This window comes from Lepisma saccharinum, chromosome 13, assembly GCF_977018435.1.
Source record: "Lepisma saccharinum chromosome 13, izLepSacc3.1, whole genome shotgun sequence".
Classification (NCBI taxonomy): Eukaryota; Metazoa; Arthropoda; class Insecta; order Zygentoma; family Lepismatidae; genus Lepisma; species Lepisma saccharinum.
In genome coordinates this window covers 81,788,615-81,932,793 of record NC_139241.1, presented here as the reverse complement: position 1 = coordinate 81,932,793, position 144,179 = coordinate 81,788,615, and the positions used below count along the sequence as shown (strand labels likewise).

At 38.2% G+C, this 144,179-nt stretch overlaps 5 protein-coding genes across 5 annotated transcripts; 2 read left to right on the top strand and 3 right to left on the bottom strand.

Annotated features, from left to right (window-relative positions):
• Positions 1-10,719: 10,719 nt before the first annotated feature.
• On the bottom strand, positions 10,720-28,472 carry LOC145997081 (uncharacterized). The gene is made up of 3 exons (XM_083133700.1): positions 28,160-28,472; positions 23,177-23,243; positions 10,720-12,125 (listed from the first exon to the last, which is right to left on the bottom strand). Exons 1-3 carry the CDS (start codon positions 28,166-28,168, stop codon positions 11,080-11,082), a joined length of 1,122 nt encoding a protein of 373 aa, XP_082989826.1. The 5' UTR covers positions 28,169-28,472; the 3' UTR covers positions 10,720-11,079.
• Positions 28,473-29,473: 1,001 nt separating this feature from the next.
• On the bottom strand, positions 29,474-63,581 carry LOC145997080 (uncharacterized). The gene is made up of 4 exons (XM_083133699.1): positions 63,493-63,581; positions 60,618-60,684; positions 32,476-33,567; positions 29,474-29,972 (listed from the first exon to the last, which is right to left on the bottom strand). Exons 1-4 carry the CDS (start codon positions 63,499-63,501, stop codon positions 29,938-29,940), a joined length of 1,203 nt encoding a protein of 400 aa, XP_082989825.1. The 5' UTR covers positions 63,502-63,581; the 3' UTR covers positions 29,474-29,937.
• Positions 63,582-68,773: 5,192 nt separating this feature from the next.
• LOC145997079 (uncharacterized) lies at positions 68,774-73,316 on the top strand. Its single transcript, XM_083133697.1, has 4 exons — positions 68,774-68,968; positions 70,554-70,709; positions 71,440-71,610; positions 72,905-73,316. The coding sequence occupies exons 1-4, from the start codon at positions 68,834-68,836 to the stop codon at positions 73,082-73,084; spliced, it is 642 nt and encodes a 213-aa protein (XP_082989823.1). The 5' UTR covers positions 68,774-68,833; the 3' UTR covers positions 73,085-73,316.
• An 8,750-nt stretch (positions 73,317-82,066) lies between these two features.
• Positions 82,067-107,862, top strand: LOC145996833 (uncharacterized). The gene is made up of 7 exons (XM_083133365.1): positions 82,067-82,147; positions 84,213-84,366; positions 86,933-86,965; positions 88,321-89,553; positions 96,267-96,313; positions 99,440-99,632; positions 106,813-107,862. Exons 1-7 carry the CDS (start codon positions 82,067-82,069, stop codon positions 107,757-107,759), a joined length of 2,688 nt encoding a protein of 895 aa, XP_082989491.1. The 3' UTR covers positions 107,760-107,862.
• A 3,794-nt stretch (positions 107,863-111,656) lies between these two features.
• LOC145997463 (carboxypeptidase B-like) lies at positions 111,657-138,781 on the bottom strand. Its single transcript, XM_083134540.1, has 6 exons — positions 138,588-138,781; positions 126,998-127,201; positions 119,023-119,211; positions 115,891-116,258; positions 114,279-114,462; positions 111,657-111,949 (listed from the first exon to the last, which is right to left on the bottom strand). Exons 1-6 carry the CDS (start codon positions 138,778-138,780, stop codon positions 111,732-111,734), a joined length of 1,356 nt encoding a protein of 451 aa, XP_082990666.1. The 5' UTR covers position 138,781; the 3' UTR covers positions 111,657-111,731.
• Positions 138,782-144,179: the final 5,398 nt, after the last annotated feature.

The following is a 144,179-nucleotide window of genomic DNA, read 5'->3' as shown; positions in this document are numbered from 1 at the left end:
TTCTCCTCTCTTCCTATCAAAATTATTATTCCCTCTTCTGCTTGATTGATCTTCCCATCGATGTTTTTCGTTCTCCTTCAGCAAATCCATGTCTTCAAGGATAAGCGACATTCTGTCAAAATTTTCTAACACATCTCCTGTAAGCTGTCTCTGTACGTAGCTCGGGTACATAGCTCTGATGGCCGTGAGGATTTCTATCACTTCGGTTCCGGGCTTAAGCGAACGGAATTCATTCACCCTCTGCCAGAAAAACTGTTTGTAAGTGAGCTTTCCGTTGACATCGTACCGCTTGTTTCTTAACTGGGTAACCTTCCTCTCTACCAATGATCTGCACTGAAATTGTTCAATGAAAGCCTTTTCGAAGGTGCTAAAGGTCTTGAACGCTGGTACCTGGTGGTCTAACCAAATGCGTGCGGAACCGCGAAGAAGTTTCTGGATGAGCTTCAGGTAATCCTCTTCGTGAATCCCATATAAAATTCAATCTCTTTTGAATTCTTGAAGAAACGTGGATGGCAAAGTTTCTGTCTTCTCTTGGTCGAAAATCATAAAGTTGTCCAGTGAAAACTTCGAGAAGATGGCACGCCTGCCTATTTCCGAGGTGGCTACACTGGTCTGTACCACGGAGTGGACTCGCGAGCAACTGCTATCCTGCTCCATGACGTCATCGCCTGTGGACTGACTCCCCGATCGAGACGGTTCTTGAACTGATGTCGCCAGGGGCGTTAATTCTCGCTGTTCTTCCTCGTTCCTCGTTCGTGGTGACGTAATAACGATTGAAGAAGTCTCTCTCTGCATCGTTTCTTTGATTCGTGTGACGTCTTGGCGTAAGTCTTGCGTCATGTGTTTTATCTTCCTCCATTGCTGTTCTTCTGAGGTCATCTTTGTTTCGATTTGTCCAAATCTTTCTTCCACCATTCTGGAATCCGCTGCAAGTCGACGATCAACCATTCGGAATTCCTCTTCCATTCTCTTTTCCACGTCATTCTTCTTTTCTTCTATCTTCTCTCCCAGGTGTGCCAGGTGTTCATGGATCTGCCTGACTTCAGTTTCCACTGTTTTTTCCAGGTTCTCAATGTCTTTCGAGTTATCACGATGTCTTTCAACACACTCTTCCTGGGCTTTTTCTATTTTCTCATCATTCTTTTTTAATGCTTGTAGAAACTGATCCATCATCTCTCGGTGTTGTTGTTCTTTCTCTCTTCTTCGCAATTCTTTTTGCTTTTCTTTCTCTTCTTCTTCCAATTTCCTCTTCCTTTCTTTCTCCTCTTTTCGACGTTCTTTCTCTTGTTCTTCCAATTTCCTCTTCTCCTCTTTCTCTTCTTCTTCCAATTTTCTCTTCCTTTCTTTCTCCTCTTTTCGACGTTCTTTCTCTTGTTTTTCCAATTTTCTCTTCTCCTCTTTCTCTTCTTCTTCCAATTTTCTCTTCCTTTCTTTCTCCTCTTTTCGACGTTCTTTCTCTTCTTCTTGTTGCTTCATCATCGTAGTGAAGAGCGCCATTATCGCTTGAACATCCATGGTGCCTTGGGTTGGTAACACTGCCGTTGGCTGCTCACTTTCAGGGATAACGGTATTCTCGGGAGCACGGTTGCTTTCTCCTCCCTGGTCGCCTTCCAGTAACGTCACTTCCTCTCCTTCCTTTAGATTTTCCATTTCTTCAATCTTCTTCCTTTGTCGAGTTATTCTCTCCATCACCCTTCTCCTCAGTCGTTATTCTCTCTCTCTTCTTCCTTGGATTCGATGCGTTCTCGCAGCGAGATATAAATTTCTCTTTTCTTTTTCATAAATAGACCCTACGGGGTTTTGCGTCTCCCCCCTTACCATCCTAGATCGATGCTTTATCCTTATCGCCGCATAAAATCCAAATCTCTCGCTATGTAAATTACTTTAACCATTGTTACTTCACGCCCACTATATATATTGCACAAACAATTAAATACTCAATTCACCTGCTAACTATGCGTAAATACACTTAAATACTCTAAACTAGAAAATTACTGATTATAGCAACACAAAGAACTAAACGCTTCATACTCTAGGCGTCCTGCGTGGTATTTTTTTAACTGCAATAAGTGATTTTCTACCTCTATCAATCTCTTGGTTCCTGTCGAAGGCATGTAGGCACATAGCTCTATAACTGAATAATTATGGCACAATAAACTCATTTTTGCGACTATTAATAACTTCCTTCCAACTATCGACACTTATTTAAACTTCGGGCCTACTCGGGCCTAATTATCGCATATTCGGGCCTACATGTCGCATGTTCGGAATTACTCGTCGAACCTACATGTCGCATGTTCGGGATTACTCGTCGAATATACATGTCACTTGTTCGGAATTACTCGTCGAACCTACTTGTACCATGTTCGGGCTTACTCGTCGAATATACATGTCACTTGTTCGGAATTACTCGTCGAACCTACTTGTACCATGTTCGGGCGCCATCTTTTTATAACGTAACGCGACGTCTACTTATTTAACGTGCCTGACGTCATTCTGATTCTACGTTACAAGGGTAAGGTCAAACCCACAAAACAATTAAACAAATAAACAAAAGGCAATCATTAAGAACCTATTTACCTTTTGTCCCAGGGTAAGTGCCATCAGTTGGAGCCCAAGAGATTACATAGGGTAGAACAAATCACACTACAGGGTTAGTTCTATATATACACTGTAATTTCTATAAAAGAGCACATGCATAAACATTACATCATTGCCCCTTTCATTCTCACAGTCACACTCACATTCATTTCTCGGCAATCCAATATACATGAGTAATTAATACAATAATAGTTCGGCGGCATGTTTAAAGTTAGCTACATTAATTTAAACTGTTCTTAATTTGACATTTACTTTTGCATTTACGGAAAAGAAACTGTTCCGGTAGGAGCTTAACCTGCACTGTAAAAACACTACTCCTTTTATGTTGTTGTTGATGAATGAATGTTAATCTATATTTTGTTAATTTTGAGGTTAACGAGGATCACTGATATATAATTATATTGACAAATTATAGCGTCGTACAATCTGAATGTTAAATACTTTGGATGAATGGATAATTGAACGCTGTACGGTTTTACATGTTAAAATTATAGTTGATGCAATTTAACCACCGTAATAAGCAATGTCTGTTCTGGATTTTTATGTAATTAAAGCGAGTTCATTGGATGTCACGACGGGGCTAACGAAGCTTATCCATTTGCACGTTCCATTCACGGCTTACCTTTGTCGGCTCAGACTGAAGTCCTCGTGGTGGAAATGTGGAAGTTTGTAGGCGTGGTCAATAGATGGCTTCCGGGCGATAAGATAGGATCTCCGCATCTTCCTAGGTGGCAACTGGGTCGGACGCCCCCCCAGCAGGGCCTTTCTCTGTCTCTACTCCATATTGATAGTACACAGACACGTGCGAAATAACACAACACGGAACGGTGCGACACACAAAGCGGATACTTTAAGCGGATGGTCCGCGAAAGATTGTGTACGATAACACGCCGAAGAAAAATCTGAGTAAAACTGTCTGATAGCGCGTCGAAGAAAACCCGAGTAAAACTGTCTGATAGCGCGTCGAAGAAAATCTGAATAATACTGTCTGATAGCGCGTCGAAGAAAATCTGAATAATACTGTCTGATAGCGCGTCGAAGAAAATCTGAATAATACTGTCTGATAGCGCGTCGAAGAAAATCTGAATAATACTGTCTGATAGCGCGTCGAAGAAAATCTGAATAATACTGTGTCTTCCGCTTCTCTGCTCGTCTATTTATTTGCTAGTCAAAAGGTTCGTTACTGTACCCTCTCTGTCCACGCGTTGCTAAATTGTCCTCAAGTCGTAGACTCTTGTCCTGCTATTTTCGCCCGTATATTTGGAGTTCTTTGACCCTTTCAAAAAGCACCTCGAGGAGAGGTTAGCCTAAAACTGGGTCCATTGTAACCTGCACGTTCGTTCCGAAGACCGTGCCAGGAAGTCTGTAGCTATTGTTATCCAGTCTAGCTGTTTAACCTTTAATATCGGGCTTAATTTATCTCCTATCAAATTCTGCTTTGGGGATTTCGTCGATGATAATCTGCTGCTGGGCTGTCTTTAATTTCAGTTGAATCTGACCATTGGTAATAAAGTTGTATTTTTATATTTCTTTACCCGAGGCTCGGCCTCTTCTCTCGGGAAACAGGCTAGTCCTTCGCTCTCCGCCGTCCAACTCTCGGTGAACAGCCACAATCCAATGCATATTATTGCTTATTACGATGATTAATTGATTTACCTGATAATTAGCAAGATTTTATCGTTATAACATTCCCCTCTCCTTACACATGAATTTTTTCTGAGCTTAAGATTATATGCGAAGGGGAAATTCATCAAAACACAAATAATAATTAACGTTAAATCTTGCCTAATTATTACACACAGGCGCTCGAATAGGGACTCGAACCCTGGAATATATAGTCGTCTTTCTCTATAGACTAAATTGCAGTTTTTAATTAATTTTACATCATTACATTTAATATTAACCAAACATAAAATTGCAGGATTACTCAACATTCATTTGCAGTTCTTGACTCTGTAACATTGATTATTTAAACAAACACCTTGCTAACACTTATGAGATTTATACTATTATGTATTCATATACATATGTAAACTTACTACATTCACATTCTAAGTTATGATGAAAATTCACTCTTTGAGATATAGTTCAGAATTATTGAGTTATTACATAAAATATTTCTTATCATCAATTCAAACCATTTAAAATACATGTCTCTTTACTAAATAATATCTATTCTGGGTAATAAGAATATAAATAATATGTTATTAATGTTGGCATTAACATAACATGATATATGCTCAGGTATTGATATGTATATAGATATATATATATATAAGTTCTCAGAATATTATTAATAATAATAATATCATAATTGTGTTAAATTATTTACACTAGTATGCGGAATAATTTACAAGTTTAAAGGCTCTTTTGCGCCGTGGCTGTTATCCCGACGAGTACCTGACTGGTAATGTGGCGCGTTGGGATTGAGTCCCCTACTCGTTGATGGTTGAGGCCATTGTTCGTCAGTCTCTTGCTTCTCATTGTTGTATGCGGTTCTTACTAAATGAATAGCTTGCGTTCTACCTTCTTCCATACGATTGTCTTCCTCCCGGTTTGAAAATCGTATGTCGCCACGCCCTCGGTAGCCTGCGTTTGTGTTCTGTCCGCCTCCACGGTAGTTTCCTCGATTCGAGCGTTTGGTATCCCTGTCTCGCTGTCTTGGAGGACTGTACTGCGATTGTTCTTGTCGATTGAATTGTTGTCGACGTCCATTGTATGTATTGCGTGTAGTCGCCATTTGCACTCGTGGAAAATTTTCTCCTCTCTTCCTATCAAAATTATTATTCCCTCTTCTGCTTGATTGATCTTCCCATCGATGTTTTTCGTTCTCCTTCAGCAAATCCATGTCTTCAAGGATAAGCGACATTCTGTCAAAATTTTCTAACACATCTCCTGTAAGCTGTCTCTGTACGTAGCTCGGGTACATAGCTCTGATGGCCGTGAGGATTTCTATCACTTCGGTTCCGGGCTTAAGCGAACGGAATTCATTCACCCTCTGCCAGAAAAACTGTTTGTAAGTGAGCTTTCCGTTGACATCGTACCGCTTGTTTCTTAACTGGGTAACCTTCCTCTCTACCAATGATCTGCACTGAAATTGTTCAATGAAAGCCTTTTCGAAGGTGCTAAAGGTCTTGAACGCTGGTACCTGGTGGTCTAACCAAATGCGTGCGGAACCGCGAAGAAGTTTCTGGATGAGCTTCAGGTAATCCTCTTCGTGAATCCCATATAAAATTCAATCTCTTTTGAATTCTTGAAGAAACGTGGATGGCAAAGTTTCTGTCTTCTCTTGGTCGAAAATCATAAAGTTGTCCAGTGAAAACTTCGAGAAGATGGCACGCCTGCCTATTTCCGAGGTGGCTACACTGGTCTGTACCACGGAGTGGACTCGCGAGCAACTGCTATCCTGCTCCATGACGTCATCGCCTGTGGACTGACTCCCCGATCGAGACGGTTCTTGAACTGATGTCGCCAGGGGCGTTAATTCTCGCTGTTCTTCCTCGTTCCTCGTTCGTGGTGACGTAATAACGATTGAAGAAGTCTCTCTCTGCATCGTTTCTTTGATTCGTGTGACGTCTTGGCGTAAGTCTTGCGTCATGTGTTTTATCTTCCTCCATTGCTGTTCTTCTGAGGTCATCTTTGTTTCGATTTGTCCAAATCTTTCTTCCACCATTCTGGAATCCGCTGCAAGTCGACGATCAACCATTCGGAATTCCTCTTCCATTCTCTTTTCCACGTCATTCTTCTTTTCTTCTATCTTCTCTCCCAGGTGTGCCAGGTGTTCATGGATCTGCCTGACTTCAGTTTCCACTGTTTTTTCCAGGTTCTCAATGTCTTTCGAGTTATCACGATGTCTTTCAACACACTCTTCCTGGGCTTTTTCTATTTTCTCATCATTCTTTTTTAATGCTTGTAGAAACTGATCCATCATCTCTCGGTGTTGTTGTTCTTTCTCTCTTCTTCGCAATTCTTTTTGCTTTTCTTTCTCTTCTTCTTCCAATTTCCTCTTCCTTTCTTTCTCCTCTTTTCGACGTTCTTTCTCTTGTTCTTCCAATTTCCTCTTCTCCTCTTTCTCTTCTTCTTCCAATTTTCTCTTCCTTTCTTTCTCCTCTTTTCGACGTTCTTTCTCTTGTTTTTCCAATTTTCTCTTCTCCTCTTTCTCTTCTTCTTCCAATTTTCTCTTCCTTTCTTTCTCCTCTTTTCGACGTTCTTTCTCTTCTTCTTGTTGCTTCATCATCGTAGTGAAGAGCGCCATTATCGCTTGAACATCCATGGTGCCTTGGGTTGGTAACACTGCCGTTGGCTGCTCACTTTCAGGGATAACGGTATTCTCGGGAGCACGGTTGCTTTCTCCTCCCTGGTCGCCTTCCAGTAACGTCACTTCCTCTCCTTCCTTTAGATTTTCCATTTCTTCAATCTTCTTCCTTTGTCGAGTTATTCTCTCCATCACCCTTCTCCTCAGTCGTTATTCTCTCTCTCTTCTTCCTTGGATTCGATGCGTTCTCGCAGCGAGATATAAATTTCTCTTTTCTTTTTCATAAATAGACCCTACGGGGTTTTGCGTCTCCCCCCTTACCATCCTAGATCGATGCTTTATCCTTATCGCCGCATAAAATCCAAATCTCTCGCTATGTAAATTACTTTAACCATTGTTACTTCACGCCCACTATATATATTGCACAAACAATTAAATACTCAATTCACCTGCTAACTATGCGTAAATACACTTAAATACTCTAAACTAGAAAATTACTGATTATAGCAACACAAAGAACTAAACGCTTCATACTCTAGGCGTCCTGCGTGGTATTTTTTTAACTGCAATAAGTGATTTTCTACCTCTATCAATCTCTTGGTTCCTGTCGAAGGCATGTAGGCACATAGCTCTATAACTGAATAATTATGGCACAATAAACTCATTTTTGCGACTATTAATAACTTCCTTCCAACTATCGACACTTATTTAAACTTCGGGCCTACTCGGGCCTAATTATCGCATATTCGGGCCTACATGTCGCATGTTCGGAATTACTCGTCGAACCTACATGTCGCATGTTCGGGATTACTCGTCGAATATACATGTCACTTGTTCGGAATTACTCGTCGAACCTACTTGTACCATGTTCGGGCTTACTCGTCGAATATACATGTCACTTGTTCGGAATTACTCGTCGAACCTACTTGTACCATGTTCGGGCGCCATCTTTTTATAACGTAACGCGACGTCTACTTATTTAACGTGCCTGACGTCATTCTGATTCTACGTTACAAGGGTAAGGTCAAACCCACAAAACAATTAAACAAATAAACAAAAGGCAATCATTAAGAACCTATTTACCTTTTGTCCCAGGGTAAGTGCCATCAGTTGGAGCCCAAGAGATTACATAGGGTAGAACAAATCACACTACAGGGTTAGTTCTATATATACACTGTAATTTCTATAAAAGAGCACATGCATAAACATTACATCATTGCCCCTTTCATTCTCACAGTCACACTCACATTCATTTCTCGGCAATCCAATATACATGAGTAATTAATACAATAATAGTTCGGCGGCATGTTTAAAGTTAGCTACATTAATTTAAACTGTTCTTAATTTGACATTTACTTTTGCATTTACGGAAAAGAAACTGTTCCGGTAGGAGCTTAACCTGCACTGTAAAAACACTACTCCTTTTATGTTGTTGTTGATGAATGAATGTTAATCTATATTTTGTTAATTTTGAGGTTAACGAGGATCACTGATATATAATTATATTGACAAATTATAGCGTCGTACAATCTGAATGTTAAATACTTTGGATGAATGGATAATTGAACGCTGTACGGTTTTACATGTTAAAATTATAGTTGATGCAATTTAACCACCGTAATAAGCAATGTCTGTTCTGGATTTTTATGTAATTAAAGCGAGTTCATTGGATGTCACGACGGGGCTAACGAAGCTTATCCATTTGCACGTTCCATTCACGGCTTACCTTTGTCGGCTCAGACTGAAGTCCTCGTGGTGGAAATGTGGAAGTTTGTAGGCGTGGTCAATAGATGGCTTCCGGGCGATAAGATAGGATCTCCGCATCTTCCTAGGTGGCAACTGGGTCGGACGCCCCCCCAGCAGGGCCTTTCTCTGTCTCTACTCCATATTGATAGTACACAGACACGTGCGAAATAACACAACACGGAACGGTGCGACACACAAAGCGGATACTTTAAGCGGATGGTCCGCGAAAGATTGTGTACGATAACACGCCGAAGAAAAATCTGAGTAAAACTGTCTGATAGCGCGTCGAAGAAAACCCGAGTAAAACTGTCTGATAGCGCGTCGAAGAAAATCTGAATAATACTGTCTGATAGCGCGTCGAAGAAAATCTGAATAATACTGTCTGATAGCGCGTCGAAGAAAATCTGAATAATACTGTCTGATAGCGCGTCGAAGAAAATCTGAATAATACTGTCTGATAGCGCGTCGAAGAAAATCTGAATAATACTGTGTCTTCCGCTTCTCTGCTCGTCTATTTATTTGCTAGTCAAAAGGTTCGTTACTGTACCCTCTCTGTCCACGCGTTGCTAAATTGTCCTCAAGTCGTAGACTCTTGTCCTGCTATTTTCGCCCGTATATTTGGAGTTCTTTGACCCTTTCAAAAAGCACCTCGAGGAGAGGTTAGCCTAAAACTGGGTCCATTGTAACCTGCACGTTCGTTCCGAAGACCGTGCCAGGAAGTCTGTAGCTATTGTTATCCAGTCTAGCTGTTTAACCTTTAATATCGGGCTTAATTTATCTCCTATCAAATTCTGCTTTGGGGATTTCGTCGATGATAATCTGCTGCTGGGCTGTCTTTAATTTCAGTTGAATCTGACCATTGGTAATAAAGTTGTATTTTTATATTTCTTTACCCGAGGCTCGGCCTCTTCTCTCGGGAAACAGGCTAGTCCTTCGCTCTCCGCCGTCCAACTCTCGGTGAACAGCCACAATCCAATGCATATTATTGCTTATTACGATGATTAATTGATTTACCTGATAATTAGCAAGATTTTATCGTTATAAAGAAATAAAATAAAAACATATTATCCAGCAATGTTTTTCAAAATTATAATCTGTATTAACTAAAAAATATTTCCTACATGATTTACAAACAGTTTTTAACATGCAAATACACGAACATTATTTTATGTAATAACAGCATGACAACATTTATCCTTGTGATTCCTTACACAGACTAGAACCTGAATTTTAATAAGAACTTCCTTTCATTAAAGTTTACAAGTTAGCTTACATGCATGTGACGTTTATTTTTGCTAAAATTACAAATATGATACATATAAGCTACTGCGAAAGTAAATTATTTTTTAACAATATCAATTTTATATTTTGTATAATAAATATGCTACCTGATCTATACAGGGTGTCTCATAAGTAATAGCGCAAACTGACACAGGTGAAAGTACACGATAATAGAAACAAAAAAGTCTCAGTACACATGAGTCTACAAACGAGCCGTTTTCGAGATAATCGCAAATGTGTGATTACAAGCCGCCACTGACTTCATTGTTTTGTAAACGTCGTCCCAGTTGGTAAAATGCTAATAATGTGTGCGAATGTACGGGTACAAGCCATACCACCTCTCGGAATGTTCTGTTTGATTGCAACGCCACCTCTCGGAAATGTTCTGTTTTGTAAACAAAGAGCAAACCTCGGACCGCGCAAGGAGTAAAGCACTCGGTGTTTACAAAATGCAATCAATGACGGCTTGTATCCACACATTCGCACACATTATTAGCATTTTACCAACTAGGACGACGTTTACAAACAATGAAGTCAGTGGCGGCTTGTAATCACACATTCGCGATTATCTCGAAAACTTCTCGTTTGCAGACCCATGTTTACCGAGACTTTTTTGCTTCTATTATTGTGTACTTTCACCTGTACCAGTTTGCGCTATTACTTTTGAGACACCCTGTATAAGCTATATATTACATTCGCACTTGAACAAACAACAAATATAATTTATATTGAAACATTTGAGTCAAATTTATGTCATTTAATAGTATGCAATAGTATTATGTATTGCACTTTCATAATTCACTGCGTTTTTAACCACCATTATGAAATTTCGTACAGTTTTGAGATAATATTTATCACATGTCTTTACAAAGTAACACGAAATATCGAACTAATGATAGATCATTATTTCACTTTCTCAGACAAAGTGAAGCTAGTTTAGAATAACTACCTTGTAATTTTATAGCGTCTGAATAATATATAATGTTATATCATATGCACAATTACACATGCATGTGTCCATATAGAACATCGTTAACTTTATATCTTGTAACACAAGCTGGTTACTTTCTCACATCAAGTCAACGGTATATCTATGTCAGTTAGTAGCATGGAATGTAACGTAAGAATTTTGTACTTGCGAATTGTCACCCTTGTAGTGCAGCTTGTAACTGCTTCGTGGAGATAGTTTGTGACTCTCATCCCATCTGAAATTTATTACTACTTCTTTCACCATAGTGGTTGTTGTAGTTTTCACTATTTCCTCTCAGTATAATTTGCATATTTGGTTGAAATGTATGCCTAGTTTCTTCTGCTTCTTGCGTATCGTAATATCTTTGACGGCTCCCGTAGCTTCTTGAAGTAGACTGCATATCATGTTTAACTTTCTTGTGTGTATTGTTGCTACTCCTCTTCCTGTTACTACTTATATAACTTCCTTTATTCCTATTGTTGTCTTCTTTACTATCGGAGTTCACTATCTCGCAGAGAATATCTTTGAGTTGGTTGTTCTCATCTTTATATCTTCTGTCTATTTCGAAAACATCTTCACTGTATCCGTAAAAATTTTCCCACCTGTCAGTAAATTTCCTGCATCTAAAGTACTTTATTTTCGCGTTCTTAAATATATCGTCGTTCAATTTATTCCTTCCCTGCTTCCTGTCGTACACAATTATATAATTGTCATTATTTCTTTCACTGATATTTTGAGTATTGTGTCTTGCAGTTTCACGACGAGTACTATTACCAGAGTTTGCTGAAGGCTTACGAGGCATGCTGGTTTCCCTATTAGGTTTAATTTTGAAGCGACTACTTTTCTGTCTAATTGATTGGCTAGGAGCGTCCTGAGTCATGTGCGCTGATTGGTCGTAGATATTTCTTTGCGGCCAGAAGCTCTTGAGGTACGCGAAATAGTCCCTGTAGAACGGGCAGGCATAATTCCCACCGTTGTATCCATGACCGTAACTGCCTGTGTGCGAACCGTGACCGTATCCGTGAGGTCTGTATGCATTACCGTAATAGTCCCTGTAGGTGCTGTTCACCGTGAGGCGTTTGGTTCTAGTCCCTGACTGTGGTTCGCCGTAGCTTCTGGCGATAGGGCTCACTGCGCTGTAAAACATGTACGGATGGGCAGAGTCTGCTACGGGATAGTTGTAAAAAGTTTCGCTCGAAGCTTTGGACGCATCTGCTGATGGCCTGTAGAAGTTCTGGTGTGTACTCAGAGGCCAATACTGTGAGCTTGAACCTGAAAAACGAAATAAAATTAATATTGAAATTAACAATGCAATAGTTAAGTTTTCCGGACAAAATATAATAAGAAGAATCCTACGTCATTATGTACAAATTACAACACTGGTCTCTGTGTCACGTACGCGCCAACGTAAGGTAAATTTGGGTGGAGAAGGTAAATTTTTGGCTGGGCAAGATCGGCATAAACAATACTTTATACATGAAAATGTACATAAAATGTGTCCTTCTACGTGAATTTTGGAGGGGGCAGTGTGTGCCTTGCACCCCCCCCCCCCAAATCGGCGTCTATGACTTAATTTCTTTTTCACTCTGGTCCATTCTGGTCGGGCGGGACCACACTTGGATGCAAACTGTATGAGGAAGGGATGACAAACAGTTCACATACACCTCACACAAGAACGAATTTAGGGGGGCAGGGGATCCGGACCCCGCCTCACCAAAAACTTTCCAAGTACTAAAATTAAATAATAAAAATATGCTTGTTTAGCATTTGTTACATAATCGATGGTTATTAATTTCCTCTGAATTAATTGGAAGGCAAGGATTATTGGTATCATGCGGCTTTAAAGACAATACCAAAGATTTATGCTTACACACTACTATTTATGATAATATGCATAAAATATTAATCAGGAACTTTACTTTTCACCAACTGGATCTAACGTCCTTTTTTGTTATTCAATAAATAATTTCTTCATCTATTTGATATTAATTTATTTGCCAATGCACTTGATTTTACAGATTTTATACCGATCCAAACTACAGGTAAGCTAGATAATGAATACGTGCTGTTATATTCCTATTTTCATACCGTATTTTAACCTAGTCGTGTAATAATAATATAATATTAATTAATTTATATATTTTAATTAGGATTTATTTTATTCAATATTTTTTTTAATTTAAACATTATTATTATTCCTTAGACACTTGGTTCGGACTCCCTCGAAATATATTTCTAGATACTTGCCTGACCTCACATACAACTGTCCCTTTGTATGCGGGCAGATGGTTGGTAGCGAGTGCTACAGTCTGTCCCAGGAATCTGTGGAGCAAAGGCCGCACATAACGGCAGAGAAGGAGAGAAAGCGAGTGGGCGAAGCGAAGCAAACGTCTGATAGCTGCAGCCGCGTGTAAACCAGTTTCATGCACTTGCTTCCCCTCTTACGCGTCCATTGGTCGAGCCCTCTCGAGTTACCACTTTTTACGTTCGCCTGTTCCACAGACTCTTGGGACATAGTATAGCTAGCTAGCTACCTACCTGTAAGTGTATTTCCTTGTATATTTTCCTACTATCTCCAGGTTAATCGTGCCTCCCCGATGGCGCAGTGGTAGCATCGTTGCCTTGTAATCAAGGGGTCGTTAGAAACCCGGTGGAAGCACATAGTGGTTCGGGTCCCACTTTAAACTGTAGGTCCAATCCCAATTAGCCCTACTGTGCATAAAGTGGACTTAAAACACCATCTCAATCAATCCAGGTTAATCGTAACGATGATGAATCGTTTAAACAAATGAGGAAACAAAATACAATGGAAGAATGAAAGAAACCTAGTACTTCAGTTTCCGTAGCGTGTTACACCAACCACGTACGTTAGCATATGTGGGTGGTTACACATGTGTGAAATTTCGCCTCCCATTATGTTCAATGCAACTTCTAGTCTGTCCGCAAATGTTTTTCATTCCTATCGTTCAGACAAAGGGTGTAAAGGAGAAGAGCTTGCTGGTATCACTCCTTCTCAGAAATTTCAGAGTGAAAAGTTTGAATTAATGCAACGGGATGTAACAAACCCTAGGGATGAAACACATGAGTTGTGTTTATGTCTTGTTGCAGACATACATCGGATGAAAACGAGTTGAATAAACAGTTGTCTTTTAATTCTTTAGTTCAAGCCAAAATACTGGAACAATTAAGCTCGAAATCTAAAATGTGAATACCTTTTTACTAAAACCAGAATTTTACCCTTTTTTTGTATAGTATTTGTATCTTGCTTACATTAATTCGCTTATCTGTCACTTTTGACTATCTGGAAAATGAGTTTGAGATTTTGTTTAACTCCCCTTAGTAGTAATACTAACAAATGAAAATGATATTAAAGAGGCTTAATTCAGGAAATGCATGTTACTTCTCTCTTCGTAAACTTTTGTCTTCTCGTTTAATATCTAAGAAACTAAAAGTTAAAATATACAAAACCGTAATTTTGCCTTTATTATTATATGAATGCGAAACTTGGTCCCTTACATTGAAAGAGGAACATAAATTGAGAGCATTTGAAAATAAGATCCTTAGGAAAATATTCGGATCTAAAAGGGATGAGGAGACAGGTGAGTGGAGAAGGTTACATAATTTAGAACTACATAATTTGTATTCATGTCCAGATATTATAAGAATGATTAAATCAAGAAGACTTAGGTGGGCAGGCCATGTGGCACGAATGGGAGAGGAAAGAGGAGTTTACAGGATTCTTGTTGGGAAACCTAATGGTAAGAGACCAGTAGGAAGGCCAAGCCGAAGATGGAGGGACAACGTTGAGATGGACCTAAAGGAAATCGTTAGGGATGGAAAAGAGTATATAGATCTTGCTCAGGATAGGGACAGATGGAAGGCCTGTGTTGCTGCAGCCATGAACCTTCGGGTTAAAGAAGGCTAGACAGTCAGTCAGTCAGTCCTCTATTAATACTAATCAGTGGCGACGAGGGTGGCAGTTGCCCCCCCCCCCCGGCACTTTTTGTTACTTTTTCTCACGCACTATGCTAAACCTTATCTATCAAGGGAAAGTAAATTAATTGTCTTTGCCCCCCACCCCTCCAGTTTTGGAACCCAATCGCCCCCAATAATGATAACTCGTATTTATTAGAGTGGGCGTGTTTTGGCTTGGAGTGCCGCTATTACAACATATTCTTGTCTGGGTGTTATTACAATGTAAAAATGGAATATATGAATTTATACTGATTAAATAAGAAGCTTATTGAATATGGATTGAATATAAAAATGTAAATTGAATAAATTGAATAAATAGATAGGCTAATGAGGACTGTTTGTGGTTTAAAGTGGGATCCAAACCACTATGTGCCTCCACCGGATATCGAACCCGTAACCATCTGATTACAAGGCAAAGACGTTACTACTCAGAAAGATAAATAAAACCCATTCCCAGGCTGGGACTGGAACCAGGCTCGTAACCAGAATTTTATTTCGGGGTTGGGGGGGGGGGGGGTCATCCCTTATCAGCACGGGCGCTGCCAGTAATAATTGCAGAGGGGGTCAGGTCAAACTTGATTAGTACAAATAATAATGAAAATAATAATTATTGTTATCTTACAATAATTACTATTATAAGTTATTAAAAATATACCAATTTCAATCCAAATTTATTGTTATTATTACATAATTGGAGAGTCTTTGCTACTAGATCCACCGTATGAGTGAATATCTAACACAATAGTTGTCCATTATTTCTCTTATATTTTGTACAGTTAGTGTACTGAAAAACATAGTTATTGCATTTTGTTATTAACCTTTTACACAATCGTTCAAAAAAGGCTTTAACAGTTAGTGCTAAATTTTACTCATAAAGTTTATATTCTGTGAGCTCTCACAAAGAAAACTATAAGTTTTGGAAGCTGTGGATTAATTTATTCTTTGGATTAAATGGTAGAATTAGGCTAAAAATATAACCTTGTTCTGTTACGCACTAAAGTTTTTTCAATGTAATTTAGTTTTTACTGTGGTTATAACTTAATTTCTGTTATTAACAATAAAAATAACATTAAATTAGATATTTGTAGATTTCGGGGGCCTCAGCCCCCTTAGCCCCCCCCCCCCCCCCGGCTACGTGCCTGACTAGAACCCTGCAACTTCGTTGGCAAGATCGAAAGTTGACCACTTAAGAGCCCGTATCACCGCTGGTGACGATACCTAAAAAATAGGTTCTTGCGTCGACTTTCTGTGCTCGAACAGTCAAGTGTGTGGCATTTAAATTTTACTGAGTTAAAGATCAAATATGAAGTTAGTTATGTCGCGCAGCCTTTTTTTAAATATATTATTTATTACGTAGTTTTCCTGATCTCAATTTCGTAAAATTCACTTGCTCGCCAATTGTATGTAATAACTTAAATCAACATTTTAAAGCGCAAGAAAGCTTCAACTGTTCTTCTACAGCAAAGAAATGAAAGTGATCTTACATAATTTTCTTTAGAATGTCTGTAGTTTGTCGACGTACAGAGCAATGTATGTAAATTTTAACTTCGACTTTTCGAAGCTGGTTGCGCTAGCCGTTTCCCCCTCTGTACCGCTGCGCTCAACCCCCCCCCCCCTCCGCGGTCCCTTTTTTCTTTCACAATCGGCCAGTCTTCCAAGAAAACCGCATGCTGAAAGCTAGGAAAAGAAAAAAGAATGCAGGAAAAGGTTTTGGGGGAGAATCAATGGTTTGGGCGATGCTTGTAAACAGTTCTTCACTACGCTATATCCTAATACTAAATCACGATGGGGTTGTAGTGCAATGACAACAGTGAAGAACGGGGGATTTCCCCAGTATATTGTTCACAAATGGGAAGGGCTGGTTGCACAGACTCAAGTACACCTTTACAAAAGGTTTGCCTGCAAAAGAAAAATTGTGCCAAATTATAACTTTTTTTTTTGTGAGAACTCGAAAGTCCATTACCAAGGGATTTTTTTTGGGGGGGAAGGTGACTTTACTCAAAGTTTTTAGGTAAATATTGTGTAAATTCTATCTGGTGGTGGATTATCAACCAGCCACGCAAATGAATGACTTTTTAGCTGTCGATCATAAATAAGTTCAATGAACGTTCATTGTCAGTTTGAGATATTTCTGAGGGTCAATGGTAAAAAATACTTGATCTGTTATGGAAATAGTGATATTTTTAAACATTTTGAACGTCCGTTCAACTTAATTTTGAATTTGGCGCCTTTCATGATTTGTAAGTAGGGGGATAAAATATATTTACTTAATACTTTACTGCGTTATTTTATCACCAATTACATATATATATATATATATAATATATATATATATATTACAGTCAGACCCAAAGAAGTCACAACATAAGATAGTTCTGTGTCATCATATACAAAAATACTTTTAGGCATAGGTCTTATGTAAAATAAAATACATTAATTATATGTTGTTTTTTCTTTTCCAAAGACATTATTTAGTGGAATAATATGACAGACTTACTATTGATAGTGACCATACAAAACACACCATAAAAATTTCATTCTCTTTCAACTTTCTGGGGCCGGCCACCGTGGGGGAGTGGTTAGCACATCGCGCTACGACGCCAGGGGTCCCGGGTACGAATTCCGGCTTGGCTTGGCTTGGATGTTTGTGAGTGTCCATTCATCAATTTCATCATATCATCACTTATTCCCTTCTTCGCAAATTGGCCAAAAGTGGCACAAAAAGCGAAGTAAAATAAAGCAAATCAATCAACTTTCTGGATATACGACAAATAACGCTATTTCTGTATAAGGAATTTTAGGCGTGCTCAGATCCTCCGATTATGGGGAGCAAGGGCCTTGATAAGAGTTCAGCTGACGAAATAAAGCCCTCATTCCATTTCACTGTTTTTATTACATTGGTGGGAACAAAACAGGGTCGTGTGTGTCCCGATCCACCTAAAATCACTTTATTAGATGAATTTCAACTTCAGTGGCACCATTGTTCTCTGCTGGCGCTTTATTTTCCATCTCTGTCGTTCAAAGACTAATGTACGTATAAACGTGGTTTAGTACCGCAAATTCAAAAGAACTACCCATAATTTATTCGTGTGCAATATATGGGCAATTTATTCTGCAGACACATACAGATAATACAACTAAAGAATGAAATATGTGGAGGTGTTAATAAGAAATTTGCTAGTGGGAGAGTCCAATTACATAGGAAGTAAGTAATTTACTACCCTTTCCTTACGTAGTTACTTGGAACTTTCGTAGGTTTGAAAATAGTATTTACTTTTATTTCTATAAAAGCATAATGTTGTTTAAGAACGGTTATTAGATTCCTCTGCACTAAATTTCTAAGTGAGACTATTAAGGGGGAACTTCTTCCTTCCCCCACATTTACTCATCGTATGCAAAGAGTGTGAATACTTTTTTGCTGAAATGGGAAAATGAACCACAGCAAGAAACTAATAAAATACGCGTACGTCTGTTTTTATGAACAGCTGCAGAATTATCTACAAACTTGTTGAAATTCACAGTTTTGCTACCTTGTACTCATTGGACGAAATACATACAGCCAGGGACGGCGCTACAAGGAGGTTAGGGGGGATGAAACCCCAACAACAGATCTAAGCTCCCTGTAACCCCCAGATTTTTATAGTACGGTAGACGCCTTGCGATCGAAAATTAAAGAAGTAGAAGCTATCTTACGTAATATTTTACATTATAAAACTTCCCTTAGGCAAGGCCATTGCAATGTTCAAGTACATTTCCTGCTTTTATAAGATCGCAAGATTATTACAACGTGTTGTACGTAAAATCGTGGTTCGAGGTGGCAGCTGCAGATCTGCATGGATCAACAACGGACCAAAAGCTCCCCTCTACCAACCTACCACACACAAACATACCCTCTACGCTCTATTTATAATATATGTGTGTGTTTGTGTGTGTGTATGTATATTATAATGCATGTGTGTGTGTGAAGTTCTTGATCTCATGTTGACAAAGTCACATCTAAGAGCCTAGAGGGTGATTCAAAAGTCCCTCAACAACTCATATATAAACACATTGGTGTGTTCCAAGTGGACGTCATGACACGGTGCTATATGCACAGGGAACTTTAACTTTACCTTTACCCAGTGGCGGCAATTGGGTTCCAAAACCGAGGGGGGGGGCAGTATATTTCCCATTGTAGATACTGTACGGTTTAGCATAGTGGGGGGACAAAAGTGGCGAAAAGTGGGGGCCGACTGTCCCCCTCGCCGCCACTGCCGTTACCTGTATATCTTGTATTCGTTTCTGAACCCCTGAGTAATTAAGTTTAGTTTTTAAATACGCATATACGAACCCTATACTATGTCAATCACTGAGGGCCTTCTAGAGACTTACTTGTCTCTGCCCCACCCCCGCACTGCGGGGTCTTGCGGCTTGTAGATCCGGCAGTGCTCGTTTCTGTGTTCTTCCCCTGTTCTTGTATTCGTGTATTTAAATTATTTTTGTATGAGATCCATATCTCAGTGCCAGTGAGATCCATATCTCAGTGCCAGTGATGATGATGTATTATTGTCCTGTAAACACATTTCCAAATTATCTCATGAAAACTGAAAATTCTGATTTTTTTACCATGCATTTCAGTCCGAAGTTAAAAAAAAAAGAGCAAATGCTGTCGAAAAGACAACTTTGAGGTTACTAACTCGAGAATTTGTTCTGCACATTTTTCTACCAGAATGTTATGAAGTCTGAATTACTAGGAATTATCACACTGATAATTCCACTTACACATCAGCAGGTCAGTGTTCGCGCAAGACGTGTGAAGTAGAGATGGCCAAATCCAGATATATTTTTTTTTACTATTCGGGAATCCGATGGAAAAATGAGAGAATCCGGATTTCGGAGGTAATCTCCCCATTTCGGAGACAATCCGGATTTCGCTACAACCATAACTTACGTAGAATTTTCAGTGAAAAATGCAGGCTCAACGAGGACTCGAACCTAAGGATGAAAGGATGGAGAGAACATCGCTGACAATTATACGATTGCCAGCAGGCAGGGTTTCGGAGCTAGGTCGCGGTGGTACTAAAGGAGCCCTCCGGAGCGGAGTGATTCAGTTCTTTTTCACATGCATGCTCGGATCCGGAGAGATAGTTCGCAACTATGAATAATAGGAGTGAACAGTTAACAGAATCAAGCATATCTGGAAACTAGTAAGCTGCGTGAAAACTGACATACGTGTATTTCAGGATAACTATGATAGATATAAACAAGAAACTGTATTAGCCTTATCTGCGGATGTTTGAAAAGTCCTGTAGTAAATTCACAAATTCGTCGTTCCGGTTCAATATGAGTAATATGCATTGGCTGTAAATAGTTTTAATTGTATCAAAAATGCTAAAAGTACACATTTTACTAACTACACGACTTTTCCAATGATTCCAAATGACTAACTTGGAGTGATATTCATGTGCATTGGCACTGGCCTCCGTGATGGAGTGGTTAGCACATCCGGGAGTTCGAATCCCGCCATGGATGCTCTTTGTGAGTGTCCGTTCATCAGTTTCATCATATAATTCATCCTCAGGTGGAGCACAAAGCACGACGCCTTAGGTTGCAAGACACGTTTTTATTACGTTAAGAAAAGAAAGAACATCAAAATCATCTCACCTAGGATAATCCACCAACTGCAGAAAACACAAAAGAATGTCTTCCGCCTGTTCTGCACATGTGTCGCAACAGGCTGAATAGCTATGCACTACTACAAAACATCGTCATTATTTCCCTAGTTTACAGCACCATACAGGAGAGATGTCCTGCTACTCGATGTTATAAACTATTCCATATATGTTGGTCATAGGCGTGCGCACGTGCGGGGGAGGGGGGATTGCCCCCTAATCACGGACGTTCGCAGATTTTTCCACAAAGGGACAAGAAAGGTATTTTTTCATGGGGCATATTACCCCGATACTAGTGCTGTCCCCTCTAAAAACACCACTTGAATTTGAAATTATCGCATTCCTGTGTCCCCATTACATAATAATTAATGTAAATTACTATGACTGAAATATAATTATACTTGTGAAATATATACTTTTAGGTTGACCTTAGTTTTCGAGGTGTGGTCTTCCTTGCCCCCCTCCCAGACGTTCCATGCACCTATATTAATATACTTTCACCTAGAAATTTTGTGGAGAGCAATATTGTCGCTGTTATTAATATTATACTCTAAAAGGAAATGGCGCAACCACAAGGGGACAGGGGGGCATTGCCTTATGCCTTTTTCCAACCTTGGACGGAAATCAATTATGGGGGGGGCATACATTGAAGTAAAAGAAGCAAGACTAGCAGAATCTATACTAGTAGCAGGACAAAAGGATACTCAAGACGGAATTAGTTTTCACGTCCATCTTGCATTATTTCTTCCAGACGGTCAGGATCACTTGCAGGGGGTTACAGAGGGACAATTGTCCCCTCGACTTTAAATTTTATACAAATAAAAATACATTTCGTAAAATTTTCCTTCTCGATTCGCTCGCGGTACCTGCTTTTCTTGCAGTCTTGTCAACTTCCGAGCCGTAGCTAGGAAGTAGGGGGAGTTGGCCCTGGGCGCCGAACAATCTGATTGAGAAAAATTGTAAAAGAGAATGCCATGCCGTCCCACGAAATTTTTTGCGCCCTATTAAATCAATACTGTTTTCAACTTTCAAAAATTTGGATCGAAAAATTTTCTTGCTCGCTTCGCTCGCAGTTTCTTTTCTCCAATACATTGTAAATTACCAGAGAGAAAGTAAGAACAAATAAGTAATGCAGACGGTTGCTGCTATAACAGTTTGGTTTGGAGGAAAACGAGCGCTCACATTTCAGAGACAATCTATATAATTTTTGCTGTTGGTTTGTTAAGGGGCGGATGAATAGATTACGTAATGTATTTAAATAATATGTTAATACTTAGGTATATATATGTAATATACACACGCGCGCGCGCGAACACACACACACACACACACACACACACACACACACACACACACATATATATATATATATATATATATATATATATATATATATATCACATCAATGCAAAAAAAACTAAAACAGTGAGATAAAATGAGGTTTTCTTTCCCGATCTGACTGAATTTTCAAGGCTTTTGCCCCCCCCCTTATCAGAGAGTCTGCGCACGCCTATGATGTTGGTACCTTCTTCTAATAATAAAAACAAATTAAAATAACTGTAATATTAAATTAATAATTAAAATATTAATTAATATTGTTATTACATGAAAGACGGCATATGAATAGGAATATAACCGCACATATTCATTATCTAGCTCATGAATAGTTCAGATCGCTTCAATTTGTATAAAAACAACTGCCCTGGCAAGGTGATTGTGAAACAGATAAGGAATTGAATATTGTTTGAATAACGAAAAAAGATGTTAGATCCATTTGACGAAATGAAAAGCTCTTAATTTAATATTTAATCATATTACTTAAGTAGTGGTGTGCGTAAATCGTATTTGATACAGTCATCCAAAGTTGTTTGACCCCAATGTAATCCTTCCCTTAGAATATGTTTGACGGAAATACACGTCTCTCGATTATACGACAGATGCTAAACAAAACAAGCATATTTACATTATTTAATTTTAGTACTTCGTAAGTCTCTCGTAGAAGATTCAGACTCCCTGGACACCCCGCCTCCCCTAAATAGTCCTTGGCTCTCAGTTGTATTGCGATGTTCGTCAATGTGTGTTTTTCTCGTCTATGGTTTTTCTTCTTTCAGACACTCGGAAAAAGTTTTGTCTTGTAACAGGAAACCTGTTATGGTCAGACTCTTGAGCGGGGGGAGAGTAGCGGACAGGGAACCTTGTGGTCTGCTTCTTTCGAAAGAGCAACCCCTCCCTCCAGCAAAGGTCTCCCATGCAATGGATTTGCCTTCGAAGGGGGAAATGGAATCAATATTGGTAAGACTAGAAAGAATAAATGACATCTGTCCGCTGCTTTTTTCGAGCGACGCTGATACGGGCTCTTAACTTGTTCGGCCACCGAGCCGGCTTTTTCTGTGGATAATAATAATAATAATGTACATTGGCGAGTTTCGTCATGCTGCATGTTGTTAGAGCAAGTACTTTCTTACACAGCCACTAGGGTCGCCACAAGTCCTGCACGTTGCTGCTGCTATCTGCGTAGTAGCGACGTAAGTAGTTCGCTCTTCTGCCACCCTGTTCCTGTGGCGCCTTGTGCATTATGCTTTGGCAAGTCCACTTTGTGCATGGAATCAGATTTAACTTGCGATTTAATGTAATAACAGCACGTCCACATTGAACATGATATAACCACTCCACTACCACCCTATTATATTTTCTTACCTCCTCCTATTCCGCCGATAGATGAAACGAATGTTACCAGAAATGGTAGAATTCCTGTTGCAATTACCTGTAACAAGAAACAGCTATAGTCATTTCCAAAAGAAATACCAGAAAAATTAGATCAGTAAAGTGAAAAGGTGATTAACATATTTAAAAAAATCTATAAATGATAAAGTGCATTGCAACATGACGGAAGGACTGTAAATATCTTCTCCCTCTGTCCCATAATTATTGTCCGGTACACTTTTCTTTGTTGTCCCATAATACTTGTCCGATATTCAAACTGTGACACTGGTGTATACAGAAGAAGAAAATGAAACACGGGAATGAGTCATACAACGTTATTACTCAAGGACCAGTACAAATTGGCAGATCAACTATCCAAAAAAGTTACCATTTTGGCATACCGGATTATAATTATGGGACACAGGGAGTATAATTTATACAGGTGTGTGGAAGTATGGCTCCACACAGTGGCGTGTCCAACAGGGAGTTGATAGATGTAATAAGTCCCTTATTTGGCTCAGTATTCCCAAAATAAGAATGTCAAATGCAAGAAAAGATGACAAACTGAGGGCTAACTACTGAAAAAGTATAAGTACCCCCCCCTTTCGAAATTTTTGGGTACGCCACTGACTCCACACATTCACAACCTCGGCTATTCGTGCAGAAATTGTAATCAACACCATGCCCGAGCCGACTTCGCTCCCTGTACATACTGGGGTGACCCCATAGCCACATCTTCTAGACACATTGTCGGAAACGTTCCCACCTGAATTAACGCACCCTGAGAATCGAATCGAGGTCTCCTTGCTGTTCACGTGATTATTTTTAGAAAATAACCAATGTTATAAAATATCATTATGTACACAAATCTCTAAGCTCATTGAAAGTTATATTACTACAAAATGTTCACACTTATCTTGCCTCGCCATGTCACCAAGTTATTTTACGAAGTGCACTATATTTGGCGGAACAAAAATCGTTATTAGGATGCTTGTCAAAGTTTCCAACCGCAATAAATTTACGAACTTTTTGTCTTGTTTTGATCATCATCAATACATTTATTGAACTTACAGCAATGAATATGGCTGTTTATGCCTATTATGTATTTTATTTACATAAGATACAATTTACATAAAATGTACAAACAAATTTCAAATACACTCCTATCTATATCAAACCTTAGAAATATACATTACCATGTTATATCATTTTGTCTAAAAAATTCAAGTAAAATATATTCAAAGAAAGAAGCCAAATTGATGGGAAATGATTACTGGTGCAAAGAGTTAACCATAAAGGTGAAGCAATAAGTAAAAAAAAAAAAAGAAAGAGCATTGGGTTTAAAGTGAGACGTCATTTGCGGCAGCGTATCCCATACTACAAATTTGGCATTGTTTTACCTTATGTAATGAATCCTGTAACAACGCTGGATTTTCGTGTGGATTATTTAACTTCTATGAGTTTGCAATGCTTTCTGCATGCACGTGGTTTTGTTTACGGAAGGTGTCAGGGTTTGTGATTTGAACTATAGGCAGGGACGTAGTTAGGTTGATCAGTTTGGGGGGGCCCAAACGTAAGATTTTTCTATCAAACTATTATAAATTAACAAACTATTTATACACCATATAGGCCTATACTGTATACATACATTATGTATGTGTGTGTGTATATATATATATATATATATATATATATATATATATATATATATATAGTCTTGAAAGGAAAGGAGCAAGGGCCTCCTCGGTGGCGCATGGTAGCATCGTCGCCTTGTGGATACTCGGTGGATGCTCATAGTGGTTTGGATCCCACTTTATACTGTAGAACCAGTCCCGATTAGCCTTGTGGACTTAAAATACCAACTCAATCAATCAATAAATTGGAAAGGAACATCATTTTCTTCTGTAGCCCCCAACAGTCTAGGGATATAATCTTGCGAAATCCACAACCATTATTCGGGAAACTAAATGCAGAATGAACTCATTAGCTTAATGGCTGATACACCAAGAACAATGTTATTAGTCTTTAGATTTGTAAATTTGCTGGAAGAAAACTGAGAAGTAGATAAAACCCTTTTCGTGGTTTTAGATATAAAGTGCTGGAACCAGGTTTGCAAGTATTGACAACAGTGCAAATGTGAAATGTGTGCGTAGTGAGTTCAAGCTAGGCATCTCATGTATACAGTTTATACCGGAATCGAATCCGGTATCTCTTAGTTCAAGACGACCGCGTTAAACACGATTCTATAGGGCGGGCCCGAGTCTTCTATGGCATCTGATTGATCACTTGGAGAATGGTGACGATAAGAAATTTTATGCACACGTCTAATTTCTTAAAATTAATCTTATTTGTGTGTGGAAAACTGAATATATGATAGCACTGGATAAAACTAAGTTCCCACACGCTCAAATGATTACGCTCTCGTCTTTGGTTCGGCAGGTTCAACAAGGGGTCCCGGGTTCGATTCCCGATGGAGGCACATACTAGTTCGGATCTCACTTTAAACTGTAGGTCCACTCCCGATTAGCCTTACTGTGCATAAAGTGGACTTAGAACACCAGATCAATTAATCAATCAATTGAAAGGTTCAAGTTTCGATCCCTGGTGGTCAGGCCGGTAGCCAGAATTTGATTTCGGAAGGGACTTATCCCTTATCGGCAGCCACCATCTAAAGGCGAAAAGTTTGGGGGGAGGGTAAATGTGCTGAAGATGAATTTCTTGGCATATTGCAACTAACCATATACAAGATGTTTAATCCTGTTAATGAAGTAAATTTAATTACTACTACACATTATTCAAATCAGATATTTGTAGGATTTCGGGAAAGGACTGCAGCCCCCGAACCCCTTCCCTGGGTAATAAGTTCCAAAATTTCTGTGCTGTTCCAACATCGTGAGGACAATTTGGGAAGTATACTTGAAAGCGATATGGAAGCAAATTCTGCTCTCGAAACAATGGGACTCGATGTGATGACCACGCGCAACCGAATGAAGGAACTCTTCGCAGGCCTTGTCCATCAATATTAATTTTACTGACAAATTGTAAGTTTTGCTCGCCCTCCTCGATGACGCATTGGTATCGTCGCCGCCTTGTAATCAAGGGGTCCCGGGTTCTCTTGTCTGACACTTTTTGGCTAATCGTGAAGATGAAGTTGACAATGAGTGATGTGAAATTGATGAGAGGACCATCATAAAGAACACACACGCCCAGTTCGGAATTCGAACCCAGGACCCCTGGCATCGTAATGCACCTTGTTAACCACTGCACAACAAATAGAAACAGAAAATGCTTGATACGTTATTAGCTTCCCCATAACTCATGATTATATTATAAGTAATATTCGCTGTATGACTAGGGATTAATTATATTTGTATGTTTAGCCAACCTAGCCACCTAAGCAGCAGCAGCTTCCGCATTTGCAGGTGGAAGCTAAATTAAGAAAAATCACAGAAAGTCAGAAAGATATCCAAATTTTGTAACATAATACTTATAGAGCATGCAGACGGCTGTAAAAACATTTGCTACATATCTAGTTTCCTTCCTTAATTGAAACGTGGTTTATTCTTCATTATACATGAGATCAACCTCCCTGGGAATCGAACCCAGAATCTTGTGTGGTAGTCAGATTCTCTTTTAGAATGCCAATATGTTGGATATTTGGTCGATCCTGATCCATTGTTTCCAGAGGAAGACAATCTGGCAGCTTCTCATTCGACATTTCAGTCGCGATGTAGGAAAACGAGATCACAAACACTTTGCGATTCTATCTTCTCACGTTTACAGAAGTTTACCACCGCTCGGACCACAAATCATACTTCAAACTATCTGACAGATATCAATTGTCCACCAAATCAACAGATGAATCGACAGCTTCGATGTTTCTCCGATTTTTCAGAAAGTGGCATTTCCCCTTTTTTGCAGGGCAGGTCATTAGCAGGAGGGTTGAGTGCATTTGAGAAGAACCGTTATGTCATTCATTCCCGCACCGAAAAAGCGATAAGCAATAGAATTCTGTTCTTGGAATTTCAAACGCATGGGGATATCTTTTCTGAACCATAAAATAATTAACCCAGAAAGTTCTAGCCACCCGTAGCTAAATCTTCCTGTTTGTGTCGTCCTCTCGGCGCCCATGGTGCCAGTGCAGGGCCAGATGAAGGGAAATTTCGGGTTTTGGGGGATTCTGGATCTGGTGTGCAGCAGGGAGGAAAAGTGCATTTTCAATAGGTCTCAGACTTTCCTGACCGGGGCGGACCACAAAATCATTAACTGCATCCCCTCCCAATACATCTGTTTGTGTTCAACAAGCAAGAAACAGGGAAATAAGAAAGAAATGCCTTGCTTGGGTTCGTGCTACTGAAAATTGAAGAAGTGTTTCAAACTGCAAGCAAAATTTACTGAATAATTATTTTGCAATACTTGTCATCAAAGTAAAATTTCCAGCAAATACAGACCAGTTTCCCGGGGCCACGCGGACGTTTGCCGGGGCCAGTGCCCCCGCGTGCCCCCCCTTAACGACGTCCCTGACTATAGGCATATATACTTTAGTTTCATTGAGAACACATTCGCGTAGAAAAACGTATGAGATACGCCTAGTTTTCTGATGATGAAAACTCGCGCCGAAAATTGGAGGGAATTGATTTGATTTTGTTATTTAGCGTCGATTTCTTCCACTAATGGCTGATCGCGACGATGAGGATGAGTGATGATATGATGAAGGAACACTCGCAAAGAGTACCCATACCCAGGCTGGGATTTGAACCCGGGACCCCTGGCGTTGTAGCGTGCTGTGCTAACCACTCCGCCATGACAGTCGGCGAAATTTGAAGAGAAATTGGTGAAAAAATTGCATGAACGCATTATGGAATCTGATACACAAGAATTTTAATATCTGTTATTTAGTCTAACTTCATTAACTATAGTCTACGGATGTACTTGATTGAACGTTTATACTAAAGAAAATATAAAACAGAAACTTACCACATTCATCCTTAACAGCAAGTTTAGTAATCTTCAATAAAATTCACGGAACAAAAGATGTAATTAGTTGCTAGATGTAACTCTCGATGAAGAAGTCCATATTTTCAATCCACCAGATGCTTCAAGTTGCAACTCTCCGTAACTAATTCGCCATGTTGATGTGTACTTCTACAATTAGATTATTGTAAGAAGTATGCACTGTTACTGTTGCATAGGAACCGCGTTACAAAATTTCACGTTTTACATACGCTTTAGTGTGCACAAAATACCATCCACTTGTTGAAGCAAGCATACAGGTACTGTGGAGATGGTGTTTCTTAGCACAAGTGGTAAGTACACAGCACTGGAGCCGTTTTAAATGCTCTAGATCTTGCAAGAGAAAGGAAGTAGAAACAAACATCTTTCGTTTTAGAAGTGTGAAAGCATTTATCATTTTTCTCTTAATATGTAATCAGAGACAGATTTTTTCTTAGCGAAATGTGAAGACTTGTCGTCTGGATGCACATCAAATCTCGATGGCGTGATAGCACGCTAATTGTCTCGTCTAAGATTTTTTTAACATGGTAATGTTTAACCTTACACCAAGCATGTCGCTTGTCACTTAAGAAAATGCTTTCTAAAGGAATGGTACACATTTCTAGAGGTGACAAACATAATTTGAATGAAAAACATTAATCTGTGAAGTCAGTGCATGTAATTGTATTCATTTTGCACGTGCATATATACTTACAACAATGGCCGCGAGATTTGTTTTCACTTTCTTGATGCAATTATCAACCGTAAATGCATTTTTTACGCAGAAATTTTAAATTAAGTGACAATAATGTTTGTAGCGCAGAAAGAAAATCGTTTAATGAAAAAAAAAAAGAAGAAGAAAAGTCCTTACACAAACGCAACCCCCTAGCAAGATATTATGGCGCCTTAGGAAGCAGGGTGGCTCCTTGATTAGCGGCAGACCCTCATTTCTGATTACATTTATTTATTTGTTTATTTTTAAGTCCATTTTATGCACAGAAAGGCTAATCGGGACTGGACCTACGGTTTAAAGCGGGATCCGAACAACTGCTACTACAGTTCCATCAGATCATAGGCATTCAGTAGATGCTAACTTGTTACCACTAACAAACTTCCTCATGGTTTTAAGCGGTGATATATTGTATATAGCCCCTTGAAGAGGTCTGTATAAAAGAGAAAACCGTGATATTTGGGAACAATCCCAAGATTACACAATTAATAGAAAAGTGAAAGATAGACAATTGACACTATATTGACGCGGACTAGTGAAGATACATAGAAATTCCTACAACAGAACATTCATTTCAATAAATTACAGTGAAGTTTAAAATGTAACAATAAATTTATTAATCAAGTTTTAATACAAAATCACAGATACAAATTATAAACTAATATGAGCATTACAAAATAAATAAAACTTTCAATAATATGGAAAGCGCATTAAGCGAACACTCTGGTATCGTGCAATCAAAAAATTGTTATGCAACAAACCTTTTGAGATAATATAAACTTTAGATTACACCATTCTTTCAAAATCATCTCAAATTTCTTATTCGTCCATACTTTAAAAAAATTCGCACAGTTATTCTTCGTACCTTTGCAAAATGTTCTTTCTTTCTCAAAAAAAATAACTTGTGATTGCACATGTTGTAAAAATATATTAGGCACTCATTTATTAAAAATCTTGAGAAAAAAATACTGTGACTGATTCGTATACAAGGAACACAATAATTAGTATTTGGCGCCATCATCAAGGTGGTTGGTTAATGGTAACCATGGCCCTTGGTGTAGCCTCCTCCTGTAAGAAGAGAAATATTAAAGTAAAATTATAATGCCTTTCCACAATAATTATAAGTTTACTAACTTTATTGTTATTCCAAGAAATTTCTTTCCTTTGCCTCCGAACATTGGGATATTAAACAAGGTTCCAAATTACGCAATTAATAAATATGCCATAAAGTTTTAATTCCTTGATAGTTGAGCAATTTCATTTAAATATTATATACGAGAGGGTTGAGTAAAATAGGTCCAAATTACCCATATATACAGACAGTATGATTTGATACCAGGTATATAGTGTGCTAGTACATAATCGTTTTCATATATGTATCCATTAAAAAAATCAAATGGATGTGTGTGTTATTTCAGAAATTGAACTGTGTACATTATAAAACAACAAGGAGAAATTATGCAGTGTTAAATAACATGTTGATTATAGCAATAACTAGTAACCTTGTCGAGTGTGGGGAAAAATACAAATTTAGGCATTAAAACTCCGAAATGAAATATTTTGGAGACCATTAAATTGTGTACACACACACACACACACACAAACTTGTCAAAAATTGAATTTTTGCTGCAAAATATAACTACGTCACGTTCATATTATAATCAGGTCTTTAACGTATTCTTTACATAAGACATATTTAAAGTTCACTGCAGTTTCTTAAGTTGTCTTCTCTTTACACTTGTGTGGAACCCCACTAAGCCAAGCGTCAAGTCAACTTTGCAGCAGGTTTTCGCATATGTAGATCCAAACGTGCGCACAGAATATAGTTCCACTAAGACGGGTTCTATTCCGACTCAAGTGCATACTTGCAAGAAAACAGTTATTTAATTTTTAAAATACAGATAAAATAATACATCCATTAGCAGGCATGTACTTGATCGGTTGCAATCACTATGCAGACGAACTAGGATCCGCAGATTCGCCAACTGGGGTTTGTATTGCGCTGAAGAATCGCTGAAGATCCAGAGCGAGTCGAGCAAGACTGAATACGTTGCAGAGCGAGTGGAATCCGTGATACCAGTGTTGCACATCCCACTATTTTAACCCTATGTTTATTGTGATTGATTAATAATGGTGCTATACAGCGGCGAGAATGGCTGAATCGGGGTCTCCTGTTCAGCGCGCGGTTTAACCCGAGTGTTATTTTGGGCTTCATCCGAAGGGAAAGGCTCTTCAAATCAAGCAAGTTGTTTTAAATGCATAATCCTCCTTACGACAACATGATCAAAGTAAAACAGGGCGTGAGGTGATTTACCGTCAATGTGCGCACGAACTGTATCACGGGTGCTGAATGATTTGCTGTTTAAGTTTAGGAAGAGGACACGATTGTTTGTTGTTTGACGACAAAAGAATCTCCGCGGTATTAAAAGTTATCGCCGTGATAAGAAACACGTTTATTATTTGGACGAGACGTGCTTTAACTCGGAGGGGGCGGGGGGCGTACATTGAACCAAACATTGAAGGACACCACCGTGCAAAACCACGCCAGGGCTGAAGAAACCGACGAGAAAAGAAGAGGGGAAGGGGGGGCTTATTGTTTCACCCCCTGGTGGCAATGACGTCTTCGTTCAAGGCGCATATTTACTGTTCCGTGCAAAGAAAGGGTGATTATCAGCAAGAAATGGACAGACCAAGATTTCAATCCTGGTTTAGTGAAGTGATTCATAAATTGAAACCAGAGTAATAGCAGCATGTAATGCACCTGATTGTCACCAATAACAAATCATGCTTTTTTTTACTGGTATAACTTGAAGTGCGTGTGTCTTACAGTAACGAGTGTATTGCGAACGAAGCAACCAAGTTTTTTCATAAATGTATTTCTTTCTAAACCAAAAACAATAATTTGTCATTAAATTCAAGAGGGGCCTATCGTTGTTTACTTATATATATATATATATATCTTTGTTTATTTTTATTTTTGCCTGCTCGAAATATACACACATGCTCTCATGTTTAGAAGTTATTTCGCATTTGTATTAAGTAATGACACATTTATTAAATAATCTATGCGCAGAAAGTACTTCTAAAATTTTATGTTTCAGGAGACAAAAAGAAGCAAAAATACATTCCGCTTGACATGCATGCGGGTTTTGATGTGTTCTGCGGTTGGCAATACTGTGGATTTTCTCAGTGTCTGCGATGTAAGCAGCTCGACGGTTGAGGCAAGACTGGCACAGAAGATTCTGAGCTCAGTTCTCGCGCGGATTGATACATAAAATCTGCTGCAAACTTAGCTTGACGCTTTGCTTAGTGTTATCGTCCATCTATATATCACTACTACTCAAATTCAAATATTTGTTGCAAGATATGTCTGACAGTTTTAATTTAGCGTATACAGTTAATGTAATCATAAGGATTCTTCTGCTACAAGAAAATCATATTACACTATATAGTTATTTAATATTTTCCGGAAAATATTTCTTTTAGTTCTAATATTCGCTTTGTAAGCGACATTAATATGCAGTTAAAATTGTAGTTACAGGATTTCTCTTGCCAAAGAGGGAATGCTTACCATATCCACCAGCACCGCTGTCGAAATCGTGACTGGAGTAACCTCCGGCGTCATGATCCAACTCGATTCCATGATCTCCGTGACTGCTTCCACCACCAAATCCACCGTGACCATATTCTATCTCATCATGTCCTCCCAAACTACCTCCATGGGCACCACTGCTATGGTCTCCGTACCCACCGCTGCTAATGCCTTTGAATCCTCCACTGCTGTATCCACCGTGCCCTCCGCTACTTATTCCTTTGAATCCTCCAAACCCTCCACTGCCATAACCACCGTGTCCACCACTACTAATACCCTTGAAGCCTCCGCTGCTGTAGCCTCCGTGTCCTCCACTGCTTATACCTTTGAGGCCTCCAAACCCTCCACTGCTGTAACCTCCATGACCTCCACTGCTGTAGCCTCCATGCCCTCCACTGCTTAATCCCTTGAACCCTCCAAACCCACCGCTACTATATCCACCATGCCCTCCACTGGTTATTCCTTTAAAACCTCCACTTCCGTACCCGCCATGTCCTCCACTGCTAATTCCCTTGTGCCCTCCAAAACCTCCACTGCTGTAACCCCCATGCCCTCCAAGACTGATTCCTTTGATACTTCCTATTCCTCCACTTCCATACCCACCATGACCACCACTGCTTAGCCCTTTAAAGCCTCCAAACCCACCACTACTGTAACCCCCATGCCCTCCAAGACTGATTCCTTTATGACCTCCAAAACCTCCACTGCTGTACCCACCATGCCCTCCAAGACTGATTCCTTTATGACCTCCAAAACCTCCACTGCTGTATCCACTATGTCCTCCAAGACTGATTCCCTTTAAACTACTTAACCCTCCACTTCCATATCCACCATGACCACCACTGCTTATCCCCTTGAACCCTCCAAACCCTCCTCCACTGCTATAACCCCCATGCCCTCCACTGCTTATACCTTTGAGCCCTCCAAAACCTCCACTGCTGTACCCACCATGCCCTCCACTGCTGATGCCCTTGTACCCTCCAAAACCTCCGCTGCTGTAGCCACCATGCCCACCACTGCTATATCCCCCAAGGCCTCCGCCTCCAAGACTGTAGCTACTGCCTCCAAAACCTGCAAGACAACATCAAAATATTAGCAAAAAAAAAACTTTGATGTAAGTATAGTTATTGTTGCCCATGAGTGTGATTGTATTGGATACAACATTGGTACTGAATATAAAATAGGATAATAGTTACTAAATTGTACCAAAGAATCTCCTGCTATAAGATTTTTTGGATTAGCAAAGCCAACATTCGTCTGCTTCATGCTCAAGTAGGCTAGCGAGGGCTGCATCCCAACCCATGTGTTTCTACCGGAATTTAGCTAAAAGTGTTAAACCTATAGTTCTTCTTTTATATACAGGGTGTTCTGGAAAAAGCACATGAGTCACACTGAATCAAGTAAAGAAAATACTAGAAGTATAATTTTATATTGAGATGTGTAAAGTTTCTAAACAGTAATGCTCCAACATGTGTACATCATGTCTGTAATGTTTCCTACTTAAAGAATAAATAAAATGAACTACCTGCTGTAAAATTTCATTTTTTTAACCTAAGTGTATTTCCCCGCACAGCCTAGATATGTCCCTTTGTATAACTTCATAACGTATGTGATACGATTTGAACATGCACCAATCACTAAAACCTACAAAGCCACAAATCCAATCAGATGCTAGGAACAGTAAAACGTTCTGCATGCTTTGCACAATAAATTCTCAGACAAGTACCGTATCATTGCAGCTCTTTCATTACAATGTGCAAAATACATAACTACCAATACATTCTAATGCTAGTGTTTCTGAACTACAACACTACTGTTAGAACCTCCACCTCTACTGTTCTACTCTAGACCTGGTATCTGTGCTTTGTGAGTCTAGCCAGTCATGCTTACTGAGTCGAATCTCACTGTATGGGTGTCAAGGTTTTAGTATGCCATGTGGGTTCTATTCAAATTTCCTCTGCAGAAGTCCCAGCTATGTCGTTGTCAGTTCTTTTCAGGATAATTGTCACATGAAGGTGATATGGAAATTTACCGTGCATACCTCCCCCACCATGACCTGCATGCTTTTTACCGCCTCCATGCCCGTGCAAACCACCACCGGCGTGTTTTACCTCTAGCCAGTCATGTTTACCGAGTCGAATCATACTGTATGGGTGTGAAGCTTATTGTCTGCCATGTGCGTTCTCTTCAAATTTCCTCTGCAGAAGTCGCAGCTATGTCGTTGTCAGTTCTTTTCAGGATAATTGTCACATGGAGGTGATATGAAAACTTACCGTGCACAACTCCCCCACCATGACCTGCATGCTTTTTACCGCCTCCATGCCCGTGTAAACCACCACCGGCGTGTTTTACCTCATGCCCATGTCCTTTACCGTGTTGGTGACCTCCACCATGCAAGTGGTGGTGGTGATGGTGGTGATGATGGTGGTGTACCTTGTGACCTGAGAAAGTAAATCATCCTGCATTCAAGCATATCACAAAAAACATCTGTTTACACTGGGATTAGTAGTGAAAATGAGGAGTTACTTGTGTGTGGACAGGCCTCAAGTGATTAACTGTGAAAATTACTTCTAAAATTTAATACACTGCTGAAAACCAAAGCATACCAAACATAATGATATCCATCCACATATATCTAACAGAAAAATAAAGTCTGGTGTTAACTTACTCAGACATTTCGCCATTTTGCAAGAGCAAGTTTTGATTTATATATTTAAATACAGGTTTGTACAACGTCTCATGATCCTAGTTCTATTTTTTTGTAACTTGCTTCATCCTTTCTTACTATACACTTCATTGAAACTCAATCTGATGAACTAACGGTACTATTATAGTATGGGGGTGACACCTATAAATCATATATTTCGCACTTTTTTACATTGCTAACGTACTATTTTGGAATGCGGAACATTTCCTAAGGTGAAATAATGTATTTCTAACTAAGATAATGTCTATTTCTTACATTTACGAGTACTTAATGTTACTTGTTATTTCGATTCTGTAACACATTATGGCGGGCGATAGCGTACTGGTTCAGGGCACGTTGTGCGAGTGTTTTGTCGATTTATGCAGTGTTGCAACCTCGTTCACCGGAAAATACCTACTTTCGTGCCCGGATTTGAAATTATGCTAATACCTCGCAAACCATTGACGTTAGCCTCACAAACCATTCACGTTAGCCCCAAAAACCATTGACGTTAGCCACAAAAAACATTCACGTTAGCCCCAAAAAAACATTTTCCGTAAGGTTAGGTTAGGTTAAGTTAGGTTAGGCAAGCATAGTTAAAAAAAATTAAAATACTCGACATGTCATGTTCTAGTAAAAACACGGCGAGTTTGAAACACTGACTACAGGGAACATTGTGCTCTCATGCAGAAAGCAAATGGCGGCAGCAAAAACAGCGTGTCGGACAGAGATTTTCGCAAAAAACAACATGTATCCGCATTAAAATGGATCAAAACTACATTCACGAACTTCCACAACGCTACAGAAAATGATTTCCGTAAGTATTTTCTCCTGTAAATTTGGAGAAACCCATCACCCCTATACTATAATGTTACCGAACTAACTTCCATATCTGCATTCTTGCATAACAAACCCTTTGGTGAAAATCCATCAGGATACGACAGCAATTTCCCATATCCGACCCTCCTCCACGAACACACACATACACATTTTCAATGTATTACTACTCTCTGAAACCAAATACTACAAATCTTCTTTGTGATGTTTGTACATGATCTTGTACTAGAACAAAGATGTTCAGCTTTACTCTTTTGAATGTTGTGTAAATTAGTTCTAATACTTGCTTGTTCACAGAAATTAAGTTCAAAATAATTTTCAGCATTGAACCACCGAAGGAGAGGTCGCTTATACTAAAAGCAACAAAATGTTCGGAGTTCTCTACAGCCTCTCCAATGTAAGAAATGATGTGCAGTCTTCCCTAGGATTTGATTCGATTCTTACTTAGTGTCTCTTTTCTACCACTTTTGGCTACACGCGACGATGAGGATGAGTGATAATATGTTGAAATTGATGAGGGGACAAGGGTCGCAAAGAAAACCTATGCTCAGGCGGGGATTCGCACCCGGGACCCCTGACATCGAAGCGTACTGTGATAACCACTTCGCCACGAAGGTTGGCGGTTTGCTGATTACAAAGAATAACCTTGCACCACTGAAAGTAAACAACTTTCTACACATTTCTTGCTTTGTTTGTAACTTTCACACACAAAATTCTCCCCCCCCCCCAACCCGTGTTCATTTCAAGTTACGTAACACACTCTTGAAAAAGAGTACTTCAAATTGAGAAAGTAAACCATCTCTTTACTGTGTTCTTCCATTAAAACTTTCTCCAAATAGATCAGTTCAATTGCACCTAGTTGTCTTGGCAGCTGATTGAGAAACGTTCTCCTGTACCATCTTTTAAATTCCAAGCACCTTTGTTAGTTCCTCTTTCTTTTAAAGAAAAAGAAGGGCATGCACCTATCTGACAGCTGAACGTGACCAACCTTTAACAAGTTTTTGAAATGCGTCCCAAGAAATGGTGAAAGGGTCAGTTGACTAGGAACTTCAAACCGGATTATTGACAAGGAACTTTCTTCTCTACGTGCATGTATCCGACACACGAATACAGCTCTACTGTATGTTTCATACAGTAAATGGACGAGTCTCATGTACGAGGGTTGGAGCATAAGTCCTGCTACATCTCATTCGTGGGTAAGTTAAGGTAAGGCTCCACGTTATGGGCGCCACTATGCTACGACCCTGGGGGTGCGTACTTAAATGTTATTTACCACGGCTATAGAAATATCTTAATCTCAAGGGGAGAGGTTCTTTATTCGAGAATTCCAAACAAGAAAGCGTTTTATAGCCAAGAGGATATAGTTATATGCGGATCTATATTCTGAAAACTGTACACAATACAAAGAAAATATATAGCGAAGCTTGTATATACATTGAAATATATATATATATATATATATATATATATATATATATATATATGTATGTATGTATGCTGATTCCGAATTTACGTCGGTTATACTCTTCTTATAAATATATGTATAATTGAAAGGAAATCTTCTTCTTCTTTTCTTCCTTCTATTTTGGTAAAAGGCTTCTTCTTCCTTCCTATCTTTGATTTGGGAAAAGGCTTCTTCTTCTTTTCTATCGTTGATTAGTGAAAAGGCTTCTTCTTCTTTCTATTTTTGGAAAAGGCTTATTCTTCTAATTTTTTGTCCCTGCCTTTAAAGGGTAATCTCATTTTATTGCATGTATGCGCTCGTTTTCCCCGCTTCTTTGGCATTATACAAACGACACAAGCTATACTTATAGAAAGATTAGGGGCGACTAAACTGACAGTAGCGCCACCTCCTATGTAACGACCAAAAAGGGGAATAGCCCAGGATCGCTAACAGCAAAGCGCTGCCTATGGCCCAGTGCGTCTAATAAGAAGCGCAACCGTAAGTGCTTCGGGGCGTCTAATTTGGACACAGCGCCACCGAGGGACGGACAAATACAAAAGTTGACGATGTTCTCCTCATCAGAGGTATTAAATTAAATTTTGATCACTAGGATCAGAAAGGAGATACATTTCCGAATTCATTTGCTCACTTATTAACTTTCATAATTGTTTCATATACGAGCATATTCTTTATTTATCTTAATTGGCTATATACAACATTTCATTCACTCCTTCTATAATTTTTATACTCTTCCTTTATGTATTTTGCATTTACTATAATATATATAATCACTCTTCTCCGCTCCTAGTTTCTACAATGAACTCTGCTCTTCTTTATATGGCATGCTGCCATCTATCGTCGCTCTCGGGAAACATTTCTTCCTTGCATTTTTCATTGTGTCGTCGGAACTGGCACGTGACAGTCCTGGTAACTGTTTTTGTTTCCGCAAGAATGCAGGCAAAGCACAAAAATTCGAAATGTACAAATGGAAGAGGACACTGCATGGAAGTGAACAATACAGTTCATGTGTACCATTGGTAGGTAGGGAAATGACAAAAAAATCATTTACAAAATATCGTTCTATTCTCTGAAGGATTAATTGGAGTGTTCATAGGGCTCTTTGTTTGCGCAATTGCTCCAAAAGTTCCAAAAAAAAAAGCTCATGATTATAGTTCCCATTAATGTATTAATTCGTGCTAATTTTGTTTTACTATTTGGAAGAGGATTGCTCTAACTTTCTTGATAGTTGTACGGAGTGGTTATCACAGAGCGCTACATTCCAGGGGTGCCTGGTTCTAATCTCAGCCAGGACCTAAGTCTTCTTCATGAATGTACCTTCATCAATGTCATCATATCATCATCATATTCGCGTTTATCCGAAAGTGGAAGAAAAGCGAAGGTAAATAAACCAAATCAATCACTTTTCTGTGGTTGGGATCGCATTTCGAAATGTGGATGGATCCTGATTGTCTGTCTTGTATTTTTGTTATGTGGCGACCAGCTGCCAAGAAGAACCAAACCTTGCTTTCTCTCTCTCTCTCTCTCTCTCTCACTCTCTCTCACACACACACACACACACTTGATCCGAAATAAAAGCCATTTTTTGTTTCTCCGTCGTTTCTCTGCCACTCTGGCTAATCGCTAAGATGAGGATGAGTGATGATATGTTTGATTGATTGATTGAGATGGTGTTTTAAGTCCACTTTATGCACAGTAAGGCTAATTGGGACTCGACCTACAGTTTACAGTGGGCTCCGAACCACTATGTGCATCCACTGGGTATCGAACCCGAAACCCCTTGATTACAAGGCGACGGCGCTACCGCTGCGCCATAGGGGAGACCCCTAGTGATGATATGATCAGCGGCTTGCCCAAGAGGGGTTTTGTGTGGGCTATAACCCCACCATCCCTCTTTGACCCAGCATTCCAACAAAAACAACGTCGAAGGCAGGAAAAATGGCAAAATGAGGATGTGGCCTATTACTAAAAAATGTATACGTAACCCCCACTATCTAAAATCCTGGGAACGCCACTGGATGGGATGAAGGCCGCGTTCGAAAGGTTGAAGACCAGTCTTGGAGCTTGGGACTGTAAGCGAATGTCTTTCGAATAGCACTTCGACTGCAGGGCCTAATACGGTAAGTAGATAAAACTACGCACACATAGTTTTTATCGTGTCATAAACACTTGTCTTTCAACAGAGAAATCAAACAGCATTTCCAAAAGTAATTTTACTTTACATTTCCATACATTAGAAAAACTACAACTAACGTTTGGCTGACTTTCGACTTTCACAATTTCAAACAAGTGAACAACGAGTGCAGAAGGCTGGTAAAGAAGACTACACTCTCGCATGCAGCGCGCTAAGGACTCGATTGCTCGTTTACTGCAAGCTTTCGAGCTGCACTGGAGGTGGCGTCACTTCCGACAAGACCATACTTCAAGCTTTTTGGACCTTTTGGACAGAGCCTTAAACTCTCGAATAATATTAAACACCTAAATTCATGAACGTCCTAGGATTTTTAATTGACAGGTTGAGTTAGTTCACTTACAATTGTCCTGCGAGTATAAAGCGAATGCAAAGTTGAAAATTAAATAATTCCAACCATTTTTACAAAACAATCGAAACACGATGCATGCAATTAGGGGTGCAGGGACTTCTCGAACACCCTGTAGATAATTGACATACCCATCAACCTTATTGATTATTACCATAAAAGAGAAAGACCTTTCTGGGGGCGGCACGAGTCACGCCTTTCTCTTGTGCAGTAGCCAGGGGGAGTGGTGGGCTTGAACCCGAGCAATTGTTGGCATAAAATCGGCGAACAAAGAAAGCACTTTCCAGTTGGGACTTCCCCAGGTGCAAGAACGGATGCAATTCATTCCAACGGAAAGAAAAGCGCAAATGCTCACTTTCCATTGTGGGAGAAAACCTGTTATTACTGAAGGTGCAATGCCACGACGGAGTGACCATCTCGTTCCCCCGATCCGGTTCTTTGGCCCCCGACCCCTGGCAGCCTCCGAATCCACGTTGCCAACCTCCCGATAAGAAAAAGTGCTGTTTATTCTGTGAAATTATGCTAAACGCTGATAAATTATGCTATCATCTATATAATAATAATGAAGTACTATTATTATTGATAATTAGTAATAGTAATTTAATATTATAATTATTTTTCTGATAATTGTAATTTTAAATTATGCATCTACTTTTCGAGATGAGTTCAACATTGAACTAGAGAAAGTTTCAGATGATTCGTCCACTACAAAGTAGAACATTTGTTTTATTTGTGCCCCACAACTTTCTACCGATTTCTTGCCATGAAATGTTCCTCGGGAGGTAAACTGGGGAGATTTCTCCCTCCCAGAGAAGCAAGGTTGAAAATGATGATACATTTTCCCATTATGCAAACTCAGGATGCTATATGCCAAGAAAGCTCAAACTGTGCTAGGTTTAGTAACATTATGCTAGGGTTGGCATCACTGCTTCGAATGCACTTCTCTGCTCCTGACCGAGATTTCACTTGCAATTCTCTGCAGGGTTACCAGGGCGAACTTTCTGATGGAGAAGTGTAATGGCATTTCTATAGCAGGGGCGTCACCACTGGTTGGACTTAGGTGGGCAGAGCGCCCTTCTTCTGCCCGTAAATAACTACATGTGAAATTCTCAAACTCAACACCAATGTATTAAATGCACACACACACACACACACACACACACACAAATCTAGAAAGATGCAGGTCGTATTGAGGGGGTCCAGAGGGCCTGAAACCCCCTCTCAACAGACTTACCAAGTACTAAAATTAAGTAATGCCTTACTTACTACCCCCGAGGGGGGGGGGGGGGCTTTCTTGTGGATGCCCATAAAGCCTCACCAGTGGCGGCGATTGGGTTAAAAAAACTGGAGGAGGAAGGACAGTTCACTTTCCCTTGGTAGATACGGTTTAGCATAATCCGGGGCAAAGGGGGGCAACTGCTCCCCGCGTCCCCCCTGATCGCCGCCACTGAGCCTCACCCATCTTTCTGCAACTCTACAAATTTTCACAGAGTCAATTAGGACAGGAATTAAGGCAGAACTTAAATGAATGACGATAGGTGGCAGCACTGTGAAGCAAAGATTCTTCAACTTATTTTAGATGTAAATCAAACAGAATGAAAATAAATTCAGAACAAGATAATGATGAATTATTAAGAATATGTAAAGAAAACAATGACAATTTATGTGAAAGAGGGAGGAAAGTGATATTAACAATAAAGTTTAAGGACTCACTGAAGGTAAACTGAGGCAAGTTAACTAGGAGCCGGAGATCATTTTTTTGTTAATTGTCCCCTCAACTAGTACATTCCCCCAAAAATATCGAGTGTTAATATTTGTGAGTAAATTAGATATTGAATTCTCTGGTATGTTATGGTTTCATAAAGTGCCTCAGCAGTAGTGCTCAACCTTCGCGAGACATCATCTTTTTAAAGTTGATGCCCCGATTCCAAAAATTTTACTCGTAAATAACAATGTATTTTTTTTAACTGTGGAAGGTTGCATAATGTAGAACTGCACACTTTCTTTATGCCTGTCCGGATATTATTATAATAGAATAATTAAATGAAGAAGACTTAGGTGAGCAGGCCACGTGTCACGAATGGGAGAGGAAAGAAGAGTTTACAGGATTCTTGTTGGGAAACCTGATGGTAAGAGACCTGTAGGAAGGCCAAAACGAAGATGGAGGGATAACGTTGAGATGGATCTAAAGGAAATCGGCAAGGATGGAAAAGATTGGATTGATCTTGCCCAGGAGAGGGACACATGGAAGGCTTGTGTTGCTGCAGTCATAAACCTTCGGGTTTAAGAAGGCTAGAGAGTTAGTTAGTTACATTAAGTCTATTTGACTGATCATAGAAGAATCCATTATCCTGATACTGCATGCCTTCTGAGAGCTGATAAGAATTCTAAATAACTAAGGTGTACTCAGTGCAGCAATTTGATGGTATACAGGAAACCAAATACCAAGAACCCACGGGGTGCAAGGGGTGACCACATAAGCACCCAAATGCCAACATCACTTCCACGTAGTACACCCTAGACCGGTTGAAGACTAACAGGACACTAGCGTCTGGACTCACAGCAAGTATAATCCTCGGTGGGGCATGTGTAGGTAGTGTCGTCCATATACAGGGTGTTTCCGTGACCTTGACTGAAACTGGCAGGGTGGATGGAGACTGACCCAATATGAGATAAGGAACGCCGGTTCGGGAATGCGTCGTTAAAAAGTTATGAGCCAAAACTAGTTGGGGCTGCCTATGACAGTGGAATAAGACAATTGAAAGATGCGGTTTGTAGATTTAATACGGTCGTTCTTTACTACAGTGTATCGTAGCACTCTAGACGAAAACCTGTAGATAATGAAGAGGATCTCCTGGCAAGAATCTCTGCTGCCTGGGATATCGTCAGAATGACTCCAGGAATGTTACAGCGGATGCCACAGAGCTTCTTGCGACGCTGGGGCCGCCATTTCGAACACATACTGTAACGTTTTCGTCATAGAGTGCTACGATGTACTGTAGTCATGGGCGTCGCCAGAAATTTTTCTAGGGGGGGGGGTCGAATCGAAGATGTCGAGGCCACCCCTCCCCTCAAAAATATTGTGATACAGACCAGTGGCATATGCAGAAGTTTGTTAAACAGGGGTTCATTTTTAAAATTATTGCATTATCAGTATTTTAAATGATGTTATTATTATTATTACTACTAGTAGTAGCAGCAGTAATAGCAGTTTTAGTTTAGTTTTTCTTAGCATCCAAGAAGTTTATTATGTGAATAATATAGTACTTGTTACAACCAAGAATACATAATAGTTACTTCTAACATTAGTAGCAGTAGCAACAGCAGCAGCAAACGCAGAAGTATGAGAAGCTTCGGAACGTGTGAAAGTTACAAATTAACAGAGTTTCAGTGTTGCAAATTATGAAAGATTCGTACCAAATTCGATATCTCAAGACCATTTTTAAACAATGACGCAAAATGAGGCGAAATAAAGTGCTTCGTTTATAAATTACCATAAATGGAACAAAAAAGTAGATGGAAATTTCCAGGGGTGTCCACCTACCGGTTCGACCCCTCCCCCCTGCCGACGCGCATGAGTGCAGTAGGCCTTAACGTCTGTTTCAATCTACAAGCCGGGTCTTCAGTTGTCTTAAGCCCACATCACATGGAACTGGATCTCTAGTTGGCGCTGGACTGGCTACCAATTTACTAGTTTTCGTCCGTCTCACACTCATATTACATGTTGTTGTATGGCTAGTGACCCTGCTATGTATATGTAATCTTTCGGTGTGTAGTATATTTCATCATTTTAGTTTAGTTCTTCGTCTGAGGAAGACCCTGATACAGGGTCGAAACGTTACGTGTTAAGTGTTTTTATCTTAATAAACTGCCTTGGTCAGCAACTTATTGGTTTTAATATGGAAACAAGGCTTAATTATATTACAATACTTTACAATGTTTACTGCACACGTATGGAAGAATATTTTAGTTGTTTCAAATGTAAACACAGTGCACTCAGCATAAATGGTGTAACTCAACGCGCCTTTCATGCTGTATACGTTATACATTGCTGGAGTAACACTCGGAAACCACAGACAATACGCGTAACGCTCCTTTGCACACTCACAGATTATCTTCACATGGCGAAACTTTGTTTTGATTGGCTGTTCCACAGAATCCAGTCGAGAAAAGCAAGTAGCAATTAGAACATGTCCTATTCCTCCAAACCAGTCAAGCAGTCAGCCAGGCGGCCATGATTGCTACCTAAAAAGTTAGTTCAGCGCCAACTAGGGCATTCCTACTAGAAATCCAGTTCCGTGTGATAGGGGCTTTATTCCACTGTCATAGGCAGCCCCAACTAGTTTTGGCCCATAACTTTTTAACGACGAGTTTCCGAACAGGCGTTCCTTATCTCATATTGGTACTTGGGTCAGTCTCCACCGGCCCTGCCAGTTTCAATTAAGGTCACGGAAACACCCTGTATATTTGTCCCTTCATCATCATTCATCCTCATCTTCGCGATTAGACAATAGTAAGTAAAATAATCAACCAAGATAATCCTTTGTATCTCCTCACAAAAGCCGATAAATCAGTGGAGAATTACTTGACCTGGCAACCGTGATTCTGAAGGTCACAGATGGTCACTCCCCAACGTAAACTGACCGAGGAGAAAGGAAAAGCTTCCGCTCTCCTCATCACGATCACAGAAGAAGGTCAACTCATCTCTTCACAGGCTGAGAATCCGGAATAGCTGACTTGAATAGATCCGTGTCGCTTTCTACGAAGCATCTTAGTGCAAGAATCAAAGACTTTTGATATAGTATTTCCCTGAATCGTGTCCAAATATGAATTACCGCGGGCGTACTGCTTCCTAATCGAGTCAACGAGTCTTCCCACCTCTGGCGAATCTCTCTTTCGTAGCTAGGGCAGTGTTACCAGTTTTTTGTAATTACTTAAAGGGATACGTGTTTAATGATAGTGATAAGAAAATAGTCTTGAATTAAAATGATCACAGAGGCTCACGAGCAAGATGGATTGGAAAGCTGAGCTTCTACAATGTGGCTCTTTTGTGTGGCGTGGACTGTGTGTATACACACATAGTCGTCCAAAGGAAATTTTCCAGGGAGAAGAGTAAAAAGAAAAACTGACATGTGTCCGAAATTAAGCAGGTTATGCTACATGTCCAAATCTTAATAGAGGATATATTTTTACAGGATTTGAAGATATGTTTTCGACTTACCGGACAATTCACCCAAAAAGCTTCTACGTTTCAAAAGTCGCGCAACCCAAACTTTGAAAATTTATATCATGAAAACCGTAAGATATATTTACACAGCGTTTTTGGCATTATAAAGCCTCATCTATTGAGATATTTTTCAATGCTTAACATTATCAACTTATTCCATACAGAAAATTAAATAAATTAATAACTGGCGGAAGGCAGCGTTAACATTGTTACCAGAAATGCACTTTTGAGTGAGAAAACTATGTAAGAAATTATCGGAGAGTCATAATTAGACGTGTAATGAGTGATGCCATAATAATCTGACATTTGCAACCAAAAATGATCATGTACAGAATTTGATGCATTTATAACTGGCGATTTTATGGGTTGAGTGAAAAAGTGCCATTTTCGGCACATATCTCAGTAGCTGGCCACACGAGTAGGTCGAAATTTTGTCACCAGACGCATGAAAAATGTGCCTAAGTATTGTCCATACATGTACGTTTGGTTTGAGTTTGGTTTGAGATGCTGTTTTAAGTCCACTTTATGCACAGTAAGGCTAATCGGGACTGGACCTACAGTTTAAAGTGGGATCCGATCCACTTGTGTCTCCACCGGGTATCGAACCCGGGACCCCTTGATTACAAGGCAATGACGCTACCACTGCGCCATGGGGGAGGCCCAATACATGTACGTGAAAAATCAAAACATAATTTTGGGCCGAAATTTGACTATTAACTGTAAATTTCTCCGCACCTGGCAACCCTGCCATTCCAGCATAGCCGACGGGAGCTTGTTACGATAACGGCGAGTCGTAAATGCGGCTGCTACAAGTCTGCTTCTTTTTATTATTATTACAATTGGACATTAAGTGTTCCGATTAATTATTAATTTATTTAATTTGCTGTATGGAATAAATTGATAATGTTTAGCATTGAAAAATATCTTAATGGATGAGGCTTTATACTGCAGAAAACAGGTGTAAATATCTCTTACGGTTTTCATGATATAAATTTTCAAAGTTTGGGTTGCGCGATTTTTGAAACACTTTGTATATTGTCTCTACCGTGTATGCTTTGATCTGTACATTAGCGTCGCTTTCCTTCCACTTTCGGCTAATCGCGACGGTGAGGATGAGTATCAATCTTCTGTAATTGATGCATTGACTCGCAAGGAACACCCATGCCCAGGTCGGGATTCGAATCCGGGATCCTTAGACATTTGATTGATTTGGTTTATTTAACGTCGCATTCTTCCACCTTTGGCTAATCATGATGATGGTGAGTAGATGGTATTCGAGATTAAACCTAACAATAGACCTTTTAATTGACATTAATGGTTTTTTTATTCATTTTTGAGGGGTGACGCTATTGTTAATTAATCTAGCGCCACGTGTCGTGGGTGGAGGAGGAGATGAGTCATCGTTGACTCATGCACACGTGTGAGTTTGAAATTAATGGTTTTCCATTAGTGCACAAAAGATACTATTATGTATTCCGTTTTCGGCCTAAGATAACCCTATTAATGCGTTTCTGCCGGATATGAGTCATGGGTGCTTTATACAGACGTGGGAACTTGGAATTAATGGTTTTTCCATTAATGTACAAAAGACATTTTCGGCCTATTGTAAGGCGCCACGTCCGGCCATTTTAGCGTCGGTGGTGAGTCATATTTGGTATAATTAAGGATCCGTATTTACATGTATTCAACCGGTGCCGACGCGTTCGATCGGAGGTAGAAGATATTATAACACATGTTCGCTTTAAAGGCGAAGAAATTGAACGATGTAGCCTATATGCAAACGAAGTATGCGGACAGAAGATATGTTATTAATATTAACCTGTTACGGAAGAACCTGTTATGTGGTTGCATTCATCGGCACCCTCAAACCGCGAGCGTTCATGGACCCGGGAGGGGAAGAAAGGTTCTCCATTGTTACGGCCCTCATCGCTTGGCCTTTTTCCGAAGTTGAATGGAAGTCAAGTGTCGCCAAATTTTTACACACGAGTATTGATTTTCTTTGAGGTTCCAATTATATTTGGTGGAAGTAATCTACGCGGTATTTCTGCCGCCTTTCGTAACATTGCAAAGACTATTTGACCAAACCGTAAGGAATTTGGCTGAACTAGGAACATTCAGTTCCAGTATCTACAGGTTAAAGTGGATGCGATCCACTATTTGCCCTTATTTCGGGGTTGCGAACCACGGACCATTTGATTATGGACTTATAAACATCAGGATTCACGTAAAATTGTCCAGATGTTTTTACTGTTAGGGACAATATTTCGCATTTTTTGTGTATTTTTACTCAGAAAACGCTATTTGAACGATTCAAGCAAGAGTTCGCATGGCAATTTAGACACACAAACTGTGTTTCTTCAACTTTAGCTGAAATTTAGGTTTATTTTTTACTCTAATATCACAATTTCATCTATTCAGGCAACATTTTTTATTAAATTTTGGACTCACAAAGACATTTTTCAACTTTTAACTTGCTATTTTAAAAGTTTATTTCCATTTTTTACTCTAATATCACAATTTCATCTATTCTGGCAGGAGTGTTTATTGCAGTTTAGACTTGCAAAGATAATTTTTTCAACTTCATTTATTAACTTTTCTATTTATTGCCTTTTGTATCTTATATTTTTTAATTCTTAACTTTGAGTTTTGTTCTTTATTTAAAAAAATTCTCTAATCACTAAGGAAGAAGTACTTTTAAGTAAAACTGTGCCCACAAACTTTATTATTACTATTATTATTAGTATTATTATTATAATATTATTGTTTTTGTTTTGATGTAGTTGTTGAATCTTGTTGTTGTTGTTAGGGTTTATTGACTTCCACTACGGTATTTTTTGGTTTGGTTCGTAGGAAAGTTTGTTTATTTTAGAGTTTCCTCGGTATTTTCTTACTGCTAGGGTAGGTAAAGTTTCCTAAATATATGAGTAGGGTTCCATATATTCTTGTTCTTGCATGCTTTTCATATGATGTGATCACCACAACTCTCCATGTGCTTTTACTGCATGTTTCCATTTTATTGAGGCTTAGTGATTCCTAGAGCCACTTTATGCATGAGCTGAAAATTTTGATCTCAGATAATCGCCAATCTTATGTCAGAGTATTTTCGAGTATATTTTAGACTTATTATGGGGCAGTAGAATATCACGGCTTGCTTAATTTTTAAGTATGTTGCGCAGTTATTGTATTTTTGCTTTTGCTTACTAGATAAACTGTATGAAATGTTTAATATTTGTACTTTTTTTGCACTTATAAGAGACCAAACTTTTACTGTAACTAAAATTATTATGTCTCTAAGCACTGAAACCCCTTTACCAAGAGTACTATAACTGAATGTTTATTAATATTGTTTCTTTCTTCCCTTAAATATAACTACTTAACAATATAATGACAAATCTCAGGACAAGATGATGTTAGCAGATGACTACGTGGCTCTTAAGTCCACCGGCCAAACTTTTTTTACCATGCTATTTACCCTTATAGTCTTTTATTCGGGGTACGTTTCAAGTACTATTGACTTTTTGAGTGTTTGATTAACACCAGGGGTTATTTGTATCTGTTATGCTGTATTATTTGAGGCTTCTTTTTTATTCTACAATCACTATATGTCACTGAGAACTAAATTCCACTGACTGAAGCTTAAAGCTTAGGCTCTACAGCATGTTGAATGGTTAAGCACTGGTCAATATGAATTTTACAGAGGCTAGTAGGAGGCATAGGAACACACGCCAGAGCCTTATTAGCGTGCAAGAAGCACTTTCAGGGAGTACTACGAGGAAACGAAGTTGATTTTTTGAGTGCTTTACCAGTTACACAGCCAATATTTGCTATTTCAAGTAACTACATGTACTAGAACATTTTACTGCCCAACACTAACTAGACTTCAATTTATACTTTATTAGGTGCTAAATGTAGCAAGAACACTGATTGTACATATTTTTGAGAATCCAACTATATCAGGATTTTTTCTATGTAAGTATATTTTTATTGATTACTAACTTTAACAGACCAATCAGGAAGACGCCAAAATTCACTAAACTTAGCACTATAGTGTAGGTGATTGCATGAAAAGTAGAAATTATAACAACCACAAGATTTCGCTTTTTTTGCTTTTGTGACTAATCGTGACGCTGAGGATGAATGGATGGCCAAAAATTTTAAGGACTGGATGTATTTTACCACTACAGACGCCTATGTAGAAACACTAGAGTACTGTTAGCTTTCAAAATTGAGGTTATACTGTACTGTTTCTTAAATATTTCGTATTTGGCACGCTTAACAAGTTACACTTATAACCATTTCAGGACAAATATTGCTAAAACTCTCAAATTAATGTGTACAAGTTGATATTTCTGCTATCAGAGGAATTAACAACCCTATTTTACAAACAAAGGGTATTGTTTACACTTTATTTACTTCAATCTGAGACTAATATTTTACAGTAATTGAATCATTCAGCCCTAGTCAATATTTTACTGCATCAGAAAGTTTGTTATTAATCTAATAAGTATGCTATTTTGTGCTATTCTAACGCAAACGTTGTTTAATTCACTGGTTATAATGCAAACGTTTGCACATTTTCTGATATATTCACTACCTTCAAACCAAACAATTGTACTTATTTAGCGCATTTCATTTATATTTCTTGTAATTAACTTATGTTTCTTATAATTAACAAACTAAAGTAATTACTTTGGCATGTTAAAAACCTTATCTTTTACTATTTCCTATTCTATCAGGTTCTATATTGCTGTTTGTATCAATTTATGTAAGACCACACTCTGGTAAATGCACATATATTCTCTTTTATACACTCGCAGGCACGCTACACACACCCACACCCACACCCACACACACACACACCCACACACACACACACACACACACACACACACACACACACACACACACACACATTTACACACTTATACGAACATACATCTGACGTTTTTCAATATTTTGCTATGAAGTTTGCATCCACGCTATTCAAACAAGGGCAGGCAATGTAGTATTTATGAGTATTAGTAATCCCAAAGTGGTGTTTTTGGTTTCCAAGTTCAGATGAGAGTCTGCTGTGTGCCTTTTGCAGGGGATTGCATGTGAAGTGTATGCATATTGAGCATTATTGAGTGTGTATGCTTCCAAGTTTTGCTGTTATTTTCCTATAATTCTGCGAGACTGTAGAGAGTTCTCCCTTTTCAAGCAGTTTTCTTTCATTGATTGGATACTTTTTGGGAACTTAGCAGTTTTTTATGTTATGAAGCAGATTGTTGTAGAATATTTTGCATGGTCTTTTGTGATATTGAGGGGGTGCTGTAATGGTAGTAAGTATCTTTCCTTTTTGTGTTGATGTTCTTGTGTAGGTTTCCTATTTTCGGTCAAGTTGCAGTACTTAGAATAATTGCTATTGTCTTATTGATCTACGAAGCTCCTTTGAATAATCATTTGCAGGTGACCCTAAACTCCACGCTGTACTTTGTTCTGGGAGCTATCTTTTGAAGCCTTGGCATTCTGCTAGTACAGTATTATTATCGTAGAGGTAAATTAGTTCATGAAAATATGTATTTTTCTGATTAACTATAGTCGCTTAGTTGTTCTAGCAGGTATAAGTAGTTACTACTGATGTTGTTAATTTTCTATTCGCAGGGGCTATGTATGATGTAGCGTATTTGTGTTGGCTGTCCCTTTTATTCCTATGTTGTTGAGTTTCTCCATAAGCATGTCCTGTTTTACTCTATTCTAGGCCTTGTTGCTGCTAGATATCTGAGGTATGTTGCTGGTTCATATCTGAGTTAGCTTGTTTGACTAGCTATTATTTTTGCTATGACTGTGGCTATTGATGTCCCTTTCTGAATTCCATGTTGGTTTCTGTTTATCCTTGTTGCTGCTTGTTATCTGAGTTAGGTTGTTTGACTTCAGGACTATCCTTTTTTAACTTTATTGTTGATTGCTGTTTTGTTTATTTCCTTATTTGTTTTTATTTGTTTACTGAATCTATTTGTTTTGTGTCTTGTAATATTACAAAATTATTTTTAAAAATTGATATTTATCAACATACTTGTATATTTCTTGTTCAGTATTTGTCAAAGTTTAATTTATTTTGTCCGCTATTTTTAGCAAGTAACACTATTTTGAAATTTAATATATAAATTCATGAAAATTTACTCTAATTTTATATCAACTAACATATTTATTTTAACAACAATAACAAAATTGTACAAAAGTTCAAATAGCAGAAGAATTGTACTCTTAAATTTTTAACTTTGAAAGAATAGTATTTTTAAAACATTAACTTTGAAAAAATTGTACTTTTAAAACATTAACTTTGTAAAAATTGTACTTTTAAAACATTAACTTTGAAAAAATTGTACTTTTAAAACATTAACTTTGAAAAAATTGTACTTTTACACCAGAAATAATCAAATATATGTGAAAGGAGGGGAAGATCTGTTGCTCAGAATAATAAATGTAGGATGGAAGGAAAATAATTTTGTAATATTACAAGACACAAAACAAATAGATTCAGTAAACAAATAAAAACAAATAAGGAAATAAACAAAACAGCAATCAACAATAAAGTTAAAAAAGGATAGTCCTGAAGTCAAACAACCTAACTCAGATAACAAGCAGCAACAAGGATAAACAGAAACCAACATGGAATTCAGAAAGGGACATCAATAGCCACAGTCATAGCAAAAATAATAGCTAGTCAAACAAGCTAACTCAGATATGAACCAGCAACATACCTCAGATATCTAGCAGCAACAAGGCCTAGAATAGAGTAAAACAGGACATGCTTATGGAGAAACTCAACAACATAGGAATAAAAGGGACAGCCAACACAAATACGCTACATCATACATAGCCCCTGCGAATAGAAAATTAACAACATCAGTAGTAACTACTTATACCTGCTAGAACAACTAAGCGACTATAGTTAATCAGAAAAATACATATTTTCATGAACTAATTTACCTCTACGATAATAATACTGTACTAGCAGAATGCCAAGGCTTCAAAAGATAGCTCCCAGAACAAAGTACAGCGTGGAGTTTAGGGTCACCTGCAAATGATTATTCAAAGGAGCTTCGTAGATCAATAAGACAATAGCAATTATTCTAAGTACTGCAACTTGACCGAAAATAGGAAACCTACACAAGAACATCAACACAAAAAGGAAAGATACTTACTACCATTACAGCACCCCCTCAATATCACAAAAGACCATGCAAAATATTCTACAACAATCTGCTTCATAACATAAAAAACTGCTAAGTTCCCAAAAAGTATCCAATCAATGAAAGAAAACTGCTTGAAAAGGGAGAACTCTCTACAGTCTCGCAGAATTATAGGAAAATAACAGCAAAACTTGGAAGCATACACACTCAATAATGCTCAATATGCATACACTTCACATGCAATCCCCTGCAAAAGGCACACAGCAGACTCTCATCTGAACTTGGAAACCAAAAACACCACTTTGGGATTACTAATACTCATAAATACTACATTGCCTGCCCTTGTTTGAATAGCGTGGATGCAAACTTCATAGCAAAATATTGAAAAACGTCAGATGTATGTTCGTATAAGTGTGTAAATGTGTGTGTGTGTGTGTGTGTGTGTGTGTGTGTGTGTGTGTGTGTGTGTGTGGGTGTGTGTGTGTGTGGGTGTGGGTGTGGGTGTGTGTAGCGTGCCTGCGAGTGTATAAAAGAGAATATATGTGCATTTACCAGAGTGTGGTCTTACATAAATTGATACAAACAGCAATATAGAACCTGATAGAATAGGAAATAGTAAAAGATAAGGTTTTTAACATGCCAAAGTAATTACTTTAGTTTGTTAATTATAAGAAACATAAGTTAATTACAAGAAATATAAATGAAATGCGCTAAATAAGTACAATTGTTTGGTTTGAAGGTAGTGAATATATCAGAAAATGTGCAAACGTTTGCATTATAACCAGTGAATTAAACAACGTTTGCGTTAGAATAGCACAAAATAGCATACTTATTAGATTAATAACAAACTTTCTGATGCAGTAAAATATTGACTAGGGCTGAATGATTCAATTACTGTAAAATATTAGTCTCAGATTGAAGTAAATAAAGTGTAAACAATACCCTTTGTTTGTAAAATAGGGTTGTTAATTCCTCTGATAGCAGAAATATCAACTTGTACACATTAATTTGAGAGTTTTAGCAATATTTGTCCTGAAATGGTTATAAGTGTAACTTGTTAAGCGTGCCAAATACGAAATATTTAAGAAACAGTACAGTATAACCTCAATTTTGAAAGCTAACAGTACTCTAGTGTTTCTACATAGGCGTCTGTAGTGGTAAAATACATCCAGTCCTTAAAATTTTTGGCCATCCATTCATCCTCAGCGTCACGATTAGTCACAAAAGCAAAAAAAGCGAAATCTTGTGGTTGTTATAATTTCTACTTTTCATGCAATCACCTACACTATAGTGCTAAGTTTAGTGAATTTTGGCGTCTTCCTGATTGGTCTGTTAAAGTTAGTAATCAATAAAAATATACTTACATAGAAAAAATCCTGATATAGTTGGATTCTCAAAAATATGTACAATCAGTGTTCTTGCTACATTTAGCACCTAATAAAGTATAAATTGAAGTCTAGTTAGTGTTGGGCAGTAAAATGTTCTAGTACATGTAGTTACTTGAAATAGCAAATATTGGCTGTGTAACTGGTAAAGCACTCAAAAAATCAACTTCGTTTCCTCGTAGTACTCCCTGAAAGTGCTTCTTGCACGCTAATAAGGCTCTGGCGTGTGTTCCTATGCCTCCTACTAGCCTCTGTAAAATTCATATTGACCAGTGCTTAACCATTCAACATGCTGTAGAGCCTAAGCTTTAAGCTTCAGTCAGTGGAATTTAGTTCTCAGTGACATATAGTGATTGTAGAATAAAAAAGAAGCCTCAAATAATACAGCATAACAGATACAAATAACCCCTGGTGTTAATCAAACACTCAAAAAGTCAATAGTACTTGAAACGTACCCCGAATAAAAGACTATAAGGGTAAATAGCATGGTAAAAAAAGTTTGGCCGGTGGACTTAAGAGCCACGTAGTCATCTGCTAACATCATCTTGTCCTGAGATTTGTCATTATATTGTTAAGTAGTTATATTTAAGGGAAGAAAGAAACAATATTAATAAACATTCAGTTATAGTACTCTTGGTAAAGGGGTTTCAGTGCTTAGAGACATAATAATTTTAGTTACAGTAAAAGTTTGGTCTCTTATAAGTGCAAAAAAAGTACAAATATTAAACATTTCATACAGTTTATCTAGTAAGCAAAAGCAAAAATACAATAACTGCGCAACATACTTAAAAATTAAGCAAGCCGTGATATTCTACTGCCCCATAATAAGTCTAAAATATACTCGAAAATACTCTGACATAAGATTGGCGATTATCTGAGATCAAAATTTTCAGCTCATGCATAAAGTGGCTCTAGGAATCACTAAGCCTCAATAAAATGGAAACATGCAGTAAAAGCACATGGAGAGTTGTGGTGATCACATCATATGAAAAGCATGCAAGAACAAGAATATATGGAACCCTACTCATATATTTAGGAAACTTTACCTACCCTAGCAGTAAGAAAATACCGAGGAAACTCTAAAATAAACAAACTTTCCTACGAACCAAACCAAAAAATACCGTAGTGGAAGTCAATAAACCCTAACAACAACAACAAGATTCAACAACTACATCAAAACAAAAACAATAATATTATAATAATAATACTAATAATAATAGTAATAATAAAGTTTGTGGGCACAGTTTTACTTAAAAGTACTTCTTCCTTAGTGATTAGAGAATTTTTTTAAATAAAGAACAAAACTCAAAGTTAAGAATTAAAAAATATAAGATACAAAAGGCAATAAATAGAAAAGTTAATAAATGAAGTTGAAAAAATTATCTTTGCAAGTCTAAACTGCAATAAACACTCCTGCCAGAATAGATGAAATTGTGATATTAGAGTAAAAAATGGAAATAAACTTTTAAAATAGCAAGTTAAAAGTTGAAAAATGTCTTTGTGAGTCCAAAATTTAATAAAAAATGTTGCCTGAATAGATGAAATTGTGATATTAGAGTAAAAAATAAACCTAAATTTCAGCTAAAGTTGAAGAAACACAGTTTGTGTGTCTAAATTGCCATGCGAACTCTTGCTTGAATCGTTCAAATAGCGTTTTCTGAGTAAAAATACACAAAAAATGCGAAATATTGTCCCTAACAGTAAAAACATCTGGACAATTTTACGTGAATCCTGATGTTTATAAGTCCATAATCAAATGGTCCGTGGTTCGCAACCCCGAAATAAGGGCAAATAGTGGATCGCATCCACTTTAACCTGTAGATACTGGAACTGAATGTTCCTAGTTCAGCCAAATTCCTTACGGTTTGGTCAAATAGTCTTTGCAATGTTACGAAAGGCGGCAGAAATACCGCGTAGATTACTTCCACCAAATATAATTGGAACCTCAAAGAAAATCAATACTCGTGTGTAAAAATTTGGCGACACTTGACTTCCATTCAACTTCGGAAAAAGGCCAAGCGATGAGGGCCGTAACAATGGAGAACCTTTCTTCCCCTCCCGGGTCCATGAACGCTCGCGGTTTGAGGGTGCCGATGAATGCAACCACATAACAGGTTCTTCCGTAACAGGTTAATATTAATAACATATCTTCTGTCCGCATACTTCGTTTGCATATAGGCTACATCGTTCAATTTCTTCGCCTTTAAAGCGAACATGTGTTATAATATCTTCTACCTCCGATCGAACGCGTCGGCACCGGTTGAATACATGTAAATACGGATCCTTAATTATACCAAATATGACTCACCACCGACGCTAAAATGGCCGGACGTGGCGCCTTACAATAGGCCGAAAATGTCTTTTGTACATTAATGGAAAAACCATTAATTCCAAGTTCCCACGTCTGTATAAAGCACCCATGACTCATATCCGGCAGAAACGCATTAATAGGGTTATCTTAGGCCGAAAACGGAATACATAATAGTATCTTTTGTGCACTAATGGAAAACCATTAATTTCAAACTCACACGTGTGCATGAGTCAACGATGACTCATCTCCTCCTCCACCCACGACACGTGGCGCTAGATTAATTAACAATAGCGTCACCCCTCAAAAATGAATAAAAAAACCATTAATGTCAATTAAAAGGTCTATTGTTAGGTTTAATCTCGAATACCATCTACTATGGTGATTAGTGGTATTAAGTTGAGACAAACACACATGGATGGCAGAAGCCTCACAGAGGATTAAATTCCATCTCACAACCGTTCGTACAATAAAAGCACAAATCATACCGGGGAAGCAAGGAATTAAAGTTCATAATAGTTTGTTAGAAGATTTCAGAAAAGATAATAAAACTAAATTTAGAATTAAAGTAAAGACATTGCTAACGAAAAATTTGTTCTGCAGTGCAGAACATTCTTTCCCCCATACACCTTATCTGATATATAAATAAAATTGATATATAATTTATATAATTAGTACAATTGAACTGGTCGCAACCGAATTGAACACACTTTAGATCCAGGATTGCGTACAAATCTCACTGACCTGTTTTGCGCACAGATTTTGATCGAACGTTGCCACTTTGATAGCTTTAAAGTCTGTGCCCAAAACTGTTTTTTTTTTCTTTAGACAAGAAGTGAGAGAGAAATTAGAAATAAAATAGTAAATCTCTTAAGGATTAAATAAAAAATATAATTTGACCAGTAAATGTAGCAAGTCAAGATATAATTTTCATACCAATTTACTCAAACTCAAAAGTTAGGTTAGGTTAGGGTAATGACTGCACAACAAACACTTCTGTCAATCGAAGCTCGTGACCTTCGGTATAAATACAGAGATACACCGACCATTACAGTCTAGTCCACCAATCAGGTTCATCCTCTATGCCTATCTAATGCTACTCTTCCAGCGAAAACACGTGGAAGTCCACACACACACACACAAACAAACACAACAGAAGTGAAAACGGATTGAGAACATTTGGTAACAGTTCCATACATCGGAGAGACACATTTCTTCATTTTTACAGAAGAAACTACTTACGGAAATGAGTTTATCTAAGGTTTCCAACGTTAGTCGAGGTGTTTTCTTTCATCGTGGTATCTATTTGACCGGGAAATCATGTCAGTGTTTCCAATCCCCCCCCTTTTTTTTAACTATGCATAACCTTATCAGAATGGTTCGTGGATCTATCCGTCAGCTACCCGTGCATAATGTACAATTTGCACACGTGACGAACACGATAATAGGTATTTTTCGATTAAGAAGGTTGGAAAACACTGATATTCGAAAACAAAAGAAGCGATATCATTCGCAAATTAAGCGATATCGCACCGTTACTTGCGTTTGGTAGCACTTACAAAAATGCGTTATTTTAGTAGAAAAACTTGTTTGTCTTCGTGTAAAAAGCATAATGGCACCATGAACTATGTTCCACAATACACAATTGACGAACCATGCGAGACACAAAATATCCGATTTTAATGTATCTCCGATCTATGAAACTGGTACCGAACGTTTTACATCTGACAACATCGTCTCATTTTTTTGTGCACAACCCTGTACATTGTGACAGCTTGTCAACGGCTTATCAGGTACCACTGATAAAACCGGAAAAGTGTGCGCAATCCGGCTGTAACAATATAACTGATATAATTCCCAAACATTGAAATAGTGATTGATTAGACTTGGTTTATTTTACTTCGCTTTTCTGCTACTTTTGGCCAATTGCGAAGATGATGATGAGTAATGATATGATGAAATTGATGAAAGGACACTCTCACTCCTTCATTTATCTTTTAAAATGTACCTTTTTTGCTATGCGTTGGGTCCTTGTCTAACATCGACATGCTTTAAATATCTGACCGTGACTTAGCCGATCACAATTTTCAATACTACCCTACCATTAAAATAACGACACACTTCCAACACAATCCTGTTATTGCTACTGAAGACGTTCCTGTCTAGAAAATAACGATACTTTAGAGTCCACCACGTGCGTATACAACTAGTTTGAAAAGTGGCACATGACGTCAATTCTTTTTAGTAAGTTTTTCTTCTTTTGTAGGGAACGGAAAGCTACTTTCTGAAGACCATTTAGAACCATAATGATCTATCTCACAGTTGCTTCGATTCTGCGAAACGCTTTCCAGTTCTGGAGAGCAAATTGACACTTTCTCTTCTCCAAAGTAATCTCTCTCTTCGCCAAAGTAATTTCCTGTGTTCAATCAGCAGTTTATTCACAAAGTGTGTGTGGTGGGACTCTTAAGAGAAATTCGAAGGGGAATCTACACAATGGTTGCCGACATATAATTCCATGGGATTAAATAGGATTGTTTCCTCGTTAAGTTATATGAGATTAGATGTAATTGGCTGGCGGGATGACTGTAATTGTGGCTTCTTGGGGACCTAATTGGAGTTAAGTGGTGGCCTTGATGCACCTAACGGTCTTTGTTTCTTTGCCCTTCTCTTTCACGTTTTAATTGTTGCTTCCTTTCGTCGCCTCGGTGGCCGAGTGCCTTGTGTGTTGATCTCGCACCATCGATGGTTCTCGGTTCGAGTCCTGGCGTACGATGTTTCATCAATTTCATCCAATCATTCTTGCGATTAACGAAAACCTAAGATAGATAATAACTATACAAAGAAATGTTCCACTTTCATTCTGATTTGATTTGTATTTGTGTATTTTACTTCGCTATTACGCCACTTTCGGTTAATCGCGAAGATGAGGATGACTGGTGATGAGACGGATCACAAACAAAACTAGACAGTACATACATGCCACGCACGAGCCCCAGGGAGGATTATACTGGCCGAGGGTACAGGGGACCATAGCCTCGTTCTCCTGCAAGACTGCAATTTACGGGATGTATTGCGTGGAAGCGAGGTTGACTTTAGGGTGTCTTTGCAGGAGGTCATCCTTTCACCCCGAGTTCCCCTTTCTAGATTTACCCAAATGTCAACACCTCTTCCACGGGCTCACAGCTCCGGATCCGTTTGGCCATCCCACATGAGCGCTTCTTTGGAAAGCAAGAATGTGTTTATAACATATTGTTACCTGCTAATATATATATATATATATATATATATATATATATATATATATATATATATATATAGTGTGTGTGTGTGTGCGTGCGCGATTTGTAACTAATACACTTACATTTATAGTCTTACACTTTGTAATTATATAACACTGCATATATTATAATGTTTTATTTTAATTTTTAAAACTGTAACTGTAGAACAATTGTATAATTTTTGTATAACATTTCTATCTTGTTAAATGTGTTAAAGGTTTCATCCTGGAATGGAATGTCTCACATTTATGTGTGTTTCCATTTCCAATACATTGGAATGAATACATATTCGTTTCAATGGCATTTACAAAATCACCTCTGACATTTTATGTTAAACAAGCAAGATTATTTTTTGTGCACGAGTGTGTTAGCCGATGCGTAGCGAAGTCTTTTAGGAACGACACTTGAAAAAATATCTTTCTTGTAGGACTAACTAATGAAAAATTTCTTTGTAATGGAATAGCATGATACCTTTTAAGGTGTGGTAATATTATAATGGGATTGAGATACGAAACTCTCGGATCCGGATCAACCAATCAAATTACTACTAACGTCCTTTTATTATTAGTACAGAGTCGACAATAAAAGTTGGTACGAGGTACAGTCATACATAGAGATTTCTATAAAAGGTTGAGAATAGAATCCGGCGTCAACCGCACTCTCACTCTCTTGAGGCTAATATCACCTCTTCTTTACTATGCACGACTCCATATGGAACCAGTAACAACAAAAATTACATCACTTGGGGGGGGGGGGGAATGCCGAAACTAGCTTGTTAACTCAGAAACAGAATCTGCTGGTTACAAATATAAATGATGACCATACGCCTATGACTATCAAAAGCACATAAATATCTAAGAGCAATCACTGTCATGCCGATAACTCGAAACTAATCAAAGCAGAGGAATAAAATTAATTAATTTTCGATTATTGGAGCGAAATAAGAGATGTAATTTTAATGTTAAAGTATTTCCGAAACGAGTCGAGATGTAAGTGTGAAATTTAACGAATTGGAATGCAGAATATCAATTAGGCGAGCCGTTCTTATTTACGATTGGACATTTCATTCGGAAGACACACAACAACATCTAGAACTGCAACATCCGTCCTAAATCTGTCCGAGTCATATTTGGTACAGAATTATGTAAAGTACACGAACTAACTAATAGTTTCAATGATCTTCTGATGGCGAAGCGGCCAATAGGAATAAACCTAACGCTTACCGTGAACAGGTGGTTCTCCAGAGTTGAAACTCAGGATCCCTAGGAAGGTTAACGCCAAGAGCGATTGCTACAAGAAAAGGAAACACAATTAGCCACACACAAAATACAAGATATGAAATATGCTAAAATTAAGTATACTAAATAGAAATATGAGGCCTGGTTCGATTCGCTGTGGAGGATCAAAATGTTGGTGCTGGCCCAGCATCGTGAGGGTAACTCGGAAGCTACTTGAAAGCAAACTTAAAGGATTCGGGTCTCGACGAAAACAGCTGCGATGGTACTCGATGCGCTGACATCGCGTCAACCAATGAAAAGCCGCTTGCCTTGGTCTTTCAACGGTTGGTTGATTTGGTGTTTTAAGTCCACTTTATGCACGGTACTCGACCTACAGTTTAAAGTGGGATCCGAACCACTATGTACCTCCACCCAGGGCCGGATTGAGACAAAATTGAGCATGATGCTTGAAATCTTAGGTGAACAATAAACACAACGACGTTATAGTTACGTCACAGAGCAAAGAATAATAGTAACTGTATAATAAGTAACGCTGTGTCTAGGCGTCCGAAATTGGGGCTCCAAATTTCATTCTAATATTAATTTTCAGGTTAATATAGCAAAAAAAACTGTTCAAACTTTTGGAAAATTCTCGTCTGTTTTCATCTGGGCCTATTTCAGGAATAGGCCTAAATCTGCAGCATCAATAGCACCCACCTTAATCCGGCCCTGCCTTCACCGGGTATCGAATGCGGAACTCCTTGATTACAAGGCGAAAACGCTAGATCTTTTAAGGGCTGTTGAGTCGCTGAGTTTAATGCAATAAATTAAAGATATACTAGTTTATGGATCGTGACTCTCACCATGATAAATGGTAATCGTAGTAAGAAAGTCGCTGGATTCAGCACTAGCTTCTAAAGTGGACTTAAAAAACTTAACTTATACTACTGTCGTATTAAAAATTATAGATACTTGAGTTTGGACTCCAATTAAAAACTAGCCAGTAAACCTATACAAAAAGAAGTTACATCAAAATTTAGATCATTCAATTCTGCGTTAATCTATGCTAACCATTTCTTTTAAAGAATAGAATAGAATGGTCTTAATTTAAGCAGGAGTATTTCGTCCTCATGGGCCGTTCATACAACCAACCCTTTGTCAGAGATAACAACACAATGACCATACAATTAAAATAATGTAAAGATTATACAATGATAAAATAATTAATACGGTCCAGGTATTAAGCGTATGGCTACAAGGCATGGTCTTCACGGCCAGAAGAAGAGAAATCATAAGCAGAAGTATTCTGTGTGTATTCTTGCTGTATCAGGATTCAATGTACTTGAATGTTTCGGACATAACGTCCAGTTTCTATTAAATATGTTAATTGTTCACCATCTGGTTTTTATCTTGTGCAACTTATATTAATTTACATTACCATGTCCTTCACTCCGAACCTATCAATAATACATTGAATTAATTAGTATGTATACTGTGGAGTAAAGGTAAGTAATAAGTCATCAGTAGTGTGTGTGTGTGTGTATCTTAGGTATGCATTTTATGGCACGTAAGTGCAGGTGCAATTATTAAGATATGTGGTTAATGTAGTTTGTTGGGACAATAGTAAGTTCCTTAGTTTTTTCTTAAAACATTGGTGGCAAATAATGTTAGTCAATGATGCAGGCAGTTTGTTCCATTCCCTAATCCCTATAACAATGCACTTGTTATATGTTGCGGTTTTATGCTTGGGAATTTTTATATTGTGTTTCTTGTGGATATCATGTTCGACCAATGAATATGCCTTCTATTTGTTATCGTCGTGAGAACAAAAAAGTGCATTTTTATTTAGTCTTGAGACGGTCGCTCTCTTTGAAATTCTATAAATAAAAAACGGGTTGTTCGATCGTGATGGAATTTCAGTACGGTGCAGGCAGAAAGGTTTCAAACACAATTCTAAATTTTTAGATTTTTGAAATTTGTCAAAAAACCGTTCTTGTCAATTTTGCGAGACAGCTTTTTCTTGGTATTGGGTAGTACTACAAATACATACAATATTGGTCCTCTTTTGAAGTTCGTTGCATCTGTTTTTAAAATTCATTATCAGTGTCAATTCACATTGTGAAACCGATTTTATTCAACGGAGTATAGATGCACCTGGAACGTGACCACACAGCCCGCAGTTTCCACGGTTCAACGGACATTGCTGTGTGCAGATTAATGCAGAATTGAATAAGCTAAATTTTGATGTAACTCGTTTCTATGTAGGTCTACTGGTTAATTTTTATTTGTAGTCCAAACTCGAGTATGTATAATTTTTAATCCGACAGTACAACAGTTTGCGTGCTGCTTTCAGATCAACACAAGATGGGGGTGCTCTATGCAGGGTCGTTAAAGGTCCAGGAATTTTAAATAAATTCAATTCAGGTCCAGGAGAGAAAATCTGCACGCATAAATAGGTTCTGAACCGTAAAGAACCTTTTTATCTGTAAAGTATTTAAAAATCGGTCCAGGAACCTTTCTTCCGGATCAATTTAAATTCTGTCCAGGAACAGTTCTTTCCGGCTGAATTTAAAGTCGGTCCAGGAACTTTTTTTCTGATCAACTTAGACTAAATACGGTCCAGGGACCTTTCTTGCGAACGAATTTTAATTAGGTCCAGAACCCACTTTCCCGGATCAATTTAAATTCGGTCCAGGAACTTTTTTTCCGTATCAATTTAAATCCGGTCAAAGTTCCGTATTGAAATGAAACAATACGCAACTTGGAACTCGAATTTAAATTGTGCAAGTAAAAAGGTTCCGGTCCCGTTACGGAACCCAATTTGAGTTAAGGGTTCCTGGACTTTTAACAACCCTGGCTGTAGGAGTTTAGAGGTACTCACCCGGTGCATCGTGTCCGATCCTCTCGTACAGTGTCAGGAGCGTCCCGGTCGTAGTAGGGCACGTGGAAGAAAGGAAATCCAAGGCACGGGTGCCCTTGTTTCTCTTATATACGGTATGACCTGCGGATTACGCTCAGAAAATTCCCTCCTCCTCTCTCTGAGGGTGGGTCTAACATACATTTGAATGCAGGGGAAAGTGGACGGAGAGAGAGAGAGAGAGTGAAACGGAAGGAAGGAAAGATCTGAAAGGACGATACGATGACGTCTGCTGGAGGGCAACCAAGTGAGCGGAGATGTCAGAGCTCAAAAGAAAGAAGAAAAAAAAAGGAGTCGGTGTTTTAGTTTTCCACCGCTGAGTTTTTACAGAAAGAAATAAGAAAGCGAGCAGAAGGAAGAGTTATTTGCTAACTTGCGGCTGGTGACTTCATATATCCTTAAGCTTGTAAAAGTAAATTGCAACTCGTGCGTGTGCATCCAGGGAACATTCAACCCTTTCGTGCATGGCATTTCCTACAGAACGTGTTACGAACGAAGAAGAAGACAAATATTTACAGCGTAACATTCGTAAATTGTATTCAATTAGTACAAACAACACACAAAAAGAAAACTGGAAAAACCATCGAGTTTACTTGGGTTAAAGCACATAGTAATATTACAGGTATATTCCCATGTTGATGAGTGTACAAAGAAAGCAGTGTGTCTTCCAAATACAAATACGCAGTTACCATTCTATTATACTGATGAATGAAATGAAAATTTTGAATGGATGGTTTGATTCATGTCGACATGAACAGATCATACAGACCAACTGCTCAATTCAAGCCTCACAAACCATGGTTTCATCATGTCAGTGGTACAAGAAATGTAATTGTATTAGATAACAGGCTGAGATCGGGTCATTTATGTACTAAGCAACATTTATTCAGAAGAATAACGATTTGATTTTGGTGTTTTAAGTCCACTTTATGCACAGTAAGGATAATCGGGACTGGACCTACAGTTTAAAGTGGGATACGAACCACTATGTGCCTCTGTTGTATACCAATTGAACATATACGCCGGACTTGATCTGCGTCAGCAGGGAACGCCAGACCTGGTTATTGAACGTTGTTTGTCAACAGTCTGTGTATTGTTTCTCTCATGTATGTCTCAAAATCATAGCTGTTCTTCGTGACGAGACTTCTTTCATTTATACCAATATATAAGTTGTTGTACTTGTTCTGTTACTGTGTTCCTGAATTATACACTTTTGTTCGTGTTACAAATTCTGTCTTATTCTTAACTCCATTTCTTAGATAATCGAAGAACTGAAAGAACCCAAAACTGAACAGCCTCCACCGGATAACGAATAATAAGATATGTGAATGTGGCTGGGAAAGTGCAGACGAGCAACATATAACACCGGAATGCTCAAAACATAATACTATAGAGAGAATTTTATATACAGTAATTTAAAGGTTCAGTTTCCAATACATTTTACAAGTTGAGTTGTCAATTCAGATGTTCGGATGGGATATAAGTGTGTTAACATTTTTAAGAAAGTAACATACAATTGTAAAGGGGAACGTTTTTCTTTTTGAATCTAATCTCTGTGAAATAGAGGGAAAAGACGTGTATTGTTAATGAAAAATAATTATGTATATTTTATGTGGATAATGCACAAAAACGATTTAAAAGCTGCTAGGTCTAAAATAAAAGAACGAATGAATGAATTGTTGGTACCCAGTGGCGTGCCCAGGATTTTCGAAAGGTGCGGAGGGGCTATACGTATACTTTTTTTTAAAGTAGTCAGCGCAGTGGCAGTTGGGCCAGATGTTACAGTTCGGAGAGGAGAATGTCGGTCGGGTACTTCATCTCAGCGGGAATCGTTTCTAATCTACACTTCCACGAGTTTATGTAAATAATACATGGTAGGTACTATAAACAGAAACAAAGCTGACTTCCATAGTCTAGGTAGAGATTGGAGTTGTTCACGGCTGAAAGAAATGGTTACTATTGTATGTCGTTATCATAATGGCGACGTCAAACTGAACGATCACATGAGGAGTAAAGGGAATACACATATAAAGAAATATTCCCAAAAGGGAATTTTGTGTTCGATCCCCTTTTGAGGCAGAAATGGCTGGGATCCAAATTAAAACTGTAGGTCTAGTTCCGATTAGACTTACATGAGCATAAATTGGACGTTAAACTTTATTCTCGAGCCTGTTAAACTTTGTGATAACAGACAAAACATTTGAGTCTTAAAAAATATTAGGCCGAAAAACCTGGCAGCTGGGAGGGGTGATCTCCCCTATCGTCCTCCCCGTTGATCCGCGTCTGAGTAGCCCTCATTTTACCATATTTTTCGGCTTTGACGTTCATATTTTTAGGAATACTGGACCAATGTGGGATGGAGATAAGACCTCCAACCCCCTCTTGGGCACGCCAATGTTAGTACTAAAAACCCAATCGCCAGCGGCGATATGGACTTATAATGTAGTTTCTCACTCGCATATTTGTTATTTCTTGTCGTTGTTTCTTGTCCATTTAGGCTACTATCCATTTGACTTGTTTATTATTCTTGAAAGCTATTTAGAAAGGTCAAGTTCTTGGTACACTTTCAATGATTGACCGCATTTAGTTGCAGAAACACAGTTGTTAAAAACAATATTGTATATGTTTTCGTCAACTTTCTTCCGCCGACCTCCGTGACTGAGTGGTTAGCACAGCGCGCTCCGGTCCCGGATAAGACATGGACGTTTGTGTTTATTCTTAATGAGAAAATAGAGAAATGAGTAACACCGATGTGAACTAGAAGAGAATGGTTGGAGAAACTAACGCTTAGGAATTCCACTATTTTTTTAAAAAGATGGTTATCACAACTCGTCACAAAACCAGGGGTTCCGGGTTCGAATCCCAGCCTGAGCATGGGTGTCCTTTGTGAGTGTCCCTTCATCAAATTCATCATAACATCACTCACCCACGCGATCAGCCGAAAGAGGCAGGAAATAAACGAAAACAAAAAATCACATCAAATCAAAGAAATCTCTAACAATAAAAGTTGCTATGCCTTGTTTTGTTTTTAACGTGAATATGTTTTATTTGTTTGTGTTAATATTGTTGTTAGTGTTATCAAATTTATAGTTTTTGGTTTTATGTGTGATTAGATTAAATGTGATACCGGAAGCGGAAGTCATTTCCGGTTTCTAGACATTTCTAAAACTATCCAGTCTGGCACAGATATATCTGTTGTTGGAAGAGTTGCCATGACATGTGCCATGATGTGTAAGAAATCATCTTTTAAGTAACTATTTTACAGAGAAAGTTCCTTGAATTGTGATGGTGTATGTAACTTTAGTGGTGTTGAATAACTGTGAATGTTCTTTAATGATATAACAACAATAAACTTTAGTAAAGGTAAGAAAATTGACTTTTAATTCTTCCTCTATCACGTCCTAAGAGGGCTCGTTGTAGTCACAATATGTAGGGCAGTCTCATAACTCTGCCGCGCACGTGGATTGGGCAACTACCGTGACGTGGTAATCCTATGGCGCACACCAAAAGGAACGTCACAAAAATTATTGTGTGTTATGTTAGAAACCCCATTTTCTAATAAATATGTGTAACTATTAATCTAATTTTCTCTGTTACCCCATTTTCTTCCTACTAGCCCTTCACCTAATTTTGAGCTACCCAGCCGCTGCTTGTCTTTGAACAACTTTTAAAACTAAGGTTTAAAATGGTAATTATGAAATATTTTATAGTATGTGTATCGCCCACCTCCTATAACGCAGCTATGTCATCTCCATCATTATAATTCCAGCCCATTCCTAAAAAAAGTCCTATGTACGCTAGTCTTTGGAGCAATATTACCAGGAATCCAGACAATTGGTTTCCTGGTGCTTAGGAAAGTTAACGAACTAACAACCATGATGCAAAAGAGATATCCGCATACATGAGGTCACAATGTAAACATGCAACAATAAACTATCGTAGAATTGTTGGAGAGGATGTTCAAAACGGATGAGTAGCTGAAAGACTTAATCAACTATTATTCACAAACACAAAACGAAACCCACAGTCGTAATGCTGTTCACTGTTGCAAATTTAGAACTTTTGGAGCCAGGTCTGGTTCCTTTGTACATTCTGTTGGCTCCTAAAATTTTGAAATGCTCCAAGGAGCTTTTTAGCTCCACGAGGGTAAATTTAGCTTCAAATATCGCCCTTTTAGCATTATACTGTCAATAAATTCGTATCTACAGTATGTTCTTCATGGTATCCAACACCGTTAAGAGCTGCGACCTTTCGAAATAATGAGTGTCCGATATGCTTCAGCTGTTGCGTATTGGGAAGGTCTTTGAGTAACATACTTTGAGGGCGCTTTGGTTATTTTACGTTGATGCTCTTATCTCTTACGTAAATTACGACGAGAGTCCTAATGTTAATTACTAACTACGATGCCTTTTATTACTTTTAAAATGTGTCGATACAAATACAATTATTCAAAACTAAGTTGTGAACTGGGGACGCTCGCCTTCTGCCCCTCCACTATGATGTCACAACTGGCTCCGGCCCCCATAGACCAAGAAGGAATTGATAATTCAATGAACTTTTGCCCTGAATATGCATTGTACATGTGATATTTAGAGGTGTACTGGCTGTGTCGTCGTCGTCTTCCCCTCTCTACTGCCTTCCTAGCCACTTTTTATATAGTATATACTGTGCTTGACATGAAAATGATATAATAATGATACCCAGGAATCCTATAGTTTAGATTGCATACGATCATTGGCGAATTATTGAAGGAAGTGGTACCGCCTGATCTAGATGGTGAAAACTAAGAATGATTTGTCATCATTTTAAAGTTAATGGTAACCCAAACTTTCCTCCCCCTACCTACAATAACCTAGGAAACAGTTTACCTTTGAAAATATGGCTCCTAGAAATATCATTTCTAGCTCTTTTATGTGTATCCTGTATGGCAACACTGTTGCTGATGCGTTAGGCCAGGAACGGAAAATGTATTTTTTTTCTTTTCTTTTTTATATAAATACATGTTTGCGTGCCTGTATCGAAATTATGGTGACTGCATAGGTTAAAATCTCATCCTTTTTTTTCTGCAACGGATATTCCCATGATTTTTTTTCTGTGAAGACAATTGGGAGAAAGAAACGATGATTAAAATCGATTCCACAGGACATGGCAATCGTCACGAATCAAAAACACAGGAAAAAAAAGAGGCCACCTTGCCTAAACAATCGAATACCACTTATTGTTCATGATTCCTATAAATTTTTCACCGTCAGTGTTGGAAGTGCTCTTTACCATCAGTCTCTCAAACCGTCTAGGATTGCATCTTATGCCTATTGCAGAAATGCTGAACAAGCAACATTTCGTGAATCTTGCCTTCGTCATGGTTGCCAACTTGGCACAATTATGCCAAGGGGCACCGAACAATGCCGCCGCTGATGATGCAACGAAGGACAAAGGGCCTGTAAGTACTGGATGTGTTTTCGACAATAAAAAAACATTATGGGGTACTCTGGAAAAAGTGATCCTATTCCATGTATATAACAAAATGGATCAATCTGGAAACTATTGCTCTTAATTGCATTAAGGTTTAAATGTTTGTGAGTGCATGTAATTTGCACATTTCACCAACAAAAATTATTAGCATGTGTAGCCTATATGTCTAGATATTATTATGATAATTAAATCAAGAAGACTTGGATTGGCAGGCCACGTGGCACGAATGGGAGAGTAAAGAAAAGTTTACAGGATTCTTGTTGGAAAACATGATGGTAAGAGGCCTGTAGGAAGGCCAAGACAAAGATGGAGGGATAACGTTGAGATGGATCTAAAGGAAATCGGTAAGGATGGAAAAGATTGTATTGATCTTGCCCAGGAGAGGGACAGATAGATAGAAGGCTTGTTTTGCAACAGCCATAAACCTTCGGGTTTAAGAAGGCTAGAAAATTTTATGATTCACAGACAAATGAAGTCAAATTTTGCTACAGTTTTAAAGCGTTACACATGTAATACACTTTTGCTAATGCTTTAGATGCATTGAGGCTACGTCATCACACTAAAGTTTTGTTCATTTGTTAGCAGACACCACAAAGCACTTCAGAATTCTATGAAATAGATTCATTTTGAATATTTTAATCCAATCAATCCAGTCGCATGTCTATAGCTCGACCACAAGGAAAAAAACCTTCCCTCAAAAGCGTTCGCGCATGTTCCCTGCCGTTATCGGTGCTCGGAGCAGTGTTGCCAGGTCAGACTTGAAAAAATCGGGAGATTGTTCCTTGGGAAACCAGAAGATCTGCTACAAAATCCGATGATCGACCTTCTCGGGGGCGGCATAGGCGTGCGCAATGGGGGGCAAGAGGATGTCTGCGGATTTTTTCCAGAGAGGGGGAAACAATGTATTTTTATCAGGCGGGTAAACGAGGCATATTACCCCGTATAATGTTGCCCTCTCAGAAAACACCACTTGAGTTTGAAATTATCACGTTCCTACAACCCTATTATAATAATGGATGTTAATTACTGTGACTGAAATCAACTCATATGTCTGAAATAATAAGTAATTTTATGTCAACATTCATTTTCCAGAAGGGGAGGGGGTGGCGACCATTCTTGCACTTCCTTTTGAACGTCCATGCCGATTTATAATTTTGTAGAAAATTAAGTATTTAAGTATAGGTCTGGCAACACTGATGTTGGCCGCTCTGAAGGCTCCTTCCTCCTGTCTTTTTCCCCCACCCACCAGCGCGATGGGGTCTGCGCAGGTTTCTTTCCTTGTGGTTCCACTATACAACCTTACACATGTAACGTTGGAATGTCCTTAGAACTTATGTGAAGACTTGTTAGATATCAAAAAGTGTTCCAATTAACAAAATTGAATTTCATTGATTCTACCGCAGCGACGACTGTTGGTAATTGCATATTTTGTTTATCTTGTAAATTAATACCTATAATTGCATTGAAACTATGCCTAATATTGTCCTTGTACAAATCTTTTCTTTGCTAACATTACCGCATCACTAAAAGTATACCTCCACGTATATTTACAGCAGATGACAATTAAGCTACATGAGTTGAGGCCATGTACAGAGGACGACAAAAACATATTTGGATTTACAGAAACCGATGTCTTCATGGTTACCAAAACTGAGTTAGAGCTTGGAACATCGATAATAGCTGAGACAGAGATAGACGATTCTCTGCAGGTAAAAAAATGAAAAATATTATTATGGTAAATATTCTGTGAAATCAAGGTTACTTATCCTAAGCAGATTTTTGTACCGTACAAGTGAACTCATCGACACATTTTGAAGAATATTGTATTTCTTTACGATCGTACGAAACTTAATAGAAACTAAAAACACAGAAATTTAGTTTTTAAAACCTTAAAATCAAAGTAATGTAGCTACTTCTAAGTTGCGCAACAACATATTTTGGTCAAAAATACGTTCATTAATTCAAATATTGTCAAAATGCTATGCGTTGATGTAATTGTCTAACATGCAGAAAGTTGTGAGCTACTTATATGATTACGTCGTGCTTTTATACCATTATGCTAAAAACAGATACGTTGTGTATTGCTATAACGTGAATGAAAAAGAAAAGAAAATACTTCTTAATACTTAGACATTATTTAATTCTTCTTTAAGTTTATAAATGTGTAAATTACGTACTACTATAATTTGCCATTTAAATGAAATCTCTATATTTGATGATTTTCATAGTAATTGTAATCTTAATTTCAACAGGTAAATTTATTGGAACAAAAAATACTTTCTTTTCATTTTAGTGTTACTAGTACAATATTATTCACACTAAATTTCACTGGTAGAAAAGTAAGGCGCTACAAGATAACGGAGCTGTAGTAAGAGAACTATATTCATGTTCAGTTAAAATAGTAATACATAAATTAGATACATCTTCTCTTCATTGCAGGCGTATGTCTCTGCAACTTTATGCAAAAATGGCAATCAGAACAATTGCCAGAATTTTCCAGAGATCAAATATGATAATCTCTGCGAAGACCTCTTCGACGAAAAGAACTTCTTCCGTAGGATATTAAAACTTGCCGACAATTTGAAGGTGGACAACTGTCCTATACCTATGGTGAGTTTATTTCACTCTATACTTTTCATTTTTCTTTGTAAATGATACTATGCACGTTGAATCCAACAACTCAAATTTGAACATTCAAAAAAGTTACAGGCTTTCATAAAACTGGTATATTTACCAAAAAACTGACAAGAAAAATATTGAAATACCTATACGTTTTCTCGGACTGCCCACTGGAGACAGGTGTTCGAATCATCTTATCCAACCTTGTAATGCGCTTTCAAGTAAGAATTACTCTTTGAGGAATTCTAACTGTAACTAGCTACATTCAAAAAGATATAATTGTAACTGTAAGATAGTTACTTCTTTGCAACAGAAATAACGTTATCAACATTTACGGCTACTTTATGACACTTAAATTGTTAACTTGAAATTTTGTAACGTGGGTGAAGAACTACGAGTAAATTCGGCAACTGTGTGTGTGTCACCCTTGGATGTTAAAGGCGAAAACGTTTTCCTGAAATCGACTAATGAAAGGATACTAGGCTAGCGTAATGCTAGATTTATAATATCTATACCAGTTACACTAGAAGGCTTCAGTGTTTATTTGTTGTAATAATATAAATGAACGTAGACTTATACAACGTACACTTGTATTGTGTATAAGAAACATAAATATCACACACGTAAGACATCATGTATTCATTTTATTGCAGTGAATAATCATTGATTGAGTGTGATTTAGAAAAGGCATAACTTACACCACATGTCATTTCACTAAGTAAAAAGACCAGTTTTGGCATGTACTTACTTTGTTCGCAAGCCTTCACCACATCATGTGGCTTCCTCAGGAGATAGGACAAGTATAGAAAAGATTTAAGACATGGGAAGGTAAGCTAAGGTTAAAAATGATAAAAAGACAATAAAAGGTAAAAGACAAAGCAGTGCCCTGTCACTCCTTCCCGCTCCAACTCTGGCTGGCAAACTTTAACTTACCTTCCCATGTCTTAAATCTTTTACTATTCTTGTCCTATCTCTTGAGGAAGCCACATGATGTGGTGAAAGCATGAGAACAAAGTAAGTACATGCCAAAACTGGTCTTTATTACTTAGTGAGTGTGATTTGTTTGCAAGAAAATATTCAGCAGAAAGTAACGGAAAAGTAACTTACATTACTTTTCAGACGAAGTAACTGTAACAGTAACTCATTAACTTTCAGAAGACTGTTAGAATTTGGCCTTTGCTATCTGAGTACCGTACGATATTACAGGGTAAAGCCCAATACAAGATATATTGGAGATTTTCGTCAGTCTCACATTCACAATCAAAATTATGTTTCTGTTGTGTAGGATAAGTACGTCATCGATGGTGCGAGGGTGCAACTGGTACAGTCCGAGGAGGAATCGAAGAAACTGAAGAACCTGGAGGGCACGTGGGCCGTCAACGTCCGCTACAAGCTTCACGGTGAAGACGCTGGCTGCCAGTTTGTGGGCTTCGACATAAAAGAAGAGGGGGAGAAGAAAGGATAAGTGGTTGCTCTGGTTATAGCAAAGGGTGGGCGAAGTGGGCGACCGCCCAGTGCCTCGCGTCCCGTGAGGTTGATACGAAAATATAATAAATAGAAGTGAGAAAAAATATGGAAAAGGCTATTTTTATGGGAAATAAAATTAAAACATTCTGTTTTTGTCTGGTTTTACATTATAGTTAAACGTTCTAACGTCAAATTAGGGGCTTAACAAACAGGCAGACTATCTCCAAGCCTAAGAAACCCGAAAAAAGTAAACAAAAAAAAAATACTTGGTATTGCTCATGTCAAACATTTACGCAAAAATTCGCGATATCTTGCTTGGTCATTCTTACCCATTTAATATATTTTTTTTTAAAAAAATGAAAAGCACTCTGTCTTGTATTTCCTTACTTTCCTTGACCTTGCACTCCCGATTTCAATAAGTTAATAATAAATCACCTCCAACTGCCACGAAGTCAGTGTGATGTAAGGCATTTAAATGCTTGCCTTGTTTCCTTCCTTCCTACAGCAGGCACGTACCCAGGATTTTTTGAAGGGGTGGAGGCAGCTCCGAAAATGTGGAACAAAGGGAAGATTCGAAATGCTGTTGGGAGTGATTGGGTTAGGTTTTACGTCGATTTTCTGAAACTTTTGGCTAAACTCGACGATGAGGATGAGTGATATGAAATTCATAAAGGAACGCTCACAAATATCACCCATGTCCAACCCGGGATTCGAAACCGGAACCCATGGCGTCGTAGCGTTCTGTTGTAACACTCCCGTCAGCGTATTTACAAACCCTATAGTGTTGCAGAACCTCCAGGGATATGTGGCTTCTGATTGGCTATCATTCCGGAAATTAATGCAGTGTTCCTTCAAGGTAACACTAGATGACAGATTTCAAATTGACAGTGTAGATTTCAGAGATCCATCCCAATAAGATAAAAAACATTCTTTAAACTGAGGTTAATTATTGACCACATATGCAAAGTTAATGTTTTGAAAGACAGAAAAGCAGAACTCTTCTTGAAGTGAATTATTTTCCTATTTAAAGTCACAACAGTGCAAACACTGTGACTACTTACGACCATTGATACAAATGGATATCCAACTTATTGCAAACATTACCAGAATGAAGCCAGTGGTATTATGATGAAGAGGTTTGCCCAGTGAAATTATTATATAATTTATTGAATTTCCAATACCATTTCCAAAGATTCTTGATATTGTTCAAAAATATTATGCTTCTAATTACTCATTGCAATAGTTTGTTGTGCAGGCTTTTTTGTTTATTTGTTCTTAGTTGTGTAACGTGGCTATGCTAACTTTTTGAACTAATCATTACCATGAGGATGAGTTTTGATCAGATGAAAGACAACACAACGTAACAGACATGCTTGTTTGAAACTTAAACCCAAAATATACAAAGACAAGATCACCGAATTTATGGGTCAATGTGCCCAGCCTTGTCCAATCACATACATCATTTAACAGTGATGAGTCGTTGTCAGCCATCCCTCATAAGAAAACAAAACGTTTAATGAACGAGGAGCTAAGTAATCCATTCATAGCAAAGAAGTTTCAAAAAGATACTTCAAGGAGAGGAGTGGGGGAGGAGACTCATCGCGCATTACTTTGAGGTTTTTATGGAAAGCATTTTTTGTTGTTAATTTTATCTTTCATTGCAAATCTGTTTTTAAAGTTAAACAACTTAAAGTAATATGTAATACATTAGTATATAGGTGCTGTAAAAATAGTGGCAGTTCATCAAAAGTAAACAAGACATAATCCAGTCACTTGTACAAACACATAATTCAAATATACAGTATTACATGCTATATAAAAATGTAACTTCTTTCAGAGCAAACTTAAGTGAAAATATTGTGAGTATCCATTTCCAAGTTAAAAAGTGCACTGTATTCTCTCTACTCCAGGGAAATTACATAATTAATACACGTGTGTCATACACGGTTGTAGCACTTAGCTGTCTTGCAGATGAACATCGCAACAATTTTTTTCACATCATCACAAAATTTTCATTGTTGGCAGAATATAATTTTACAGCCCGACCCCCAGTTGTAGGTATTTTATTAGTGAAAATATGAAACTACTGGCTCCCTCTTACAACATAACGAATACTTATTGTTTCAAAGTGGAGTTTAAAACAGTGTAAAATCTACATTCACACCAAGCACAACAATATTTATACTCGTACAAATAATATTTACAAGCATGTTTGCTTGACGCCAGCCGAAACACCTTTCAATTTTCCCATAATTTCACACATTTTATTATCATTTGATAAAGCACATTTTCTGAATTTCAAAATTTTCAATATTATTCAGCAGTTTTGTGATATTTACTTTCTAATTTGGACGATTTTTGTTTGGTTTCGTTCAACATATTTTCTGTTTATATCCTGCATTTTAAAATCCCACCGTCCCATTTACAATGTAAAATTCCATAAAAATCATCGTCACGTATAAAATACAGTCTTTCAAATCACCCGTCGTAGTTTATTTACTATGTCACGTCCATGGTTGATTATACATAAATGGAATTATTTAGAATTTTTCAAGACTCCTATAATGCAGTAATTACTTCATATAGTACTTACGTTACAAAAGCTTTCAAAGATATTCATTATTATTATTTTCGATAGCTTCATATTTTTTATCACTATCAAAAGCATTTTTAAACATTTTTCCATGCAAATATATATTTCTTAACATTATTTCGACAATTTGAATACAAATTTAATTATTACATAATAACGAATCTGATTTTTCCATACTTATTCTGTAAACGAACAAGGAACGACGGACACGGAACAAACACACTTCCGATGCACACAGCCAATAAGAGAGGGTTATATACCTCTGGTTCTGCAGCACTTTAGGGTTTGTAAATAAGCCTCCCGTCACGGTGGTCGGCGAACTGCTGTTGGAGTATCAGATGTGGTGACCACCAATGTTATGGTAGTATTGCAACTAGTGTTAAGTGTACACCCAACGGCAAAAGTAATATGTCCATTAATATTTTCATTCAGTCTGTCTTCCACAGTATGATGGATGATAATAGGTTGAAATTAAAATATCACTAAGGGGATGTCAACATCAGCTTCGCATCAACAGAATTTCATCCCTTAGAACAACACAAAATGTACAGTAAAAACAGAATGAAAATAATGGTGAACAAATTTCCTACCATTATCTTTGATTCTTTGATATTGGATATACAATGGCAGACAGGGTGGCTACAGACAAGCAGAAATGAAATTCCCTGTCTTTTCCAGGTTTTCCAGGACAAATTTTGCATTTTTTCCGTGACAAATTTGAACTAAATCCACGTAATTGTACATGAAAAATAAATTTATACAGCTCTCAGGTATGGAATGTACGCATTATGTATCTATATTAGCTTACAAGAAATTGACTTAATATCTCTATGATATATATTCGTTCTGAGAAATAGCGAATTTGAAAAATTATCACAATTCACGAGCTAGGGAGGGACTTTTACAGGGCTTTCTCATTTGCAAGCAGGCTTGAAGAAAATATTTGATTATTTTTTAAAGTTATGACTAAATTAAATTAGAGTAAATTAGTTGTTTTTAATTAAGAAATTTTGTAATTTCTCATTCTTCTAAGCCTTTCTCGCTATTATATGTTGATATTTCGCCTCCCACTTGCAAGAATCATGACTGCAAACTTGTTTTCGAAGCATTAACGCCTGTATCCTACGTCTCTATTCTATATAAAGCAAACATGCACACATGATTGAGATATTGGTATGATGAATTCGCGGCTTCTTTGATGTGAACATGGCAACACATGGCATCCGCTTCAAATCCAAAACCCTAACATATCTTAAACCTGCTTCTTGGAACTAAATGTTCCGAAAGTGAAGCAATAGAATTCTACAAAACGAAGTGGACTTCTTTCAGTACAAACATTCACAGTATATCCAAGTACCCTGAAACTGAGAACATACTGCTACTGTTACCTATATTGCCGGCAAAAAGTGTATGTGTGTATATATATATACCGCGTGAGGCACCTAAAAGTACCACCTGAAATAGCGAAGAAACCAGAAACAGTAGCGATGTGAGGTTTTCGGGAAACAATAATATCAAATGGGGCTCGTAAATCGGAGGTATGGGGTGGGTCGAAAAATATCGACAAATGGGGCATCTGGAGCAAGTCATATTTTTTTAAATGGAACGATATACAATAACATGCATAATATAAAAGAGCACACGCAGAGAAACACAACGCCGTTGGTCTCATGCATCTACTGCACATAGGAACGAAGATATGGCCATGTGAAAATATGTAAACAAACTAACAAGTGGCCCACTTGACCGTCAGTACCACGGCATGTACTAGTATGAGATGTCGGAAGCCATTGGACAAGATGAAGACAGAACGTGTTAAAGGAAGAAAAAATACAGTAGACATCGTCAGCAGCATGTATTTGACAGTGTTACAGCATAATGAAAATGACCATGACAGTATGTCGAAGAACCACTGCGTAAGAAGCGAAAACCTGTCAAAGTGTGTGTACAAACTGGTGGCCGTCAGCTGCGTTACAGGCAACGAGGCGCCCACGCAAAGATCGTTGCACAGAATGTAGTATCTCGTAGGGAATGTCCCTACAGGCCGCAGTAATGCGGTGTTGCATATCCTCTGGAGTTGTTGGCACATCCCGGTAGACAATGTCCTTCAGCTTTCCCCACAGGAAAAAGTCTAACGGTGTCAAATCTGGGGAACGAGCCGAGCCGGCCATTTGACAGGCCCTCCACGTCCAATCCAACGATTTGGAAATGTATTTTCCACACATGCTGTAGCGCGTCTTGCACTGTGACCTGGGCACCCGTCATGTTGGTACCACATTTCCCTCATTGTCTGAAGTGGTATGACCTCCAATAGTACAGGCAGTTCATGTTGTAAAAACTGTATGTATCGGTCAACATTCAGTGTCCCTTGTATGAAAAAAGGGCCAATGAGATGTTCACCCACTATACCACACCACACGTTGACACTCCATGGGCGCTGGCGTTCCACTTGGCGAAGCCAATGTGGATTTGTCACCGACCAATAGTGCATGTTCCTTAGGTTGACATTTCCATGATTGGTAAAAATTGCCTCGTCAGTGAAGAGGATACGTGACAAATCGGGTGTGTCGTGTCGTAACATCCATGTGCAAAACCGAACACGGTCCACAAAATCATTCCCGTGAAGTTCCTGATGGAGGGAGATATGATATGGGTGAAACTTGTGTGTGTGCAGAATGCGCAATACACTTCGCTGACTCATCCCAGCATCCCTGGCAATTTCACGGGAGCTAACGTGCGGATTCACAGCAAAAGCGGCGAGAACATTTGTTACACCTGCCTCACCTGTAGTTGGCTTGTTCCGCACACGTGCTCGTGGTGTTACACTTCCGGTGTCTCTTAATTTAATAAATAACTTACCAAACAGACGTCAAGATGGCTGTCGTCTGTCAGGATATCTCTCTGCGTACACACGGTAGGCTTCTGAGGCATTCTTTCGGCATTCCCCATAAATCAGGATCATGTCCGCTTTTCCTATGTTTGTGAACACCATAATCTTCACTCTTACCACTACGACTGCTTGCTATGAACTAACACGATCTCGTGGACCTGCTATCAAAACTTGCTCTGCGTAAAGGCAGTTCTGTCAGGCACCTGAGAAGTCTTACATGCCGTGGTACTGACCGTCAAGTGGGCCACTTGTTAGTTTGTTTACATATTTTCACATGGCCATATCTTCGTTCCTATGTGCAGTAGATGCATGAGACCAACGGCGTTGTGTTTCTCTGCGTGTGCTCTTTTATATTATGCATGTTATTGTATATCGTTCCATTAAAAAATATATGACTTTGCTCCAGATGCCCCATTTGTCGATATTTTTCGACCCACCCCCATACCTCCGATTTACGAGCCCCATTTGATATTATTGTTTCCCGCAAACCTCACATCGCTACTGTTTCTGGTTTCTTCGCTATTTCAGGTGGTACTTTTAGGTGCCTCACGCGGTATATGTGTGTATATATAATATTAAAAATTTAACGCAAGCATATTATACTCGTAGTAGGGAAATCTACTGCACTAAGCAGGCATCTGATTTTGCTAATTAGGCAGGATAAGATAGGAACATGCTGTTAATAACAAAGTCCGTAGGTTTATATATGAGGCACGTCCAGAAAGTAGGTTCCGATATCGTTGGAACGCTGCGCTAGTGGTTGGAGCACGATTTGATTTTGATTTGATTTTGAATTTAAAATTTTGGGAGCGTCAGCACTTAGGCTATTTTGCTCCCGTCACATTATACGGGGGCCAGCCCCTTATCATTACAAATAACAACTCTAGTGTTGCATAACTAAAAATGTTAAAATGTTCTGACGTCTGTTAAAAGCTGAGGCTGTAAACGGGCACTCAGCACACACAAGGACAACAAACAGGACAACACACACAAAATTATACTGGCCATAGTGCCAGTCGCCAGAGCCTCGTTAGTCTTTAGTCCAGGGTGCACTACGTGGAAGTGAGGTTGACTTTTGGGCGCCTACGTGGAAGGTCACCCCTTACACCCCGATTGGAGCACGATGCGCACACAGATAGGAAGAGGTGGTATGTGTCTGTAATGTGGTGCAGTCGCATTATTGTGAAGAGAGTCGATTTAAGAACAGTGTTATACCAGGGGAAAGCAATCTCCTGGTTGTATTCACAGCACAGAACGATTATTTTGGCAAAATCCTGTTTCCCTACTGGCCGCTGCAGGGAGGAGGGATTCTAATGTTGCCGATTGTTGCTCAAAGAGGGGAGGCAGCGGTAGGCCTAATTGGCTGTTTGACCTCAAGTTCCATCGTAGGTAAAAGTAGCAACTGCCATAAAGATGTGTCCCGCACCAGGAGTTAGCTTGGTTGATTGATTTGCTTTATTTTACTTCGCATTTTGTGTCACTTTTGGCTAATTTCCGAAGATGCGGGTGAGTGATGGCATGGTGAAATTGATGAATGGACACTCACAAACATCCATGCCCAGGACGGGTTCACCACTCTGTCACGGGGGCAGGCAGGTTAGCTTGGCTCAACTCTATGAGAAAGGTGGAAGTTCTCATATACCGAATGCGTGCTGTAATCAGATTTTGCATGCTCAGAAGCGGATACCGGCAGAGACCTACCCTAAGCCCCCCCCCTCTCTCTCTCTCTACGTACGGCCATGGGGTGGAGTAGCTATCACAGCATACTACAACGCCAGGAATCCCGGGTTCGAATCCTGGCCTGGCATCGCTTTGTGAGTATCCTTTCATTAATTCATCAAATCACTCATCCTCATCTTCGCGATTATCCAAAAGTGGCAGAAAAGCGAAGTCCAATAAACAAAATCAATCAGCCGAAGACAAGCACGTGGCTAAACTTAGTGTTAGGATAGGCTAGGACGAAAGTAGACAATTTGGATTGCATGTTAAATGAACCAATAACAAAACCATTGATCCAACTAAAGACGTTCTGTACAGAAGCACAGCTGACCGTGACCCTGAACATTTTCATGGTGCTTTAAATAAAAATGGAACACCCAGATCCTTAAAAACTCGCTTCCCTGCGAGGTGCATTGTGTGGTGGTGGCGGTGGTAGAAGATACCATCGAAGATTTGCTATTAGAATCCACTCATCGCCGTAGAGTTATGCAACACACATGACGCCTTGCAGGGGAGCCAGATTTTTCATCCGAGCTCTAGTCATGGCACAAATATTAAGAAAAATGCTAAGGAAATTTTTAAGGTGTATCTTCCAAAAATTCACGGGACTAAGCAGATGTCTTCCCTATATCAACCTTAGGTATTACCGCCACTCACCACCCACATACATATACACACACAAATATATTAACAATATGAAGGGTCTGTGTGATTCAATGTATCCAAAAATTCTAATTAAATTAAATGGTTTATATAATTTTAAATATTTAATACAAGATGTGGAGTTTGCATTTGCATACAATAAATACATCAACAAACACACTCACAAATGCTACGGGATAGAACAACATTTCAAAAATTGGTAATAAATAATTAACAATTAGACTTTTAAACTCAATTTTAACTAATCAAATTTAAAATATCTTGCAATAATTTTCCGTCAGATGGATTGTTCTGCAATGGACATTAACAAAGCAAACGGATTGAGAGAATTCTGTCTTATTTTCCACGCAGCTTCCTCGATCAAAACAAAAGCTAAACTGGGAAAAATTGGGCATTTATAAATATGTAAATCAATGGGATTTGGATTAATAAAAGTTGCAATTTTTCACATCTACGGATAAAAATTCACGCAGAATTCCCGGAGCCAATAACTCACTCGTAATTCCCCGAATTCAAGAAATTCCCGATGAGTAGCCACCCTGTATTAGACTATAAGTAACCACTGAGTAAATAAACTGAGCAAGCGTATGCACTCACTTTCGACTAAATTCGGGTCGGACCTATTTTAAATAGCAGATTTAGTCAAAATCGAATATTTATTATTCATTTTTGAATAAGTTCATTTTAACAGTGTAGAGCTTGCTTCTGATTGGTTATGCTACGAAAAATAATACGGAAATAGTACCGGTTCTATCCTTGAGAAATGCCATGAAAAATGCTATAAGAATTCTCACTTCACACGGTAGCGTTTTGGTCATAGCATAAATGTTAAGGGAAATGCTTTCCTCTAAACTGGACCTAAGTTGTTCGTACATTGTCTACGGACTGCACCCACATCATTGGTGATAAGCAGACAATCGTACATGCTCCGTTGGTTTCGCTTGGTGAAGAAGCAGTCGCAGGGAGGAAGATGCCAATCCTTTCTGCTTATGCAAGCGACCCCTTCCTTTCTCCAACCACCGAAAACGCCGGGAAGCCGCTGTTTAACCACCGAACCGAGGATTCCGGTAACAAGGCAGAGGAAGCCCCGACAGCGACCAAGTTTATAAAAGACAATGCGTCACGCGTGTCGGTTTCTGTCAGCCAACTGCCTCGGCTGGGGACATTCCGCTCGGAGAATGAAGCTAGGGCACCATGTAAGTACTCTTTGTTTAGTCGTAGGTGTTACTTGGCGGGGCACTTGCCCCTCCCCCAAATTTACGTCCATTACTTTTGTCAACCTCCTGAGAATTGAATTGAATAATGTTATTTTACATCGTTGCTGTCATTTTTGGCTAATCGCGGCGATGAGGATGAGTGATGATATGGAACTGATGATAGGGCAGTCACAAGCAACATCCATGCCCAGGCCGGGATTCGAATCCAGGAATCACGTAAGACGATTGTTATAGAACAGAATGACCTATGTTTATACTGTGCACACACACACACACACATACAGGCGTTAAATTTTGTGACCCAAATCAAAAACGTTCCTACACCACTGTGGAAAATAGTAACATTACATCATATTCAAAGCAAAGGTTTTTAGAAAGCGCGAGATGCAATACTTTGGACCCATCTATCTCCATCATTGAAGTGAAACTTATCAATTACTCGGGTAAAAGTTTCACTCTCCTCTCTTACTGGTTCTTGCGGCTGTTGCAGATAAACTGCACATTATTCGCTTCTTCCTTCTTTTGTTTTTGGCCAATCATCACTGGGTTTTCCCCACCTGCTAAAAGCGCCTATGGGGATAGCTGAGAGATTGAACACAGACAAAAGAGTAGTGTTAAGCTGAGTTAGCTTTGGTTGTAATATAAGAGATACAATAGTATACGTATATGGAGTATTTAGTTGGAGAAACCGAATCAGAGATATGAGGTCAAGATCTCCAAATTATTAATCCTAGTTTACCCGAGAGGTTGCAAGCCCACCACATTTTATTTTTCGAATTTTCAACTGGGAACATTTTTATAAAAAAAATTAAAATGAATTACATTGTTCCCCAGGGTGTTTCCAATGTATCTGTATTACTTTTGTTCATAAAGTCATAAAGATAACGTACATAGGAGGCAAAATTCACGTGGTGGGCGCTTCAGCCAGCCCGGGATGTGCGTTCCAACATGACACTCATGTCCGTGAAAGTGTACAATTGGTTGATAATGATGGTAATTTTTATAATTATTATAATTACTATGTAACTGCATCTATGTACACAAAAGAAAGCATATGCAAAATTAATATCTTTTTAGGTTTAGTAAACGATAAAATATGAGTGTTACTCATGCTATAATTGGTTCTTGTTTTTTTTATTAATGATGTAATAGTAATTGTAATTTATTCTTGTTCGGTTGACTACATTGTAGATATTTCTATATGCAGCAGTATAGAGCACGTCATTTATTACATATAACATTAGTATGATTTCAGTACAAATACATCCACTTCATTACTTATTTGGGATACTTACTTCATTACTTATTTTGCAGTATAATTAAAGTTACAAGTATATATTATTACATATCGGTTTGATTACATACAAGGCATACAGCAGTTATGGTTACAAATATATATTACATACCCTTGATTTGGTATTTTTTTTTTAATTATTATACGTATAACTGCACCCTCATGAACAAGAAAGGAAGCAGTGATTTAATAACAAAATTGTTTCTTTAATTTTAGTTTTAGTGATAAAAAAAATATGTGGATCTCTAAGGGCTATTACTTAAGTAAGTAAGTTCTTGTACAGTGGGATCCATGAGTATTACCGTGCAAATTGTCCATGACTATTTTCATTAATTTTTCTCTTACATCGTATGTGTTTTTAAGCGATTGATTTTTATTTATGCTAGTGCAGAAGTTGTCAACAGCTTGTTTTGAGTTTTCTTTTAATTCTTGAAGCTCTTATTGGGTCCAATAAAGTGCACCAACATGGTGATGGATAATTTGCGCGATAATATTCATGGATCTCACTGTACGGCACAAGCAAGCTAGGGTTGGCATTGAAAATGATCGTTGTCAGTTCTTGATTGCAAAATATACCCCAAAACTTAGAAATTTTTGTATTTACTAATTCACTTACACTTGAGTATCGGCATATTTGAAGCATGGAACAAATACAAAAAGTATCCTAAGAATATATGCCTAACTCGAACTTATATATAGGCTAGAACTATAATTTCTCTAACTGCAGTGATTTAATATAATTTCTTCTAGTTCCTTTTCTTCAGCGCCACTTTCCTGTGGATGGAAACACTTGGTGAGAAGGTTATAATATTCAAGAGAAGAATTCACTCCATACCTCCACGGCAATTCATTGAAAGACCCACGGCACACGTACGACCGGAATATTACAGCAGGGGAAGTAAAGGTTAGTATTGTTTATTCACACCTTTCTTAAACTTAACTTTCATAAAATTGTTTGAGATAATATTTTCGAAGAGGGCGCAACATTCCACTCTTGATCCAGTGTAGGGTTGCCAGACGTCCCGTATATACGGGATTGTCCCCTTTTTTAAAGAAATGTCCCGGTGTCCCGACAAATGTTCTCGGAACGCTCATTTGTCCCGTATTTAGCTAAAGAAAAAACGAATTTAAATTTCAAAATCATTTTATACCAAGAAATTAATAACAATTTATAACTAACCTAATTGGATACCAATTACCATTTACCACTCAATCTTCATATTAACATTGGATTAGAACTGTTCATTGTCGATTGTCGAAATGTCGAATAAGAAGCGACTCACGACTGGCAAAGGCAGTTCTGGTTCTAATACAGCTACCACGTGTTCCTTTTCTTGGTCAATGGAATCAGAGTGGAGTGGATAATATTCAGGGCTTAGCTGATGTAAAAGGTTTTCTTTTATTTCGTCATGCCAAAAAGAAAGTGTTCTTATTGTAGTGATTATTCTAAACAAAGGTTATCTTTAAGGACGCCAAGTGTTCACTCCAATATTACTATATTTTGTCAAAATGATAAAAATTCGGCATTAACAATGCTTTAAACTGCAATTGATTTTGTAATGTTTAAAAATGTTATAAAAATAAATTTAACTATATCCATGTCTATATGTCCCGTTTTTTATTTTAGAAATCTGGCAACGCTAATCCAGTGTGATACCAATTTCTCAAGTATATTTTTCAGTTTAACTGACAACAATTGAACTTTTGATAGCATTGTAGGAAACGCCTCTGTTATTTGAATGTTACCATTGTTGTGATTAGTTATCCTCTGTTCGTAGTGTAAGCTTACTTCACAATACGAGTAAAAACTACAAGAAATATCTCTCTGAAAAGGAAATAGAAGAGGAAATGGAACATTTATGGGACCAGGATTATGTAGTTTCTGACGAGGAGGTAACCTAAGTGGGGAAGAGGATAATGCCAGTCCAAAATAAGTAACTAAGTGAACAATACATGGGCAGATAGTACTACCCTTGGTCGAACAAGGACCTTGGATCTCCTAGCATAAGTAGACTTATTCTCATACAGCCACAATTAATAATTTTTTAGCCCCTCCTTTTTTCTTTAGTTCAGTCCAAATCTTCTAATTCCCCTTTGAATCCACTGAATGATATCCTAACGTGGGGCTTAACCCCTTGGTATACTCTGCTCTTGAGGTGGAGTTGGGCATTTCCTCCCAATCTCAATGGCTATGGTTTTCCCGCCAATACTCGGGTGGCTAATTGCAGTGGTTTCCCACTGGGCGATGGGGTCGCCACGTCCCTACGCCGGGATGGACGAGATGGACAGAACGTGCTGCCCCGACGCTTAGCGGCATAAGGGATTCATGAAGAAGGATTTTTATTCGTTTTAGGCGAGTTCATTAGATTCTCCTATAATAATGCCTTTCATTTGTTTTTAATTTTTTTCATTTATGGTCATGAATTTTTATTGGATAAAATTAATGTAGGAACACAAGCTAGGACTAAAACCAGGAACCTTCGATCAATAGTTGACTACTTAACATGCTCATCCAATAAGCTCTTAATTTATTCTCATGTAGCGTGGTAAGAGTTCTACAGAAAGACAATAAATAAACAAATAAACGTCGCCATATTTTGCATGTAGAAGGAAACTGAGAATTTCCTTGGATATTAACCACTATACTGTTTGTTGTCAATAAATATTAATAAATATCTCTGACTAAATATTTTGTGTCTGTGATATTAGATAAGTGATTCATTCAATAAGAACATATGATGAATATCTATTTTATGAAAACAACAACTAAAATAGTAAGTATATAATAGTAGTATGAAAAAGGTAGTATCAGTAACTAACGTAATGTTGAAATATGTTTCAAGGAAATTGTCAAGCATAAAAGAAACTTCAGCCCTCAAAGCCAGGATAAGGTGCAGCTTATTAATGGGTGGAGATGGGTTACGTCATATCGATTGTAACACCATCAAGCCTTGCTTCTAGCAAGGTTGAAACGTTACGTTTAGTTCATGTTTTTAATAAAATAAATTACTGCCTTGGTCAGCATATTTAGTTTTTCATTATATCGATTTGGAAAGCCTTCTTTGATATGATGACAGATTTTATGAAGTACGAAATCAAACAAACTTTCTCAAAATAGTATCTTCCTTCGACAGGCTCGAGCACAAGTTTTGCAAGCTTTCAAACAAATAAGTAACATACAATATAATATAATCCTTATGCTTTGGAAATCCTATTCTTGACTTTCCAAGTTCTCATTTCCTAATTGCTCATATTTTGTACACCGTAATTTTGTCACCTTTATATTTCATCCTTGGACATGTTTCAAACATTTTACAAGAATATATTTTTTCACCACTTCACCTGCATCCTGCAATAAGGAAATGTTAATTATGAATATAAACCTACTTCCCAGTGAATTCGATGTAAAGCTTTAATATTTCTTCTGCAGGACAAAAGTAATTAAATTGATTTAAGCTTTTATATTCCAGGTGATGGACATTCGGATTCTCAACCCTCACAGAGTAAGTTAATTAATCATCTAATAGCAGGGAAAACAAATTTAATAATGGTGATTTCAAGTAAATCTTTACACAAAATTCAAAAAATTAAGCCTACCTGTGTGTGTGTACTGCTCTTATTGAGAAATTCTGTAGGCCACAGAAAGTCTCTCGACCTTAAAAATTTGACGTGTAAATCTAAAATATGTTCAATTGAAATATAATACACTTTTAGCACTTTCTTGCCTTCCAAATCTAATTCACCACTCTTGTTACGGGAAGGCAATGACCTCGAATTTGTGGTATGTCGTCGAAGTGCAAATCGTAAAATTATTTTGAAAATGTAATATCATCTACTAATGATAGGCTCGCGTAGCCAAAAAACTATCGGGAATATCAAAACAGCGAAAGCAAACCACGCGAAGATTCAAGTGAATGCTCTAGAAGGAAATTCAAGCGGATTAATTTTTTTCAGATTTTGGAACATTTTAGCGGTTTTCTAAAGGAGATGAAATTTCAAAAACAGCTACCCTGATGTCATCCAATGGTCCATCCGAGCCTTAACCGGCCAGAATGGTACTTCGTACATTCTTGAAGAAATCCGAACAGGTTTCTAACTTCTAAGAAATAGTGTTTCCAGCCCATGAAACACCATCTTCTTAATGAAATGAACAATTTTATGCACATTTTCTACTTGATTTTCTTCTGTATTGTAGTCTATAGGCTTTGTAGATGGCTTAGCTAGCTTATAATATACGTTCCTAGCTGTTAAAGCTGTGTTCTTGATTTAGGTTCCTTGTGTTCCAATTAGGAATTTTCAGGTCATGTATCCTGTTGCGACCGCGTTGAAAATTGGCCGGTATTCGGTGGCTTGGGAATGATTTCGTTTTTGTGATTGGCATCGCTGCTCTGAAGGTCACACGGAAGCCTCGCTGTAATTTGTTTGTCAGTTGTTGTACAGTCACGGACACTTCTGTGTTCAAATGATATCATCGATAGTCAATGGATTTGTTACAACGCAGAAGCGTCCATGACTGTACCATCCGCTGATGTGAGCGGACATAGTTCCAGTGCTGAGGAACGGCCAGTGGCGTGTGTGTGGATGCACGAACAACAATGCACGGACAAGCGATGTAATGTAACAGAATGTAAAGTTGGCAAGTATGTTATAATGTAAGGAAATATATACATATGTTACAATTAATGAACATGTCATATCTAGGCGTAATATGTATTATATAATATCATCTAGCGGTACGGCGACTTCTCGGACATCCTGTACAATGTATTCCTCGACATTGCCTTTCTTTTTTGATAATTTGTCAAGAACAATTATCTAGCGTAAGATCTCTCATGTCACAACATGCTTTTTCCTCCAGGACGAGGCGGCTTTTTCTTCCACCGTGAGAGGAATCAAGACTTCCCCTCCGACTCCCTCTCCCGTGACGACACCGATGACGAAAGCCACCGAAAGTCGTCGTCGCCTTTCCGTTTCGAGAAGCAAGGAGGCGACTTCACCATCCTGTCGAACGTTGTCGTAGAAGACCCGGCGAGACGAAACTTCATCGGGGAAGACGCCACCACTGCTCCGGAAACAACTGCGCGGACGTCTCCTGCAACAACCACCACCATCAGAACAACAACAACCAGCACGACTCCCGCACCGACCACAACGACCGAAAGGTTCATCAAAGACCAATCCAGCGTACAACCAAGAGTTGAGAAGCGACAGAACGAATTAAACTTCCCGGCCACATCTTTTCCCGACTTTTCATCCAACATAACCATCAAAGCCACTACGGACTGGCCGTGGCTGACTCCTAACTTTGATCCGGATTTTGATTCCATCGACCACATCGAACCGAAGCTTCCAGGATTCACACAGCAGCCCGAGAACCAGTTTTTCTTTGGTCCACAAAACTCTAGAAACGGGTCTCCGGATAATTTCAATGGTCTCGGTCCGCAAGGGGTAAACACGTTCAGTGATGGTCCTCTAAGTTTCCTCGACAGCCCATCAGGTACAAGCTTTCCCGGAGATGCCTTTGGACCGAACTTCGGTCCAACGAGTCCTGGGTTCGGTTCACTGGACGATATTCACGGACCTGATCGCCTCATACCGCTTGACGAAAGCCATCCTGAAAAGCACCACACCACGGGACCACAAGGAGGTTTCCATCCCCGCAGCAAGTCACCTTTACCCACAGGTCCTCACATTGACCACCACTCTCACGGTGACTTTGCGAGTAATGATGTACCTCACGGTAAACACGGTCACAGCTGTCACCATGGGCACCAGCACCATTCTGGGAAACACTCAAAAGGTCCTCACGGTGGTCCACACCACTCTGTCCCGCCCCCCTTCCCTGCAGGCCCTCATGGAACCCCTCACCACCACAGAAGACACCATGCTCCAAAACACCACCACACACATGGCGGACATTTTCAAGGTCACGATATCCCTCATGGCAAACACAGCTGTTCCAATGACCACAAGCATCGACCTCGCCACCACCATCACCGTAGCAATCATCATCATGACCATGACCTGGAGCATGGCCCACCGTACGCTCAAGGAGGAGAGATAGTGTACACTGGATTCAAAGAGCCTAGCCGTAAGGGTGGGGGGAAAAGTGGTGGACGGTTTATAGGATACCGTACTGGCAGGACAACATATTACTTCTTTACCCGTAACTAGGATAATTCAATTGGTCATTACAAAATACGGTGTATATATACTAAGGGTGCGAAATCATAAAAGACTGAAGGGGGCGGAGGGGATTAATATCAACCTAAAATTATACATCTAGGCTGTTTGAGGAAAAGCACATAAGTCAAAAAAATCAATTTTACAGCAGATATTTATGTTTATTCTTGAAATAGCAAACGTTAGACATGCTGGATCACTGAATCATTACTGTTTAGAACCTTTACACATGCTCAATACAAAATTATATTAGTTTTAAAAATGATTCAGCGTGACTTAAATGAAAGCAACAAAAAAAATCTGTTTTCCCGAAAAGCCTAGATATTTCACACATAGCCTATAATTTCATTTCAATCACAGTAAATTGCAAAATTATTATATGGGCGTTGTAGAAACATGATAACTTCAAACTACATGCGTGTTTCTTGAGAGCGAAAGTTATTATGGGGGGAAATATGAGTCCTTTGTCCCCTTCCACGGAAAAGTACCTGGGTTGCCCCTCCATGGAATGAATCCTGCTGACGTCCACTCTTATGCTGAACTGAATAACTTATTGTGATCAAACACAAAGTTTACACTTTATATCATTCACAACCATTTACTTTAAGTCATGTGTGTTCACATATTGGCTATTTAAAAACAACTTTGGACAACGTAGAACATGATAAAACTATAATGCTTGACTCTGAACCATCTGGGGAAACTTTCATTAATGTAACGAAAATATAAACACCTTTAAAGTGAAAAAATATAAATATGCTGACCAAGGCAGTAATTTATTTTATTAGAAACATAAACTAAACGTAACGTTTCAACCTTCTAGCAAGGTCTTCATCAGACTCTGTATCTTGATAGTTTATGTTTTTAATAAAATAAATTACTGCCTTGGTCAGCATATTTATATTTTTTCATAATAATGGAAACAAGGCTTAATGGTGTTACCTTTAAAGTGTTATTTAACATTAGAATACGTCAAACGATTACATTTATGCTTAGTTTCGTATTTCAAAGTCTCTGTTATTATGTAAAATACACCATGTTAACAATTTGTTAGAAAAACTAAATATTAATATTGAAGTGAAATTAAAAAGAAATAGAGTATTCAACGTTTAAAAGGTTTCAATAGAAACATTGGACAATCAAAATGTGTATCAAACTATGTACCTAGACATGGGATGATTAGCAACAACAAACTGTTATTATAATATCGATGCCGAAGTCTATTAAATTTAGTTCAAATACAAAAACGTATAAAAATAATAAAAGATTGAATCTCAGTTTTCCCGAAAAGCCTAGATATTTCACACATAGCCTATAATTTCATTTCAATCACAGTAAATTGCAAAATTATTATATGGCTTCGAGGATTGTTTATTAAGGTGGAATGAAAAATTATATTTCGAATGTTTCTGCTATATCTCCAAAAGTTGTCACCAAGGATCTTCAAAAAGATTTTGTTTTCAAACAGTAGGTATCTTGAACTGTTCCATGTTCCCTGTAGATAGTACAACATTGAACCTAAAAATGAATGGTTTCCGCCATAAGAAATGTTTTCCATTATGACTCGGAAACTCGTGTATTTACTCATATATAACTGGTATATAGCTGGTATGAAGAAAACGTAAAATTTACAATTTGGAGTTTTAAGTAACTGCAATTAAATTTCAGAGGTACACTTTACTGAGCTTCAAATAATTCAAAACTGACATATTAATAGAGGTTATTCTTATTTAAAACTTTCTGTAACATATGCGTATTTTGTATGTGTGTGTGTGTTTAGAATTGGAAATGGAAGATAGTCACCACGTTATGAAGATATGGCAATCAACTCTGAAAACTAAATTCTGTTTTCTTAGTTTTTGTTTTAAGTCCACTTTATGTCCAGATAGGCTAATCGGAACTGGGTCTATAGTTTAAAGTGGGATCCGAACCACTCTGTCTCTCCACCGGGTTCCGAACCAGGATTACCTTCATTACAAGGTGACGACATTACCAGTACGCTAGCAGGAAGGGGGCAACTCTGAAGAGTTGATAGTTTGAGGCCTTTTAATATGTGTATGTTTGGCACAAAGTTCTAACTTTAAGGACGATGCTTCACCAAAAAATAATGAAATATAAAAGTTAATTTAAGGCTTGAAAAATAGTTTCATCGTATTACCGTATTACTATTTAAAATAAGTTCTGGGTAATAATTATCAACAGTCGTACGTAACTAAAATGCATGATTATTTAGTGTGTTGAAGCTGAATTTTACTGTACAATTAAAACTGATCAGTGACCTTGTATTTATGAAATAAATAAATTATCATCAAATTCCTAATTGTTTGTTTCTCACTTTGGTAGTCTATCCTTTCTGAAAGTTGAACAGTTTACCTAAGGTAAAGTTAGTTTTAACCCCACTTTACGCATAGATAGGCTAACTGGGACTGGACCTAAGTGGAATATCACTCACCGTGCAATATCTCTACAGGAGATCGAACCCCCAACGCGTTGATTACAAGGCGACGGGATTGTCACTACACTGTCCGAGGAATAGTTTATTCCATAATAGTTAGGCTTACCATACGTCCGGGATTAGCCCGGACAGTCCTGTTTTTTTAGTGCTGTCCGGAGTGATGTCCGGGATTGCAAAATGTCCAGGATTTTCAGAATCTGAACGTGAATATAGTTACCGGTATTGAACATTCACGACCAGAATTTATGACCGGCAAGGATCGATCGATTATAAGGATCGATTATACCTTTTCTTTCTTCGAGATATCGACTTCCGAGCGGTTCCGTTTCCGTACTTCGTGAGCGTCTTGGTGGTCAAGGCAAGCAATTTTTAAGGTATTTCAAAAGACTGATATTTCATGTGCCAACATTTCTAAAATGGTTGAGTTTGGTTATTTGTTATGTCTTTGAAACATATGCTCCAGTTGAGAGTGTGTTTTCAATTATGGGGCTTATTTGGTCAGCAGAAAGAGGTAGACTTCCAGTATCTACTGTTAAACATCTGCTGAATGTTAAAATTAATTCAGAACTTTCATGTGAATTTTATGATGTCATTAAAACAAAAATGATGCTGATCACATCACCCCCACACACGACCGGATCAAGAAAGTGTGGGGGTATCCCCACACCCCCTATACGCCTTCATGGCGTGGTGCTAAGCACAGGGAAGCACTTTAACTTTTTTTAACCTTTATTAAAACAAAAAGCCATTTCTGAAGAAAGTCATGTCTAGTGAAAACTACAACTAACAGATAATGCTACCTAGAACAGAGAGGTTTCCTAAACATCAGAAAATGTATTATTCAATTAAACATTTGAAAATTAATTGATTGATTTTAGAAAATAATGTTAATATTTTTTCTTGTACAATTTATAGTTTAATGTTCCAATAAAATGTTAAGGCTTTTAAGTAATTTCAATTTTGTAAAAAAAAAACCTGAAAATCAGCAGTTAGGAGTTGATCGCGAATATGTCCTGGGTTGGACCCAAAAAAATATGGTAAGCCTAATAATAGTGTGTATGTGCGCGCGTATGTATGTACTCGCATAATGCTCATATAATAAGATAGACGTATTCTGCTACACACTCACTGCCGTATGTAAGAGGTTGGCCTCGTACGTAAGTCTTCCAGAAATGTTCTGAAAATATAGTTATGTTTAACCTACAGGCTTATCCGCTAAAATATATTGAAATTTATGATCTAATGTCATCAGCTGAAAAGAAAACGTTCCAAAAGAGATACAATTCTACTTATTTTTTTATATTTTCCTAAGCTGTAGTAGTTTAGTTTAAACCGTCAAGTTCTGTAACAAGTACAGGGTCAACGAAGTTAGTAATAAGTTCTGTTTTATACAGCGTATATTGATACACTTATAATCCTATTCCCTTTGCTTGTACGTTCTGCAAATATGCTGCATAAAGAAACAAACTGCCGGAGTACTAATTGAGGCGAGTGTAAGTGACTTTTAAAATTATTTCAGGCTTGCATATTAATATCTAAAGCAATTTGATACCTATGTAATTTTGAAATAATTATAAATTAATATTGTATTAGTTCACTTGAAATATTTTTAGATCGATCATACTGCACAAAAGAAAGTAAATGTGTCATTTGATACAAAAAATGCATAAAGTCTGTAGCTCAGACCAAATGTTTAAATGCATCTTCGAGATAGATGCAGGAAGGTGCATAAAATGTATCATTCGATGCATTAAAGTACAGCTCGATTTAGAAAAACACACTTTCATCATATGATGCACTTTGGAGTTACCTTTACACATAATAAAGAAATAAATCAAACTGTAAAACCTGATTCTTGGCAAAGGTAAAAAAAAACACAATTTAATGCATCAATCGGTGTGTTTCTGACTCATCAAATAGATTTGATGCATTTATTTCTGTGTGTGTGGGGGGGGGATGCACCCTCTCTTCCCCACAGAGGCAGTGCTGATTATGAACAGGCTTGCTGTAAATGCAAAACAAAATGTTAGTTCTACTCTCATAACATTTGTTTAAATTGCATACAGGGAGATTTTTTAGTTAAATCGATTTTTTTAAAAGACGCTTAAAATTGCTTCTATGATTTTTGGCACCATACATACTAGAGATGCATGTTTATCTACAGAAAGGTTTTTTCTGGTAAACGGCTCTGTAAAATATTTGAATAGTTTGATTACAGTAAATAAAAAATATATGTAAATATATTTTATTCTCTTTCTGATACTATATATATATATATATATATATATATATATATATATATGAACCTACGGTCGTAATGTTTGTTGAGTGTGTTAATGAAACTATCTTAATTTCAGTAACTTTTCTTACAGTGAAAAAACATTCTGGATGTACTATATAATTAAACCTTTTAAATATTTTTTTTAGTCTTTGTAGCTGAATTTTTATACTTTTTTAAATATTTGCAAAATATCAACTTCCATGTTTATTTATGAAGTTACTTACTGTTTAACATGATTAGTATTTTGTATATTATTCTACACAAAATATTTGCTACTTTTGCCTATGAATTATTGAATTTTAAATCAAGATAAAATTTAAATGTGTTTACAGTTTATATATTATATTTCCCTTCGTATGAGGTTCACCCCACCTATATTTTGTTTCCTTTCTTAGAGCCTAATAAACACCATTCCATAATTACGAGATTAATTTATTTTCACCAAAAGTGATTCAGATATCAACAAGTCCCATATGTACATTATGTCCCTATAAATTATTTCTTTAAGGTAATTCAAGTTAGTGATTTTTTTAAAAAAACTATTTAAATGTTCATTTAAATCAACCTGATTTACATCAAACCACCTTGGTTGTGTGTAACGTACAATCCTGACTTTGAACAACAGATGTGTCGAAACCGCGCCAACTTGTGCATAATGCGTGCATCATGAAAGAAGAATCATTTTGACGTAAAAGCTTGTGCAGACGGACGGAACGAGGAAGGCGAGAGGATGCGACGTGTCCTGCGTTTCGTCATGAGATATTATTCAATTCAGGAAGAGACATAATACACATATGATAGTCACGGTTTCCAGATGTAAGTATTTCATCCATAAGATTATTATCTTGTTTATAATCAGTGGGAAACAGCGACTGCTTCACCTAAAAATTCGGTATGGTCTTGGTGGGTCGGGTACCCTATTCTACACCCTCGAATTTTGAATATTTTTTTTTTTTTTCATTATGAAGGTTATGTGATCCTATTTGTGAATTTTAAAAAAAATGGAGCGCGGAAAAAAGTATTTAAGACTGTACAGCCGTTTAAAGTTGCGATTTTGTCGTTTGAAATTGTTGAGTCCAAATTTCCCACCGGTTCCGGGCTCCGCCCCTGGGGTAATTGACTTACCGCCCCCAACCCCTACCGCGGCCCCGCCTTTATCTATAGAGTCCCTTTTAAAGGCATGTTAGAAATTGGCCGAAGTCACCTGCCCCCAACACTATTTCTCACTGTTTTCCGCATTGACACATGAAGATACAAAAAATGAAGGCTAAAATTAAACCAAAGAAGGTAACTTACCTCTTTTTACCATGACCAGGTATTGAATTGTGGGTCGAAGTTCAATTTGTAATTCCAAAAATGAAGTAACTCCTACGTTGAAAGTCCTTGTTGTCCTTTTCCACAGAATACCAACCTCCACTCCCTTCCCATCATAAAAATTAGAAGTCGCAAATTATCCCATCCCACAAGTCATTCAGAAAAGACAACCCTCCCCTTTACGGCATGCAGTTGCAAAAAAGAAATTATTATTTCCAATTTCTGAAGTCGCATAAATGAAATCCAATGTCTGAAATGTCCAATCCTCCAATATATCACACAAATATCATATCGCAATCGCAAATGTTCCTATTGCATAAGAAGAAAAAGAAGAAAATCAGGTGCGCCTGTGACATCAATCGATCATCCGAAATCTTCATACTTGCGCCTGTGACATGAATGCATCATTCGCCATCATAAAGTTCTGAAAAACCTTTTTGACGTTACGCAAGGAATTTTAATTTCATAAAAAACGTGTTTCGTAGCACGTAGATCTAAAAAATTACTTTCCGCGCTATTTAGAAACATCGTTTATTATGAAGAACTAATTTTTGTATCGAGAATATTTGAGATGTGCGAAAAATCGAGGGTGTAGAAAAGGGTACCGGAGCCGTCTTGGTTAGTTTCTAATTCCACGTTTGGTATCGTAAGTGAATACGTTGGAGAAATTCATGGAAACGTAAAGCTACCGTATAAACAGACTAATGGTAGCTGTACCTACAGTTTAAAATGAGACCCCAAACACTGAAATGTGTCTCCTCCAGGAACTCCTGCTATTCGGGGCCGTGCCAGACTATCTGTGCGGATGAACAATTGGATGGCTTTCAGAGTTTGGGTTCATGGGCTTCATCAGAAAGTTTTGTAATAACTACTGTCCTCCTCCGTAGCCATGCGTTCTAAGGCGCTGTGCTTTTGGCTCCGACTGGAGGACGGCATGGGTTCGAGTCCGCCTGGGTACAGTCTCTGGGTTCTCAGCCTGTGTAAGGACCGGTAGCAACCCACCATCGTCCGTAAATTGGGGAGCTACGAATGAGTAGCGTAACCCGATCACGGATATCTCCTGTAACTGTTGGGGGTTCGACGTGCTGACCACACGTCACCCCATTACTGGTTTATCTATACACCTCTCGGTAGGATTGTGGGAGGGGGACTGGCAGTCGGGAGATACGCCAAGAACCTTCCAGGGCTGTCGAGCCGCGGGTTATTATAATAATAACTATTATTTATCAATAAAAATAAACAAATTTTATTCCAAAATTATTATTATTATAAATATGCGTATTTTAAAAATTGTTAATGTATGTAGACTGCATCTATGGTTCACGCTTAACTAAATGGTTAACTCTCTAGCCTTTTGTGCGAGCAGTCCTCTGAGAGGACAATCGGGGAGCTACTTGAAAAGTGACGGTCTCGAAAGTCTGAAAACAGCTGCGATAAGACTCGATGCGCTGACCACGCGTCACCCTATGAACAGCCTTGGTTCTCAAAGAGTTGTTGCGCTATATTAGCAGAGTGTATTTGTAGGTGTGTGACAGTAAGTGAAGGAAAGTGGCCTGCGTATAGTGGTAATGTCGTGGCCTTGTAATCAAGTGTTCACGGGTTCCATACCAGAAGGAAGCACATAGTAGTTCGGATCCAACTTTAAACTGTAGGTCCAGTTCCGATTAGCCTAACTGTGCAAAAAGTGGACTCAAACAAACTGAAGGAAAGTGGAGGTAAGAGATATGTTTCTCAAACCAAAAATGCAACTCCTTTACAGAAATAACTATGGAAGGGGTGGCACTTTAACACTGGTCTAATCGGGACTGGGCCTACAGTTTTAAGTGGAATCCGAACCAATATGTGCTTCTTCTGGGTATCGAATCCGAAACCCTTTGATTACAAGGAGACTGCGTTACTACTACGCCATCTTATGCATTTGTAACTGTCCCTTGATTCATCTCAATTACGTAATTTAATTCAAGACTGCATAATTTCTTTGCAATGTTGAATAGCATCCGGCCGACCTCCGTGATTGAGTGCATCAGGCTGCGGCGCAAGGGATCCCGGGTTCGAATTCCGGTATGGGTTTTCTTTATGAGTGTTCATCAATTTCATCATATCACTCCTTCTCATCTCAGCGATTAGCCTAAAGTGGCACTAAAGCCAAGTAAAGTAAACCAAATCAATTAATTTAATTTTATCATTATTTTGATCTATAATTTTTGGCGTTAGGTGCAACAGCTGAACTTCACGCAGAAATAAAGTCGATTCAGTTGTAACGTCTTGCTAAATGTAGCAGAAAAGCAACGTAAAATAAACCGAATCATAAAATTCGCCCTGCGTAAGGGAAGCGACACGCCCCCCAGAAGAGTAATTGTAACGAGGATACAGGATGACACAGACTCGTGCTTATCCGGTGAAGAAATTACATTTTCTTACATATATCTTCTCTTTTCCTCTCGGCACTGTGGAGAAAGCTTGTGGTTTCCTCTTTGCAATATCTTCTTCATGCTTTGACGCTAGCATCGACGTTTCCTTAGCAGATGTCGCTATAAATTTAAAATTCCATCTTTCAGCTGTCCTTTGACTGTGACTTGTCATGGAAGTAAGACGCATTGTAAGTATGTCTCTGCTCTAATTGAACCGTTAATTACTGAAAGCACAGGCGTAGCTCGGCGGCGACAAAGGGGCACTTGCCCCTCCTCAAATTTGCAGGTTTATTCAAATTACAAGTCAATGGTGCTTTTGTTAATCTCCATGGACATGAGGGACAAAGTAATGAGTAACTTTTATGATTTCGTAAATTTAACAGCTATTACTAAAATAGTCCTGGGCAAGGTTAGGTCCAAAGTTTTGCCCAGGATTGAAAGGGCGCATGCCCATTTTTGGGAGCGAAAATACATTTTTGGCATGTTATTCTAGATACTTAGGCCTGTTTAGTGTTGCAAGGGCTTATTCTAACGTGGTGTTATGGGAATCTCCCCGATGATGTAGTGGCAACGTCGTCGGCTTGTAATCAAGGGGTCCCGGGCTCGATACCTGGTGGAGGCACATGGCACAGTGGTTCGGATCCCACTTTATATTGTAGGTCCAGCCCCGATTTGCCTTTCTGTGCATAAAGTAGACTTAAAACAAGAATCTATCGAGTGTTATAGGCAGTTGAAATTATCGAAAAACTTAGATACTCCAGAAAAAGTAGGAAGTTTTTATTGCGTTATGTGAAATCATATATAATGGGTATGACTTATGTTTTCTGCGCAATAGTTATTTGTATTTGCTATTTTCAGGTAGTGAGTAAAATTGTGTGAAGTGCATTTTATACAGTTGCAGACCCGAGATTTTTTTTAAAGGAGCTGCGGGGGTTACCTAAACTTCCTTTAGTAGTCAGCCCTCGTTTTGCCGTCTTTTCCTGCATTTGACGTTCTTTTTTAAGGAATACTGGATCAGGGCGGGAGGGTTATGACACCCATCAAACTCCCTTGTGCACGCCACTGGTTTTACATATATTAGCATTTACTGCAGCAGTGTGAGGAATAATCTTTCATTCAGTTCAAAACCGATCTAGTCAGCTATAACACACATAAGGCATTCTTTTCTTTTTTCATATTGGGAAACTGCAATAGTGCTTTCATGTGAAGCAATATTACAAATAAAAATTTAACATAGCCCTATTCAGTTAAAAGTTTATTAAAGTTACGTAAATTCTCTCACTCAAGCTTGAATTGAACTTAAGTACAGGCATTTGTTCATTTACGATTTCAGGTTCTCCTGTGGTGCTTAGCAACACTGCTTTACATTGTTGTGGCCGAGGCCGAGATCAAGGAATTCCAGGAAAATGAAGTTGAAGACGATCCAAGGAGTAAAAATGAGACCAAGGCTTCCGAAACAAAGGAGCAAATAGAGGTAGCTCCAAAGAAAGACCAGACTATTTCCAGTGACGAGTCCAGGTTTTTTGGTAAGTATCAGGTTTCTCTGTAGACATACTTCAGGGCATAGGCGCACACAGAAAGTTTTTAAGGGGGAGGGGTCCAACTCAAGGGCAGATTTAGAAAGTGGGCATGTGGGGCCATCCAGGTTTGGCTACAGGAATGGGAGGGGGGAGGTACATGATAAGGATGGTAAGTGCAATCGAAATTTTTGGGCCGAATTTCTCAAAATAATATAATGTTCAACATTAATATATTTTTCTAAAATACATGTAAAAAAGTTTACGCCTTGGCACCATGCTGCAATATGTGCAATGAGGTGGGGGAATCAATATATTTCCCAATTATTTTAGCTGGTTTGAAGTCACTTTTGCTATTAGGTGCAGTATTTATAATCCGTTAGATTAAGAAAAGGAAAAATGTAGGGGAGACAGATCAAGTTAAGCTTAAAAGTGACTTTCAATGTAGAAGATACGCGTTGATTGATTCATTTTATATAACATGGACACATCAGCACACAGGCTATTTTTGTCAAAATACAGGCATAAGTACTTAACTATTTTCCATTATTTCTTTTGCATTTTATGTGGTTAGTATCTTAAATGCTTTTGGTATTAACTTTTGCATGTTTCGTTCAAGAAAAGGCTATAGAAATGTTAGGGGGACTTTTTTTCCCATAAAGTTTGTTGTCCGACCTCTCACCTGCAACTTTAATTACATGTAGGCTATCAGAATTTTGAAAACTGTGGAACCATTTGTTCTTTGGATGAAATGGTAGAATATAACCTTGATCCTGTATTTTTCACTCAATGTTTTCGATTCAATGCATTTTTACTTTGATTATTCTGTTCGAATACTAACTAAATTAACTTTATTTGTGATCTTAACAATAAGAGTAACAAACTTTCGGCTTTCTTTTATCTTTAAATGAACGATGTCAATTTCCAGGGGGGTCCACCGACCCATTCGAATCAGGGTTGGCATTTTGCCCGTTTTTTTTTAAAAAAAAAAAACAACCCGGGTGGGTTTTTCGTTTTTTTCAGAACTGGGTTTTATAGGTTTTTTTTCAGATTATGTTTATAAATATATATATTTTGAAAATGAAATACATTTTCTGTCATAGTAATATATTGGAACACTCAATTTGTATTGTTTTAGTTCACTGAATCAAAATCTATTTAATATTTTCTGTTAACATAGTGAAGAATTGACAATCAAGGTCCCACACCTTGAAATGATTAAACTCAAAACATACATAACCCGTCCGGCAACAGACCATTGAGGGCCCGGGCCTACCTACCGACAGCCGGCTGCACTCCTACCTGATCCTACTCTGAGGTGGAAGATTATGCAATCAGTTACGGGGTGGCACGTGGTCAGCACGACGAACCCCCAGTTATCGTTGTAGGTCTTCATGACCAGGTTATGCTACTCATTCCTAGCTCCCCAAATTAATCGTGATGGTGAGTGTTCACCAGTCTCATACACAGGCTGAAATCTCAGGAGAAAAGTTGTTACATTTCCCCAAGGAGACTCAAACCTGCACACATCCCATAGCCGGAGCCCAAAGCATGACCGCAAAGCCACAGTGAGGGACAAATTATGAAATTATCTAAAATACTTTGTTCTGAAAAAATGACCAACAGTTTGATTCTACTCTTCTGGATGGTGTAACAGTTAATAAATCTGATCAGTTCGCAGGGTTGCAATACTATACTAATACTTGATAGCTGTGGTGGTTTAGTAAACCCCTGTGGCAGAGTGGTTAGCACAGCACACTGCAAAGCCAGTGGTCCCTGGTTAGAATCCTGGTTTGGACATGGATGTTTGTTTGTCCCAATGAAAATACGGGAAAAATAGAGAAAATTGAGAAAATAGAGAGAAAAGGGGGGATAGAACTGCTTAGGGGTATTACTTTTATTAAAAATGTAAAAAAAAAAAGTAGACACGCTGTGTGACTGCTCATGCAGAATTCCCGGATTCGAATCTTGGGGTGGGTGATCTAAGGTCAGATTTTTCTGGTCTTGTCCCTGCATAAAGCAGCTCTGGGACTCACCCAGCCTCAAATCAATGGGGGTAAAGGCAGCCGGAGTTTGGTTGTGATCCCATCACCTCCAAAATGGCAAAGATCAAGAATATGTCTGGCCTTAACCCCATATCCCCTGAATGTGCTTTTATGGCATGGTGCTATATGCACGGGAACTTTACTTTTACAACATACGGTAGCTGCACACACACACACACACTTTTAAATCTGTTTGAATACACTTTGTTCACAGTTGTTTTTTCTTATCATTTTTTTGAACGTTTCAAGTTTAAATATCTCATCTGTGTATTAACCATGCCAACATTATAAGGCTGACATATTTAATTGTCTTGACTGATTTCATTCAAATGGAATACCATATCCATCCCCCAAAATATCTGGTTGCTATGAAACTAACAGTTCCCATGAACAAAACATTAGTAACCCCAATTTGGATCCCAACATACATATGCACTATATTTAAAAAAAAAATATTTGTCAAGCCATATCTTACGAAATACCCTAAAATATCTGTCTCTTTTCTAAATGTCCAAAAATGTAGTTTAGGCAGGTATTTGAAAGTGGCATCAGAATTTGGAGCTACCACAGAATATGAAAAATCAATTTTTCATCCACCATCTTGAAATGCTTTCAACAAATGCAAAATAAAATCATTCCCTGGGTGTATCTAGTTGTGACATAAATTTCAGCTTAAGAACTCTAAATTTGCAACATATATCATGGTCTCAAAATTGGTGACTTTCTCCCACCCTTCCTAAACCACACACTATATTACAGAGTTTTTATTTAAAAAAACCTCAAGCTCAAGTAATGTCCTAACGTAGCTGAGACTTGGTTTTCTTAATCTACGAAAATCTAACCTCAAATATTTGCATAACGTAAAGCTCTCCCAAGGCATGTTAAATCAGTCTGTCATTCACCATCTTTAAACATGGTGGCATTTTTTTCTCAAATACAATATGACACCAATCCTTAACTAAGTTATCTTGTAACTCTAAGAATTGCAACTCAAAAGCTTTGCATTTATGGCAAAATGTATGTTTGTGATTTTATCACCACTCCTCTCCTAAACTATGAAATATAATTTTAAAAGTTTTACTGCAAAATTGCGGACCGACGAATTGAGGACTAAAAGTGGTAAACGAGGTAAGTGCCAAAAGCGAAAGTGTTGGAATATCGCATCGTTCCGCATATCAGCTCATAAGAACGTGCACACTAGTGACCTCATTACACACCCTTTGAATTACTTAAGAGGGCTACCGGCCACATTTCACGTTTACCACATTATAAAGCATGGCGCATTCCACAGTTTAACGTGGAAAACTGTGTTTGAATTATTATGGTACTTACAGCGTTTACCAGTTTTAGTCTTCAATTACTATGCTTAATTCCTTATACTCCGAAAATGCGTTGTAGACAGTTTTGGAAAAAAAGAGAGCATGGTATAGAGCATGCATGCAACATGAGGAAAATCAGTTTTTGACTCACCATGTTGAAACACATTGTTCAATTTCACTCACATGTAATACCATTGCAGTCTGTCAAGTTTTCTAGCTGCAGAAACATGTTATCATGGTCACTAAATAGATGACTTGTCTTTCTTTGCCCATCCACCCCACCCATGCTCCTCCTAAATTCTGCATTTTGTTTTGATACTTTTATTGTGAATTTACAGTGCAAGTAATGTCACAATGCTCCTGAAAGTTTTATGCACAAAGCTCGAAATTGTAGTCTCTGAAAAGGTTTGAAAATGTCAAAAATAGTCAAAATATGGATTGTATTTACTTGAGTACCCCACACCAATATTTTTAAGAATAAAAAAATGAAATTGTGGTAGATTATGAGTGCTCGACTTATTGGGTATAGAGCTCCTAACCACAAATAACATTTATGCTACATGGGTAAGGAACTCATCACTAGACCTCGGATTTCAGGTTTTTAACCTATTTTTCCTTTACAGGTATGTAAGAAATAATAAGTTATGTCAGAGTTTCGTTAAAAAATGCAACAACTGAGGAAGTTTTATAGTGCCTAAAAAAACTATTTGGCTTGTTAGAACCTATTTTAAGTTTATGCACCTAAATTAAGCCTTTTTTATGTATTTTTAAAGGTTTTACAGGATTTTTATGTCACACAGAGGCTCTGCTTTGTTTCGCCACGAAAAATTCAATGACGAATGTGTTTGAAACGACCTGTCTGTCGATTTCCCATTCTCCAAGTGCATGGTGATTTTTCAAAGCTCTAAACAAAGCAAAATGTCTGGTTCCACTGTTACCTGCACAATCCAAAGTGGTCTGTGGTCACTTTTGAGTCACATTGGCACTTTGTGGCATTCACGCTTTGTAAACTAACATTTCAGCATTGAAGTTTGCACCACTTACTATATGTTTTTGTTAAAAGACTATTTTCAGCATAGAAGATAATCCTTACAGACAAAATTGCAGAGTTTGACTGTGGATAACATGAAAAAATATTTTTGCTTAACTATTGATTGATTGAGTTGGTGTTTTAAGTCCACTTTATGCACAGTAAGGCTAATCGAGACTGGACCTACAGTTTAAAGTGAGATCCGAACCAGCATGTGCCTCAAACCTGGGTCCCCTTGATTGGAAGATGACGACGATACCACTGAGCCATTGGGAGGCTACAATGTTGCCTAACTATATGGCAATGAATGGATTTTAACAGCAAATTTCCCATGGTAAGTTCTGCCATCACCGTACGGTTAGGCAACACACACACAACGTTATACAAAATAGTGCGTATTTCAGGATATAGGTGTCCTATTTCATTGCCGGTGACAATACCTAATCAGCATTTTTCAGGAATTTTGAACAATTTTAAGTTTTTTTTTAACCTTCTTCAGGATTTTTGGAGCCTAACTTTAGATTTTTAGGTACGATTTTAGGATTTTTAGAACCTATTAAGGATTTTTAGAACCTATTTCAGGATTATTAGAGCCTATTTTAGGAAACTAAAAGCACACATTTTAGAACCTAAAAATCCGAGGTCTACTCACAACGTTCAATCAATGCACTGAATTGGAGGGAGGGAGGGGTCACTGTCTCAGGCATTGGAAAGAAAACAGAACATTTGCACACATACTAAATTTTGAGAAATGAAATGAATCATTTGAAAAGTGTTTGGTTTAATTATACAACATTAACTTTATTCTACTTTCAAGACATTTCAATAAAATTAACTCAATTCTTCTATGAAATGATTTATACATGGAAAAATTTATTGTAAAAGTTGATCGTCATAGGTGAAATTATGTCGCTTGCCCACATACGGAAGTGACTGATATCTAAAGTGCTACCACATTTCAAAATTATAAGCTTTGTTTGTTCACTGTTCTATAAAAAATATTTCAGACCCTCTTGATTTTTGTTTCTTGGATACATGTTCGTATTATTTCTGTTAATCTATTTCTAGCTTGATTTGAGAAAAATATCCTGAAAAAACCCACTGTGACTTGTAACGGATGAATTATTTTGAGTATTGTAAGCTTGGCTAAGCCTCTATTTTACAAGTTTTCTCAAACTGTTGACAATTCTAGAACTTCAGAATTATATAAAGCAATAATTGACGACATTTTCTGAAAAAATCCACATTTTGAGTGGTTTTTTTCAAGGTGGGTTGTTATGGGGAACACTGGGCTGGGCCCACCTGGGCAATCCTGATTCGAACTCCCCTTCCCTCCCGACGCCCATGCCCCTAGACACGCTGGATAATTAAATGTTTTATGGGGATGTGACATGATCTGGAGGGGAATGTGGCACTGGCCTGGACCCATCCCTCCTTGAATATGTCATAAAGAAAAAGCCTGTCAAGCTAAAACATAATACTTTCAAACATCATTAAAGTAAAACCTTGCTAGAGCTTAATGAAAGGCAGATTCCTCAGCAGTCAAATTTTTTTTGTAATTTTTTTCTAAAGTGAATGCCTCATAATGACACTTCACACCATATGAATTTAGTAAACACAAAGTGTATCATTTGCACAGTAGGTCTGATTAAACTGCTCTCATGTGAATAAATTTGTTGTGTGTCTTTATCAAAAATGGGAGAACACTCCAAAGATAAAGGGTCTCATCTCTGTACTATCCCCAGCTGTGGTGATTCATTAGGGTGCTGCAAACAAAATTCAAAAACACAATTTTTTGACCATTGAGTATTTATCAGGTGAGAGCTTTGTACTACAGGAAAGAATTTTACTATCTTAAGCACCTACCTTCAATTCTTGTTTTGGATTCGCCACTGGTTCAGCAGATGGAGAGCATTTTGAATACCATTATGGGGTAGAAAAATGAGCAAAATAATCAAATTAACCTATTATCTTCAAGAAAATTAACGCAACAAAATTCCAACCTTCAGTGCATCTGCACTGCAGGCCAATATTTGACTACAGCTAAATGTTCAGTCATGGGTAGCTCTGGGGGAGATGAGGAGAGCTGGCACGCCTCTGAATTTCTCCTCAACAATTGTTACAATAACACATAATGGACAAAAGTTACATATTGTGATGCGGTGGTGTGACATCAGCATTCTACATAAATTAGTTGTGGAATTAATTTTATTGTCTTTTTCCTGCCCCTCTCCTTAATATGTTATTGTCCCATTACACAATCTACATTTTGATAATCTTCAAATATCTAAATCTAAAATATTTCATAAACATACCTGGTTTTTTTTTCGGGTGGTAGGAGACTCAATCAGGTTGATCTTATTCTAATAATAAAATAAGGTATTTGAGTATAATTAATGTATGTTCATATAGAGCTGCTGACTGTGCAAGTGATAATTTAATCAGTAATTACTAAATTAAGAAAGATAAAAAGGCTATAAACAATAAATCACAAACAACAAAACATTAAAATTTGACACAGAAAAGATTGCAGATGAGATTAAATTATCAAAGAGATTTCAAATTTTTCATTCCTTGGACGAAACAGAATTCCTTTCGATTAAAGTTTAATAGCAGTGGCAGCGATCAGGTTCCAAAACTGTGGGGCAAAGTGCCAAAACTGGGGGGAGTGGGGGCAAGGACAGTTTACTTTCCCTTGGTAGATAAGGTTTAGCGTAGTTCGGGGGCAAGTGCTCCACACGTCCTCCTAATCGCCGCCGTTGTTTAATATAATGTTATTTTTCATGCAATTTCAGGTTTGCCACATCAGACCCATGGTCACCACCATGGATCCTACGGCTATGGAACATATGCACATGGATATGGTCACTCAACGCATTCATTTGGGCAGCCATATAATGGGTACGAATCACAATACAATCAATTTAACCAAGGCCATCAAGGACTCAATAGAGGACACAACATTGGCATTGGAAACCATGCAGGAGTTGGTCATCACCATAGACATAACCACTTTGGTGGACACGGACATCACAGTTTTGGTCCTCGTGGAAATCATTATGGTCATCATCGTATCCATGGTTACTCTAGATATGGTAGGCCACTTGGTATTTCCCACAGGATACCATACAGTCACATCCATAGCCCATTTGGTCATGGTCACAAAATCCATGATCATGAGGAAGACTATAATCGTCATATTATTCATGGCTATGGTCATAGTATACATAGTGGGCATGGATATAACCATGGACGACCCAGCTATGGTCAACACCATAGTCACCATCCACACACGTTTGGTCAACATGACCATGCTCACCCTCCACACAGTCATGGCCACCATGGATTTGGGTTTCCTCCTCCTCATCATCATCATGACAATGGGCCTCCACTTTATGGCTATGATCCATATGACGTTGGTAGCAGGTTTCATGGACATGAAAGCTATGGATACGCAGGTACACCAAACCATTATGATTATCCATATATTAGACAAAATCATCATCATGAGCACAATCACATCAAACCAGTGCTTTACAGATATCACAGATATGCTAAGGATTATAATGAGTATGGTGTTAAAGGCGTCAGGCATTCTGAGTACAAACTAGTTGCACCAGAAAATATTAATTATGGATCTAACATTAATACTCATGGCCTGTATAATCATCTAATACACAGTGTTCCTAACATCAGATATGGAAGAAATTACGATTACGATTATTTTCCAGATCATCACTGATTGTTAAGTATTTTACCTCAAACAATGTGCCATATTGTAAATATAGTAACTGTATGTGAGCAGATGAACTGTATTTTGTGTGTCAATAAAATTATGATACGTACATTTGCAGTTTTATGCACTTAATACTTATTTAGTGAATTCAGAACATGCATTATTGACCCCAACTTCAAATTAAAAAACTACCCTTCACTATACAACTTGTGTTAAATAACTTCCCCAGCACGACCTTATGATATCTCAAAAGCAACTGCAATTTCTGTTGCATTGCAACTTAAAGAAATAAGGACAAGGAAGTAGAAAATAAAATGACTTCTTATCAACAATGCTCAGAAAAGAAAACAAAATAACCCACACTAAAGCTGTAGGAAGTTATCAAAATCCATAAATGGACCAGTTGAATCAACAAAAGAAGAACAAATTATTAACAACAATGCTGACAAAAGAAAGACAGTAGCTTTTATCTTTGTAGAGACTGTGCCCAGTATTGGAAAGTAAAGGCTGCTTCTCTTAAGAGATTAGGACCAATGGCTTGCCTGTTGCATACAATAATAGTGGTCTCACTTCAATACCTAACATTCAAAGCTCCCCAAGTAACCACCACTGTTGGGCCAACATCAGTTGTTACGTGGGAAAGGTTGGCTTTTCGTTGGTTGGCAAATTGACAATGGTCTTACGTTGGGCCAACAGTGGTTGCCAATGTTCGCCCAACCATGGAAAAGTGAGTCAAAATCAGTTTTAAGACAACTTTCAGGAGTATGCTGAAAATTCTAGAGTGTAAAATAAGTGACATGTAACAGTGTATCTTTTCGAATATTTCAGTTACAGCACATACTGGAAATATAATATATTTTAAATGAAAGTAGAAGCTATTTTTAACTTGCAGTCACTCACCAGTTCTTTGTCAGGTGCCATGGATGAAAGATGTGTTGGGAATTGGTTATTGTTTGTCTCTTTAGCTGTAGTAGAACAAGAACATTCTTACAGGCAGTATTATGAAGGTGGTCAAATAATATTATGTGCAGACTAAATTCCATGAATGGTGGAAAACTAAGTAAACTCTAGAAGGTTTTTTGTTCCAATTCAAGATATGGTGCCTTAAAAACAATGATACCATGTGACTGATAAAGTGTTGTGTATTTTTTTATTTTCATAAATAACTTGTACTATTGTTTACATTTGGCCTCACAACAAATTCTGTATATATCAGAACACAAATCTATCCATTCTTTAGTTTTCAGTATTTTGGGCCAACATAAAAACCACACGTTGGAACCATGGCAAAAATTACCGTTGCACAACGGTATGTTTTTACGTTGGGCCAACCATTGGCCAACCATTTTCAGTATGGTTGGCCCAATGTTGGGCCAACCACTTTTGGTTACTTGGGTCAAATGTGACCACATGGTTTTAATAAGTCAAAACAGTTTTGGTTAAAAATAGTTTTTGATAAGGGGTGTCTAACAAAATTAGCCCTCCCTATGGTGCTGGTCCTCTTCATGTTAACCAATATTTCGATAAGTGAGTCAACAAACATTTCTTCAACACCAACAAGGATGTACTTATACATGTAGAATCAAACTGTCCAATTGATGGAGGCTGTATGTACGTTTTATTACTCTTTCATCTTCACATATTAGTAAATTTCTAGAACTGGCCATTCTTAAGCTTAATTTACAAAGCAGATAAGGAAGTAGGGGGAGGTCGAAAGTGTATTGATAAATACTCCTTTATGTTCAAAAGTGACAATAGATATTAATTTAATATCGAGTTAGGTGTTAGAAATGTATTAATGCTACATTCGATGTTATTTCAACTGTAGTACAAAATTATTAACACGCCATGAAACTTAAAAGTGAATCAAATTAGCAAGTTGAATGGATGAGAGATGAAAAAACTTTCCTGTAAAATGTTTTAATTCTCTATTGAAATTTTGGAAGAGAAATCTGAAGGTTCCTTTTTTTCTTTTTAACAACACTAACAACATTACATTGGGTTCAGAAGAACAGCTACTGTTCATCATTACACTTAACTCCCCCTCACAAAAATATTACAAAGTGAAAAATTAGTGTTTATCTCTTTACTACATTCTGTGGGACCTGGGTTAACTTAGGATGCAATATCAAAATCTTCCTCCCAGTCAGGTGTTGCTGCCAAAAGTCAGTTTTACTAATTTCAAATTTGCAACACCATTTTCAACTGGTGAATTACATTGATTGGTAAGCATTCTAACATACTGTTCTCAATTAGTGAATTAATTTGAAACTTCTATTAACCTGTTACCTCACATCACACACACACATCCAGAAGCTTTACAATTTCAAATAGATAGTATAGCTGAAAATCTGACATAATGGCTGCAGGAAACCAGTGCAACCAAATCAACTTTCATGCACTTTAAACACTCTCAAAAGACAGACCACAACTTTCAAATGAAACTTAACAACTTCAATATAACAGGAGTTAGAAGCACAAAATTTCTAGAACTATGGATAAATTCAGAACTAACATGAAATTACCATTTTGAAATTCTTCTAAATGAATTCAGTTAAATGTGCTACATGATCAGAGCAATAAGAAATATAATAAGAAAATAGTACCCATTGTACGTATGTCATGCTTATGTAGAATCAATATCATTTGCAATATACGTACTTATATGGGGTTACTCTCCAAAGATAAAGGACATTTTTAAAATGCAGAAAAAAGATCATAAGAATCACTGAATGTGTGCTTAGCTTTACATCCTGCAAACCATTATTTGCCACACTAAGAATCATGACAGTCTATGGATCTATGTACTATATTCTATTCTATGTTTGTGTGTGCATAAATCCAGGCAACATAGTTTCAAAAGTCACTATGTAAAAGTAAGATTGTAATACCTCCTACCATGTATTGTTAAAAAATGTAATTCTTTTGCAAGAATGTACTATATTTAGTATTTGTACAATTTTAATTTTTAGAAAATGATTCTGTATTGCTTTCAAAAATGTTAAAATTGTTGTAACATTGTCAAAATCATGGATTACTGTAATTCCTCAAGGTGAATAAATAAATCAGTAAATCAATGAATCAACAACACTATTTCATTCTTTGTCAGAGAAATGTGCAAAGGGTGAAGCTTCTTGATCTTTCTACAAGGAAATAGCTGTTTGCTATGTCATAAGCTTTGTGGAACAAACAAATCAGTCATATAATCAGGAGTGGATAATGGAAATGCCAGTGTAAGAGTCATGATTGAGCAAGACATGGGAACAAGTTCGGAAGCCTTATGCAATATAACGAGAGGGTTATTTCCATCAAGCTAAAATCTGAGCCAATATATAGAAGTAATTGTATAAGTATACATACCAACTTCGGACCACAATGAAAATGAAGTGGAAAAAGTGTATGAAGAAATAAAGAAAGCTATCAAATACATGAAATGCGATGAAAATCATATCTCACTCGGGAATAAAATGCAGTGACAGAAGGTGGCGAATTAGAAAGAGTTGGACAAGGTTAAACCTCATGCTTCCTTGTGGAAGTACTGACACTAGTAATTTATCCACGCTCCCCAAATTTTTCCTGAAACCTACCTAAAAGTTTTCACAAAATTAAATTTATGGGCAATTTGGTACTAAATACACCTTTACGCCCTTCCAAAAACAACCTTACACTCCCTAGATAGAAAATTCTGGACAAATCCCTGATTTTCATCCTATTGAATTAATATTATTTCCAGTTTGAACAAAATAAATAGGGGGTACAAAGGTGATAGAGAAAAGAATGTTCAATTTCACATCTTAATGGAGATAAGATAGGCTTGAAAAGATAGGCTCGATATGTCTACTGACAAAAAGAATACTAACAAGTAGTGTAACCAGGAACAAATACCTATTTGTTAACAGAAAATAATGATTTAATGACTGTATATTTTAAATATAAAAATAAATATACAAAACATAAAGATATATGTTATTTCCAATGTTAAAGAGTATTTGTAGCATTGTTTTTGGATGGAAGTGATTCACTACGCTGCTGCTTAACAATTGCAGCAATTGTCTTAACAGCTGCGAGTCCTTCCCTGCCACTGGGTTTAATGTAAGAAGCAGGTAAAGCAAATCCATGGTTACCGGTATCTCGAAGTTCTATTGTGTATGTATATTTTATCCTTCCAGAACCTTTTGCCCAGTCATCAGAGCCACCTGTAAAAATAATGAAAAATTAGACATTTAAATTAAATTTTCATATGATCTTCTTACTTTATTAGACTCAGGAGTGTTTACCCTGTACTGTTACAAAAATGGATGCAAGGGTGACAGTGACCAGAGTCTTTACTGTTATTTTCTTTGTATTTTTAATTGACAGTGGAACTACCTAAAAACAATCACCAATGAATACTACAGCAAGTTGCCTCATAACATAAAACAACTCCCCAAAATAAACAAATGCAAACAACAAAAAACTATTGACAGAGAAACCTCCTTACAGTCTCACAGAATTCACTGAAGATGACAATGTATCTTAGAAACATGAACAATTGACATGCTCAATCTGCATACACTTCACATATAACTCCCAAGAAAAAGGCACATAACTGCCTCCTGCTCAAAATTCCAATGTAATAAACAATGTGGATTTTTATTCTTGTTTTAATGATGTAATAAGTATATACTTCTGTAGCTTGACATTTCCCATGTCCTTTTAATCAAGGGTGTATGGGAAAAATAAATAAACAAACTATGTGTTAACCTGTTCTCCTCCATGACCGTGCAGTCTAAGGTGCTGTGCTTTCGACTCCGACTGCAGGATGGTATGGTTTTGAGTCTGCCTGTGTTCAGTCTCTGGGTTCTCAGCCTGTGTATAGTACCGGTGGCAACCCACCATTGTGTGGAAATTAGGGAGCTATGAGTGAGTAGCGTAACCCAGTCACGGAGGAGTCAACATGTTGCATAATTTTATGCGACAGATACGGTTATTCAAATAGATTCGGCATTACGAGAGTTCCATCCCTTGTTTACCAAAAGAGTGGAGAGAAGATCTTAACTATTCAAGAAGTGGAGGTCAAGTAGTATGTCTGAGTTATCTAAAATTAAGTAAATACATAAATAATTTTCTACAAATTAGTGGAGTATGGACATGATAAAATCTGGTTTTTTTTAGTTTTTTTTTTAGATTTTGTACTTTCAGATAAGTTGCCGCACAACACCTGAGGGTTTGACATGCTGACCCCACATCACCACATTACTGGTTGAAGATCTCCACACCTCTAGGTAGGATTGTGGGAGGGAGACTGGCAGTCAGGAGATAGTACAAGGCCCTTTCAACGCTGTAGTGCCATGGGTTATTATTATTATTGCTGTGTGTTAATCTACTTTTGTTTGTAATATAACTTATTGTATTTGCTCATTTACTGACAGAATAAGATAAGTCTGAGAACATGACACAAAGTAAAACACAAATTTATTGTGAATCTTCGTCTGAAAAAGACTATGTTAGAGGGTGGAAACGTTTCGTTTTTAGTGTATATTTTTTATACAATAAATTTTGCCTTGGTCAGAATTTTAATGGTTTATTAACACGGAAACAAGGCTTAACAGTGTTACCATAATATAAAGGTTTGAAATCTGCTCGACTGCTGGAAAAATGACATTCACTGAATATGGACTTAAAAGTTTTGTCATAAACTAAGTAAATTTTTACAGAGGCCATTAATTAAAAGAATTTCAGAGATTTGCAGATCTGAACTTCTATTGCTTAATGCATGCCACAGCAAGTAAATGACTAAATGTTTAGTTACTTTCATGAATCATATGTGCTGTCAGTGACCCGCACTGTGACCATGCAGTCTAAAGCATCATGCTTTGGGCTCTGGCTAGAGGGCGCACGCAGGTTCGAGTCTCCTGGGGGAAGCAAAACAACTTTTCTCTTGAGATTTCAGCCAGTGTATGGGACTGGTGGCCACCCACCATCATGAGGAAATTGAGGAGCTATGAATGAGTAGCGTAACCTGGCCCTGAAAACCTACAACAACCACTGAAGGGGGGAAGGGGGTGTCATGCTGACCACACATTACCAACTGGCAGTGGGTAGATAGGCCCGGGTCTTCAATGGACTGTTGTGCCAAGGGTTATTATTGGTATATGCTGCCAGTGTCAGTAAATTACTTTTGTTATTTAACATTGATTTTTTGCCATCTTTGGCTAATCGCTACAACTGATGAAGATTGATTGATTGATTTGGTTTATTTGACTTCTCTTTTTGTGTCACATTTGGCTAATTTGCGAATAGGGATGAGTGATGATATGATGAAACTGATGAATGGACACTCACAAACATCAATGCCCAGACCAGGATTCGAACCCGGGACCCCTGACAACTGATGAAGAAACACCCACAATGAACACCAATGCCCAGGTCAGTACACAATCTTGGGACCTTTCTGTGGCACCATCAAAAGTCAACGAAGTGCCTTGGCCAGCTGAGTGGCTAGCAATTCGTCTCTATATATAGGTTTAATGGAATATAGATTACCTGCAGCAGCATAGAGTGTTTGCGCTGAAGATCCAACGGTGAATCCTGGTCCGCCAGCTGCTCGAATGGACTGTGCCATTAATCTGCCGACATTCTGCAAATCAGTATGATCAGGAGGTACCTTGTTGGCATATCCCCATGGGTACAAGACATATTGGCCATAACTGTGGAATGTAAGGTAGGCCTGAAAGGACAACAAAAGTAGCGTAAGTATAGCAATAAAAAAACAATAAAAAAACAATGCCTATTTTTAAAATAAACATATTGAATCTACATTATACATCTGTGGAGGAGCCAAGGTTTCGCAGGGGAGGTGCGAGAACTTCTGAAAAAAATATTTATTCTTGCTGAAAGTTTAAAATGGGTGAATCAAAAAATATCAATATCTTCTTCTGTATTATTGCAACTCACGTTGTTTGTCCATCGGCAATGTCATCTCCTGTGTTATTGAACTAAGACAGGAATCATTGTACTCGTACCTTGTAGAAAACTTCACTGATAGAACCTTTTGTACAGAAATTGGCATACTTTTCTGATATTTCACACAAACTGGATGATCTGAATATATCTCTCTGAATTACAGTCACGGAACTTCTGAGTTGTAATGATCCCACTGAAAATCAAAGGGAGTGTTACAACCCAGAAGTGCTTGTAACTATACAAGGGAATTGTGCACTTATCAAACCAGGTGTCAACCTTCGAAAGAAAGTTGCTGCTTTAAAAGCTAAGGATTAAATATGAAAGTATTGGTGGTTGTTCGTACATTGAACATGTTGTTAGAAGAAACAATGCCTGTTTTAAACATCTAGCAGCTTTTCTTATTGTCTGTATTTAGCCTGTTTATCTCATGAATTATTGCTGACATTAAAACATCGTACACCATCTATATTAATCATATATTACATTTTCATTACTCGTATGTGTACCAACAGTGGTGTGTCCAGGATTTTCAAAAGGGGGGGCTGGGGGGGGTATGTATACTTTCTTTATTAGTCAGACCTCATTATGCCATATTTTGCTGCTTTTTACATTCTTTCTTTTAGGAATACTAGGCCAAAGGAGGCAAGTTATAACCTTCAAACCCCCCCCCCCCCCGCCTTTGTGCACGCCACTGTGTACCAACAGTAATGAAACTCATGAAGAGATTTTGTGTTGGTCACATCACATGCAGTGGCATGGTCGGGGGGGGGGGGGGGATTACCCCTCCCTTTGGCTCAGTACTCCTAAAAAAAGAACATCAAAGGTAGAAAAGATGGCGAAATGAGGGCTGACTATCAGAAAAAGTGTACATAACCCCTCCCTTTCGAAAACCTGGGCACGCCACTGAACACATGTAAGTTTATCTATTGAGGTGAGGTGCATGTAGATTTTGGCAGCAAAGGGGAACCACGACAGCAAAAAGTTTGAAAACCCCTGCCTTATACCTTGAATAGTTTCATTATTTGAACTCTCAATTGCAATGCATTGACATTAATCACTGCAAATTTGTCAAGTTTGGTGTATACATGTTGTTTTGAAGGTTTTTAGAAGGTTTAAAAATGGATCCCCAAACTTATTTTTATTGTACTGGAAAATAATTGTTGTAGACATGCTTACAATAAATTCAATTTACCTTAATTTTGCCAGAACGAGCTGTAACAAAATCTCTAACTGCTTGAGATTCAGGCTCGGAGAAAGCTTTGGTTCCTCTGTATATTTCACTGCAAGGCTGATTGCTGGAACCAGCCTCTCCCCAGTGGTACCCAAAATTCCTGTTCAGATCTACGCCCATGCAGCGTAGCCAGCTTGATGTTTTTGCTCTATTTTTTCTCCACATGCGTTCCTGGGTGTGAGAGTATTCGTAGCCATCAGGGTTAAGGATCGGAAGTATGTAGTAATCTATTCCATCTAACATTGCTCTATTCTTCTCTTGATTTTCGGACAGTTCCTGAGCAATGTATGAGACGGTTGCTGGAGAAATCCACTCTCGAGCATGTATACCTAATTGAAATACATGAACACTGTTAATATAATACAATTAAGGAATATAACTATCAGCAAGTAGCGGGTGTAAGAATTTATTTTGACTAAACTATACAAAAATAATATTTGTTATGTATCAATCAGTAACACTTCATGTTTCTATAAATGGCTACAAATGTCTACAAATATTCAATGTGGCTTCCACCATTATGCGACACACATCCCATCAAAATTTGAGTTCTTGACACACTTTTCTTGTGTAACAATCTCCAAACTGTGGAATAAGAAGCATCACACAATTATCTGCTTGCTCGCCTTCTTGATTTTTGTGGACAATCGACATTTTCCAAGTGGTCTTCCTGTGTGTTTCTTCGCACACAAACAATCAGTTTCAACGAAACATTTGTGTCACTGGTAAATTGATTTTCTTGTTGGTGCCAGCTTCTTGTATGTAGTACAGAACCATCACTGTATGGTTGTTGCGGACTTAGTTTCATTGAACTTTAACTTTCAAAGACAGTCTGCTTTTTCCAGACCTGTGAAAATTGCCATTTTCTTTAACACTATGCCAGCTCCACAATGACTGTTTTCAAAAGTCTTGCACATGAAAACAAAACTTGGATATTTTTTCACTGTTATACAACAAACCTCATTGTTGTATTTCAGATAATTTTTTTAACAATAAACCTGATAACTTATTTACTCTATTATAATACATGCTGTAAGGGTGGGAAATAACCTTTTGCTAGGAGTTTGCAGGAAAACTGTGTTAACATGGAGTCATTTGAAATGTGGTGTGTTAAAGTAGGTTTTTTTCTGCGTTTCAGGAATAAATTCCAAGATGGCGAATCTATTGTGTGACAGTGAGGAGCAGCGAGTTGTCGATCGGATAAGAGCCAATGCGTTTCGAGAAGCAATGGAAGGTGGAGCAGCATTCATCAATCGCATCAGGGAAGAAATCTTGACTGCCAAGGTTATTCCGTTCCTCAAGGATCCCAACAATACCCTGGATGCAACAGAGTTCTGCTTCCTTCACAACAAAGCACCTTGCTTCAAGGCAAATGCTACCCAAGACCTTCTTCGGCAAAGTGGCATTGACTTCTTCAGCAGTTCTGAATGGCCAGGTGCATCACCGGACCTGAATGCAGCGGAACACTTTGGAGCTATTCTGAAGGATTCAGTTGAGTCCTTGATGATAGTGGAATGCAGACCGGACCGCTATTCCCGGACAACACTCCTTGCAAATCTGAAACAAGTCCTCCGTGACATGGAATGGAATACAGACTTGTTTGCGAATCTTCTGAGCTCCTACTCTGATCGTCTTCGTGCTGTGAGAGAAGCAAACGGCGGACATACTAACTTTTAATTTTGTTTTTGTAACCACAATTGTCGTAGTAAACATTTGTTATTATCATAATTTCTTAATTGTTGTTACTGTGGACCCCTAGCAAAAGGTTATTTCCCACACTGTATTATAATTGAAAAGAATACATCTTATAAGAACCAGAGGAACGTAACTCCAAAAATGCAATTTTCGGTTTTGTTTAATGCATCTCCTCTGGAGTCAGATCAACATATTTCCACCTCTAATCTTTAGCAGTAAAGTGGAGTCACGTATCTCCAATTTACTGATTTTTATTTACATTATTTCCTGTATATTTGATAAATTGGATTTACATATGTCTGGTTCTCACATGACTAATTTTGGCTGCTGCATTCTTTGAGTATGAACAAAAAAAAAATATCCTATAGGCTGTAAATTTGAAATTTACATTTAATGCCTTCTTTATAACTAAAACTTCTTGATGGATACAGCAAATACAGTTGGAAAGCAGGAACTGTAGCTTTCCTGAAGACATGATTTGAATAAGTGTTCTCCACCAGCCAGGTTTCAACTTCTCCGTAAAAGACACTGAACTCATTTGTTTCATGCTCTGCAGGAGTGATGGTGAATGCAATGAAGACGATGATGTCAGTGATGAAGGATGTGTAACACCATTAAGCCTTGTTTCCATGATTATGAAAAAATAAATATGCTGACCAAGGCAGTAATTTATTTTATTTAAAACATAAACTAAACGTAACGTTTCAACCTTCTAGCAAGGTCTTCTTCAGACTCTGTATCAAGTACAAAAGTTTTTGATACAGAGTCTGAAGAAGACCTTGCTAGAAGGTTGAAACGTTACGTTTAGTTTATGTTTTTAATAAAATAAATTATTGCCTTGGTCAGCATATTAATTTTTTCTGAAGGATGTGGCAGCATTGTGATAATGTAGGAGAAAGTGATTTCAGAGACTGAAGTGGAATGTAATAAGAAATGTGGTGAACAGCAGCGTAACACACATGAATAAATGTTTGCAAGGTGACAATAAATATCATATGAAGTGCCAAAGAAATGTTTCTAAGATGTTTAAGAATCATTATATATATGAATGCAGTATACCCTGTCCCAAGAATCTGTGGAGAAGGCTGCACAAAATGGAAGAAAAGAGAAGGAAGCGGGTTGTATGAGCAGAGCAGTGTGCATTGCTCTCTTTCCCTCTCACAAGTTCATTGGTTGAGTTCTCTCGAATCACCACTAGCACAGAGACTTGTTTTCATTTGCTAGCTACAGAGATTCCTGGAACAGAGTATGAAATAAAATAAAGTTAAAATTAAAAAGTAATCATTAACATGTTAGTAAAGCTGTACTTGTTATCTCACAAATACAGCATGACTGTTGGTGTGATTTTTCCAAGTATGGGCAATGAAGGGTTAAGATAATATAAACATATATTTTTACCTCCATCAATCCATATGGCAGGATTTCCTGGATTCCCATCTGATATTTTCAGCACTTTGATTGGTCGTCCTTCACGCGAAGCACCAATCGTCATGACACTGCAGGACTCAGGATACGATTTTTCAAGGTAGTCCATATACCCATGATGATCATGCATGCGATGGTAAGACTCCCAAGTCAGTCTGTGACCTAGAGGAAAATTTAAAATTGGTATAGAATTTTTTTTTTTCAATTACAACCCTAACCAATAAAGAAGAAAACATATAATGCACGTGAAGTCTACTAAGAAAAGAAAGAAAAAAGATAATATCCTTTTACCACAGCAACCATTTCATGAAACCACACACATAATGGAAATTTAACATATTACACTTCCATACACATGCTTTCAGTGGAGGTGATAGGGGCCCTCCAGACTCCATGGTGCAGGGGCCCTGAAGTATGGGGTGCCCCTTAGCTCCCTAGGAAACGTAGTGTGAAAATTATTATTAAATATCATTTCAATTGTAAGGGAAGAAATCCAAATCATTAATTACTCAAGAGGTAGTAGCTATCTGTTTGGAGAGTACCAACCAATCACATGGCCAGAGGTAGAGCTCGGGGAGCTGAACCCCCTAAAAAAATCCTACAAATATCTAATTTAAATAGTGTATAGTGTTAATTCATTTTACTTTTTTAGCAGGATTGAACATCTTGTATAATAAGTTGTAATATACTGAGAAATTCACCTTCAGGGCTTCTACTCTGCACTCTTTCACCTTTAGATTGCGGCTGCTGATAACGGATGAGCCCCCCTCCCAAAATAAAATTCTACCTGGTACTAATAAAAAAGTTTACACATTTCTAACAGTGCATACAATGATTTACAAAATGACGTCTATTTTGTAACTTGGGGTGTAAGGGGTGGCCCTATCTAGGCACCCAAATGTCAACCTCACTTCCAACCTCCGTGGGCTGCAGTTTGCAGACTAGGGAGGCTCTGACATCTGGACTCTCAGTCAGTGAGGGCTCAAGTCGTGTTGCCCATATACTTGTATGTTTGTGAATGTCCCTTCGTCAATTTCATCTTATTGCCTTTCTACTAATTCTCACAATTAACCAAAACTAGCAGAAAAGTAAAGTAAAATAAAACAATTCATTCATTCATTTTACAACTTGTTAATTGACTGCTTCATAAATTTGGCAACATAATACTTCAGCACCAGCTGAGAGTAGCTAACTTTGAAAGCTAGATGAAAGATTTCAATTTTTGAGTTATTCATGAAGTTAGAGCTATAAGCTAACAGAAATGGTAGTGGGAGAAAGTGAAAGTGGGAGATTTCTTGCATGATTTTGAGTGTTCTAATTGCAATCAGAAAAATTTGTGTGAGGCTTGGAGTTAGCTGGGAGATGCTACTATGGTTTAGCATGGTGATAATAAGACAGCTGGAGGGGATACCAGCATAAAAAGAGCAAGCAAATGAACAGTACAGAAACGGTTGTTGTAACACATTACATACAAATTTGTTAACACACATTTTGCTGGAGGGGATACCATCCCCCTCACTTCGATAAAAACGTTTGTGTAAAGTGTCTCTTTTGCAATTTTGAGCTATTCATGAACTATCTCCTCTACCCATTTCTGCCTTATTCTTAAGCAAACACCCTCCAACTAACAGTTTCCACTAAACAATAGCTGTAAGCAACAGAAAATATTGTGTGTTTATCCTTAAACACTAAGATCTATATAACCATATTAAACAAAAGCACCCACGTATTCAGCCTCTCCTGCCTCGCCACTCACTTTCTTATGGTGACTTTTATGATCACATGTAATGTTTTTCAACTTTACAATTGAACTTTAAATTTTATTCATCAAGCTACAAGCAGCATTTTCAATTATCCCCTTCCAACTGAATTAAGGTGACGTGTATTTGCATTATTTCATTATTTGTCATTTCTTTTATCAGAATATATTCCACCATACCAAGAACAGAAACAGTTCCACTTCACTTCAGATGGAGGATAGGATAAATGTACATTCAATACAATGCTGACTGAATACTATTTTGTCGTATGTCCATCTGTTCTAATGCTTCAGGAGGAGAGCTGATTAAAGTTGGACGTATGTGGCCTTTGAATACACTAAATGATATGTGCAAACATTTTATTAATGTTGATAATTCATATCACTTAACATGCAGATACGTCCATTCCGAATGTGATGTATTAACATTACGGAACACTATTATATCATCAACTCATTTCTGGTAAAAGGTGGAAACATGACAAAACCGTATTTAGCTGGCAACATGCACATTCTATACATTTGACACCTAAGTACTGTAATAAAACATTAAAATGCTGACGAAGGTAAACTCTTATAGTATAAAAATATACATAAAAACATAATGTTTCCACTCTCTAACAGTCTTCTTCAGATGAAACTTTATTTGTTGTTGTGAAGTTTCATCTGAAGAAGACCTTGTTAGAGGGTGAAAACATTACGCTTTTATGTATATTTTTATACTATAAAAGTCTGCCTTGGTCAGTATTTTAATGTTTTATTAACATGGAAACAAGGCTTCACAGTGTTAAGTACTCTAAGTATTGCATTCCACACGTAGCAAGCCATGCAAGTGTCAAATTAGAATGGCATATCAATCAAATCTGTGTCAATCAAAAAAGGATGAAGAAAACAAAATGCACACACATTTTCAAGGATGAGTAGCAGGATGAAGCATAAACAAACAGAGCAAGCAAATAAACAGTACAGAAACGGTTACTGGAACACATTACATATGAATTTGTTAACACACATGTTTTTCACTTACGCAACATACATAAATGTAATATAAATGTACCAAAATTTCTGACACAGCTATTTGCTTGCACCTGCTACTCATGAAACCATCCTGCTTTGATGCAGCCTCACCAGCTGGGCAGCAATGCCAGATACTATTGTACCGGTTCATGTGTAAGCTTCTCTTGGACAATGACCTGTTTTCTGAAATTAGAAAGCACTACCTACCATAATCCATCTATAAGAAAGAAATATTTCATCATGCACATATGATTTCTAGATCAAGTATCTTTCCAGGAGAAAGGTAGTTGATCTAGAATATAAAATAGATGTAATAGAACTGACAACTTTAGGGTATTTTATGCAGATGACAAACTGTTAGTCAATAAAGAATGCCAAAATATAAGTAGTTCCTGTATTCTCAAATATTTCACATTAATTTTATAAGCATTGACTTTGGAGTAAGTATGCACACATTTATCAAATGTTTCCACCTCTTTCTTACAAAATATCCTACAATTACTCTGAGGATTCGTGTGCACATGTATTAAAAGTATTTCTTTTAGAATCAACAGAAAATTAACTGTAAACTAGAATTAAACAAATGTTGAAAGAGATTTGAACATACTTTGGAATACTCATGGAGCTAAGTGGATGTAAATTACTCATTTACTGAGATCGCAATTTTCCCCCCAAAAGATGCGACATGAAATAGGCAATACATGGGTAACACAAAAAGGTAGATCCAATATTTGGATATTCATATTTATCTTTTTGTGCCAATGCTTCGTAAATTCTAGGTTGTAATGGATGAATCTTACCAACCACCCTTACAATAAACCATTTATGTGATAAATGCTTTACTGAATTCTCTGAGCTCTTAACAGCCCTGATATCAACTGGAAACCCTTTTTGTCATCCTCATCAGAGGACACCATTGCTGTCTCTTTGCAAATCAATCAGAGGGATGAGCAAACAGATTAACTTCAGACCATTGACTAAAAGCGAAAGTTTGAAGAGAGAGAAGTGGTTAAACCATCATCATACTTTGCAGTTTTCTGCCTCTGGCTGGGTCGGCATATAAGTCAAGCCACTCCATTTTCTTCTGGTCTTCCACCACTCCTCTCTTGCCACGGTATTCCAATCTTGTCCTCTTCTCCTAACACTCTCCACTATCTGCTCTTTCCACTGACATCTTGGTCTCCCCTTTGGCCTTATTCCCACTCCTTGTGCATTGTAAGCAGTCTTTCTGCATCCATCCTCTTCATGTGTCCGAACCATCTCATCTGTGTCTGATCTATCCTGTCCTGAAGCTTCAACACTGTCTGTCGGATCTCCTCATTCCTTATTCTATCCCTTCCAGTCTTCCCCCATTTTCTCCTTTAAAATTTCATCTGCACTGCCTGCATCTTTTTTTTTTTGCCTCCCTCTCCCTCTCACTCTCTCTCTCTGTCATTGTCCAAGTCTCTTTTCCATACAACCATAAAAGCAAAACCATAAAAGGATGAACTATTACACAAGTGGTAAACAACACTTGTGTTCAAGGATCTCTTGAAAGAGAGATATAGTCAATCATCTGGTTACCAAATATGATAATTGCTCAAGAACCAAATATGGTATACAGTGATAACCCAATGTGGGCAAAAATGAGTAAGTGGACTTAGACATAACTGAATGACTTTGATAAGGTCACTGTTAAATAAAAGAGACAGGAAGACATTTGCTACAACCCCCCCCCCCCCCTTTTCCTCCCATCTTGGAAAACAGGATGCCTGTGAAGGGAAATTGCTGCCCATCATAGAAATACGCTGGCTGTGTGTCTGAGCAAATCACACTTCAAATATGAGCCTTACATGTTTCACAACAGTTACTCTTAGGATTATTTAGGTACAGTAGAGCGTCGATTATCCGAAGTAATTGGGGGACATGGGTGTTCGGAAAACTGGTTTGTTCGGATAATCGAACTGTACATGTTTATTTGCCAAAAAGAAGTACTGTACAGTAAATTTATTCATAAAAACAGGCATCTCTTTAAGTATGTATTACAAAGTAACGTACCAAGGCAACTTTAGTAGGAATATATAGTATGTGGTACAGTTTATTAAACAAAAACATGTACATATTACATACGCATTTTGCATGAACAATACACACAGTACACAAAATTAACGTACTTTTTTCATTACAGATATCTGAAATTGAGCGAGTACACAGTTCGGTTAAGCGGTCGTTCGGTTGACCGACGTTCGGATAATCGACGCTCTACTGTACTTTAGAACTTAGAATAGTCCTTGTATATACAGGGTGGCTCAATAAGTCACTTAACACCCCCAGTACAAAGCCACTGCAGCATGGAATGTGAAAATGGCGATGACCAATCATTGCCTGGCCAAGGGGGAACCACATTGACGCCACCCACACGGTCGGCGGCCATCTTGATGTCCGCCATCTTGAATTCAACTTCAGAATTTTAAATGGGAAGGGGGTCGTGCAACATATCAAAATGGGCTAGAATTTCACGAGAAATGCAATGGTGAAGGTTTTTTCGACGTATCTTTAACCAGTAAAAAGTTATGACTGAATTCTTGTACCAATTTGCTCCTTTTTGAGGTGTTAGAAAAATGCCTTAAAATTTGTTTAGCGCATCGGTAATGCATCGAGATCAAAGTGACGTCTAGGGAGAGAAGTTCGCATGCCATTGCACAAGATTTTAATCGGATACATCCATGAAGAGCTGCACATTATGAATGGTTGTCGCGAACAATTTACAGTGTGACGCTTCCATTGAATTAAAAGTCCTTCACAGTGACAAGGCTAATGTTTACGTTCATAAGGAAGTTCATAAACAGAATATTCGATGCTTTTTATCTGATAACCCATTTTCGACAGATCAAAGCTGAATGGTTAGTGTTGGTAAGTTAATGGTGTGGCGTGCTGTGTGGAACACGATTGGTTAGTCAATTTTCCATCAACGGAACCTTAAATGCTTAGGGATACTTGGATTTGTTAAATAAACAGTTTTTTCATCCTTGCTTATGGAAGAAGGTACTTTTGACAGAGTTTTTTCAATGGGGAAGAACACCAGAACACTTATGGGAACGTTATGAACCTGTTTTTGTCCAAAGTTAGTTATCAGATGACAAGGGTCGCATATTCTGTTTATGAACTTCCTTATGAACGTAAACATTAGCCTTGTCACTGTGAAGGACTTTTAATTCAATGGAAGCGTCACACTGTAAATTGTTCGCTACAACCATTCATAATGTGCAGCTCTTCATGGATGTATCCGATTAAAATCTTGTGCAATGGCATGCGAACTTCTCTCCCTAGACGTCACTTTGATCTCGATGCATTACCGATGCGCTAAACAAATTTTAAGGCATTTTTCTAACACCTCGAAAAGGAGCAAATTGGTACAAGAATTCAGTCATAACTTTTTACTGGTTAAAGATACGTCGAAAAAACCTTCACCATTGTATTTCTCGTGAAATTCTAGCCCATTTTGATATGTTGCACGACCCCCTTCCCATTTAAAATTCTGAAGTTGAATTCAAGATGGCGGACATCAAGATGGCCGCCGACCGTGTGGGTGGCGTCAATGTGGTTTCCCCTTGGCCTGATAACGATTGGTCATCGCCATTTTCACGTCCCATGCCGCAGTGGCCTTGTACTGGGGGTGTTAAGTGACTTATTGAGCCACCCTGTATATTAAATGTACAAATAAACTGAAAATATGAAGCGAGTATCTCTATACTTGGGAGGCTTGGTAAATTGAGCTAGGCAACCCATGTAATGTCTCTCAACCCCCAGAGCCTTACAAGGCGATGTCCACTTTACCATCCATCTCCAAACCAACCCATTATTGGGCAAACAATAGTGCAAAAACCCACCCAACCATTCCTGAACTTAACAGCTTTTTTATACAGAATGAAGCTGTTGTTATGATGACATTCACAATAATATCTGCCTTGAGAGTGGAACTTATTAAGTAAATTTCTAATTCGTGTATAGTACTAAGAAGCTTAAACCATTTTACAGAACCTTGACTGTGCCAACAAAACAAATATTGTGCTAGTGTAAGCTATGAGTATTATTAACTACCATATGTGTCAACAAAATCAGCTTTTTGATATTTGGTAGGAAAATTAACCAACCAGTTTCCAACAATGCTGAATTTACAAGAGATACGCCTTGCATATCCTTGGTAATGATTAGAATGAATGAATGAATTGAAATTTTTGGGTGCTTCTGCACACATGGCCATTTTGTGCCCTTCAGAGTATTACGAGGAAAAATCTCCTGAAGTAAAATCCCTACATAGCACATTAAAATCTTTCTCAGAGACAGCATAAAATGTCCATGCTCCTTAAAAACTAAAAACATTATTTTCTGAAAAAAAAAATCATCATCTGCCAGGAAGACAAGGAGTCGGAAAGATGAAAAATTGGTCTAAGGATATTAAAATCAATACATTCAATACAGATGTGTCAAACACTTTAAATACGTAATATTACATACACGGCAAACCAGAGGTTCCAGCATTATACTCTGTCCCAGCTAACTGTAGAACAGGGCCGTGCATATTGGCAGAAGAGGAGGAGGAAAATCAAGTTTTGTGAACCGTATGGTTCTGACCGTGCATGTACGCTAAATGCACAGCTTGTCAAAATTTGTTCTTGCAGTTTTATCCCTAATATTTCCCTAAGAAATTCCTAAACCAATCGTACGGACTTGGAGACAAAAATATGGTCCATTTGCCACGCTTACAGAATGAAGGAGGAACTCGGGTAACTCCCGTTGCCCATTACACAATCCCGTTTCTTTCACTGGTCATTGGTGGAGCAGTCTCGCATCACTACTTCCGCAGAGACTTGTTCTTGTTCACCTGATCTACTGTTAGCTGGTACAGAGTTTAGAGTTTATAATCTAAATATTGATCAATAGTATAAGAAAATATTTCAGTGTATGATGTATTGAAGATCAAATTTACATTTTCACTTTAATATTATTCCTCTCCTCATAATATTTTGCAACAATTAATCAAGATAAAGGACACATGTAGTTGAAGTTATTTTTATATACCTTTATCAAGTTTCAGAAGTATAGCTTAATATTGAAGTATACATCTGCTCTAAATAGTACTAATATCTACTGAACTAAAATTTACAATAATGAAGATATTGAAATAAATACCATTGCGTCCTTCCAAGTCGCTCAATTCATCCTCTGACAAAGTTGGATTTTCTTTGTCTATTGCTTCTTGTAAGTTTTCAATCATTGTATCATAGGCTACATTCACCTCAAATAAATAGTCCTTGACTTTTTCTGCATACTCTGGCTTTACCATAATATCAACTGTTGACCTATTGTTGCTTGGTGAACTCCACATGTCAACTTCTGTAGGAAAAAAAAAAGAAATGACATGTTTTACTGCCTGAAGTCATGTAACAAAATTATTAAAATAATTATATGCAGCAACATGAAAGTAACATGCAGAAAAAATATTTTGGTAATTGAAAGAACAAAACTTGTTTATATTTATATTATATTTATATACATTTATAAAATATAGCTATTTAAAATAGTGGTTTAGTGTTTTAGTAGGTAAATGTAAAGTCTAATGGAAGCCTAGCTCCTGTTTGCTTGAATTGATTACCAATTGAATGAGCCACCATAATTATTGTCTGTTTGAAAATATGATCTCATTGTGTTTTATTGCCTGAAGCTGTGTAGCTACAGATAAAGCATGATCTATGAGTGTTTTTCCTAGCAAGTGAAGTGACTCACTATGCAACAAATGTTATTTAGAAGACTGGCGTTTTTATAGGTTTTTTAATTAGGTTGCTCAAATCAGAAACACCTTCCTTACACCATTTTTTAGTCTTTTACTGTTCGCTGTTCCTTACACCATGTGGTGTTCATAATATAAATTATGCAAAGAAGTTGCTATTAAGAAATCTGAGTTCGGTAAAGTTATGTCAGTCATCTTATTGACATTGTGATATTGTAGCATCACACAGCATGAAGAACTGAGTTGGAAATATACTTTTGTCTTCAGCATCAGAAGGCAGAGAGGGTCACATATATCCTAGTTTGAGGGATAGGTACAGGATGCTTGTATGAAAAAACATGGAGCCAATGCAGTAGGTGGAGGGGATGCTTTGTGAAAATTTTCTTAACTTGGGAGATAGCATCCCCTGCATGCACCACTTCAAGCACTGGAGTGGATGCTCCATGTGGCATACTGCATCAAAACCAAAGAATGGTGAGTGCATGAAGAGACAAACAAGAAATTGATGAAAACCAGGAAGCGAAAGATGTAAGAAGATCTTCAGAAGGAATTAGGCATCATTGTAGATGAGCTGAGGACAGCGAGAAGTGGGACCAAGACCTCCTGCTATGTCCAGTCCACTATCTTGTGGACTGGACATAGAGAAATTTGAGACATGGACCAAGAAGGCAACTTAGCTGTACCCCTTACTCCAATCTTGGTTCCATACTCTGAGGAATCTGTAGGGCAAGGCCATGAATAATGAAAGATAAGGAGAGAAAGCGACTGTGCAGAGCAAAACAGTGTAAACTGCTGCAAACGGCTGGTAGCTGCACTTACTTTCCTGTTCACAAGTTCATTGATTGAGCATTCTTGAGTCACTACTTGTGCAGAGACTTGTTTTCGTTCGCTCGCTCCAGATTCTACAGAGTGTACATGCTAGATTCAGTGCACAAGACACTTGTCCAGAGGCAAGTCGTCTGCCCTTCTACCAATGGAACAAACGCCGGAAGACACGCGAGAGGCCCGAAGCAGGCATATAAAGCAAAATTGGGAACACCATTCTCGGATCAGCTCTTGGGAAAATATAATGGTGGATGTACTGCTCTGGCTCCTCGTTACCTCTGACCTGAACATCCCCATAATCTAGCAACCAATGTCCCAGAGCAGAGAAAAGCACTTCAAATAGAGACGCTAGACCTCCCCTCCAGATGCTGATTGGTGTTGATACCGACTTATCAGACTGAAATCGTAAATACTGTGTATCAACGTGTATACTGTGTATTTAGAATAATGTAAGCGCAACTGGCATTAATAATATAAAATTGTTCAATATTGTTTTCTTTTCCTAAAATGACAATCAACAACAACAACAAATCATCATTCAGAGGTCACAGACAGAAAAAAATGAATTGGCCACGTTTCACAATGCATCTGGACCACTGTGCACTGGCAGGCTTCAATTTATCTTATAAAACATGGCCGGCCGTAGCTTCTTCAGTCACTATATAGTGCTTATTCTAACTCGTTAGGTTGCACCCTTTATCTACAATGCAATGGGTGTAGGAAGTGAGGAACTTCCTGCAGTTCATTTACACCCAGTTTTCGACTTTTTTAGTAGTTTAATGCACGTTATTTAGAGCGCAATATGCATACATTTTACTAGGTTTGCTACTGTTTCGCTGTCACTCCATCTGCCGCCCAAAGACGACAGTTGTTCCTGCTGCTGAGGAACCTTGATCTTCCACCTACAGCCGGATGGGCGAAGGGTGTGGAAGAGAGGGGGGTTGCTCAGTTAAATGGCAAGCGAGGAAGCATCAAGGGCTTCCTACATTCAGTGATGCCAACCCTGGATTATTGTTCTAAACCTAGCATAATTTGAACTTCGCTGGCATCCGGAACCCTGTGTTTGGCAAAGTGCTCTAAACGCGCATCTTTGGGAGACAGATACATTTAATTCAAGGGAAGACTCTTTGAGGAAAGATATTTTATATCTCATTTGTACTTCTTTAGTGGGCTTGTTCCAAACAAGAGAAAGTATGCAGACTAAAGACAAGGTTTTACAATCATATATCAGTCCATCCTCTTGTTTTAATCTTTTCTTTATACTCCCCGATTAGGAAATGAACATGTTATGAAAGGAAATTGGTAGAAAGTTGGAGGTCACAAATAAAACCTACATAATTAGTTGCATTTAGCATAATTTAAGAGTTGAAGCAGTAATTCTTCTTATCAGGAGGTTGGCAACGCTGTCCTCAATAGTACATACGACAATAGACAGGGAGGACCCCACGAACGTCGAACCTCAATTATACGCATATACATAATAGTTGGCTGCACTTTTTGACACTCGGTGCAGTGCAGGTGTATCCAATGTTAGGGTGGTGCAAGGCAATGATGTTCAACCAAGTAGACGTAAAGCGGTGTTGAAGTTCAGAAGATTCAACAAATGCCTGTCTGCTGCTTTAAACGGTCATTTGATTAGTTAGCATGTACCACGTGACCATACACCACACTTGCACCGGTCCGAAAGGTAGTGCAGATGGTGCAGACACCAAATACACTACTTGACTTGAAATCAACGAACGAGACGACTCGGTGTTGCACCGTGCAACCAACTAGACGCTTCGGTGCAAAGAGAGTCTAAGCAGGTCAAAACGTGCAGTTAACTACACGGGGCTAATATCTGTGGTTGAATCAGCTTGGTTCACTCAAAAGTTCGAGGTTGTTATCGAAACAAGTGGCGCGGTCTGTGAATTTTTACAAACTGCCCATACTCAGGATTTGTTTATTCTTTTAGTGGGGGAAGATTCTAAATACTGGTGGAGTATTAGATGCGACAACGACGCTATGGTAGTATAGCAGTTGGACATTGCAGAGTTGGGAAAAAATTAAAACTCCCCATAGACCCCCCCTCCCTTTCCCAACCAGACAAACAAGCAGCAACGCAATCGCTTACAGAGCAAGGCTGTCACACAGAGTACCATTTGGTGCTTCTTGTTTACACTCAATTCTCGGAAGTATTAGAATAGTACTACTGTATTCCGCAAATTGTCATATTTTTAAATTTCCTTTAATTTTCTTTTACCGACCCATTGAACAGGCACGATAATTCTATATTTAGAAAATAATATATTTATAAATTAAATGATTTAGGCCTACGTATTAGCAATGATTCTTGTAATGAATTTAAATCGGGTATCGGGACGTCTGGTAGCCTCCCATCAATTGATAAAAAATTAAAACGACCAAATATTGCAGACTGCAGACTTCTGGAGCTTGCCTATCTCCACAAACAACCCATTCGTTTACGCAAGAGAAAGACAGAAATTCTTTCATAATGTTAAAAATTGTCAATGTTATATTTTCGTATGTATTTTTAGGTTCGCATGTAAATATTTTATTGTTAGAGGGCCATGGCCCCCTTGGGTACAGGGTTGCAGCTAACATTCTAAATGCAGTGGGCAGTACAAGTGATACGTGTTTAATTGAACACATTTTCAAAGTATTTTCTTTGTTCTCTCTTTTGGTCTGTTGATCATAACGTCCTACACCTAAGAAAAGCCAGGAGTCGCCACTGATGTGGCTTTAGATTATAATAGTATCAGCATGCTATACCCCTTAAAAGGGATTCTGCGGCACTGACAAGGGCGTATCGAATTGTGTGGTGTTGGCAGGAGGGGGGACTGACGAGGCTGCAGCCTACCCAAATGCATGAGCGGGAAAATGGGAGAATTATTTTAAAAATATCTTAGAAAGTATGAAATTGATAACTAAAATATTTTTTTCGGATCAAAAATCTGTCCCTGTTATTTTTTCATCTTACGCGTACATCACTGTGAAAACATTTTTATAAATAATTAATTGATTGATTGATTGATTGATTGATTTAGTTTATTTTACTTCGCGTTTTGTGCCTCTTGGCTAATTTGCGAAGATGGGGATGAGTGATGAAATGATGAAATTGATGAATGGACATTCACAAACAACCAAACCCGACCGGGATTCGAACCCGGGACCCTTGGCGTCGCAGCGCGATGTGCTAACCACTCGGCCACAGGGTCGGGCATAAATAATTAATTAATTGTCTCCCTCCTGGTTCACTTGAGCTTAGTGCATAGGTCTTAGTAACACGAAACTCTCTCGATGCTCAAGTGGCCGATTAACGGAATAGCCATTGAAGGCATCCGGGTTCGACTTATGCTCCGCAAAATGATATTCATGAGTGTCATCAATTTCACCGAAACGTTCATCATCATCATCGCCGCGATTAGCCATAAGTGGTAGGAAAACAAGTAGATAAATAAAGAAAAACACAACCCATCACTGTTACGACTCTTCCGTGCTTCAAAGGTAGGTTTTTGTCCTATTAGTGTAATGAACTACTGGATTTCTAGAGCCTTTGGGGAGGACGGGAGATTTACGAATGCATCGTATACCTAAACAGTTTGGCGTTTTCTGTAGGATTACGATACTGTCCACGGAGTGTAATTTTTCGTATTTTACTGGGAAGGTTAAGCGAATTTCAACATATTTTCACACGGTCTGCCCCCGATAGCGTAATGTTGACGTCCGGAGTGGAGTGGTTAACAGAGTACGCCGCCGCTACCGAATTGCGCACACTTTAGATCCAGAATTGCGCACAAATCTTACTCACCTGTTTTGCGCAGGCCCGTAGCCAGGCAGGGGCCAGGGGGGCTCCCCACTTGAACTACCGTCAGCCCCCTTGGCATTAGGTAAAACTATTTTGTGTAATTTGTTTGCAGTGAAAAGTGAAAATGTAGACAGCAGATATTATTTTGCTCACAACTTTGGTGAAGGATAAATTCAGGGAGCATGAACAGCAGCTATTACATTCGTTCATCTTATTTATAAGAAGAAGTGTATTTAGGAGATTCTCTTCTCTAGACTTCAGAAACTTCCTTCACAGGGGAGCTTCTTTATCTGTACCTTCGTTGCCCCTGTTGCAAACTCCCAGTTATACAGAAATCTGTGCCTTTGATGTCATTATGCCAATTCCCTCCACATCTACTTCAAAGTTTAACAGCTCCCAAGTTTTGGGAACGAAGGGGAGTTCTATTGTTTCGGCCGGGGAGTGGAATGTATAGTAGACCCTATGATTGAATATTGTCCATCTTTTTCTGTGTAATATAAAGATCTGTATCATCAAACGTAGTATGGAATGTGTAGTAAGGGATGATTTCAGTAGCAGCCAATTAACACTTCAAGTGATATTTTAAATGATATAGAAAAATGTAGTATTTGTGTGATATTTCTAAATATCCTAAATTTACCTTCATTTAACATTGTTAAACTTTTGAAAAATGGACTTGATTTACAAAACTCCCCCTAATAACCTGTGAGCCCCCCTGGAGACCAATTTTGGCCACGGGCCTGGTTTTGCGCACAGATTTTGATCGAACGTTGCCACTTTGATAGCTTTAAAGTCTGTGCACAAAACTGTTTTTTCTTTAGACAAGAAGAGAGAGAGAGAAATTAGAAATAAAATAGTAAATCTCTTAAGGATTAAATAAAAAAATATAATTTCACCAGTACATGTAGCAAGTCAAGATACATAATTCAGTAAGTCACTATTGATGTTTTCAAGGTACAATTTTCTTATCAATTTACTCAAACTCAAAAGTTAGGTTAAGTTAATGACTGCACACACACACAGAAACAAACACAACAGAAGTGAGAACGGCTTGAGAACATTTTACATCTGACAACATAGCCTCATTTTCTTGTGTGCAATCCTGTACATTGTGACAGCTTGTCAACGGCTTATCAGATACCACTGACAAAACCGAAAAAGTGTGCGCAATCGGGCTGTAGCCGAGTACGCTACAACGCCAAGGATCCCCGGTTCAAATCCCTGGATGTTTGTTTTGAATGATTAATGATATGATGAAGGGACGATCACAAAGAACACCCATGCCCAAACCGGGATTCGAACCCTGCACCCTTGGCGTCGTAGCGCGTTGTTTGCTAACCACTCCGTCACAGATATGGGCACATGGATATTTGTGTTTGTCCTCAATGAGAAAATAGAAAATTGAGTAAAACTGACATATTAAAACCGAGAAAGAGATTGTCAGGGGAAACTTCAGCTAAGGAGTTTTCCTATTATGAAAAAAATAGTGTAACGTCGTCGTTTTGTAATCAAGGAGTCCCGGGTTCGATTTTCGATGGATCCACATTTCACAGAGGCTCGGGAGTCACGATTAGCTTATCTGTGCATAAATTGATTGATTTGCTTTATTTTACTTCTCCTTTCTACCACTTTTGCCTAACCGCAAATTTGAAATGAGTGATGATATGATGAAGGAACACTCAGAAAGGACAACCATGCCCAGACAGAGATACGAACCCATGGACCCTTGGCTTCGTAGCGCTCTGTGTAAATCAATTCCGCCACGGAGTTCGGCCATCTGTTCATAAAGCAGATTTAAAAACATACCTCGAACATATTTTTCACTTCTGACAATATGACAACCATATATACGAACATAACGGGTACCTGACATGACGAGCATCAAATAAACCAGTCGAACTTCCTTACGTGCGTCATGAAACCCCGGCCTAGCGGTAATTATTTATAACAATAAAAAAAATAGAGGAAAGAAAAATTGAAAAGGAAAAAGCACGCCACCTACAAGGTCAAGTTCAAAGCAGTGGAAAATACCGGCTGAGCAAGGTTAGGTTGTCAATGATGGATGATAAGTTCAGAGACAGAACATTCAGATGCAGCTGACGATACCTGGCTTTGTAACGGTTGACTTCCCTGATTGTAACGAAACTAGGTTCCGCATTGGACATTTGGGGTCAAACGAGAATCAGAAATTATGACACGGCTCGAGAAATGATCTGCTTGAGTTTCAATGCACGTCCAATAGAACCGTTCGCCTGTAAGCTTCCCTTGCGAGAAGAAACTGCTATCCGCCAACTTATGTGGGCCCACAGGCGCATGCGAGATTCTTTTTTCAGAGGGGTCTGCAATTGTAAAGGTGCGAATATTTAATAGCTGCATTCTGGGGGGAGGGGAGACACAATAAAATATTTCATAATTACCATGTTCAATCTTCGTCTTAAAAGTTGTTCAAAGACAAAAAAAATGTAATCGGGAGTCATTTTAAGGCGGGGTTTCGGTTTTCAGTTAGAATTGATTTTTCGTGAGTTCATTTCAAAATTTTGATTTTCTAAAAATTTCGGGAAAGTGTGCTGCTCCATCAGTCTCCCTTCTGCGTACGCTAGTCCGTGGGGACGAAATAATTTGACTGTTATTATATTTTGTTTGCAAATAAAGTCCCCTTGCTTTAAAAAATCACAAATTAATTACTGACTATAAAAAAGTAAAGCGCTCCCCTGTGCTTGGCACCATGCCATGAAGGCGTATAGGGGGTGTGGGGGTAACGCCCCACACTTTCTTGATCCGGTCGTGAGTGGGGGTGATGTGATCAGCATTACGTCCCTGACCGCCTTTAGTCACCAGGGTTTCCCCCCAGGTACCCATGACATTCGACGCTGGGTGGGCGCCGGGGCCGCTAGAAAAGTTGCCCGATTTGAACCGGCCGGGGCTCGAACCCAGGACCTTTAGCATGGTATTCAGACGCGTTACCGAATTACTGACTACTGTTGTCAAAATATTTCACAATAATTCGTTATATCTCCAATACGATACTTTTCAGTGCACAATCCGTGGTCATATTGTTGTTAGGAAAGTATGGGAGGATAGGGGCTTATAATCAGGATGAGGATCGGTATATAAAAAAAACTCAAAGTAGGCAAGCAAAAAGCGCCAAAAATAAAAATAGGTATTACAATTGGTAAGCATCGGCAGGTTTTTCATCATTTTCCCGGATTAGGTTATCAAATCACAGTTATTTTCTAAATAGACACTTATGAGTCAAATACTACAATGTTTCATATGAAATAATATTTTTCCTTCATGATTTGATCCTATAAATAAATGGATCGTGAATAAAAACTGTTTTTGATTGAAATATTTGAACACGACTTTAGAATATGATTTCAGTAATTTTGAATATTTTTGAGTGTGTCAAAACAAGCTATGTAGTCAGAAAAAAACTGATAAATTGCTTAATTGGAAGATCCAGCGTCTTCTAAACCTTGAACAAATAATTATTTTTATCTGGCACGGGGCCACTGAAAGTGCTGGGCCTCGCCCGAGTGCAAAAACAATCACCACAAAATTCATGTATTCCTCACAGAAATGGCTTAAAACTGTTTTCAAACGTAAACGCCTACATTTTCTGGCCAAGGAATAAAAAAAGAATTTAGAGCAAATCTTCAGGCCTACTTATGACACATGTTATTGCATAAAATTAAAAAAAAAAAGATCTTAGAGTTTAGTCCATCCAATGTTTTTCAAAAGCTGGCGCTACTGATTGTAGACATGGATTTTGAAAGAGCTGCTAGTACCCAGTAGGCCGTATGATTGCCACAAGGGAGATCTTGGCTCCTCTGGTGGCATAGCGATAACGTTGTCGCCTTGTACTCAACGTAGAGACGACAAACAATTGATTATTCGCCAGAAAAAAAAATTAAAAAAATGTCAGTAATCTTGCATATTTGCTTAAAGTTAACAAGCAATTTAGTAAAAGCTTCCAAATATTTTCTTTAACTAAATGTGTTCTGTTAATTTCAAATGAATCAGTTTTTTTTTTTTTTTGTATTTGAAGAAACTCCGGATTCGATTCGATCCCTCTGCGTACTGTAAAAAAAATTACTAGAGAAATAGGCAGTCATTTTCCGATGACATCCAACTACCGTATAAAAATGCCCATGCACGGTTTTAAAGAAGAAGAAGAAAGAACAAAAAGCTGCGTCTAGTTTCTGTATTCGGGAAAAGTCACAAATTGCAATTTTTTGTTGCTATCAATTAAGCGTCACTGAATCAATTAAAGAAAATATTATCAGTACATAATATAATAAAATAAAAAATACACTGATGATAACATATTATCAGCACATCTTTATATTGGGCGTGTGTAGAGATTCCAACATGTATACCATTTCTGTAAAGCTTGCTATTCAAAGAATAAACAGAAACAGTGTTGCATACAGACACTTTCCTCCAAGAGGACATCCAACTTCAAGGTGGGTTGTCATAGGCATCAAATAAAAACAACACTAATATTGAAAATGCACATTACTTCTGATATGTACGTTTATTTAAATTAAGTGTAATTAGGTTTCATTAACTATCATTTTTAATGATTGATTTAGTTTATTTTACTTCGCGTCTTGTGCCTCTTGGCTAATTTGCGAAGATGGGGATGAGTGATGAAATGATGAAATTGATGAATGGACATTCACAAACAACCAAACCCGAGCGGGATTCGAACCCGGGACCTTTGGCGTCGCAGCGCGATGTGCTAACCACTTTTTTTTATTATTACATAATATTAGTAACTATACATTTCAACTCATTGGGCAGTAAACATTACAGTAAGAAAATTGGCATATAATCTATTTCTTTTACAGTGAGGTATTCTGTGGGATTCTTGATGGAGGTAATTTACAAATTGTATATTAAAATCTGGTTGCCGATATGTCGATAGGAAATAGGCATAGTGTCCTAAGAGCCATTGTACACTTTTACGTTTTGTTATTGGGTAATAGGCAAAAGCTGGATATAACAGAATATCTACAGAGATGTTATACACTGATGTTCGACAAATAGTACTCACAAGTTTCCTTATATAGAGCCACCACTCGGCCACAGGGTCCGACAACTATCATTTTAAGATTGAGATTATAAGAATGAATAAAATCATATTATAGCATGAAATAATTCATGTTTACAGCAAACTAAAGCGTCTAGACTTTCTACAGCATATCTGTGGGTGACGTCATCAATGAAACTTTCTGTAGATTCCCCGTCTCCCTCAGTTGACACCTTCACACAAGCCTGAAGCATAGACTATCCTGATACATTCTATTTCTTAATTTAGCAGTTAACAAAACGGGCGATAATTTAAATTCGTTCATTATCTTGACTTTTAATTATAAAGATAATTGAATCAGTGCTTATTAATACGATGAAAATACAGAGAAAAATACGTTCTACGTTAAATAAAAGCTAATAAAAGAAAGCTAAAGTGAACATGGTTGCCAGATTTCTTAGCTACTGTCCAAATCGAATACTCTGTCTGGTTAGTGACATTTGGGGGGGGGCTTTTTAACTTCCGGAAGGGATTATCTATCCGGGCCAACCCCTAAATTCATCACTGAACATCATATCTACTGTAAAATTGAATTTTTTGACCTAAGTGCAATTTTTTCGAACAGCCTAGCAGATTTAATGGTAGAATAGAACGGCAACTTCTAAATAAGTTCTAAACACTTCACCAGTTCGAATCTCACTCCAGTACCGATTAGCCTATTTGGGCATAAAGTGGACTTTAACTGGAGATCCTGTTTCAATCAGTTTCTCACCATTGTGGTACCTGAGGGAAAACCTGGGAGGTGCAGGTTGAAAGGGTTACTCGAGGTAAGAGAGATAGGGAAAGAGAGCGAAAAAGGGGGATTGAGGATAAAAAGAGAGAATAAATTAGGAGAGATGACAGAGAGATGTTCTTCATCAGTGTCCCTTCATCAATTTCATCATATTTGGCCTCGCGTGTGGCGCAGTGCTAACGTCATAGCCTTGTAATGAAGGGGTCCCGGGTTCGATTCCCGGTGGAGGCACATAGTGGTTCGGATCACACTCTAAACTGCATGTCCAGTCCCGACTAGCTTTACTAAAGTGCACTTAAAACATCAACCCAATCAATCAATCAACTTCATCATACCACCATTCATGCTCATCCTCGCAGAGGCAATAAGCGAAGTAAAATCAAACAAATCAATCAATCAATTATGCTAAGAGAACTAAATCTAACAAACATAACAAAGAAGAAATTCCGCGCTGACGTAAGAACACGAAGGTTGCTGGAGTTTTGTGCGATAACTGCCCCCTCTACCCAAAAAAAAAAGTGAATTGCTTACCACCCTGTTCCTCCAGTTTGACCATGGCCTTTTTCTGCTCCTCCGTGACGGCAAAGACCCTTAGCACCTGCGTCCCTTCGTAGGTGACGGGCGTCCTCTCCTCACCATCTCCATCGCCGCTACCTTCCAGGTCCCCCGCCCGGGCAGCAACCGCCAGCGCCGCGGCCAGCAGGAGTATTCGACAGGTCACCATCCTCTCGCCAATGGATTCCCGCGCTCGCCACAAGCAGCATATATACCCGCATGCTTCGACCCAGATGTACTCGATGCCCCCCCCCCCTCCTCTTAACGCACCAGGCCTGTTAAAAAAACAGAAGACGTATTCTTCTTAATCCCACCTGCACTGTTTGCCGTTAGATTTTGAGGAGCGATAGCTCTCTGACAAGATAAACCCGTTTAATTCAAACAAGAATTCCAGGGGAACTTATGGTGTTTCCTGTAGTCTGAATCACTGGCGTACGTACGTGGGAGCTGATGGAGTTACAGCCCCTATCGAAATGAGATAAAATCAAACTACAAATAAAAAGTAGTAAAGTCAGGCATGTAGTCAGGGGAGGGTTCGGGGGATGAAGCCCCCTCCCCGCCCGAAACCCTAAAAATACCTCATTTAAATAGCGTATAGTGGAAATTAATTTTACTTTCTTAGCAGGATTATACATCTTATGTAATCAGCTGTAATAGAGCGAGATTCATCTTAAGGGCTTCTACCCCCATGAGGAAGTACAGTAGTAAAAAAAAAGTTGAGAACGACAAAGTGGTAAATACACATCCTTAAAAGGTCGGCTGAACTATTTCATCAATATACATTAGTTATATTTGTATTTATATATAAAATAACATAGTAATATTTACAAATTAGAGATGCATTATAATTTCACCATTGGCAAGCAAAGGGCAAATTCTCAAAGCAAAGCAAATTGTTTGGAATAATCAATGAATAGTTTATGGTAACGAAACATTTCTATAAACAGGCTACAAAACAAATGAATGTTGAATTTAAAACTTAACAAACAATTTGGTCAACATTACCTAATTTAGTAAACGCTACACATTTTTCCTTTTGTGGTTACAAAAACTTCAGCAAACGTGTTTTGTTGATTCAAAGAAATCAGTACTTTTCGGTGTTAAGTCTACTTTATGCAATTATGGACTAATCGGGACTGGACATGCAGTTTAAAGTAAGATTCAAAGCACTGTGCAATGTGCCTCTAACGGCGATCAAGGCAAGAGAGTTAACAAGCATATGAAGAAAAAAATCAAGAGTTAGAAAGTATGTGCAAATTATACAGGGTAATTCAAAATGATACGTCCGTTTTTTTGTGTGTTTATGAATATACATGTATTACGTGCTCATAGGAAAAATAAAGTAGTCCAGAATTTTGTTTACGTCCCTTACTCAAATGTTCTGGATGATTCGCTATGGAAGTCTTCAGAACATAAATACTGAATCTCTTCCTGATGTTTACGAAATACGCACACTAGCATTCCAGTTTAGAAAGCAAAATATCGACCTATTTTTGAACACTTTCAACACCTGAACAAGTTCGTTTAATTCAGCTCGAATTAATTGATATTATTCACAGGAATTCCTATTTAGTCTAAACGGCAGTTAGGTCACAAATCACATAACTTTGTGTTAATTAGCCATTAGACGAAACGTAATTGGTCGAAACGGGAAAATTGGACTGTCATGCAGCGTGTCGCGACATACACTAGTAGAAAAGCTTCGTCACAGGAAACACATATCTAATACGAGTAGAAGAGTTACGACATCGCGTATCTGAATTCAGCGTAAAATGGTCTATTAGAAATGGCCTCTCTCATCCATGTGCCAATAATCACGTCGACCAGTGTAACTTATGCAGAGGCAGACCACATGCCACATAAACCCCACGTGTCACGTCGTACGACACGTGGGCGATACGTGTTCATGTTTATAGTCAGTGCACGTAACACGAAACGTATATACTTTATGAGTATAGGAATTCTTGTTCAGTCTCCTGAACATGCATGTGCCCTATTTCTTCAAAAATTGACTGACTGACTGATTTGCTCCATTTTACCTTGCTTTTTGTGCCACTTTGCCTAATTTGCGAAGATGGGGATGAATGATGATATGATGAAATGGATGAATGAACACTCACAAATATCCATGCCCAGGCCGGGATTCGAACCCGGGACCCCTGGCGTCGTAGCGCGGTATGATAACCACTCCGCCACGGGGGCCGGCTCTTTAAAACTTGTCCATGATTATTTTCATTAACGCAGCATATGGTGCCACATAGCGATAATAATCCACAGTAAAGCCACACTTGTTTTCTAATTACAATTACCGTATTTGCTGACGCATAAGACGCACTTCTCCCCCTTTAAAAATAGGTGTGAAAAACAGGGTGCGTCTTATACTCACGAAAAATTAGGCCTAGCATTTCACAAGTCAAATCTTTATGGGATGATGTGAAAACTAAGACATCATTGAATAAGTGTGGCAGTAGTAATGCACTGGATGGTACAGAGGACAATTTGCTGTATGAGGACTCAGATTCTGATTTAGAAGAGGTTTCAAGTAACTCCTCATTTTGCTCTGGAAAAATAATGCCTGGGTTTTGACGAAGAAGATTAAAATGTATTCTTTCCTAGTCAGATTACGTAAGTTATTTGTTGAAAGTAGATTACTTTATATTTGAAATACGGTAGTGCAAGTTAATTATAATATTCAGTGATAAAGCTTTTTTCTCAAAAAATGTGGCGTTGTGGTGTATATGGCCTGCCAAGGTTCCGTCGAGTCGTTTCCTGCCTAGGGACAACTCAGCATTTTACTAAAGGTGCCTGTTCCCCGACTTCCGCGAAAAGGATATTGGTAAGAAATATATAGTGCGGTCGGGGGAGAGGAAAGGGAGTTCTTGAGGAACAGTTATGATAGATGGTTGATAGAGAGTTGCGATGAACAGATTTGTGATTGCAATAGACAGCTTAGTGGATGAACAAGGCAGACATTCAAGTTTAGTAAACACGTGTGTGTTTGTGTGAGTGAGTGTCAACAGCCCTAGGCAGGACACCACCGCAGGCCATTACACCAGCCAGGTATGTGTTTCGAGGAATTGCATAACAATAAATTAATTAAAAGGGTTTCGGCGTAAAAAAAGGTAAAGTGCTCCCCTGTGCATAGCACCACGCCATGAAGGCGTATAGGGGGTGTGGGGGTAACGCCCCACACTTTCTTGAACCGGTCGTGAGTGTGGGTGATGTGATCAGCCCCTGACCGCCTTTACCCCCCAGGTACCCATGTTATCCGACGCTGGGTGGGCGCGGGGCCGCTTCCAACGTTAGAAAAGTTCCCGGATTTGAACCGGCCGAGGATCGAACCCGGGACCTTTAGCAGAAGCGTTACCGACTGAGACACCGCGGCCACACACACACTCGGTTTCGGCGTAGTGTTCTTAAGCGGTGCTAATTAAGATGGTCATTCAACAAGGGCTGTCCTAATTAGCGTCGTACAGTATTTAATATTTTAAATTTTGTGCTTGGTTCCGTTGCGTACTGGTTATGAGAAGTTGAATTAAAAATTTTAAACTGTTAAATGTTATTTTTCATAAGAGATTGTATATTGCTTAAAATTGCCTTCAGGATGTGTCTAATGCAGTATATTGGAAAACTTAACGTTTGGCCAGTATCTTACGTGTGTTTGTAATTCTATTGGCAGTTCGTAGCATATATTAAATTATCTTTACAAGAAAGAAAACAGGATTGTGAAAGATTGTTAGTGAACTGGAATGATACGTTTGCATCATGGCATTCATGCCCCCCCCCCCCCCCAACACACACACCGTCCACTTTCTATTTCAGTTTACAATCTTATCAGAAACATATTGCTCATTTCGCATCTGTGCGTTTTGCAAATTGCACCCCTGAGTTTCTGCGTGTGAGCACCAGTAAACAGAACATTGAACTTTCTTCACCCGAAGCAACTGCGTCCTTGACAGAAATACTCAAGCTGGGATCTGTCAATTTGTTTTGAGCAATGCGATAATGTTGTAACTCAATGTTGTAATGTGTGGGTTCTTAATTTCTTACATTTAAAGGAAACAGTTCATGTCATTGCACTGGAAGTGGAATATGCAGGTCTTGCTGCATTTTGCTGTATCCTACATTCCAGTTTATAAGAAACCCACTTTTTTTTCATTTCATTTTTGTTAATTCACTTTCAATTTTACGGCTTGTAATCATATCACACCAGTTTTCTATTTAATATGTTTAGTCACTCTACTCATGCAGGAAGCCCATTCCTGTACTCCACTTAAATAAAGAATACACTAGCTGCACGTTCTTGGTTGATCCTCCACATACAAGCTACTTAGTACCGAAGCACCAAGTCAGTGGCGTGACCAAGGGGGATTGGTGAATGTTATACTCCCCTTTTTTGTCTCAGCATCTCTAAAAAAAATAACTTTAAATGCTGAAAAATATGGCGAAATACAGGGCAGGCTGCTGAAAATAAGACTTACCCTCCCCCTTTTTGAAAATGCTGGCCACGCCACTGCACCAAGTAGATGTTATTTTTTATATTCTGAAAACAAGGACACATTTAGAGAGAAGGGGGGTGGGTTCAGGACAATCCAGAAAGACTTACCAAGTCAAAAATTAATTAAGCAAAATCCTTGTTTACTTCGAATTCGTGTTTTAAGTCCATTTTACGCACAGTAAGGCTAATCGGGACTGGACCTACAGTTTAAAGTGGGATCCGAATCACTATGTGCCTCCACCGTGTATCGAACCCGCGACCTCTTGATTACAAGGCGACGACGTTACGACTGCGCCATCGGGGAGGCAATGCTTGTTTACTGTTGTATGATATGAAGCTGTTTCATTTCCGCAGAACTTACATGAAGGTATAATGTGATTATACAGCTTTGAGCTGAAAGCGCCTATGAAAATTTGTGTATTAGTGTTAATAACAATACGCATAAAAATAATGATCAGGTGCTTTACTTATCATCAGCTGGACCTAACAATATTTTTGATATTCAATAAATAATCTTAAAAAAACATGAATTTCTTTGGTAGGACAACACGGAACTGAATATCCAGTTAGTTGGCGCTGAACTGGCTACCTGACCGGAAGTCATGGCTCCCTGGCTGGCTGCTTGACTGGTTTTGAGGAATAGGTCATGTTCTAATTGCTAATGGCTTTCCTCGACTGGATTCTGTGGAACAGCCAATCAGAGCAAATATTGGCCATGTGAAGATAATCTGTGAGTTTGCAAAGGAGAGTTTTTTGTTTGTGGTTTCCGAGTGTTGGGTGTTTTTGTTAATTTCTCGATAAAAACAAAGTAAGAGATGACGTGCAGTGCATTCGGGTTCAGTTCATTAATATTTACGTATTTATGCAAAGCGACGAGACGCGACAAATATAATTAGCCGAAAATGAAAATCCTTATTATTACAAGCGAGGCGAAATCAAGCAAATGAGCCAGTCCAGCGTCGAGTAGGGCATTCCTACTGGAAATTCAGTTCCGTGTGATTCGGGCACTATACAGAAATATTTTAGTGATCTAACTAGATTTAATTTGATTTTTGTTATTTAAATTCGCT

What these genes read in the sequence shown, in the direction of transcription:
- LOC145997081 (XM_083133700.1), bottom strand. An exon ending in TATCGGCGGAATAGGAGGAG is followed by an intron (nt 12,126 to 23,176) that starts GTAAGAAAATAT and finishes TTCGTTTTTCAG; the next exon opens with GTTCAAGCTCACAGTATTGG.
- LOC145997080 (XM_083133699.1), bottom strand. An exon ending in TGGAGAACCACCTGTTCACG is followed by an intron (nt 33,568 to 60,617) that starts GTAAGCGTTAGG and finishes GTTGTCTTGCAG; the next exon opens with GTTTTGGAGGCAGTAGCTAC. An exon ending in CAGCGGTGCTGGTGGATATG is followed by an intron (nt 29,973 to 32,475) that starts GTAAGCATTCCC and finishes CTCTTCTTACAG; the next exon opens with GAGGAGGCTACACCAAGGGC.
- LOC145997079 (XM_083133697.1), top strand. Translation starts at nt 68,834, where the DNA reads ATGCCTATTGCAGAAATGCTGAACAAGCAACATTTCGTGAATCTTGCC. An exon ending in AGATAGACGATTCTCTGCAG is followed by an intron (nt 70,710 to 71,439) that starts GTAAAAAAATGA and finishes TCTTCATTGCAG; the next exon opens with GCGTATGTCTCTGCAACTTT. An exon ending in ACAACTGTCCTATACCTATG is followed by an intron (nt 71,611 to 72,904) that starts GTGAGTTTATTT and finishes TCTGTTGTGTAG; the next exon opens with GATAAGTACGTCATCGATGG.
- LOC145996833 (XM_083133365.1), top strand. Translation starts at nt 82,067, where the DNA reads ATGCGTCACGCGTGTCGGTTTCTGTCAGCCAACTGCCTCGGCTGGGGA. An exon ending in TTACAGCAGGGGAAGTAAAG is followed by an intron (nt 84,367 to 86,932) that starts GTTAGTATTGTT and finishes TTTATATTCCAG; the next exon opens with GTGATGGACATTCGGATTCT. An exon ending in AGGGTACCGGAGCCGTCTTG is followed by an intron (nt 96,314 to 99,439) that starts GTTAGTTTCTAA and finishes TTACGATTTCAG; the next exon opens with GTTCTCCTGTGGTGCTTAGC.
- LOC145997463 (XM_083134540.1), bottom strand. Translation starts at nt 138,780, where the DNA reads ATGGTGACCTGTCGAATACTCCTGCTGGCCGCGGCGCTGGCGGTTGCT. An exon ending in CAAACTGGAGGAACAGGGTG is followed by an intron (nt 127,202 to 138,587) that starts GTAAGCAATTCA and finishes TTTTTCCTACAG; the next exon opens with AAGTTGACATGTGGAGTTCA. An exon ending in CTCGTTCTGGCAAAATTAAG is followed by an intron (nt 114,463 to 115,890) that starts GTAAATTGAATT and finishes TTGTCCTTTCAG; the next exon opens with GCCTACCTTACATTCCACAG.